General features: G+C 44.6%; 2 protein-coding genes across 2 annotated transcripts in view; both read left to right on the plus strand.

Moving 5' to 3' along the window:
• Positions 1–27,082: 27,082 nt before the first annotated feature.
• Positions 27,083–106,592, plus strand: TRPM8 (transient receptor potential cation channel subfamily M member 8). The gene is made up of 24 exons (XM_061206073.1): positions 27,083–27,199; positions 30,825–30,898; positions 35,717–35,873; positions 37,316–37,493; positions 40,043–40,215; positions 41,063–41,237; positions 42,283–42,350; positions 44,005–44,202; positions 55,986–56,088; positions 57,202–57,320; positions 60,880–61,170; positions 62,721–62,816; positions 64,528–64,657; positions 66,451–66,596; positions 69,078–69,190; positions 69,640–69,856; positions 77,149–77,240; positions 78,935–79,076; positions 80,177–80,348; positions 82,947–83,124; positions 92,425–92,615; positions 101,081–101,180; positions 102,284–102,317; positions 106,542–106,592. Exons 1-24 carry the CDS (start codon positions 27,083–27,085, stop codon positions 106,590–106,592), a joined length of 3,315 nt encoding a protein of 1,104 aa, XP_061062056.1.
• Positions 106,593–134,438: 27,846 nt separating this feature from the next.
• SPP2 (secreted phosphoprotein 2) overlaps positions 134,439–144,179 on the plus strand; it is a 17,253-nt gene continuing 7,512 nt past the window's right edge. The window contains exons 1-4 of the mRNA XM_061206084.1: positions 134,439–134,517; positions 134,617–134,741; positions 141,524–141,646; positions 142,749–142,856. Coding sequence (XP_061062067.1) covers positions 134,445–134,517; positions 134,617–134,741; positions 141,524–141,646; positions 142,749–142,856 — 429 coding nt within the window. The 5' untranslated portion in view covers positions 134,439–134,444. The remainder of the gene's footprint in view (positions 134,518–134,616; positions 134,742–141,523; positions 141,647–142,748; positions 142,857–144,179) is intronic.

A 144,179-nucleotide genomic window follows, 5' to 3' on the forward strand; every position in this document is an offset into this window, starting at 1 on the left:
GATAAATAATTGATTTAAATTAATGGCCAATGAAAGAAACATATCCGCACTGATCTATAATTACTGGAAGCAACCTCATATATTTTTCATAAAAGTGTCTTTTCATTGCAGTTTTTTTTTTCTCTAAAATTCCATGTATTTAGAGTTTAAATTGCTTTCAATAACTGCTTTCAACTGCTTTCAGTGGTGGAGCTTCTCTGTCAATACGGGCATCAGAGAAGCCTGTGATTTGGGTGTTCCTTTCTCACCTTCTGATTCTGCCTGACTGACCTGGAATGGCGACAGCAAAGAGGGAGATTGGGATGGTTGGGAACACCTGCGGGCACACTTCAGCTGCTGTTTGTTCTGAGTGTGGCTCCCCCAGAGCCTCAGCGGGAATGTCATTGCTTCAGAAGTTTGTAGGAGCAGAAGCCAGGTCCACGGTTGGCATGAGAGCAAGTTTACAGCCCAGCCGACTGAGGGTTCCATTGGGTCTGGTGTAGACATATGATTCCACAATGAAATGAACCTTTTAGGCAGTGATTGAAGTTTCAGCTAGGGTTCTGAATTAACTTTGCCAAAACAATAATTCGGACAAAACAATAACAACAAGGACCCAGTTCTGATCTGGAAACTGACTTTTTGTTATTAAGAGTATGGTTTCTGGAGTCGGACCGACTGGTTCGATTCCTAGCTCTGACACTTGCTAGCTAAACTTGGGCAAGTTACTTCATATTTTTGAGCCTCAATTTCCTCATCTGTAAAATGGAATAATAATACCAATTCCAAAGGGTGATTCTGAGGATTAAATGAACGGAAATATCTAAAGCTTTTGGTATAATGGCTAAAGGTTATCATTTGAAAATCAGTGAAGACCATCGAAATTGGTAATGAGAAAGGATCTGTTCCCAAAGTGTGCACGTGCCCACGGATCCAGATGTATCATATGAGGAGAGCAATAAAAGTCAAAAGGTCTCAGAAAGCTTGGCAAATCATGAAAGGACGATGAGAGTTTTAATAATCAAACTTACCAATGAAGAACCAGTTCATATAGCATTTTTCTTTTGATGTGCTTTTAAATATACAAATTCCAAATTTCCTGTTAAATATTACACATTGGAAAGTCCTATTTCCTATCATTAAAAATGATTCCCTACCAGTGAAGCCATGTGCTAGGCAACATGCAATAATTATAACCTACGCCTGAGGATTTGGCTAATGGTCAAACAAACAAGAATTCCAGAAAACAAGTGTTTGGGGTGTAAACTCACTTTTATTTCTTCTTTTCTTTCTTCTTCCACCTCCTCTTCCTCCTCTTCCTCCCCCAACCCCCTCATTTTTCTTCTTTTGTTCCTGATTGGCCTGGGAAATTGAACCTTTTGTAGCTTAGGATGAAAAAGGGAATTTTTCTTATCTTGATTTTTGCCATGAAGCATTAAATGTCATACTGAGGCCACTGAGATAAAGATCAAAGTAAATAAGACCCTTCATTTGCTTTATAGCTTCTGGTAGAAACTGGCTTATTGTTCGCAGACCTCATTTTCTTTTCTTCATGGTCACACAGCTAGACCATACCTCCCAGCCTCTCTTCAAGGTAGGTGTGTCCACAAGGCTGCGTTCTGGCCAGTGCAATGTCATTAGAAGTGATATTTGTCACTTTTAGGCACAGCCTCGTGATATCCCACTTTCCTTCTTGTTTGCTGGATTGACAGGTGACCTTACAGAGGACTCCAAGGGGATGCAGAGCCACAGAATGGAAGAGACCGGTCCTTGAACACCATGTGACTAGCTGCCTCTTGAAGACCAACATTCAACTTGGACATGAACAAAAAATAGACATTTTTTGGCATGAATCCTCAGAGAGAGGGTTTGCTTGTCACAGCAGTTAGCCTGCCCTGACTGTTCCAGAAATAGCCTCTAGGCACTTTTGCACACATACACACACACACACACACACACATCCCCATTTTATCCTCCCTGTAGCCTGTTGAGAGATAGAGGTTTCCCTGAGGCCCATGCTTGATGTTTGATTAAGCTGGAACTAATCCCCATAGACTCTCCGATTAAGAAGGTACCTTTCATTTATTGATTGGTAGATTGACAAGTATAATTCAGCAAGCATTTTGCATGGCCCTCTTTATATGAGGCACAGTGCTAAGTATTGGGAACATAAAAGAAATTGGCCCTCAAAGTTTATTTAGTTCTGCTACACTGAATTCTTGAATTCCATCTAAAATAGTGTCCAAAATCAACTCTCTGCCAGGCCCAGGCGGTGATACCAGGCTGAGCAGAAAGTGGGAGGATCTATAGGAATTTGGAGCGTGGAGGCATCAGACAATGGTGTTCAAATAAAAAAATCTTAAGACACTCTGCTGCCCTAACAAAATATATATTTGGATTGTGTTCAGCCCACCAGCTCCCATTTTGTGACCCCTGCTCTACACCATCCCCAGGGATGGCCTTGTGATGTGGGCTCAAGACAATCAGTGAGTTGTATTTGCTGATAACAGTAATTGCTTAGGGTAGACTCATGACCTCCGTCAGGCCAATCAGAAACCTGAAGATCCAATTCTGAGACTTCTGTTTGTGTGGTCTGGGAAGTGGGCACTCTTCCCCCCGTTTTCCTTGCTCATGAGATGATGTTAGACCGAGCTTCTCAGGCCATCCTGCAATCGTGAGTGGAAAAACATGTCTGAGAACAAAGCCCAGATAGAGAAGGCTGGACCCAAGAAATACATAGACAGAGGCCAGGTCCTAGTGATGTCATCTGAGCTCCTGACCAAACTGCTCCTTAAGACCACATGACCCTGTTACTTTTAGTTTTCTGAGCTAATAAATCCCTTATTAAGCTAACTTGTATTGGGTTGGGCTTTCATTTATCTGCAGCAGAAATTCAAACTGATACACAGATCTCTTTCAAAGGAGATCTGGTGAATAAAATTTTTCCAAGTCTTTAATATAATAGAAATGCCACAGAAGGTAGAACAAGATCTAGCAACTTCCAAGTCTGAGTATCAGTGGTTGGGCTCAGTGATTATACTGGAATTACCAAGAATCCTGATCCATTGGTGAAAGAGAAAGTATAAAAGGAGGATTAGGAAAGAGAGAGAGACAGAGAGAGACAGATAGAGATAGAGACAGACACAGAGAGAAGGAAATCTCCTTCAAGGAAAAAGAATCATGCTGTGAAGAAAAGTACTCATATGCATTTCCATTCCATTCTGCAGCATGAATAGGATGAGGCCTGTTGTTTGGCCAACTTTGATGACTTTCTGTTACTTGAACCTAGAAATAGAGTTGTTTGTAGGCAAGAGTCTCCTGGCAAAGGAGACTTCTTACCTTCCAAGGTAGGAAAGGGCCTCAGGTTCTACAGGTGGTGGAAGCATAGGCAGAAAGCCTGGGTTTGCTCTCAGTTTCACATCACAGTGTGCAGCCTGGCCATCGAAGTGGCCCTGGTCATATGCAGATGACTGAATCAATCAATCAATCAATCAATCAATCAACCAACATTTCTTGGGCACCAACTGTTCCAGGAAGCATGGGAGGCACAGGTGTTATGTTGTCACCCTCTCTAAGGCCTAAGGTTGTTCGCACCTGAGATATCACATCACACAGGAACTAATTTTCCATTTGTTTGGGGTTCATGGGAAAATAAACAAGAAAACATCAAACGTATTTGAGCCTGGATGATTGATCCTATTCCAGGATTAGGAAAAAGTTAGTCGGGGGCCAGAAAAGTTCAAAACACACACCAGTGCACCTACGGTTCCCAGAACTCCATGTTTATGTGCGTTCAGTCTTGTTTGTTGTCAGAGCTGTAACTTTTTGGGTAAAGGCTGAAGATGTATACGTTGGAGCTGATCCTTAACCCGCAGTCTCCAATTGATCAAAGATGATATATTCAAAAGAAAGTACAAGGTTTTCTTCTACTGTGTTTTGTGGCTCTAGCCTTCTCCGTCCCGAGGGTCCTGGGTATGGATTCAGGTAGCACTGGGCCCCTCCTCATGTCCCCTGATGCTCGCTGGGAGAGCTGCCTACTGTGGCTTCAGCTAAGCCTGATTTAGCATCACTGCGAGCCGGGTGCTTTATTACATGAACTTGGGCAACAGCAGGACAACCCCAGGGAACAAAGAGAAACCAGGCGCAAATAGAGCATCTCCACACATGGAAAGTCGACTTCTGAGGCAGCCGCATCCAGGCAGGGAGGGGTTACTGCTTTGCCCACGACTGAGAGCACTGATGGGCAGAGCAGGGCTGTGAGTTCCAGAGCAAGCACCAAAGCTGGCGTTCAGGCATCAGTTTCTGACCCATTCACTGGCATCTTTTGACAAAGTCATACTCATGCCAACAAAACATAACCAGGTTGCCTGGACTTCTACCACATTTTCCGTCTTGGTTATCATAATTAATGTAGTAAAGACCAATAAAAGTAATAATAGCAGAGTCAATCAATAAAAAGTACTGTGGAAGTGTTCTTAATTGGTTTCCGCTTAGGTGAGTCACCAGATGTGAACTGGTGCTGTTAATCTGCTTTGTAAAATCTGCCGGATTTGGCCCAGGTCATACCAAATCCTTGCTGCTCCTAAGTCACTTTTTAGAAGGACCTTGAACCTCTCTTTTCACCACTAAAGGAAGCTGATGAAACCAGCCTTGGATGTGTTTGTTCCCGAATACTGTTTCTGCCAGTTTTACTTGATGTTATAATGATGTAAATTAATTAAATACTCCATAAATAGATGAGAAATAAATGTGTTAAGAGTTGCTCTTTCTATGGAACTATATTTGTTTTCAATTGCTGCTGCGACAACTTACCACAAACTTCATGGCTTAAAACCACATAAATTTCATGTATGACGATTCTGTACGTTAGAAGTCCAACATGGGTCCCATGGGGCTAGCATCAAGATGTTGGCCGGGGTGTGTTCCTCTCGGGAGTTTCTAAGGGAGAATTGTTTCCTTGATTTTTCCAGCATCGAGAGGCTGCCCACATTCCTTGACTCGTGGTCTCTTCCTTGTAGCATCTCTCTGCCTGTTTCCATCATCACATCTCTTTCTCTGACACTGACTCTCCGTAAGAGGACCCTTGTGATTACATTGGCCCCCTGGGATAATCCAGGAAAATCTTCTTTCTTTAAGGTCAGCTGACTAGCAACCTTAATTCCTCCTTGCCACGTGATCTAATGTATTCATAGGCTCTGGGCATTAGGACGTGGACATCTTTGGGGGTCGTGATTCTATTTACCATAGCATTTTAAATTGAATGCATCTCAAGAGTCTTTAAATTTTTGCTGCTCTTCAAAGAAACTATATCCTACTACTAGCTCTGATGGTGTTTGCAAGAGGGTTTCTACTGAAATTGCAAGGAACACAGTGGTAGTGAATTAGAAGTAATCGCATGTAGCTCCCCAAGCACGACCTGTACAGCTTGGTTGATTCCTCCTCTTTCTTATATCCTACCATCCAGGACTTCTAAGATTATAAAACCCATCCCTCCTCTTCATCATCACCATCACTCTCCTCATCTCTTGTTGGGACCAAGTTGCTTCTTTGTTTTCATTCTTCACTTGACCACTGGGGAGACTCAAGGATGATCTTTGTAAAACACAATTCTGGAGATGACCCTGTGATAAAGCTCTTCAGTGCCTGCATGCTCGCAAGATAAATTCCAAACTTGTCTTCCAGGCTCGCAAAAGACCTGTTCAACCTCCTCTCCCTCAGCCCAACGACCACCTTTAAACTCCAGCCATCTGTTTGTTGATGGGCATCCCGTGTTTGGTTCCTGCTCCTGTTAGGAATGTGACGGAGAGGCAGTTTTTCTCATCCCCCTGGGCTATGTTGCTGCCCCTTTGGGTATTTCAGTTATCCGTTTCTGCATCTTTGACCTCGGCCATGCTGCGAGGCTTATAAGCAGGTAGCAGGTTGTACTATAGCCTAGGTGACTTCGGTGCTCAGCATTAGGCCAGTATGGGGTTGGTGCTCAGTTATTGTCAAGCTGATGAATGAATCAAATGATGAATAAAGAAATAAATTAGTGAGTAGAGAGAGAGGGGAGAGAGGGTAAATATGAGAGGGTGTGTCTGCGCTCAGGCACCAAGGTAGACTTGCCATTGAACCACAGAGAGTTCTGCTCGGTGGCAGCCACGTGAGAACTGCAGAACATACAACACAATGTCAAGACCTCCCATTAAGGTGTGAGGTGCAGCAATGACTGGACACAAACTTGGGCAGCAGAAAGGGAACAAGGAGGGACCTCGCACAAATGGAGCATTTCTGCACATGAAAAATTGACTTCTGTGACTTAGGCTGTTCATTCGGCTTTTATCGAGTCCTACCACGTGCTAGGCTCTGCTCCAGGCCCTGGGGAAACCCTTGTGAAAAAGACAAGGCTGCTGCCTCCCTGGTGAAGCTGAATAATGGCTGGAGGGAGAGAGAGGTGATCAATAACACACAGCAGCACAGTCTAATAGCAAGTGGTGATCAATGTAGTGATGGAGGACAAGACAGGGCGATAGGACACAGAGTGATTGGTGTTGTGGATCAGGGAGGGCTTCTCGAACGAGGGAGTGGTTGAACAGAGACCTGGAAGAGAATGCTATTAAGAATATAATGATGATGGTGATGAGCATTTCTGTATGCTTACTGGGTGCCAAGTACTATCTTGAGTGTGTGACATGTATTAACTAATAAAAGCCTCACAAAACATCTATGAGGATGGTATAATTATTATCTCCATCTTACAAATGAGAAAACTGGGCACAGAGAAGTCAAGTAACTTGGCTAAGGTCACACAGCCAGTAGTGAGTGGTGGTCTGACTCTCCAGAGTCCAAGCTCACAACTGACTTGCTATTAATAATGCTAATAATAATAACCACAGCGAACATTGCTTGAGAAAGGCACTGCTCTGAGTGCTTCACATGGGTTAACGAGAACCCTGGGTAGATACTATGATTATCTTCACCATTTTCTAGGTGAAGAAACAGGCACAGAGAGGCTAAGAAACCTGCCCAAGGTCACACAGGTGCAAGAGTGGCGGCAGTGCCTTTCTGGAGCCTGAGCTCTTAACCTCCACCCCATGCATCCTTGAAGCAGCCACATGCTGGAAGATCTGGGGAAGAGAATTCTAGACATGGCAGATGGAAAACACCAAGAGCCTGAGGGAGACAAGAAGGAGAAGGCTGGGAGCTGAGGCCGGCGGTTGCCCCAGGCCATTGTAGGGGCGCGGGTTTTATCCTGATTACAACAGGAGGCCACCTGAAGGGTGTAAAGAGGGGACAGATACGATCTGACAAGGGCTTTGATGAGATGGCTTTGGAAGAGAGGTGGACAATGGATCCTGGGAGCAGAGAGGGAAGCAGAAGATCAGCTTCCAGGAGAGAGATGGCAGAGCCTTGGATGCAGGAGGTAGCAGCAGGGATCAGAGAAGTGGCCGGGTTTGGGGTTCACAGGATTGGAATTAGAGGCAGCGCCGACAGGAATTACGGGTGGATTGGGTCACGGTGTGGGGAAGAGAAGATCTGGGAATGACGCCAGGGTGAACACCAGGGTGGAGGACAACTCCAGGGGACCATGAGCTGCTCTGGGGAGGGCAGAGGTTAAGGGTTCGGTGGGAGTGGGTGGCTAGGACTCAAACACTATCGTTGGGGCCTGCTACGTCTGAGATACGCTTATTAGACACCTAAGTGGAGACATCAAGGACAATCCTTGGAAATTCCTGAAAACATAACTTGTCCCACAAAAACATGGCTGGGACAGCCTTGACCTTTCTTTGCATTTTATTAGGGCCAACCTGCCTCTCTGTGCCTCTGCGCTGAGTAACTCTGAGGGCGTGTGTGTGTGTACGTGTAGGTATGTGTTGGTATGTGTGCACGTATCTATGTGTGTGTAGGTATGTGTTCGCGAGTGTGCCCGTAGCAGAAAAGTCAGACAGAAGAACTCTGGAACCACACAGCCTGGATTCCAAAGCTAGTTTCAGCACTTGCTGGTTATGTAACTTTTGGCAAGTTACTTAAGCTGTCTGTGCCTTAGTTGCATTATCTGTAAAATGGGGTAGGTGATAGTATAAAGAAATATACCTGGTACCTGGGACCTCCTTGCAGGTTTGCTGGGCAGTTCCGTGAGTCAGCACATGTAAAGCACCATGCGCCTGACACAGAACGGGCCCTCCATAAATGTTAGCCATTGTCACAGGTGAGTGTATACACACGCACTTAATTGTAGAGAGAGTTTATGATGGTAAACTTGTTCAAAATTAGGAATTCTTTATTGGGTGAATGGTCCAATACTTTCCTACCTGAGATGTCACTGTTACAGAATGGATAAAAGGAGAAAAGCTTAACAGAAATCCTGTCCTTGGTCGTTGGGTGGACTGCCTCGCTGCAACTGACCAGAATCCCACGTCAGACACCAGTTTCTTCTGCACAATTCCTACTGACTGAATTCCTCATGTCCAGTCTTTTCCTTCAGTGTGTTTGAATTTGCAGCCCCTAGCCCGGATCCTGGCAGCCAGCCAATCCTGGTTTGATGGATGGGGCTTCTAGGGGTCAGCAAACTGTGGTGCTTGCTCTCACCTTGGAAAAATGTCTTTCCCGTCAGGTTACTTTTGGCACAAATATTCAGTTATCACTTGGGGTCGCTTGGCTATTTTTGTTTCTGACATTTGAACCCTTTTCCACTCAGGGACCACTCTGTGTGATGGTAATTCTTCTAATAATCCTAATTGTCCGCTGTTTTCATGTTCTTTCTTTCCATTACATTTCATCACCCATAGCCATCATGCTTTTACGTAACATTCAATCATCCTTTCTGTCTTGGGATGGGTTTCTCATCCCCCAAAGCAGAGAGAAGACAAAGCAGTTCTGCTAATCCAAGTGGGCCTGGAATGTGTTTTTATTCTCATGCTGTTCTCATGACCACATAATAGTGGTCAGAAATCACTCAGAACTTATTTTGTCTCCTCAAGCAAAGTTTCGGTAATTTGGGTAAAAGGAAAGAAATGGCTTCTTATTGTCCGGAGCTCTAAAATGGGATGGAGCAGGGTCATATGGGCCAAATGGACCACTGTGTGAATTTTCAATATACAAGGTAGTTTCATTTCCTCTGGTACTCAGGAGCTGAAGCACACTTGGGCTGGAATCAGGGCAAAAACGTTTCCTCAAAAGACACCCTTCCATCTCGCCATCCCATTTGCTTTATCTATTCGAATTGCAGATTTTAAAAGGCAGTTTCCTCTGTAGCTCTTTGAAATGATCTACTTTAAGTCTCATAATCCTCTTTCTAATTCCTGTACATCAGCATCGTTGACAAGCTTGTCTGATAGTCATGGAGTGTTTATGCACTACTGTCAGAGAGCACACCGTCCTGTGTAAGGAGCTTAACCCTCTCAGCGGCACTCTACATTCACCGATTCTTTACCCTGCATCATGGCATCTGAGCTGAGAGCTTTGCAGGTGGTGCTAGAGGCGAGGACACTAGGTCAGGGAGGTCAGGGACCTTGCCCAAGTTTGCCCTGGAGCCTGAGCTTTAATCCAGACCCATCTTCCAGAGGTGGAGTGCTTGATGGCTACAGTACTCTGCCTTATTCTGAGAGATTTCTTATAAAAGCATAAGGAAAATTGTCATTGTTTACATTTATGTTGGTGAATATCAAATACTTGATCTCTGAGTCTGAGTTATTCTTGGTCCTTTTCACTTTGGTACCTCTATCATCTCTCTCTCTCTCTCACTCTCTCTTTCTCTCTCCCTCTCTTTCTCTCTCTCTCTCCCTATCTCTATCTCTATCTCTATATCTCATCTCTATCTCCATCTCCATCTCTGTCTCTCTCTCTCTCCCCCTCTCTTTCTCTCTCTCTCTCTCCTTATCTCTCTGTCTCTATCTCTATCTCTATCTCTATATCTCATCTCTATCTCCATCTCCATCTCTGTCTCTCCCTACTTTCATCCTCATCCCCATTCCCATCTCCATCATCTTCATCCCTGTCTCCTTCCCCATCATCTCCATCTCTATCTCTTTACCTGTCTCTATCTCTATTTTTATCTCCATCTTTATTTTGTCTATAAAAACTACTGTTCATTCTTGTTTCCAGTCCCAGTGTTGGTTATCACATGAAAAGCAACTTGTCTGACATAGAAAAATCATTGAGGAGTTTCATTTAGCCTCTTATGTCTGGCATAACTGAAGAAGGCTAGCCATGAGCATGAAAGAGTTTTAAGCTCCTACCTCTTATCAAATCACTCAACAAAACCCTGATCTCTAAAGAGGTGTCAAAAAAAAAAAAAACACAAAAAAATTAAAGAGGTGTCAAGCCCCACAGTTCCCTTGTCAGGTCACCTACAAGGGAATTGGGAAGACGTGAAGTTTAAGAGGCCCGGGGCAAGTCAGGCTGAGGCTGGCCAATGTTCAGATACCTTGAACACGGCTAGAACAGGACTCTCTCACTTGAGGCCAGAGGAGAGACTGGTGCCTTAGCGAGCCGGCTACATCTGATTCTGTCACGGGGAGCAGAGTTCAGGGGACTGGGGAGATGTGTGAAGTGTACCAAATCCAGAGGTGTTCCTTCTCCCCTAGGCAGACATGGTTCCTGGGTTCACCTGATGGTCCATCTTCAGGTGGGTGGCACTTTATCTTGACCTCTTTTCTGGTTCCTACCTTTCTCATTGCTGCTTGTCTTGAAGCTGACCGTGGTGCTGGCAGAAATCTGGTTCTTTCTGCTAAAGATGTAGCATCCCAGGTCCTGCCCTATATGTGCTGAACCAGAATCTGCCTTTAACAAGATCCTCAGGTGGTTCATGTGTACATAAAAGTTTGAGGCAGGGCCAGGGCCTACCTGGGACTCCAGCTTCATGCAGGTGGTCAGGGGAGGAGTCAAGTTCATGGAAATTCACAAGCGCAGCCTCTGCATGAAGGGTGGCCTCTTCATGTAATGCCCAAGCGGACCTTCCTGCACTGGGCCAGAGGCTGTGTCCTTCCAACCGGCTCAAGTGGAGCAAACTCAGTCGGAGGGCAGGCTGCCATGCACAGCTGTGCCCAGTCATCAGGGGAGGGGAGAGACGGCCCGAGTGCCCGGAGAGGAGGTGGCCCCAGCTGACAAGGAAGCTGGGAGTTTAGAGAAGGAGCACGTTGGGGAGATGGAGGGGAACCAGGGCGAGGCCCTTGAACACCTGCTGACATCTGGGCTCCAGTTCATGGCTTGTGTGTGTCTCCTATAGGGAACCTGTGTGCCGGAGGGGGCAGGACAGCCCTGCTTTCAAGAGGGGTTCTTTGGGGGCACAAATGGCCAGGAAATCTCTCCCATGACCCATGGGGTCTGCAGTAGCTCAGAGCCAGTATATAGTATATACTGTATATATACTGTATATAGTCTGCATGGGCTATTTACTATACTATACTGTATACATATATGCTATACATATATATATGTATACTATATATACATATATAGTATACTATACAATGTATAGTAAGTAGACAGCCAGTATAGTGGAAGGAATCCAAGCTCTGGGTGAAAAGTGCATGTGTTGACCTTTTCCTTCCCTTGTAGACAACGAGCTTTGGGGGTGACATTGGGAGTCCCCCACAGAGTGTGACCACTTCTCTGTGTGGTTGCCCGGCTCCCACTGGCTGCCCCTGTGCCCAGGGCAGCACACTCACCACCACCCAGCTGGCTGTGTTTTTGCCTTGTTCTTGCCGGGTGACAGCATTTTTTCAGCTGGCACTTGTTTCTTCAGAGCTGAGGTTGTCTAACTCTGCCGAACTTGAGAAACATTAGATTCCTGGTTCAACATGTCTAGGTTGGGGCCTGGCCATCATTTTCAACCTGTGGCCCTGAAAGGCCGATGCAGGCGGTCATGGGCCACGAAGGGAAACACCGGTGGAAGCACGCGGGGGCTCATCTTCCTGTTTCAGTGGGCGCTGGGCAACAGAAAGAAAGGCGCCCTCTCCCTGCCCCATCTGCAAAGTGGAAGCCCAGACACAGGGATGCTGAGCTGGGGGGACAAAAGAAGTTGGAGGAAGATGCTAACACGGTTGGTGCATCTGCCATGGATGTCCTTTCAGTATTCCCCCCAGATCCTGACACAGCCTGAGACGTAGGCGTTAGGATCGCCCATGGCTGAGGAGGAGCTGGGATTCAGGGGTTGAGTAGCTTTTTCGAGCTCCCACAGTTAGCAAAAGCTCAGAGCCAATTTCATTCAATATTTTTAAAAACTATTTTTCATTGTGGCAAAATACGCATAACATAAAATCTACCATCTTGCCCATTTTTAAGCATCCAGTTTAGCGGCATTCACGCTAAACTGCATTACGTGCATCCACATTGCTACTCAATCGCCACCACCCGTCCACTTCCAGGTCATTCAATTTTGACACGTTTTCTCACAGCACAAAAAATAGGGAAGCAAAGCTGAGAATCCAGTCTACACATGGAGCTGACGGACTCTGCTTACTCTTCTGGGGCCAAGAGGGCTCTGAAGGGTCAGGCGAGGCCGACGTCATTGTTCACCTGTTAAACCTGCTTTAGGGATAAAGGTGATTGAAAATGTCTCTCCTGCAGCCACTGAATTTGCTCAGAGACGCCACCTGCTGGCACTGAAAGAGAATGCAACAACCTAGTATTTAAACATTCTTTAAAAAAATCACGTTTGCCTCCGTAGAGGAATTTGGTCGTTTTGTTAAGTCTTGGATAAAATGGAAAAGCTGTAGGCTATATAGCTATGCATCTATACCTATACATACAAATCTATGCTATATCTATCTCTGTACTTCTATATCTACACTTATACATCTGTATCTGTAACTATACATATATCTCTACCTATACATCTCTATTTCCATCTCCACTTCCACCTTCTCCACCTCACTTGGTTAGATGTATTTTGAATCTTCCCCTGTAAACACAGCTCTAAATCACCATGTGCAATGGCTCTACGATGGTGCACCTGATGAGATCATCCTCCTCCCCATCTCTCTCATCCCCACCTCTGTGCTCATCCCTCCTCTGCTCTCAGCTTTCCTTCTGCCAGCCTGGGATCACTCACTGCTCTGCCACCTTCCACAAGGAGTATTCCTCCATAGCAGATCAGTGTGCAGTTGGTACTTCAGTCTCTATAATTTTCTAGCTTTCTGGTCTTTTGCAGTTCATATTTTGGTTTTCAAACTAAACTTTAGGTTCTGCTTTTCAATACCTTTGCATCTCTGAAAATACCTGGAAGGATGCTGTGTAGATTGCAGGCTGAGGACAGAGGACCAGATCCACAGCCCTGTGTACGTGCATGCATGGGGTTGGGGGCCAGGAAGGAAATTGCGGCGGGTAAGGGTATGGGACTTTTTAGTCCTACAATCCACATTCAGGGCAATTTTGAGATTTCTCTGATTCTCTCTCTGTTTCTGGCTAGATCTCTTCTCACATGGGTCCTCATTGAGATGCAGCCCCTGATGTTTCCAATATTCCACAGTCCTTACCCTTCCCTATTGCCTCACACTTGGTCACTCCATTCATTTTCACTACCTGTCTGACTCTCGGAGTATCTGAGTTTGTGATCTTACCTTAAGTTTTTTCTTAAAGATTTTCTTTGTCGAAGGGGTTTTCTCCCTGAATTGAACATGTTTTCTGTAGGAGTAATTATCATTAATTACATCTTATCTCTCCTTACAGATCTTGACCAAATCCCTCTGCCTTTACAAAATTGCCCCCTGACTCTCATTATGTTTAATCTCTAACTTCTTTGCATTTGTTTGACTGTATAATCAAATTTTAAATTATACGATCTTATTTCTACTTGCCTGAGACATATACTTCATATATGAATACATAATAGAAATAATAGCCAATGCTTAAGGAACATTAACTGTAACAAAACTATTTAAATGATGCTTGTGGTACATCATTTAAATAAAATGACTAAAAATTGCCCACTAGGGATTATTATTTTATCTCTCCTAGTGGGATTTTCACAAAGACAAAATGTAGTTTAAAGGGAGCATGGAAATAACTATAATTTAATAAAGCCAGCCTTGCTGAGGTTTCAGGTCACCCCCCTCAGCCCTGCCTAGCTAGCCCAATGCTGAATATATGTTGGTGTGGATAAAGGTAACCAAATCGACAAAAAAGCAATGTTTGTTAAATTTCCTCTACTTAACAACTTTTTCCTAATCTTAATTAAAAGCTTTTAATCTATTAATTAATTTTATCATGACTTTCCATAATGAGCATTTCCCATTTCATTTGTGGTTTTTAAAATGTGCCACAAATTGTAGAAATTCAGCTTTAGTATGTTTAATACTCTGATACAATTGGCAAGTCAAGAGTGGGGATTTTGTATTCTTACTTTATGAGTATTTAAAATACCCTGTTCTATGAATATGCATTCTTTACTCATATTCAATTGCTACACTGCTACGGTATGCCATGGTGTTAACTGTCGTTTTTCAGTGGCTTGAGTTTTTTTCTCCTCCTCTTAAGAGAACCTCAGAGAAGAAGGCGGGGCTGAGAAATCTCCAGTTATAAAAGCCTCTTCCTTTTGCAAGTAGATCAGAGGAGTAGGATCTTTGGAGTGAAAGCAAGTCCTGTCTGATAACCTCCACAGGTACGTTATCAACTTTTGCTTTTCATCTTTCCATAAATGTTGCAGTTGTGTAACTTGTAGAATTGATGTTAGTTTAGTGAATCTGAGGAAGGCATCATTTGCTTTTTTTCTATGAAGATAAGAAACCAAAGGAAGACAAAATTTGAAATTTCTCCAAGGTCTGTGTGGATAAGCAAAATGCTAGTGCACAGGTATCTTCAGTACTCGTTTGGATTTATTTAGAAATGTAGAAATCTGTGCTCGATTTTTGAGCGATTTAAAATATATCTGTAGTTTTTTCTCTTTTTTTCTTTTTTCCTGATTGCCAGAGTCAGAAATGTCCTCAAATGAGCTTTACTAAAAAAGTCACTGGGATCTTAAGTCTGCAACTGACTATCTTACCCAGTCCGATGGTCTCAAACCTACTGGGAACAGAATAAAACAGGTTGTTCTTAAATCAAGACTATGGTGAAACATAAATTAACATCAAGAAAGGATGCATTCAAATGGTCAATATTCTTGATAATAAAAGGAGAAAGGTATATTTGACTTATTTTTACATACTGTGGTTCCCTTAATTTTTTTTCAGCTTCTGAAACATGCTCATTGATTGTATTATTTAGAAGAAACAGAGAAACGCTGAGGAGTTGGATGAATAATTAAAGGTTTTATTTCTATTAAATTTTGAAGCCATTATTGCTAAAGCTGACTTTTTCAGTGTGAAGATTCTTAAGCTGAAAGTAAGCAAATGGTTATTCCTTAATCTATTCTATATATGTGCTCCTACAAATATGCTTATCATGGTAGGAGTTTTAGCTCATTAGTATCTTAGAGTGTAAAGAACTTTCTTCCAAGGTTATGACTTTGGATTTATAATTCTTTAAAACTTGGAACAAAGCTGTTATCCTCCATTATTAATTTTTAAAGAACTGATGTGACTCTTGGCACCTATAAAGATAATAGGGTTCCAGGAACCATAGGGACTCCCCACTTTTCTCCTTCCAGACCTTTGACCATTGTCTCCTGCCCCAGTTCTACCTCCGGTCTCTTGCCTCTACTCTTTGGGGTAGGATATATGGAATTGGTGACTTCAGGAGCCTCCGTTGGCTTTTGCCATTTTCCTGGTTTTTACCCATCTATTCAAATCTCAAAAAATGTGGTCGACAGAGGCAATTAGAAAAGCAGGATGACTCTGATAACAAAACAAACCTCATTTCTTCTCTAGGGTTGAAAGACGTGTGGAGGCAATGGTGTACATTAACCCTTGCAGGTCACTGTAACTCTTGCAGGTACCGCTCTAGCACTTTTGCCAAAATGAGAATTGAGAAGATTTCTCCAGATGGTGTCATTTATATCTGAAGCCTCTGCAAGTGTCACACTCATCATTACAATGAATAATTGATGGAAGCCAAGAGTGGAGATGGCTGGGGTTTGGTACGGGGCCTTCTGGGACATTCTCATCAGAGCATGAACAATTTAGTTCCTCTCTCATTCAGTGTTAATAAGGAGAACTTCTTATTTCTTCTTATTTAAAAAAATTTTTTAAACATAGAGAGACTTAGAACTTGAAAATGACATCTTAGGACTGATTTGAACATGGTGATAGGCAGGCTGAAACACAATTTAAAAACCATGCCAAATGCCATTCTTGTGTTAGGACAATAACATAGCAGATTGATTTTTGTTTTTGTTTTTGTTTTTGTTTTGGGCTCACAGGATGCAAGAGTATTCTGTTGTTGATGGGTGACTTCTAGACCATTTGAAATTATTCATGAGCGTCAATGATAAAAATAACACCAGGTCAGCCTCTTCCCCAACCAACAAAACAAGGTTTCTAATTATTTAAATGTTGATAGTGTATTTATATAGTAAAAATGACAATCTATCCTTTCACAAGGACGTATTAAAGTGGCACAAAGGAGCTTAAATTTTAAGGATTGGGCTCTCGGGCCAGCCTGCCTGGGTTTGAATGCTGTATCCTCTACTTATCAGCTGTGTGACTTTCGGGGAAGTTACTTATCCTCTCTGTGCCTTGGTTTCGTCATCAGTTTTAGTGGGAAAATAATAATCCATATAATTCATGAGAAGATTAAAGGAGCTGACACATGTAAAGAATGTAGCACATAATAGGCATTATATAAGACAAAGCTGTTATTAGTTATTCTTGGCCTGATGAAGATGTATGTTTCATATGCTATCAGGACAAATCGTGTTGTTCATAAATACAAGTTGCAACCACAGAAGAGCACTCAGCCAAAGTTATATGATGCCGCCTCTTAAGCATCCTGTCAATTACATGCTTGTGTTTGAAGAAGATTTGAGTACAAGCTTTGAAAAAGTCTAACTGGTGTTATGTGTAGCATCCTGGTATAGCTCAGTGGTTCTCCAGTGTGGGACCCTCACCAGCAGCATCCGCAGCATCTGGAAACTTGTTAGAGATGCAGAATCTGGGTCCCACCCCAGATCTGTGGAGTCCTTGAGGTGGGACCCAGCAGTCTGAGTTTGAGCGAGGTCCCCAGTGATTCGGCCTGCCCAGCCATCATGTGTTTCCCTGAGTGGGAAACTGCAGAAGCTGGGCAGCTGTTAGCATGGAGCAGCTGTCCTGATGTGGATGGTAGTCAATATCTTCACGATCTACGGTGAAGTCTGAAAATGTGAGTGCTGTTTAAGAATCCACTGTGGTTTTAATTTTCACTGAGGTAACCTTCATGATGGGTATTAGGACTCCATTAATTTCGTCAGACCCATCTGCAATCTGAGAATAAGGACCGTAAGTAAAAATAATTGAGATCTTGATGAAAATAGAAAGCAAAGACTTTGCATCGTTCAACAAGTAAGTTGAACTAAATCTGGCCAAACTCTCAGACATTTCTATACTGGGGCCCATCATTTGTCCCTGCTATGGAATTGCCTGCATTGAATTTTACCTTAGTGATACATCTTCCACTTGCATTCAGGACTTTATAAGAAATAGCCACACAGTTTTGTGCTGTAGGCATTGCAGGGTTATGTCAAGATGTTTCCTATTGTGTGGCCCAGAGTTCTCTTTACACAGAAGTTTATTCCTTTTAACTTATTATTTTGAGATAATATCAGATTCACAGGAAGTTGAAAAAATAGTACAGAGAGGTCCTGGGTAACCTTCACCTGGTTTCCCCCAAAGGTAACATCCCACATAACCATAGTATAATATCAAAACCAGGAAACTGACACTGGTATACTCCATAGACTTTATTCAGATTTTACTCACTTGCATGTGTAGACTTTTATGCAATTTTAGCATGAGTAGATTTGTGTAATCACCACAACAATCAAGTTGTGGAACTGTTCTATCACTAGAAAAATCACCCACGTGCTGCCCCTTTACATTCTCACTGTCTTCCCCCCCACCTACAGGAGCTCTTTGTACATTGGACTCTGGATCGGGGCAGGTGGGTTTGATCTTGCTTTATGGACGCCGTGAAGCTTGCAGTTGACCACGTTCGTTCCCTTGCTTTGGTCCCTTGCAATTAGGTTGCGGTTTCTAGCAACGCCCCACAAGCAGGCTTTCCATGCGCTGGATGAGTCCGTCACGTTACCAGTTTCTCTCGTTTTACTCTCTGCTCACTTCTTTCTCTTTGGTTCCTTTGTATTCAGTAATATCTTAGGAGGTGTCTTCAAATCCTTGTGCACTGAGATGAAATATAAAAAAAAAAGAAAAAAATTAAAGTCAAGGGACTTCCTTGGCAGTACAGTGGTTAAGACTTTGCCTTCCAGTGCGGGAGATGCGGGTTCGATCCCTGGTCAGGGAGCTAAGATCCCACATGCCCTGTGGCCAAAAAACCAAAACTTAAAAAAAAATAGAAGCAATATTGTGACCAATTCAATAAAGACTTTAAAAATAGTCCACATCAAAAAAATCTTAAAAAAAAAATTAAAGTAAAAAAAAAAGTTCCACCATGTCTTCTCCATTTATTATTTAAACGCATTGCCCCCTTCAAATTCCTGGACTGCTGAAAGTTGTGTGGGTGCCTTTTCTACCACCTCCTCAAATTCCTGAGGGTGCTTTCTGCTGCATTCACATTTGTATTGGCTGACGATGCAATTCCTAGGTCACAATCTTTTCCTCCAAAAATTACAAATATTGCCACACCTTCTAGCTTACAGTCCTTCTAGAAGAGAAGTCTGATGCCAGCCTGATTTCCCCCCTTCTGTAATTTACTTTTTTTCTGCTATGTTGTTTGTATGGTTTTATGTTTATTCTTACCCTTAAATAATTTCACTGGGTACCTCTAAGCCTATTAATTTGCCTGGTATGAGGCTCTGGGACTTCTTTGTACTGAAGACCCAATTCTTCCCTTAGCCCAGGGAAGAAGATTTCTCCTGTTGACTTTTTTGACTGCTACGTCTCCTGTGTGGAAACTTTTCTTCTTCTGGAAGTCCCTTTGCTTACGTGATGCATCTCCTATACTCTAATACATGTCCCCCACGGCTCCACGGCAAGGGGCGGAGCTTCCTGAGGAGCTCCCGTCCCTATTGGAGAGGTGAAAGCCGATGGGCGGAGCCTCATGACAACTCCACCCGTGCTGTCGTTACTCAGCAAGCTGCCCGTGTCAGGGGTCCCCGTGAAGGACGCTGTGGGCTGGCATCCCCTGCACATCCGAGCACATCTTCTGGTGTGACATTGGGTCACATGATGATGCCAGTTTTTGCCACCCCTGAGTAGGGTGCCAGCTCCATGCGGAAATAAGGACAGTAGTCCATTCTGGAAGGCAGCACCGTCCTTCTCTCTTTGTCACAACTGCCTTCATTAGACAGTTACTGAACTGGGGAGGCCACACGCTCCCCGGGGTGCTGTCCATGCCCCCGGGAGGCTGTAATCAGAAAACAATAATGAAACAGCAAACTTTCTAGAGCTGAAAACAACAAAACCAAAAAACCCCACCAAACTCGAATTTGCATGTAAAAAGAGCACATAGTGTAAAAAATTTAGACCAATATCTAGTCAGAGTCAATGAAATATTAGAATTTAAGGAAAAGAGGAAGAAGCATATAAATGTTGGACAGAAGGAATAAAAGTGAGGCTGCCTCAGGGTTTTCCTTTACAAGATCAAAACCCTAATAAGAATGGAACTGTTCCTATGGTGTTAGGGGGGAAAAGTGTTGGTCAAATTATCCATGTGTGAATGCAGTAAAAAGGCATTTGCACTGTAAAAAAAAATTAATAAACAGAAACCTCAATAAACAGAGTCGAAGGAATTTCCTGGAGGTCCAGTAGTTGGGACTCCACGCTTTCAATGCCGAGGGCCTGGGTTCAATCCCTGGTTGGGGAACTAAGATCCCTCAAGCCCGGGGGTGAGGTGGAAAGAAAAAAGAAAAAAAGAAAAAAAAATACATAGAGGTGAGATATCGCAAAGGGGGAGCTCTCACTCCCTGTGATGACAGCAGAGCCCAATGGGAAGAAGAAGGACTCTTCCTCTCCCCTCACCCCGCGGGGGCTCAGCCAATGAAAAGCCAGGGACTCTGTTTACTACAGCCCTCCCTCCCTTTTCCGTCAATATAGGAGTCTCCTTCCCTTGCTGTGCGGGAACTTGCAAGTGGTTCACCATGGTCGCTGACCCTGAATAGCAATTCTCCGCTGGTTCTGAATAAACCCATCTTTGCTGGAGAAATATCTGGCGGTCTATTTGTTTTAGGTCAACAACATGGATAAGAAGCTCCTAACACACACCTCACTAAAATCATCCCCAGGGACCCTCTGATGCCGACACATGAGTCCAATGCGGACAAGTCGGATATGGAAGGACACATACTGGATGCATGGACACCAGTGACACATGCAGGGCTCAGTCTAAATGAGTGTTGAAAACACAGAATAAAAATTAATATGAAGATAGAAATTATTCTCAAAGGGGAAATACAGAATCTAAAAAGAATAGCTTACTCGTAACAACATGGATCTGGATCCCAGATTGAGTGGACCGCTGTAGTGAGGTTGGGTGATCGGTGCTCAGATGGCAGGCAGTCAGCGGATTAAGAAAAAGCAAACTTTTACCCATACCGACTTAGCGTATGGTCATCGGGGGTGTGCAGTTAGAAGGGAGGCTCGTTGCGGGTTCTGTGCCACCATTTTTCCTCAAGTTACTCTGATTTCTTCCTCAGGGTTTCTGCTCAGTCAGATACCTTAGGAGTCCTGCTTTGAATTTTACATTTATAAGACCCAAAAAATTGATGAGTCTTATGGCCAGTCTTGGCACAATGCTATATTCAAAAGATATTCAGGTCCAACAAAGCAAGAACACTGGAAATAAATGTGAGTTAAAGGTGCCATGGTAGGTGGGCTTCTAAGATGGGCCCCCCACCTGTGGAATTCATGGCTATTCACGCCCTCATGTGGTCCCCTCCCCTTGCGTGTAAGTAAGACCTAGTGATTTGCTTCTAACCAACAGAATGTGGCAAAGGTGATGTGGAATGTCACTTGCATGATTAGGTTACAAAAGATTGTGACTGTGTCTCGCTGGCAGACTCCGTCTAATGCCTTGTCAGCTTATATGCTTTGATAAAGAGGCTGCCATATTGGAGAGGCCCTGGTAGCCAGACACTGAGGGTGACCTCCAGCCAACAGCCAGTGAGGTACGGAGGCCCCTGGTCCAACAGCCCTCAAGGAAACGTATCCTGTTAACAGCCATGTGAGCTGGGAAGCAGGTCCTCCCCACCCCCCCACCAACCTCGGCCCCAGTCTTGGGACAAGACCCCAGCCCCTGCTGGCATCTGAGTGCAGCCTGTGAGAGCCCCTGAGCAGAGAATCCAGCTCCACTGAGCCCAGATGCCTGACCACAGAAACTGCGAGATCATAAGTGTGTGTCATTGTAAGTAGTCACATTTTGGGATCATTTCTTACACAGCAATAAGCAGCTGATACTAATGGTTGGACTCTAAAAAACATCCAAAAGATGCTGTCCACCCATCTTGCTAAAGCCTTACTCACCGCGGCAGCCGCCTTCCCCATAAAGTCCGTATATATTCTCGCCTCTTCCTCCCCACTCACCGAGCTCTCCCGCTCCCATCCCATTCCTCTCTCACCACCTCTCCCCACATTCTACATGTGTTCCCTGTGACTGTCTCTGCATCCTTTTGAATGTAAACCTATTTAGCTCCCCTAGGCCACTTCCAATTTTTCACCCTGCAAGGGCCTCAGGAGCTGAGCAGATAAAACACAAGTTTCCTGGTGACAAGGGAGGGAGTGGTCACGACACTTGTAAGTCTCTGTTCCTGATTCTTCCTGCCGCGCCGATTTTCCTCCTGCTTCTTACTTGCTTTCCTCGTGAAGCCCCGATGCTAGCACTAGGAGTATTGATAAAAGCACCGATGTTTACATTACTCAAGCACGTGCCAAGCTTGCTGTAGGAGCATCCTCTTCAATCCTGTCACAACCAAGCCATGGGGCAGGGAGACACGTTTTTAGAGATCAAGGAGCTGAGACCCAAAGGGGCTAAGTGAGCTGCTAGTCAGTGGTGGAGCTCAGTCCCACGCTTGGATTTTCCTGACTCCCAAACCCAGGCTTTTGTTTTGTTTTGTTTTCTGTATCTCTACAGTCCTCATTTTCCTCCGAGTTTGATTGTATTAATAATAGATGTCTCTTGGTGTGTTTATTTGAATTCCTCTTGACATTGTATTTTTCATTATTGGAGAAAAGTACATGTTTCATTTTTGCCTGAACTTTTGAATCTCTGGCCCGTGTTATGACACTAGTGCTTTCCTGATGCATTGACCAACCCTACGATTTTTTAGAAGTAGAATAACAGAGTGAACTGGGTTTGAGTTACATGAAATCCGCCTCATCAGACCTCATATACACATTACAGGGCATGCTTGGTGTGGTTTTACTGGTGGATTCTACTTGGGGAGGTCCCCTTGGTGGGGTTTGTCCACATCCAGTGCTATCATTTTCCTGACTCCATTTTCCCACTCCTCAGTGAGAATTTCATTAATTTATAGAAATACACTCAGATACAGTTAAAGGTAAAGCAAGAAGATGGTCTAGCCTTGAAACTCATGCTTGTCAGCATTATACTCCACTGCCCTCCAAATGGGTGGAACGTCAGTGCCAAATACCCCATTTCTGATCCAGAGAAAGACATAATATCCGAGAGATAACTTTGGTGAGGTTTTAAGACCATAACAATTATGTATCATGCTTATATCATGTTATGTTATGTTGTGTTATAGTTTGGGACCTATGAAATCACGTATTCCAAGATGTATGTGAAATGCCAACCCCTAATCGTTGGGGTTATTGGGAATGAGTCCATCACCTTTAACTTCTGGAGCTTGGCAAACCATCTATAAACTCACTTTTCCTCAAGTAAAGTAGTGCTTTCTTACCAATTGCAAGAGACGGAAGCTGCAGACGTCCCCTGGCTGCCTGTGCAGTTAGGTGACCGGGAGCAAACCTGCAGCAGAGCTCCAGAGCAGATGTGTCCAGCTGCAGAAACCTTTCCTCAGGGGGAATCTGCTAGGACCCTGGAGGTGTAAGTCTGATGAAGCAGCACTGCTCCCATTGACGTGGGGAGGCATCCCTGAGCCCCTCACAGACGCAAAGCCCTAAGCCCCGCCTTTGAACCCACTACTCTAGACTCGGCTTTTTCAACAACGATTTAGAGTTTCAGAGCCCTGAAAATGTATGCAGTGTCCCCAGCCAATCTCCTCTCTGGGGCGGACTTGGCATTTCTTCTCTGGAGTACAAGTCAGACAGTCCAGATAAGACCAAGGGCCTGTGGCCGGTGGGAAGTCAGTTTCATGTCCGGAAATGATTTCAAAGAATATGATGTGAGAGAACAAAAATCCCCCGATTGTCATCAGTATTTATTATATTATTGTTGACTCTCTTTTCCTTTTATCTTCAATTTATCATTTATCCGCAATCGATCATTTTAATGCTGATGGCTTCACCGCTCCTGCCTACCTCCACGAAGTCCTACACCATGCTCTGCTGTCATCATAATTATTACATTATTACATTTGCCCTGTAGTTTAATCTCTCCCTCTCTGCTAGTTTTCCTCCGCCAAGATTTAAACATGATCCCACCTCTTGGGAGGAAACAAGTCAGCCATGGACCCTCCCCTCCCTTCTAGCTACCCACCCGCCACGTGCTTTTGTGGATGGAGAGTTCTGCCCTGGTGGTCTTCAGTCTCTCATCCCACTTACTGAAATGTTCTCACTAAGGTCACTGGTTATCTTAGCCTTGCCCAGCCTCTAGACACTTTTCCTATTTATTAAATATATTTTCCAGATTATTTAAGAAATATATTTAATTTTGGCAAATATAAAAAGTGAAAGAATAAAATTAAAATCACGCACAGTCCCAGCCCCACATATGGCAATGGTGAACACCTTGGTGTATTTACTTCCGTGTGCCTTATACACATTATACGTAATGCATTTACATCCCTTACTTCGATAGCTGCCCTTCCTGAAGGTGGGTCATATGTCAGCTGCTGAACCACCTTTATAGGGAAGCTGAGAGGGTGAAAGACCCACTCAGGGTCACAGGGTGAGTGACTGAATTTGAGCTGACCGTCTCTAAAGCCAGAGCTCCTGACCACGGTGATTTCTTGCCTCCTGCTTTTTTTCTACTCACAATAAATCCTATGACTTTTTCCATGTCATTAAAATGCACCCACTTCATGGTACCATCCTCTTACTTCTTCTGGGTGTAATGTGCTCCTACTGATGGAAGTTTAAATCATCTCTAATGTTTCCTATGAAATGAATATCTTTTGAGTATACCCTTTAATGTGTTTCTGATGATTTTTTTAATCTAGAATTCTCCAAAGCCAATTAATTCACTGGGTCAACAATGATAATACTTAAATGTCTTGCTACATTATTGCCACATTCTTTTGCAGGCAGGAAGATGATTTTTAGCCCCCCCCCCCCAACAATGATATGAGAGTGTCTGTCCCACTAAACTCTTCCCAACATCAAATGCTGTCATCTGAAATATCTCCCCTGGGTGTTTCATCGTCATTGGACTTTTATTGTTTTTATTACTAGGAAGGCTTAGCATGTTTTTGTGTTTACTAGTGACTTGTGTTCCCTTGTTTGGTGGCTTTGGATTCTTTTGCCCATTTTCTCTACTGGATTTTGTGTTGTTCAACCCAGTGGTGTGATTTTATGACGTTTCCTTAGTGTGTGATCATCTACTGGTTTCTCCCTGGTGTGACTTTCATTCCCTCCTCCTCCTGGTTGTCCTCCTACTTTTCCAGTTCACCCCCTTTCAGGGGCGGGCCACCCTCTTTCCCGAGGTTCCTGGGGGGGCCCCTCTGGACCCTCTCCTCTCCTCTCCAGACCCCCCTGGAAGCCCTTGGTCCTTGGCCTATGTCCCTCCTCCTAGACACCCCTTTCACACCGAACCCTTAGCTCCTGCATGTGTTTAGGAGATGGATAAACGGTACACCTGGAATACCTGGTATGTGAGATGGTATGAAGACCGCCTGGACTCGTAATTAGTCACCTTGAACATCACCTGGCCTCAGAAAACCAGTTAGAAACTAACATCGAATAAAGGCATGTGAAATGTCAGAACAGGGCAGATTCTGCATTTCTTACACAGCTTTCCCATTTCTTATTTGACTGAACTGTGATGAAAAAGCAAAAATACACTTTTCTCCGTTGCAACGAAATAGGCAGTTTTTTCATTGTGAGCAAATGAAATCATTTCCTGACTGTTGGTGCCCTACTTAGAAGCCATTTGCTGTATGGGGTTCATAGTAAATACCTTGCAGGATTGATTTGCGGTTTTGCCATAATGTATGTAAAGTACCAATTAATACTCTGAGCCTCTCCGTGAAATGCCTGGGGAGAGAAGTAAAAGAAGCGCTCCTTGTTTTAAACAGCCTGGCCTGAGGGTTCTGAGCGGGCTTTGAAGAAGCATCGGTGTCTGTGGCGTGGGAGGGTTTTGAGGCTGGGACGGGTGGTCTGGAGGAGGAGACAGGCTGAGGGCTCAGGAGTTGTGTGGCTGAGCCGTGGCTCTCAGGCCTTTCCTCGTGCAGGGGGTATGGAAGGCGAGGTGGAAGTAATTTTCAAACTGAAAGAGGATTTTGAGGGTGGGAGGGAGTGTTATGTAATCACTTAGATTATTCACTCAATAAATATTGGTACAATTCTACTCTATCAATATTGGTACAATTCTACTCTGTGCTCTGTGCCAGGCTCTGGAAATATAGTGCTGAACAGATAGATCTGGTTTTTGACTTAAGTAGGCAGACAGGGGCCAAATAGATCATGTAACAAATCAGGATACACACGGCTTGGTGGAGGGGAGATGGTGCTTCCAGAACAGGCCACCAGGCACCTGCGCCAGCCTGGGCGTCAGAGGTACCTCCCTGAAGAGATGGTGCATGAGGCCCGTAGGATGGGCAGGAGATAAGCAGCTGGGCAGGGTTTGGGGAAGAGGGTTCCAGACAGACGGTGGGACCCAGATGGGGAAAGCGGGGCCCCATGAGGAGCCTGGCCCAGAAGGAGAGGTCGGTGGGTGCAGTCATGCTGGGGAAGCAAGAAGGGCCCAGGTGGCAGCTGCGGGCCACTGGAGGGGCTGGGGAGGAGCGAGGGGGTGGGACTGCCACTTGGATGTGGTGATGACGGAGGTGAGGGTGGGGGCAGAGGTCACAGGCAGCTGGGGGAGCTTGGTCCCAGGAGGAGACACAGGGAGGCGGGGTGTAGGAGAAGAATGATGCCCTTGTTCTAGAAACGTCTTGTTTGCTGTGTCTGCCGGACAGCCTGGGGATGTGGAGTAGCTCTCTGTGGATACGGGTCTGAGATAGTGTTTGGGAGACAAGAGGGACGGGGGGCTCCTGCAGCTGGGATGGGAGGGTCTGAGCCCTAGAAGAGCAGGGGGCAGCCCAGAGGCATCTCCATGGCAACTGAGGCTTCTGGGCTGCCCGGGCTAATGGCCTGCTCTCCAGGCTGGGAGGGAATTGTTGCCGGGTGTCCTTGGGAACCACGTGCCGGTTCCGAGTCTCAGGGTGACCTGGAGCACACGGGCCCTCAGGCCCTACTGCCCCTGTGGGTCAAGGTCCTTCTCCCACTTCACTGGACCGCATCAGGGCAGGACTCCTCTCTGCCGCCAGCCAGCCGGTCCTCTGGCTGCTACAAGCCGCTAGTTACAGCTCTTCAAGTTCCTTCACTACAAATCCATTAACTTGGAAGGAGCTATGGTGCACCTCCTATGCGTGGTGGTCTGGGATGCGGGATCCCACCTCCCATAGGAGAGGGGGCACCCAGGAGGGCCCTGCCCAGACGGGAGCGGCCAGGGAAGGGGTATGGAAGGACTGAACTCAAGCTGGGTCCTGGAGGACGAGGAGGAATGAAGCAAGGAGAGCAGAGGCAGGGGGACCAGTGTCCTTTGGGGGTGGGGGGCGGGAAGGGGCTGGGGCGTGGCGGACAGCGAGAGGGGGAGGGGAGGGCGGCGGGGAGGGCCTCGCAGTAAAGCTTTCAGGGAAGCCCGTCCACCGTTTGTGACCCCATCTTACCCTCCCTCCCCTTTCTCCACAGGAGAACCGATGTCCTTCAAGGGCGCCCGGCTCAGCATGAGGAAAAGAAGGAACGGCACGCCGGACAGCACCCGGACCCTGTACTCCAGCACGTCTCGCAGCACAGACGTGTCCTACAGCGAGAGCGTGAGTTCAGCCTCGCCCCCCAGCCCGCTGTTATGTCAGAAAGCATCACTTTGCAACTAGGATTCTTTGGGGACCAATACTCCTTCTTTAAAATGATCATATCTCAACGTATGGCATTTTGTTCTGTGGATTATTTTTGTCGAACGTAGAGGCATTTTCTTTTCTGTGTAGTTTTTCAAACATTCCCGTTTTGAAGATTGTGACTGTAACCTTAAGTTGCTAAAGAATGCACTTGTTTTTGGCCTTTAAAAAAAAATAGCAGTGTTAATTTCTGCTGTAGAGCAAAGTGATTCAGTTACACATATATACACCTGCTTTTTCATATGCTTTTCCATTACGGTTTATTACAGGAGACTGGATATAGTTCCCTGTGCTGTACAGTAGGACCTTGTTGTTTATCCATTCAAGAATGCACTTGTTAACTGACTTTTATGAAATCCTAAATACTGCACTTTTAATATTCCTTTTACTATTTCATGCTTGGTGTTCTTGCTTCCATCCCTGTGGGTTCACCTTGGAAGTGATTCTTGAAGTCCTTTTCTTCAACTCTGTGGCTGGGGGCTTATTCTGGGTCTGCATTTGTTCTTGCCGTAGCTTCTAGCTGTTCTCCGTGGCACCTGTCTCTCCTCCTTCCAAGCCCGTGTCCATGTTGCCTTCAGGACATAGAGACACACTAGCTGTTGCTTAGGGGTGAGCGGACTCGGGGTGGTGGGCCCGGCAGAAGGCTTCCCGCTGTGCTGCGCTGCCTCTTCCATCCCCCAACCACCTCGAGTGGTTCCCGCAGGCTTTCTGTTCATGCTCATGTCCTAGCGAATACTCCCATTTGTCAGGAAATAAAGACAACGTTCCAGTCTGGTACCAAGCCTCCGCCGACTAGAGTGTTATAAGTCGGGGCGGTGGCTAACTTTGGAAGAAGGAAGGAGGAGGGACTGGGCGGGGGCTTCTGGGGTGCTGGGCACGTCAGTATTTTGACCTGCTGGGTGGGGTTCTCGGGGGCGCCCGTGCACTTGCCACTCCCAACACCCTGCGCCTCCTTAGATTTTGCACCTGCCGTCACCTTGACCCTGGTCCGGTGAGAATTACACAGTGGGCAGAGGACGCTGGTGGCCTCTCCAATGCCCCCTCCTCCAGCCTCCAGCAGTGACAGACCTCTCTGGGAGGGCAGAAAAGGCCTTTCCGGATCACACTTGGACGCAGGCGTGGGTGCCTCTGGGAGGCAAAGGCTGGCTCTCCCTTGCCCTGCTCCTTTGGGCTCCCATGGGATTTCTGGATGGATTTCCTGCTCCCCTCAGAGATGCCAGCTGCCCTGTGGGTAGAATTTCTGAGACCACCCAAGTACATCCCAGTTATGGGGGGAGAGGTCCTGTTTGCCTCTGAGAATACACACCTTTGCAAAGTACATTTTTCAGAGGGAACTTTTTTTTTTAAAAGGCCTTTATTTTTTAATTTTTAAAAAATTTTTTGGCCATGCCTCATGGCATGTGGGATCTTAGTTCCCCGACCAGAGATCGAACCCATGCCCTCTGCAGTGGAAGCGTGAGTCTTAACCACTGGACCGCCAGGGAAGTCCCCAGAGGGAACTTTCAGCAACAAGGCAGTTTTTATCACCACCCCTCCTCCACCATCATCGATTTCACAAGCTTATACATATAAGCTTATACTGTTGAGTTTTCTTCATCTGTGTTAAGTAGACTTAAAATTAGTGAAGAGCTAGAAAATATTCTGAGGAAGAAAGGGCATCACAGGTTTTCAAAATTTTTCACGTTCAGATGAGTGTAGGATTTATTTTTGCTCTCTACATTTTTATTATTTGTAGAAAAGAACATGCAAATGTAAATTCCCAGCCTAAGGAAGAATAATAAAATGAACACGCTTGCACCCACCATCAGCCCTTTTCAGGAGTCCCCCACATGCCCTCCATGCCAAAGGCGACAGCTATCCTGAATTTTGTGTTCCCTGGTCCTGCTTTTATTTATAAGCTTATGATTTGAATATATGTCCGTAAACAATACGTGGCTTTGTTTTGTCTGTTTTGATATTTGTGGAATTACACAATAAGTATTCCTTTGTGAATTCATTTCTCGCTCACCATCCTGCGTTTGTGGTCCCTCTGTGTTGCCAGGTGTCATGGCTGTTGATTCACTCCTGCTGGGCCACGCCCCATCCTGTGCAAATTTGTCCAGCCTAAGCGGGGTGAACATTTGGGTTTCGGGTTTTGCTATTAGGAGCAGGGCCACTCTGAGCCTTCCTGGATGTGGGATGTTCTCTCTGGAGAAGGTTCTTCGCCTTGAGGCCGATGGGTAAAGGCGAACACCTCTCCCTCATGGGAACTGGGGTTAAGACACAGGACTTCTGGGGAAACTTGGGGCACGTGGTCCCCATGCTCTGATGTCTCAGGACGTACGTTGGTGGTGGTAGGGGCTAGCAAAGGGGGAGACTGCTGAAGGCGTGGTGGACCTTCTTCCAGGGGAGGGACTGCCGCCTCACTTTTCGTGGTGACCTCATTGTGGGGGGGTGAGGAGTCAGGCCTGGCTTTGGTGCAAAGCCAGGGGGCAAACCCACATGACATTGTCTGAGAACTGCTGGCGCCCGGTGACCTGAGGGAAGTGGGTTTGGGCTGCCAGCCCCACCTCCACGGAACAAGACAAACCCCTAAAGCTGGCAGCCCAGTGCCAGGCATCTGAGCTTGCAGGTCATTCACAGGACACAGGGACTATTTCTAGGGGACAGTGGTGGACAGTTTCCCAGAGTGGTCGAGCCGATTCACTCACCGCCCATAGCGGGCTGAGGCCCCCTGGCTGGCTCTTCACTGGCATTTGGTGCCAATGGCTTCTCAATTTTTCCAGCCTAGTGGGTGTGTAATGGGATGTCATTGTGGTCTCACTTCACATTTGCCTCATTACTGACAAGGTTGAGCTCCTTTTCACACATCTGTGTGTCCTCTTTTATTTAATGCCTGCTCATGTCTTTTGCCTTTTTCTCACGAGGTTGTCTGTCTTATTCTTAGGGACTTACAGTCTTTTATATATTCTATTTACCAATCTTATGATGATTAATATATGTTGCAAATATCTTCTCCCACTTTGAGGAGTGTAAATATTTTCGAAGTATTCTTCAACTGTCTCCAAGGGGTTTGTTTCTGCCAACTAAAGGGAAGCGTTCCGTTGTTTGTCAGAATTAGGTCGCGGATATGCCTTACCACCTTGCCCATGGGGGGACAGATGCAACTCTCGAAGGAGCATTTGGAATATATCTTCTTTTAAAAAGCAAGCATAAGAGGAACTAGAATCTGCAATAAAACATTATTTATGCTAAACTATCAATGAATGCTTATATTCCCCCAGTTGCCTTAGAGTCAGAAAAACATACTTTGTATGTATATAATGACATTTGTTGCAAGATGATGCCAAGTAACTTTTAGAAAAATTTGCATTTAGTTATAAAAATGTAAACGTATGCCTCTTTTTACAAACTTTGTGTACTCTAAAAGCATGAATGGATGCTGGTTGCTGTGGATGTGTGGTGAATCCTTAAAACCTTTGAAGTAGGTTTAAGTCATTCATGAAGAGCAGCAGGGGGTGAGAACAGATTAGTGATGTGTTGTTCCAATGTTCTTTCTCCAAAGGACTTGGTGAATTTCATTCAAGCAAATATTAAGAAACGGGAATGTGTCTTCTTTACCAAAGATTCCAAGGCCACGTAAGCAACTATTTTGCCTCCGTTTTTCGCTACCATGTTCAAAAATAAATTATTGACAGCCATGACAACAGACAAACAAATTGCTCACTAGTTCATTATTCAAGTTGTTTGCATCTTGCAATTCTCAGAAACGGTGTGTGAACAGGAAGAATTTGGCAAGCACCTTGTCCCTGGAGAGGTATCATTTCATTTCATATTTTAAGCTTTGTCAGTAGTTGGTAAAGGCTCCAAGACAGGCTGTCACTCTCTTTGATATTCCCACGAGCCTGGGAGCCCACTGGAGTGGCCATGGCAGTGAACCTTGTTGTTTCATAGCGGTTGGCAGGAGACCCCAGGCACGCGCACACGTGGCAATCTGACCGGCTCCTCTGTCAGGCTGTTGACTGTGGCCCTTCCCATCTGATCGGGTGTTCATCTTCTCTGAATCTCGTGTGTTTTGAAACATCGAGGCTGAGTCACAAAAGCCTTGGGGAGCATCTCCAGCAGCTCTGCCCACAGGAGGTCCTCAGCGAATGCTACCTAGTGGGCCAGTGATAAGTGGACTGACCTCTGGTGTTTCCCACAGAAGGTGCCCTGGGATCTAAGGAAGTGATTTTAGTCCTCCCTCCCTCTCATCTTTTTCCTCTCTGCCCCCTCTCTTTTGCTTACTGGTGATAGGAGAGAGTCTAGCTATTAATATTTTTTAATTGAAGTATAGTTGATTTACAAAGTTGTGTTAATTTCAGCAAAGTGATTCAGTTATGAACATAGGTAACCTACTTTTCAAAATATTCTTTTCCATTATGGTTTATCATAGGATATTGAATATAGTTCCTGGTGCCATGCAGTAGGACCTTGTTGTTTATCCATTCTATATAGAATAGTCCAGCTATTAATTGATTGTTTAGTTGCTGCTGTAGTTTGCAATGAAAGCACTGACTCTGTTGAACGGAGGCAGTGCACAGAGGAAGGCAGTAAGAGCAGAAGCCTTAGAATCAGCGTTGGGTCCAACCTTGGCCCGGCTGCCTGCTCACTGCATGAACCTGAACCAATTATTCTCTTTTCTGAACTGAATCCTCTTATCCTAAACCGCTGGCAAAGTACACCTCCTGGGTTGTAGTAAGGGTGCAGTGGGACGATACATAAAATCCCTGCCGTACAAAGTTCTCGATCAATGTGTTTTCCTACTTTGTATGAATTAGAAAGCGAACATTGGAAAAACTAAGAGATCTCTATTTTGTCATTGGTATAAACTTAGTCATTACGAGTCATTTTGACAGAGTATAAGCTCTGTGAGTCAGCTATTTATTCCCCACATGTTCCCCTGAAAGATTTTGCTGTTAATCTATTTGTTTGACTGGTAGAAAACACTGTTTGGATTCGTTCACTCATTCAACAAATATTTATTGGGCATTGGCTAGGTCGTGGGGACTCATGTACTTGACTACTAATTCTACAACTGCCCTCCAAGGTAGCTGTTATCATTTGACTGACAAAGCAAGTGAGGCCTGGAGGGGCTCAGCGTTTTACCCAGGGTCACACGGCTGGCAGGGGGTAGATGAAGGATTGAACTCAGTTTTCTGATTCCTCCTTGTGCATTCCTTTTATGCCCAGCTCCTGCCCCTTCTAAGAACAATCCTGTCTCGGGCCGACTGTAATCGTCAGCACCTTGTCAGTTGCAGATATCCGGTCTAATTGGCCTAAGTGAGTGGTAATTGTAATGGGGCAGCCACATCCAGCGCTCAGTGTCACCGAGACCCTGCCTCTTTCTACCTGTGGTTCTGTCCTTCTCTGGGTGGGCAGGCTCTTTATTAGTGGTGGCAAAATGGACACCACAACTCTGGCTGACACCTTTTCAGCTTACCAGTGAGGGGAAAGAGGGCCTTGTTCCTAGCAATTCCACCCAAAGTCCTGGGCTCATGTTCATGGCTCTTATTGGCCTGGCAGGGGTCAGGCACCCACTCTAATCGCTGCAACTGGGCAATGGAATGTGTGATTGGCCAGCCTTGGGTGTTGTGTCCACATGGACCTGGTGTGGAAAGGATGATTCCTCAAAGGAAGATCAGGGTGTTCCTACTAGCAGAAGGAGAAGTGGATGCAAGGTACGGAAACCTATGGCTGCCCACCTTATGGTGCTTGACTACCACTCAAGTCTGGCCCCAAATAAAGGGAGATGTGGTGAGCAGTCCCCGCCCTCCACAACACCAGCAGAGGACAGGAAAACCTCAGGGTCTTCCAGTGCCCATGTCAGAGGGGACCCAAGGTTATAGACCAGAGTCAAGACTCCATAAGATTTTAACTTCTTGTATTTATTATTTTCATCTCTCCATCAGCAGTGGGGATGCTCTGTGTAATCTGAATTACTCATCGGACAAGTGAATCAAGGGAAATGACTAGTAATAGTGATACTGTAATTTTGCAGCTACTTGCCACATCAGCTGACATAGGCTGCCCCAAATCTCCCCAGAGCTGCCTCACATGTGCTAAGCCCAGATCACTCATGTTTCTCTACTTTAAACCCTTTCGGATGTCTGTTTCTTGTGTGGTCACTAGGGAGTGATGCCAGACCATGGCTCCTATTGCCAGGTACCCTCTGAGACACTGCTGTCCAGCTTAGGGGCCACCTCCTGGCACTCCTGAGGCTGTAAGTCCCTGGATCTGGGTTTATTCTCTTCAGTTCTCACTGCCTCGGCCAGGCGGGGTTCTAGGTAGAAAAAGGAAGGACATTACTTTTGCTGTAACGAGCTCTGTGTAACGGAACTTTCTATTATTACTATGATGGAAATATTATTTTTTTAAATTAAAAAAACTTTTTAAAAAATTTATTTATTTAATTTATTTTTGGCTGCATTGGATCTTCGCTGCTGCGCGCGGGCTTTCTCTAGTTGCGGCAAGCGGGGGCTACTCTTTGTTGCGGTGCGCGGGCTTCTCATTGTGGTGGCTTTTCTTGTTGTGGAGCATTGGCTCTAGGCACGCGGGCTTCAGTAGTTGCAGCATGCAGGTTCAGTAGTTGTGGTTCACGGGCTCTAGAGTGCAGGCTCAGTAATTGTGGTGAACGGGCTTAGCTGCTCCACGGCATGTGGGATCTTCCTGGACCAGGGCTCGAACCCCTGTCCCCTGCGTTGGCAGGCGGATTCTTAACCACTGCACCACCAGGGAAGTCCCAGAAATATTTTTTTATCTGCATCGTCCCATATGGTAGCCACTAGCCACTTGTGACTAGTGAGCATTTGAAATGTGGCTAGTGCAACCACGGCACTGAATTTTCAAATTAAGTTAAATTAAATTACATTTAAAATAAATTGCCACACATGGCTAGTGGCTACTATATTGACAGTGTAGCTCCAAAGGATTCAGACTTGTGCCGAGGGGTAGAACTAGCGTCCTGACGCTCTCCCGTCCTCTCCGTCTCCCCTCTCTGTCACTCCTTTGCCTCCTCCATATATCTGTGCTCCTGACGCCTTCCTGGCATTCTTCCTGCCTCTTCTCCATTTGTAAGCCAGTTCATGTAAATTGGTGCTTGGAGGGCTACCAGCCCCATCATCAAGATGGAGACAGAGGTCACCCGTGACACACCCCTACCCTTGGAAGGGAAAAGGGCTCGAGAGTTGGTCTTCAGTTGTAGCAAAGACAGATGGGGCAGGGAATTCCCTCCCCAATCCTGCAATGAACTTGGGTGGGTGTGGACAGACCCCAAAGGATAGTGGGACAGTAACAGCTAAAGAGAGAGGGGAGGAAGCCAACTTGGACCCTAGTGAGGAGAACCCTGAGACCGCTGGGAGCAGCCTTGGCTCAGGAAGTGCCCCCGGGCTTAGTTAGAGAAAAGGCTAAGTCCATTGTAATCAATTCTGGTTGACTTTTTTTTTCTTGGCCAAACTGAGTGATGCCCCAGGCAACTGTTCTGAAAAAGAGGCAAGATTTCTGGTGGAGGAGTGACTTTGGATCCAGGTTCTAGCTCAATTTTTATAGCTCTAGAAAATACTGACTGTTTTGACATATATTTTTGAATACAGATAATTTCCATACTTATAGTAATTAAGACTTTCAGTTGCAAGGAACCCGAGCTAGCGTAACCTAAATGGGGAGATTTACTCTAAGGAAATAGAAATGCCATGCAGAACCTGAGCGAGAGAAGTGGCTAGGAGTCTAGAATTGTTAGGACCGTGGCTGGAGCATGTGGAGGCTCAAGAAGTCTTCTCTGTTTGTCTTTTATCCCCACCTCTCCCTGCATTCATGCTTTCTTCTTTCTCAGCAGAGATTATACAATTGTATTGTATTGCCTGGATCTTCCATGTCACAGGGGTAAAACACCAAGATAGTTTTTTTTCTTAATAGCTACTTTATTTATTTATTTATTTATTTATTTTTAGCTGTGTTGGGTCTTCGTTTTTCGTGTGAGGGCTTTCTCTAGTTGCGGCAAGCAGGGGCCACTCTTCATCGTGGTGCAGGGGCCACTCTTCATCGCAGTGCGCGGGCCTCTCACTATTGCAGCCCCTCCCATTGCGGGGCACAGGCTCCAGACGCGCAGGCTCAGCAGTTGTGGCTCACGGGCCCAGTAGCTCCGCGGCATGTGGGATTTTCCCAGACCAGGGCTCGAACCCGTGTCCCCTGCATTAGCAGGCAGATTCTCAACCACTGCGCCACCAGGGAAGCCCACCAAGATAGTTTTTAAACAACCAACTGAGATGATGAAAATAGTCTGAAAATTAGATGTGATGGTGAAATCTCTTTTTGTGTTTATTTAAGCTAATCGTGTGTGGTCTATTCTAAGAAACGTGATGAAATATTTAAGCAGGTTTAATGAAAGCTATTCCTTCCCATCAATATCCTTCCACTCAGGGAAAATGTGTGCAAGTGTGGCTATACCCAGAGCCAGCACATAGAAGGCACCCAGATCAACCAAAATGAGAAATGGAATTACAAGAAACACACCAAGGAATTTCCCACTGATGCTTTTGGGGATATTCAATTTGAGACTCTGGGGAAGAAAGGGAAGGTAAGCAATGCTTTCCTACTTGAACTAGCTAATCCATATGCTAACGTGGTGTGGGCTACCTTGAGTTACCTTGAATTGTCTAATAGTATGTGTGGAGGCGGGAGAGATGGGTAGTCAATCCAAAAATGATTGCAGAAAAAGATAAATCTTGTGAAAATCAAAAGCTGTGATTAGATTATGTGCCATGGCAGCACTCCACGGGTGATGACTGGCTTGTCACCCAGGGTCCTTTCTCCAGGCACAGGGCAGGCTCATGTGACATCCACGTTGGCCCTCACTGCTACAAAAGGCCTGACAAATGCACTTGTGAATCATCCGGTTTAGTTTGGTGTGTGACATTCTTGAGAATAAATGTGGCCTTGAATAAGGTGACATTTTCCTCTACGCAGTCACACTGCAGGCTCTTACACAGGATTCTACAAAGATGTTTAATGATTATGTCCAATGAAAAAAAAAAAAGCACAACATGAGAGTTGTGAGTTAAGTTTTATTTGGGGCAAAATGAGGACTGTAGCCCAGGAGACAGCATCTCAGAGAGCTCTGAGGAACTGCTCCAAAGGGGGCGGGGGCAGTGTTATCTCTGATTTTAGTGCAGGGGGGACGTGCCGTCAAGCACGCATTTTGGCAGAGCTTTCTTGCTCGTCACGAGGAGCAGATGTCTCCGTTAACGATTTTAGTGCTTTTCCAGATACGAGGAGATGCAAGAATTTGGGCTCATAAAATCTCCTGAAAAGTACCTAACTATCTGAAGGCCTGTTCTGCCAGTTTTCCCCAAGCACAGAGGGCCTCATTCCTATCTCCACCCTGCACTCCTTTCAGGGGGCGATGAAGGTCAGCGACTGCAGTGGCTGTTGACTTCACCCTTGTAGAGGCAGATGGCAATGCCAGTTTTCAGTTGGCAATTATTAACAGTCTCCTTAAATCCTCCTGTGTCCTCCGTGCCAGTGACACAACCGTCCTCAGGCAGCTGGAAGCTGGGCCTTGACTCCTCACCTCCCCAGGCCCTGCTGTTGCAGCCCTGGAAGGTGACCCGGCTCTGTCCACTCTGTCTGTTCCCAAGGCCTCTGTCGCAGGACGGGCCACCACTATCTCACCTCCCTGCATCTCTCCCTACCTGTCTTGTCCCATAGTCAACACTACCGCTGGAGGACTCGCTAACATTTAAATCGCATCCGGCTTCTACTCTGCTTAGAACGCCTCACACGTGCTTCACTCCCTTTAGGATAAAGTCCCAAGTTCTCCAGCCGGCTTGTGGGGGGGCGGTCCCTGCAGGGGCACCCACACCCGCCCCCACTCCACTGCCTTCCTTCCACTTCCCCAAGGGGACGCTCCTCGGCTGCAACGCGCTCCCCTCTCCCCCTCCCCAAGGAGCAGGTAAACTGGGCTAAGCCCCACCATCAGGAGAACACCTGCGATACTGATGCTTCCCCTCTTCCCCACAGTATATCCGACTGTCCTGCGACACGGACGCGGAAACCCTCTACGAGCTGCTGACCCAGCACTGGCACCTGAAAACGCCCAACCTGGTCATCTCGGTGACCGGCGGCGCCAAAAACTTCGCCCTGAAGCCGCGCATGCGCAAGATCTTCAGCCGCCTGATCTACATCGCGCAGTCGAAGGGTGCGTCGGTCCCCGTTGCGTCCACGCGGCTGTCGCTGCTGCAGCCACAGGACCGTCCCTGCGGCGGCGGGGACCTTGCGCCCGCGGGTTTGTCCATCCAGGCTGCGCAGCGTCTTCAGAGAGGGAACGAGATTCTCCTTTGCAATCATGCGCAGACTCCAGATGCTCTAGAACTGTATGATTAATCATTATCTTAATTAAAAGCAAGATCCTTCAAGGAAGGGACAGACCGGGAGCTCTGGCCGGTGGTGAGGGGGTAGGTGGAGGGTGGGGACACAGTACCTCTTTAAACTCAGCGTCAAGGAGCTTCCTTGTGGGTAATTTTATGTTTCTTTTAATCTAAAATTTTCATTTTGTTATTTTTACGTGTGAACTTTTACCCAGAGTGTTCTGGCGAATCAAAAAGGAAAGTTTCATTCGTTTGCTCTTTGGTGTGTTTTGGAAATAGTGTTAGTGCCTGGCAGGTTGTAAGCACCAGGTAACTGTCTGATGGAGATCAAAACAAATAATCGTGGCTGTGTTATTTGAAATATTCAGCTTATTTTTTTCTTTTTAACTTTTTATTATGAAAAATGTCAGACCTACAGGAGAGTTGGAAGAATAATACAAGGAGTATCTGTACCCCCTTCACTTAGGCTCACCAATTGTTAACATTTTCCCATATTAATCTTCTCTCTCTCTGTAAATATCCACATATTATGATTTAAAAAAAAAATCACCTGAGAGTAAATTTTAGGTATCATAACGCTTAGTGCCTAAATATGTGAGCATCCCTGAAGGACAGGGGTGTTCTCTCAGATAACCCGATACAACTATCAAACCTGAGAAAGTTAACCTTGACCAACACTGTTATCTAACAAACAGTCCTTGGTTTAGTTTTGCTAATTATCTTAACAATGTCTTCAGAGAAAAAAAATTTTTTTTATCTGTCTGGATTCCGATCCATTTAGCTTTTCATATCACAGGAAACTGAAAACGTTTCTTTCGTCTGGAACTACTGTTTAGCTTTTTTCAGTCTTTCAGGACATTTTTGAAGAGTATAGGCAAATTGTTTTTGCAACCTTACTTCCATCTGAGTTTAACTAGAATGTTAAACTCTAATTTCAAGATTAGATTCCATGTATCAAAGCCTATCCTTTATTTTATTAGTTTATCTAAGGCTAACATTTAAAAAACTTCTTTATTAAGAATATTAGTTGACAGAACTAAGGAAGCATGTCTTGTTTTAGATACATTTTTCCTTAATGTCAGGAAGAAACTGTGGCAACCCTCCCCCATTTATTCTTAATTTCCTGACCAGTCAGAGGGGACCACACTGTAGGTAGTTACTTTGTTATGAAACCCAGCAACTCAACTTCCTTACTACTAGATCTGAACATACATAATTCATTCATTCAGCAAATACTTCTTAAATGCCTGCTATGTGTCAGGAATTGTTTTAGGTGCTGGGAATAGAGTAGAACAAAGCAGACAAAAGTCCCCAGGCTGGGACATCTACTTAGATGAAGTGAGGGGCCAGAGCAGGGAGGTTACTTGTCTCCTTGTGGAGAGCTACTGTGCCTCCCATTGCCTCATTTGAAAGGGGGATGTTGACAACTGAAATCTGTCTGCAGGAAGGAGGCTGGCTGCCAAGGGGTCTGGAGTTCACCTCCAGTGAGAGCTGGCTGAAGGAATTGGGTCTGAAACGTCTAAGAACTACATCACATTTACCTTAAAATATTGGAAGGACTCTTATGTGGGAGAGGACTAAATTAGTTCCTCATCAGGAAGACTGTAGCAAAGTTAGAGAATGGAGACAAAAATGAACAAAAGGACTTTCTAACAGCTGCAGGAGGGGGCTGCTTCGGGACTCCTGAGGCTTCCATTACCAGAGCTAATCAGGGGAGGCTGGTGACCCAGCCTCAGGCTGGATTCCTGCGTGGGTAGCATATTAGACTAGGGGCATTTCCAACTTTAGATTCTATTATTATGTGAGATGATAATATTTTGTAGGTATTATTTACTTCAACTTTGAAAACAAAAACAAAACTGTGCAACACCTGTGACACTGCAAAAATCATCAAATAAAAACCTTAAAATACCAGTGTGCAAAACTGTGTAATTGTAAAGTTAAATCGTAGGCACCAGGGTCAGGCCAGGAAGATCACCAGGATCCCTGAGGGGGCTCTGGGAGCAGACCGCTCCGCTTTCCATGATGACGTTGCCGAACTTGCTCAAAGGCTCAGGCCAGGCATTCGTTACCCATAAAAAGATCTACCCGAGAGGCTGGTTAAAGAGGCAGGTGCCCTGCTCCCACCTCCCGGAGAGTCTGATGATGTGGGTCTAGAGTGCGGTCCAGAATCCATATTGTTTTTAAACCAGAAACTCTTAGAAACTTGGAGATCTTCTTCTCCTTCCTTTCTATACGGTCAGAGGTCAAGCCCAGTCCAAAGTGTGGCCAGTAATGCCGCGTCCTCGTGCTCACGGGTGGGGCTTCTTTAGGGGTCGAGCAAAGGATGGGAAACTTATGCAGAGCCAGCTGACCGTTTGTTCTTCTCTCTTGTCGACAGGTGCCTGGATTCTCACTGGAGGCACCCATTATGGGCTGATGAAGTACATCGGAGAGGTAGTGAGAGATAACACCATCAGCAGGAATTCAGAGGAGAACATAGTGGCCATCGGCATCGCGGCTTGGGGCATGGTCTCCAACAGGGAACCCCTCATCAGGAATTGTGATGTCGAGGTATGGGCTGGACATGAGGGGGTCTGCGGGGTCATGGGGGAGAAAGACCACGGCACAGGGCTCTGGCCTGAACACTAGGGCTCTGGGATGGAGTCAGCTCATAAGGAAGTCGGCCTTACAAGGTTCCTTTGGAACCTCAGGAATTAAAAACAAGGATGACATAATCAAAGAACTCCTGGGAAGGAGTTACTGGTGGATGTGTTTTGTTCATTAAAATTTGTTCCCAGCAAATCCTGTTAGAGTCAGTTCTTTAATTTTTTATTCTCTGATATTAAGTGCGAGGACAAAGTATCTATTTAATCGCCTCTTTTCATGGTCCTGTAACTATGTGCTCCTCAAGGGCTAGGACTCCATCTTATTCATTTTCTAATCCCTAGATGCTGTCATAGGTCTTGGCATATGATGGATTACAGACAAATATGTGTGTGTGTGTATCAATGTCTACCTCTACCTTATCCAGACACACACACATACAAATGTATGTGTCTGGATACACACACACACACACACACACACTTTCCTGAATGCTATCAGTTTCAATGAATTTATACTAAAGAGCACAGGGCAATGGAACAAGAAATGGATTAGAATCTGATTCTTACACTGCCACCGGTCATTTACGTGACAATAAGCAAGTGATGCAACCATTCTGAGCCTTCATTTCTTCATATTTAAAATGATGGCCTGCACTATAAGACCTCTAAGACCCTTCTGCACTTAGGAACCTGGGAAGAGCATCAGTATAGTTGAACCCAAAGGGTTACCCTTAATATGAACCTGTGAAAATGTCATCATGCGTTTTGGCCAACAAATAAACCTCAAAGACAAGTCTCTCTGTGCTTTTCAGGGATATTTTTCAGCCCAGTACATTATGGATGACTTCAAGAGAGACCCTCTGTACATCCTAGACAACAATCACACCCACCTGCTGCTCGTGGACAACGGTTGCCATGGACACCCCACAGTCGAGGCAAAGCTCCGGGATCAGCTGGAGAAGTACATCTCCGAGCGCACTATTCAAGGTCAGTGATGAGGAGGTGGGGCCTTAGACAAACATCCTAACAAGAGCAGCAGCATCGCCAACAGTAGCTCCCAATTATTGAGTAAAGAATGGTGAACTCACCCAGTTAGATGTTCTATTGACAAAGAAGGGCTGTTACATCTCTTCTTTAATATACTAGAGGTGCTCCTGCCAAGGTTACTCTGATATGTACCCTTCGACGTGCTGGAACACTGACAAATGCTGCCTCGTCCTACCCTGGTTTGTCCCACCCAGTACAGAGAACCTGCTGTCCATTCTGCTCGACAACATTTAAGAACAAAGTAAAATTCGCAATGGCAAATTTGCGCTGACAAAGCAATGCGGTTAGCTAGGATAGAGGCGATAAAAACCAACCCACTAGCTTAACTGTTAGATGGTTTACTTCTTTGGTTATTGGCTACTTCTATATACTAGAACCACCTAAAACATTGGTTTCAAGGGGAGAATGCAGCAGTTGAGTGAAAGCCTTTATTTGCTATGGCAAGTGATAAATAACTCTCTCTCTTCCTATTGTTGAGATGTGTCCTGCTGTGGAACCAGATTACCTCGTGATCTAGTGATAGACTCCATCACAGGGACTTGTTGGAGATAATCTCAACCTTTTTCCTTTCTCAATGGGACGCATACAAAGGAAGACATTTATATATGCAATACTCTCACTGGAAAGAACACATAGTTATGCAAATTTTTCACCCACTCAAGAAAGCATAGGATTATGCAATGAGTGAAAGTGTAATTATTCTAAGGATAAACTTGAACCTGGCCTAATGTATATTAGCAAAAGTCAGTCATTCACAGACTTTGGCATTTTAAATATCAGTAACAAATTGCAATGTGACCTGTGTCATGCTATTACTGGTTTGGAGCACAGAGATGCATCCATTGTGATCAGCTGGTAGATGGTCAAGTCTGTGAGATCTGCAGCCATCACCCCACACCCTGGGCTCATGGGGTCCACCACTTCCTTGAGGTAGGTGAATATTTCTGATGTGCCCAAAATAAGTTTTACGTTTTATATTTTACAGATTCCAACTACGGTGGCAAGATCCCCATTGTGTGTTTTGCCCAAGGAGGTGGGAAAGAGACTTTGAAAGTGAGTCTTGGTTTGGTTTTCTAGAAGATCAGTCAACAAGCTTACTCCACAAATTTGCATTTTCAGGGCTTTGGGGTTCACCTAATCTAACACGACTAATTTCTTTTCTACAGCAAGTAGGTAGCATTTTTCCAATCACACAGTGTTGCCCTAACAGGCTTAAGTTGTTTCCTCAGCTGAGAAAATTTAGGAAGAGAGTTTGTAGCAACATGAATAGTCTGTGCACTTACTGCTCTCTTTGGCCATCAACCTGCCAAAGAGAAGGCTTGACATGAACTCACAGGACTTAGTGACCATAACCAGCGCGTATGTTGGAAAACCATGGTCACCCCATGATCATATACACCTGGAGTTACATGAAATTTCTGGCAGAGTTATTTGGAATCATAATCTAATGCTTCTCTTTGTTTATTCTTTTCTATAACATTGATTCATTCATCCATCATTCATCAACATGCATTCATTCATCAACAGGTATCTATTAAGCACCTAAAGACTTTTCAGAGAGAAATTAAAATAGAGATGTTTTTTCAGTGTGAAACAGTCAGTATGGAAATGCTTGAAGAAGCAGTCACATTACAGAGGAAGAGAGATGGAGAAAAAGTAATTGAAGATGGTTACATTTATTATCTCTCAGATTTTAGATTTAGAATTACGGTTTCCAGCAAGCTGCTCCTGGCCTAGAGTACTGCATTTCTGTAGCATTTCCCACAAGGTCTGTTCAGCCAATTCACAACCCACAGAACCCACAGGAGAGAGGAGAGAGGGAGGAGAAACTGCCTGCTGAACACTTCATCCCTTCATCCTTCACCTCACTCTCTTATCATCCCCACTTCCGCCCCAGCACAGCCCCGACACCCACCTGTAGCACAGGTAGTGAGGTGAAGATGGATCTCACCCTGATTTGATGAAGGCACCACACTCTTTATGGCCAACGTCTTCTCTAAGGAAGACATCACTCCTGGCTAAAGGAAGGGGCTTCACAGTTTCTTCTGTACCCACGTGTACATCACTTTGTTTTATTGTCAAGTGATTAAAATTTTTCATACCTGGTTCTCCTATGCTGGTCTCTGTGATTTTTATCAAGGAAATAAAAATGTGGTAGGTGTTTATCCAGAAAGCAAATATATTTTTCTTTTCTTTCAATGGAAGGAGCAAGGGAAATTATTTGAAGCGGGACATATGTGAGTCAACATAACAAAAAATGTATGGCTGCTGCTGTGAAGGTATTTTCATACCTTAAAAGTACGAATATTGTTAACCTCCATCAGATAAGCTATCAACGACAATGCTGAGTACCATCTTAAGAGCTGTCACTCAAATCTACGATGTCAGTATTTGGAATGATCGATTTTGTATAGAGGGATATTTTAAAGCACTTACTGATGGAAAACTTGCCAGTCACACGTGTCCTCATTATGGAATTTGGTATTAACATAGGATGTAAGACAACTGGCTTACATTTCTGATGCTTAAAGTGGTTGCAAACATTTGGTTTGCTTCTGATTGAAAATAACCCCCCCCCCCCCACTGCCCCGCCAAACGATGAAGTACAGAGATGTGTCGTTGTGATTTGTTAACCAGCTTGATTAGAACCTCCATCCTGAGCTGGGTTCTGTTGATCATCTGGTCAACTCTATCTCCCTTCTCCCAGGCCATCAATACCTCCATCAAAAGTAAAATTCCCTGTGTGGTGGTGGAAGGCTCAGGGCAGATTGCCGATGTGATCGCCAGCCTGGTGGAGGTGGAGGATGCCCTGACGTCATCCATCATTAAGGAAAAGTTGGTGCGCTTCTTACCCCGCACAGTGTCCCGGCTGCCTGAGGAGGAGATCGAGAGTTGGATCAAATGGGTGAGTTGTAGGGAGCAAGTTCCTGGGAAGGGAGAGTGCCTTCAGTGCCCAACTCCACTAGCAGCTGAGGGTCTTTATACTTTCTCAGTGACTTTGAGACTGCACTCTGGCCCAAACCAGGTTTTTTGCTGGAAATTGAAGCTCACATAAGTTAAATGACTTGCCCTGTTTCCATACTTCATAAGGGGTAGCAGATGGGGCTTAAATTCCAGTCTGTCTGTTTGCAAAGCTGATAGTCCTTCTTTTACACCCTGTCAACAAGCGTTGAGCTTCTGTGTTTTGTAGGTTATCAGCAGCGGGGAGGAAAAAATCCCTGTGATGCTGTTTTAGAAATGCAGATTCTAAATTGAATCTATGTCTAGTGGAGAAGCTGTTACTACAGAATAATTGCCTTTCTAAGTTAACTGACCTGTGATTAATTCAGAATCTCTCACCTTTCCTATTGGATCATATAAGAAATATGTACTAATCGAAATATCTCATGCTTCTTATTGCTAAGCCTATAAAGCATTTTAACATAGTGCTATGCTTTCTCACCTTTCTCTCTTGTTTCGTGACTGGTGTTGACTTGAAATGACTTTCATTCTGTTGACTGTTCAGTTTGTGATAAAGCTCACATTAATATCAGTAGGTATGTTCACATCAGCTCATTCAAAAATGGCCTTTGCTGTTTGGATATTCTTAGGAGCATGTGCTGCCACTTGGAAATCTTCCCATAAAGGAAATGACAGGCTGTAGACAACAAGAGTTACTTTAATCATACAGCCCATTTCATCATTAGAGTGAAAGGTTGAATTTAGTATAAATAATTTTAAAAGTTCTTTAATTAGCTTGGTATTTCAGCAGTATTTAGTTGTGGAAGAGCCTCAAAGTGTCAAATTTGGCAAACTGAAATCCTGGAGTAGTGAAGATTATCTTGCTCATGGTAGCCTTTGTCATTATTTTTTTCTTTTACTGAAGTATAGTTGATTTACAATATTGTGTTAGTTTCAGGTATACAGCAAAGTGATTCAGGTACATATATATATATTCAGTCATATGTATGTATATATATATATAAAACTTTCTTTTCCAGATTCTTTTTCATTATAGATTATCACAAGATATTGAATATAGTTCCTGTGCCATACGGTAAATCCTTGTTGTTTATTTTATATAGAGTAGTGTGTATTGGCCTTTGTCGTTATTTAAAGCAAGCCCGGATAAATCAAATTCTTGTAAATAATGAGAAAAATCGACCCCACCTTCTAGGCTGACAGGTACTCTGTACGAAATTAACACACAGTGAGACCCTATTGGTTTTGTTTAATTTCACATGAGTAGGCAGTTGGGCGATAATCCCGGTAAGGTACAGCAGGGTCGAAGTGACCAGGAAACAAGTCCTTTCTGGACTAAGCCTCATTACTAAGACTCAGGATTAAAAAATGCACATGCATCTTCTGTCTGTAGCTGAGAGTCAGTGTTGGTACTGAACGATGCCCTGCCCAACAAATGCGTATATGATGTTCCTACTTGAGATACTGCATTTTGCAGATTTTACTGAAAAAGGCGAAGCTGGTGGTTTTACATGAAAGTTTTTGCTGGGATTTTCTTGTATCTTGGCCAAGTCCAGTTGAGAGACAGACACAAGAATTAGGTAAATAGAGAGATCAAAATATCAGCTTCGTTGGTGATGAAGGCCAAGTTGAAAGATGTGGCTTAGGGGTGCAGCCACCATGGGCCTCCTTATGCTGAGCCCCAGAAAGAGACAGATGAACCCACCCAGACAGAGGCAGCCCTGGATGACTGCTGACCCCCATCTGTCTAGCCCTAGCCTAGGCATGTGGCTGACAGCAGACACCAGAGCACTAGCACCCTGCAAGGAGCAGATCCTAATGGAGAAGCAGGAAAGGACTGGCTGGGCAAAGCCAAAGTCATCAACTGGCTATGTCACTCCCCTACCTGGAGTAGCAGTAAGCGAAGGGCTGGGGGATACCTAGGGACCTGATTTGGATGGAGGTCCCTCTGCATGAAAATATGTGGGTGAGGAAAATATGTATCACCTAAAGTAGTTATCTTCAGTTCTCCATGTATTCAGACCTAAACAGTTTGAGTCATTCCAAACACATCAGGAGAGCAATCCCAAAGCGTAGATATCAACCTAAGACCTTGTGTGTTGAGCAATGTCCTCAAGGTAACTTCCTGTGATGGATGGAAGAAATTCGGTGGTCAGCTCAAGGATGCCCACGGAGGAAGGAATAGACCACTCTTAATTCACCCACCAAAGATGGCCCTGGGTCCATTCTAGTGACTCTTCTCTTACTCCTTCTGCGAGTTGGCTTCTTTAGTCCAGACCAGGTCATGTCCAGAGGGCCATGCCACCTTACGGGTCCCCACATCCTTTATGAAGGGTTTTGATTTCTGCTTCAAGAAAACTGATACAGGAAAGTCGTCTGAAGCAGGCTAAATGTCAGACACATTTCACTTCCTGTGATTATATTATTCTTTCTGGGATTCACATCTAATTCATATTCATATGCTAATGATTTATCATAATTATAATCAAGTCAACCAGAAGACATACAACAATAATAAAAATTAGTCTGGCATTTTGATTAGGCACTTGTATGGGGTTTTGCAGTTGGTAGAAATTTCCCAAAAGACCAAGCCCAAGAGTGGAATTATTAATTAATGAATGTATACATTCAATCAAATTTGTTTTTTGAATTTTTGAATTTTGTTTTATTTATTTTTTTATACAGCCGGTTCTTATTAGTTATCTATTTTATACATATTAGTGTATATATGTCAATCCCAATCTCCCAGTTCATCACACCACCACCCCCACCCTGCCACTTTCCCCCCTTGGTGTCCATACGTTTGTTCTCTACATCTGTGTCTCTATTTCTGCCCTGCAAACTGGTTCATCTGTACCATTTTTCTAGGTTCCACATATATGTGTTAATATACGATATTTGTTTTTCTCTTTCTGACTTACTTCACTATGTATGACAGTCTCTAGATCCATCCACGTCTCTACAAATGACCCAATTTCTTTCCCTTTTATGGCTGAGTAATATTCCATTGTATATATGTACCACATCTTCTTTATCCATTCGTCTGTTGATGGGCATTTAGGTTGCTTCCATGACCTGGCTATTGTAAATAGTGCTGCAATGAACATTGGGGTGCATGTGTCTTTTTCAATTATGGTTTTCTCTGGGTATGTGCCCAGTAGTGGGATTGCTGGGTCATATGGTAATTCTATTTTTAGTTTTTAAGGGAACCTCCATACTGTTCTCCATAGTGGCTGTATCAATTTACATTCCCACCAACAGTGCAAGAGGGTTCCCTTTTCTCCACACCCTCTCCAGCATTTATTATTTGTAGATTTTTTGATGATGCCCATTCTAACTGGTATGAGGTGATACCTCATTGTAGTTTTGATTTGCACTTCTCTAATAATTAGTGATGTTGAGCAGCTTTTCATGTGCTTCTTGGCCATCTGTATGTCTTCTTTGGAGAAATGTCTATTTAGGTCTTCTGCCCATTTTTGGATTGGGTTGTTTGTTTTTTTAATATTGAGCTGCATGAGCTGTTTATATATTTTGGAGATTAATCCTTTGTCTGTTGATTCACTTGCAAATATTTTCTCCCATTCTGAGGGTTGTCTTTTTGTCTTGTTTGTAGTTTCCTTTGCCGTGCAAAAGCTTTTAAGTTTCATTAGGTCCCATTTGTTTATTTTTGTTTTTATTTCCGTTACTCTAGGAAGTGGATCAAAAAAGATCTTGCTGTGATTCATGTCAAAGAGTGTTCTTCCTATGTTTTCCTCTAAGAGTTTTGTAGTGTCCTGTCTTACATTTAGGTCTCTAATCCATTTTGAGTTTATTTTTTTGTGTAGTGTTAGAGAGTGTTCTAATTTCATTCTTTTACAGTAGCTGTCCAGTTTTCCCAGCACCACTTATTGAAGGGACTGTCTTTTCTCCATTGTATATCCTTGCCTCCTTTGTCATAGATTAGTTGACCTTAGGTGCATGGGGTTTATCTCTGGGCTTTCTATCCTGTTCCATTGATCTATATTTCTGCTTTTGTGCCAGTACCATGTTGTCTTGATTACTGTAGCTTTGTAGTATAGTCTAAAGTCAGAGAGTCTGATTCCTCCAGCTGCATTTTTTCCCTCAAGACCGCTTTGGCTATTCGGGGTCTTCTGTGTCTCTATACAAATTGTGCAAGTTTTTGTTCTAGTTCTGTAAAAAATGCCACTGGTAATTTGATAGGGATTGCATTGAATCTGTAGATTGCTTTGGGTAGTATAGTCATTTTCACAATATTGATTCTTCCAATCCAAGAACATGGTATATCTCTCCATCTGTTTGTGTCATCTTTGATTTCTTTCATCAGTGTCTTATAGTTTTCTGCATACTGGTCTTTTGTCTCCCTCGGTAGGTTTATTCCTAGGTATTTTATTCTTTTTGTTGCAGTGGTGAATGGGATTGTTTCCTTAATTTCTCTTTCTGATCTTTTGTTGTTAGTGTATAGGAATGCAAGAGATTTCTGTGCATTAATTTTGTATCGTGCAACTTTACCAGATTCATTGATTAGCTCTAGTAGTTTTCTGGTGGCATCTTTAGGATTCTCTATGTATAGTATCATGTCATCTGCAAACAGTGACAGTTTTACTTATTTTCCAATTTGTATTCCTTTTATTTCTTCTTCTCCTCTGATTGCCGTGGCTACGACTTCCAAAACTATGTTGACTAATAGTGGTGAGAGTGGACATCCTTGTCTTTTTCCTGATCTTAGAGGAAATGCCTTCATTTCTTCACCATTGAGAAGGATGTTTGCTGTGGGTTTGTGGTATATGGCCTTTATTATGTTGAGGTAGGTTCCCTCTATGCCCACTTTCTGGAGAGTGTTTATCATAAATGTGTGTTGAATTTTGTCGAAAGCTTTTTCTGCATCTATTGAGATGATCAAATGGTTTTTATTCTTCAATTTGTTAATATGGTGTATCACATTGATTGATTTGCGTATATTGAAGAATCCTTGCATCCCTGGGATAAATCCCACTTGATCGTGGTGTATGATCCTTTTAATGTGTTGTTGGATTCTGTTTGCTAGTCTTTTGCTGAGGATTTTTGCACCTATATTCATCAGTGATATTGGTCTGTAATTTTCTTTTTTTGTAGTGTCTTTGTCTGGTTTTGGTATCAGGGTGATGGTGGCCTCATAGAATGAGTTTGGGAGTGTTCCTTCCTCTGCAATTTTTTGGAAGAGTTTGAGAAGGATGGGTGTTAGCTCTTCTCTAAATGTTTGATAGAATTCACCTGTGAAGCCGTCTGGTCCTCGACTTTGTTGGAAGATTTTTAATCATAGTTTCAATTTCATTACTTGTGATTGGTCTGTTCATGTTTTCTATTTCTTCCTGGTTCAGTCTTGGAAGGTTATACCTTTCTAAGAATTTGTCCATTTCTTCCAGGTTGTCCATTTTATTGGCATAGAGTTACCTGTAGTAGTCTCTTAGGATGCTTTGTATTTCTGCAGTGTCCATTGTAACTTCTCCTTTTTCTTTTCTTCTCCTTTTTTTTATTGATTTAAGTCCTCTCCCTCTTTTTCTTGATGAGTCTGGCTAAGGTTTATCAATTTTGTTTATCTTCTCAAAGAACCAGCTTTTAGTTTTATTGATCTTTGCTATTGTTTTCTTTGTTTCTATTTCATTTATTTCTGCTTTGATCTTTATGATTTCTTTCCTTCTACTAACTTTGGGTTTTGTTTGTTCTTCTTTCTCTAGTTCCTTTAGGTGTAAGATTAGATTGTTTACTTGAGATTTTTCTTGTTTCTTGAGGTAGGCTTGTATTGCTATAAAATTCCGTCTTAGAACTGCTTTTGCTGCATCCCATAGGTTTTGGATTGTCGTGTTTTCATTGTAATTTGTCTCTAAGTATTTTTTGATTTCCTCTTTGATTTCTTCAGTGATCTGTTGGTTATTTAGTAACATATTGTTTAGCCTCCATGTGTTTGTGTTTTTTATGTTTTTTTCCGTAATTGATTTCTAATCTCATAGCGTTGTGGTCGGAAAATATGCTTGTTATGATTTCAATTTTCTTAAATTTGCCAAGGCTTGATTTGTGACCCAAGATGTGATCTATTCTGGAGAATGTTCCGTGCGCACTTGAGAAGAAAGTGTAATCTGCTGTTTTTGGATGGAATGTCCTATAAATATCAATTAAATCTATCTGGTCTATTATGTCATTTAAAGCTTGTGTTTCCTTATTTATTTTCATTTTGGATGATCTGTCCATTGGTGTAAGTGACGTGTTGAAGTCCCCCACTATTATTGTGTTACTGTTGATTTCTTCTTTTATAGCTGTTAGCAGTTGCCTTATGTATTGAGGTGCTCCTATGTTGGGTACATATATATTTATAATTGTTATATCTTCTTCTTGGATTGATCCCTTGATCATTATGTAGTGTCCTTCCTTGTCTCTTGTAACATTCTTTATTTTAAAGTCTATTTTATCTTATATGAGTATTGCTATTCCAGCTTTCTTTTGATTTCCATTTGCATGGAATATCTCTTTCCATCCCTTCACTTTCAGCCTGTATGTGTCCCTAGGTCTGAAGTGGGTCTCTTGTAGACAGCATATATATGGGTCTTATTTTTGTATCCATTCAGCAAGCCTGTGTCTTTTGGTTGGAGCATTTAATCCATTCATGTTTAAGGTAATTATCGATATGTATGTTCCTATGACCATTTTCTTAATTGTTTTGCGTTTGTTTTTGTAGGTCCTTTTCTTCTCTTGTGTTTCACACTTAGAGAAGTTCCTTTAGCATTTGTTGTAGAGCTGGTTTGGTGGTGCTGAATTCTCTTAGCTTTTGCTTGTCTGTAAAGCTTTTGATTTCTCTGTCAAAATGAATGAGATCCTTGCCGGGTAGAGTAATCTTGGCTGTAGGTTCTTCACTTTCATCACTTTAGATATATCATGCCACTCCCTTGTGGCGTGTAGAGTTTCTGCTGAGAAATCAGCTGTTAACCTTATAGAAGTTCCCTTGTATGTTATTTGTCATTTTTCCCTTGTTGCTTTCAATAAGTTTTCTTTGTCTTTAATTGTTGTCAATTTGATTACTATGTGTCTCGGCATGTTTCTCCTTGGGTTTATCCTGTATGGGACTCTCTGCGCTTCCTGGACTTGGGTGGCTATTTCCTTTCCCATGTTAGGGAAGTTTTCGACTATAATCTCTTCAAATATTTTCTCGGGTCCTTTCTCTCTCTCTTTTCCTTCTGAGACCTCTATAATGTGAATGTTGTTGCGTTTAATGTTGTCCCAGAGGTCTCTTAGGCTGTCTTCATTTCTTTTCATTCTTTTTTCTTTATTCTATTCTGCAGCAGTGCATTCCACCATTCTGCCTTCCAGGTCACTTACCCATTCTTCTGCCTCAGTTATTCTGCTATTGATTCCTTCTAGTGTATTTTTCATTTCAGTTATTGTATTGTTCATCTCTTTGTTTGTTCTTTAATTCTTCTAGGTGTTTGTTCTTTAATTCTTCTAGGTCTTTGTTAAACATTTCTTGCATCTTCTCGATCTTTGCCTCCGTTCTTTTTCTGAGGTCCTGGATCATCTTCACTATCATTATTCTGAATTCTTTTTCTGGAAGGTTGCCTATCTCCACTTCATTTAGTTGTTTTTATGGGGTTTTATCTTGTTCCTTCCTCTGGTACAAAGTCCTCTGCCTTTTCATTTTGTCTATCTTTCTGTGAATGTGGTTTTCCTTCCACAGGCTGCAGAATTGTAGTTCTTCTTGCTTCTGCTGTCTGCCCTCTGGTGGATGAGGCTATCTAAGAGGCTTGTGCAAGCTTCCTGAGGGGAGGGACTGGTGGTGGGTAGAGCTGGGTGTTGCTCTGGTGGGCAGAGGTCAGTAAAACTTTAATCCGCTTGTCTGCTTGTCTGGGTGGGGCTGGGTTCCCTCCCTGTTGTTGTTTGGCCTCAGGCGACCCAGCACTGGAGCCTACCTGCTCGTTGGTGGGGCTAACGGTGGACTCTGGGAGGGCTCACGCCAAGGAGTACTTCCCAGAACTTCTGCTTCCAGTGTCCTTGTCCCCATGGTGAGCCACAGCCACCCTCTTCCCTCCACAGGAGACCCTCCAACACTAGCAGGTAGGTCTGGTTCAGTCTCCTATGGGGTCACTGCTCCTTCCCCTGGGTCCCGATGCGCACACTGCTTTGTGTGTGCCCTCCAAGAGTGGAGTCTCTGTTTCCCCCAGTCCCGCCGAAGTCCTGCAGTCAAATCCCACTAGCCCTCAAAATCTGACTCTCTAGGAATTCCTCCTCCCATTGCCGGACCCCCAGGTTGGGAAGCCTGACGTGGGACTCAGAAACTTCACTCCAGTGGGTGGACTTCTGTGGTATAAGTGTTCTCCAGTTTTTGAGTCACCCACCCAGCAGTTATGGGATTTGATTTTACTGTGATTGCGCCCCTCCTACCATCTCACTGTGGCTTCTCCTTTGTCTTTGGATGTGGGGTATCTTTTCTGGTGAGTTCCAGTGTCTTCCTGTCGATGATTGTTCAGCAGTTAGTTGTGATTCCGGTGCTCTCGTGAGAGGGAGTGAGCGCACGTCCTTCTACTCTGCCATCTTGAACCAATCTCCAATCAAATATTAATTGAGCAACCTCCCAGGGTAATTGTGGGTGACCTCACTGATCATGTGGACAAAGAGCCCCCAAACCTGACCTCATGGTTTCTCATCCTCTTCAAGAGACCCTGTATTCTTCCCCACTGGGACCAGGCCCTCCTCCCTTAGCAGTGCTCTCATAGTTATTCCGCTGTACCTACTCCCCACCTTCTCAAGAACTTGACCCTTCAGAGTCTCCCAGTCTATCAGCCAACCAAGGTATCATTCATTCATTCATTCATTTCAAACACTTGGATTTGTCTAGTTGTTATTTATTGAGCGCATACTGTATGCCTGGTACTGGAATAGGCATTTCAGAAAGAATAGTATATGGAACAGGGAGTGCTTGTCCTCAGAGAGAACACAAAAGTTGAAAAAAATTCATGTTGAGTGGTTACAATACAATGTATTGTATAGTTTCAAACCAGAAAGGGTGTTCTGAAGAAAGGTAGCATGGATACACAGGGCTTGAGCCAAGGGAGCCTGGCCTGGTGTGGAAGGCCTTTCAAGGGAGGGCTTCTCAGGGGAAGTGGCGTGGGAGCCATGTCTGAATGATGGGTGGGGTTCAAGGGTGAAGGCTGGGGTTGTTTGGTGCAAAGTTCCTGAGATGTGAGGTAAGCATGGCTACCGAGGAGTTGAAAGATGGCAATGAGGGTGGATACTGTGGGTGGAAACTGGAGGACTTTTGAGGGTTTTGTTCTTGTTCAGGTGTAGTGGGAAGTCACTGAAGGGTTTGAGGCAGGGTGAGGTGTGATCCAAGTGTATTTAGTTAAGGTCACACCGGCTGCAGTGGAGGGTTAGGATCCGAGGAGGTGAGAGTACGTGGGTGGGGAGGGGGGATGAAGTAGGCGCCCCTGCAGCATCTCTGGGTCCCATCAGTTTGCTCTGTATCCATATTCACCTTCTCCTTCTTCCTTTTCATTTTGAAGGAAAAGATGTCTCACCCCATCCGTGCTGCTTACCCCCACCTGTGCCCCAGAATCTTGGGACCTAGACCCCTCCCTTCCTGTCATTTCTGGCTGGACCCCTTTCCTCTGCCTGAACAAAGGCTGCCAGCGTAATGAGAGGGCCCTTCCCCTCCTGCTGTCAGCCCCTCCTCCTCTCTCCATCAAACCCACCATGACTTGTGTTTTCCTGCCGTTTTCATTTATTTCCTCGTCACCCTCAGATGTCCTTTGAGCTAGGGCCTCCGACATTATTTTTCCCAGGAAACTGCAGCCTTGAGGTCACCTCCTAAAGTCCAAATCCAAGGGCTTTTCTTTTTTCTTTTTTTTAAAAATTGAAATATAGCTGAGTGACAGAATTGTGTTAGTGTCAGGTGTACAGCAAAGTGATTCAGTTAAATATATACATATATATACATATATATATATATATATATACATATATATATATATATATATATATATATATATATACACACACACACACACACACACACACATCTTCTTTATCCATTCATCTGTTGATGGGCACTTGGGTTGCTTTCATGTCTTGGCTACTGTAAGTAGTGCTACCATGAACACTGGGGTGCATATATCTTTTTGAATTAAGAGTTTTCGTCTTTTCTGGATATATGCAAGGGCCCTTTTGAGTCCACATCTTCACCCTTCCAGCCTGACCTGAGGCTTCCCTCTCCACCCAGCTGAAACTCTCTGTAGTTTCAGACCCTCATTTCCAAATGTTGCCAGGAAAACCCACCACCATCTTGAACTCAGTCTAACCACAGCCAGACTTGTTTCCTCCTCCAGAAGGAGCTCTTCCTTGCCAAGCTCCCACCAAGCTCGCCAATGCCTGAATCCTTGGAATCAAGGGCTCTGCCTCTTCCCCAACTCTTGAATCTTAAAAAGTGTCTTAAAACTAAACTTTACAGAAAAATCACAAAGGATAATGTAGTGAATTCCTCATCTCTTTAGTCAGTCACCAAGTTGTCTTGGCTTTTGTTCACACTGAAATTTCCTTCCTATAATCTAAGCCCTACGTCCACACTCGGATGATTTCCGTGGTCTTCTGTTGTCTTTTCCGCATTTATTCACTCATTCAACAACTGAGCACCTGCCATGTGTTACACACACACACACACACACACACACACACTCATCCCTAGTCAATGAGTCTCTCAGCTTTTTTTTAAAAAATTAATTTTTATTGGAGTATAGTTGATTTACAATGTTGTGTTGGTTTCTGCTATACAGCAAAGTGAATCAGTTATATATATACATAAATCCACTCTTTTTTAGATTCTATTCCCATATAGATCATTATAGAGTACTGAGTAGAGTTCCCTGTGCTATACAGTAGGTTCTTATTAGTTATCTATTTTTATGTATAGTAGTGTGTATATGCCAATCCCAATTTATCTTTCCTGCCCCCCCTTTCCCCCTTGGTAACCCTAATTTTGTTTTCTACATCTATGACTCTATTTCTGTTTTGTAAATAGGTTCATTTGTACCATTATTTTTTAGATTCCACATATAAGCGATATCATATGATATTTGTCTTTCTCTGTCTGACTTCACTCAGTATGACAATCTCTAGGTCCATCCATGTCACTGCAAATGGCATTATTTTGTTCCTTTTTTATGGCTGAGTAATATTCCATCATATATATATACCACATCTTTATCCATTCTTCCATCAATGGACATTTAGGTTGCTTCCATGTCCTGGCTATTGTAAATAGTGCTGCAATTAACATTGGGGTGCATGTATCTTTTTGAAGTATGGTTTTCTCTGGATATATGCCCAGCAGTGGGATGCCTGGATCATATGGTAGCTCTATTTTTAGTTTTTTAAGAAACTTCCATGCCGTTCTCCATGGTGGCTGTACCAATTTACATTCCCACCAACAGTGTAGGAGGGTTCCTTTCTCAGCTTTTTCATAGGGACTTGTTGATATATGTGCACTTGTAGAGCCAGTACTTTATTCTCATTGTGGTCAAGGACTCACTATTCCAATTGAGAAATTAGATGCTGTGGGTACAGGCGCTGTAGAAGAGGGAAGGAGATTTGGAACATTCCTATAGGTGGTCTTTAAAAAAATGGAATAAAATATTCCTCACCAAAAGAGAGTTTATGCTCCTTGTGCCTGAAATCAGTTGGCTGACAACTCTGCTCTTTAAATCTTGCCAGCTCAAAGAAATTCTCGAAAGTTCTCACCTATTAACCATTATTAAAATAGAAGAAGCTGGGGATGAAATTGTGAGCAGTGCTATCTCCTATGCATTGTACAAAGGTGAGTAAAATTAGCTCCTGTAGAAGTTTCAGCTTTGTGTTGCCTTCTGTGGCTTTTAATGGCTTCCATTTATTTTTTAAAACAGCTTTACAGAAATATAATCTTGCACTTAATTTTGATTATCGTATATTAGAAGTTGGAATAACTACTATTGACCTGCTGAGTTAAATCTCCTTGGTTGTATTTATTTAACAGAACAAGAATTTTTATGTCATCAAAATATCAGTTAACTATGATCACAGTGCTTTCCAAAGAGCTCTCTCTAACAGTGGTTTAGAATCTTTATCTGAGTCTCAGACACTTTGAGAATATGATAAAAGCTATGGACCTTTGTCCTAGGATTCCACATCTGTGTACACACGTGCACACACACATAGATCATTTTGCATCCAGTTTCAGGGGTTAACACATCTCCTATGCTTATGAATGAACCTCGGTTTTAAAATCCTCATGTGTGAACTTTGCTGTCTGAGAATCCCATCAAGGTGGAATTACCTGAAGTAAATAGGCCCCTGGCAAAGACCACGTAGAGTTGAGCCATCTGATTAATATATTTAAGGCATGCAGAGCAGGGCAAGGCACAAGAGAAGTGCACTTTAAACATTAGCTATTTATTAGAATCATTCTTACTGTGCTTGTCAGAAATTTGGTTGTAAGGATATTTATTAAAATGGGACTATATCTGTAGAGATACATAGGTACAGAAATTATTAGCTCTGAAAAAGACAAGTGGAATATTGTTATAATAGAGCTCATTATGTCATAGATTTAGATATAGTAAAAGTCAGATGTGGTCCTGCAAATGTGACATTTATGGAATCTGAATCTATGGAAAAATGTCAATATACCATAGTTACACTGTTAGGATATGAAATGGAAAGATATTACCACCTAAATTGATCCACATTACATACTTTGGGATATATAGAATATGGATAAGATTGAGTGAAAATAAACTGTCAGTGAAATGACAGCTCTGAGTGTCTGATTCTAAGAGAACTTGCTTAGAATCTCCTTTGATAAATGGCTCTGATAATTGGCCATATGGAATGGTTCTGACTCTCTTGTTTCTGGGCGTTTGGTGAGTTGATTTTTTTCCCTGTCCTCTTACAGCCTTTAGCACCAATGAACAAGATAAGGACAACTGGAATGGGCAGCTGAAGCTTCTGCTGGAGTGGAACCAGCTGGACCTAGCCAGTGATGAGATTTTCACCAATGACCGCCGGTGGGAGGTACATAGGAAGCCCTCCCGGGTTATTCCAGTGGCAGATCTGGTCCATTTCTGACAGGGTCTTTGCTCTTGAATATTGTAAAGGATTGTTCTGTCCTGGTACATCAGTGTTGCCAAGACTCACTTTGCTCATCTGTAGTAGGGGATAATAACATTGACTTAGTAGGTTGCTTGCAAAGAGAGAATAAAAATAAATACACTAATGTAAGGTAACATCAATCCACCATTACCATCCAAAGTTTATAGCTCTCCCGCCATGATGTGAGAGGCGATTCTCCATCGAGGTGTTGAGGTGCAGATTTCCTCCTGGGAGTTGATGGACAGAAATGTGGGGAAACTAAGTGCAGGATGATTGAAAGGGGTTTATCAGAAGTAACTCAACTAAAAATCCAGACAGCGGTACTCATTTTGTGCCCTGCCCCACCTTCTTAAACAAGTTCTCGTAAGAGAATTGTTAGAAGTGAGACGCATAAGAGAAAAATAGAACAAGTTGATTAAAGACATACAATGAATATCTTAGAGTTAGAAAATCAGGACTCCCCCAGGCAAACGAGTACCTCCAATATGGAAGTTGTATGTCCAGAAAATCTGTACTTTTTTCCAGTAGAATGACTTTTCTCACTTTGATGAGAGTTGTAAGACTGCATTTTCCAGCAGCATCCTCTTGGGTACAACTAAAGTGAGATCAGCCTTAGGAGCTCTGTTTTGTAGGAACAACTATAAACCATCACGCTTGGATCTGCAAGGTGGAGGCTTCTTTGCTTTAAGCTCTTCAGTCACTGGTGGGCAGTGAAAACACTTTTAGGCCTATCGTTGCATAATCAAAGATGAAGACTTCATTTATCCTTACATGTGATCAATTTTAATAATAGAATCCAAATAAAGTCATGGCTTATGGGTTTTTAAATTATTCATTCCTTTAGCAAACATTATCTTTGGTTTTTGCAGTATAATGAACCCTATCTCACATGGCAAGCCTTTAGTTAGTTGAGGGAAAACAGAACTGTATGTAAATCTAGGTAATTGATTCAGAAATGAACCCCTGTGTGTGAAATGTTCTATTTAAGTGACATCAGATGGTACAAATAAACATAAACTCAGGCATGCATTGAATAGTACATTTAATTTTATTAACTCAGCTAAAGATAATTGAGTGAAGGACATAATGGTTGAGAGTATGGATTCTGGAGCCAGCCCATCTGCATGACTTAACCTCTGCAAGTTACTTAACCTTCCTCAGTTTCCTTGTACAGTGGTGAATTGGGGTCAGTTCATACTGGTTTTAGCAAGAGCTGACTGCTAAAATTTTTAGGGATTTTTGAGTAGGTTGTTAAATACAGTCATTAAAAATCAAATACTATACTCTTAGAACTAAATACATTTTATTAAAAACAAAGGCAATAAATAATCAAACTCGTCCCTTTCTAACTATTTTACTACATTTACTCTGATCTATACTCTGGAGGTTATGTCTATTGTATCTGCATTCTGGAAACACCGTACTTGCTAATCTGTGTTGGGTCCCAATTGTGCATTCAATGATGTCGCATGGTAGCCGAAGACTGGCCATGTTGGGAGCATTTACACTGTAGCAATGGTCAAATACTACAAATCAGGGCTTATTATTTTCTTCCAGAGTGTTGGTTGTAAAGTATTTACCAGCACACCACTGCTCATCTGAAAACAGAGATGGTAATAATAGCGGTAGCTACCTCATTGGATTGTTATAATGATTAAATCAGATAATATTTCTAAAGTGCTTAGAACACTGGCACATATTAAGCTGTATATAAGTCTTTGTTTAAAAATAACTAAAAATCTTTGCATAACCTTTTGTAGTGCACAAAGCAGCTTCACTGTGCTAGTTCACTTGGCCGTCATGCCAGCCATCACAGGGATTACCTCATTTTGCTGGTTAATAAGCCAGGGCTCCATGGGTACCACAGGAGGGCCATTCTGATGGTTTTTTGAGGGCCTGCTCCAAACTAGAATCTCCAAAGGCATCTTGACCTGTGTTATCTCATTTCATCCCCACAAGCACCTATTTTACAGACGAGCAAACTGAGGTTGAGACACAGTCTTGTTCGAGGTCGCACATAAGATAATGGTAGAACCAAGGTTTGGAAACAAACGTGTGTCTGACTGCAAAGCTGTTCTCTTCCCCGTATGCCAGTGGTTCTCAAAGGGTGGTCCCTGGACCCGGGGCAGCATGAGAATAACCTGGGAACTTGTTAGCAGTGCAGATTATCAGGGCAGCCACCTCTTTTTGTCCCTATCCCACCTGGAGCCACAGTGTGGGGACTCAAGGGACCCTTGGCAGTTGCCTCTGCAGGCAATGTGTGATCCCGGAGAGACCAACATCAGACAGAAACAGAAACCGCTAATGCTGCCCTTGGCAGGGGATATTCCCCTGAACCAGGGCTCAGACAAGTAAAGTGAGGACAGTGGGCTGGGTGAGCAGTAGCGAGGCTAGTCGGGGGCTCAGGGCTACAGTGCCCAGGCTCCTGGAGCTGCCCCAATTGGCTCCAACTGACGGTTCTCTGTGTTGTCAGAGCTTCTGGTATTTACTTGTGAATCTGGATTTTAATGCTGGCAATGTGGATTTTTATGAACTGTCTAATTTTTAATGTTGGCAACAGAATCAAATTGTAAGAAATAGTATGGAGGACAATCAGAACATATCTGAGAGCTGGTGTGGCCCGTGGACCACGGGTTTGTGTCTGAAGTACACATTAATTATCTTTATTAAGATTCTCAATAAGCTTCTATGGGGTAAGGATTATCAGGAGCCCAGACAGTAGAGGTAAAGATAAATAATAACCAGGTATCATTGTCAAGTGTTCCAGTGACTCATGGTTATGTAACATGACCAGGCATTTGCCTCATGGCATGGGAAGGGCAGTGGGGCGACCCCATGGCACAGAAGGAAGAGTTGGCTGGTGGTTGGCTCACAATTGGTGTCCAGTGTAGACCTCAGAGAAATGGTGCGAGCTGTACCATGAGCCCCCTGCCCCCTAATGGAGCGAGTGCTTCCTTTATGCCAGACACTGGGATCAATTCTTGATCAACATCATCCCTTTTTTTAATGTAATTTTTTTTTTTAGATTTTTATTTGACATGGACCATTTTTAAAGTCTTTATTAAATTTGTTACAATATTGCTTCTGTTTTATGTTTTGGTCTTTTGGCTGTGAGGCATGTGGGATCATATCTCCACAACCAGGGATCAAACACACACCCCCTGTATTGGAAGGCAAAGTCTTAACCACTGGACCACCAGGGAAGTCCCTCAACATCATCCTTATGTGGGTGTCATTATCTCCACTTTACAATAGCAAGAGACCAATTCCCATCCAAGCTCACATCTGGCTGATTTCAAAGATTCCACCTCGCTGCTTCCCCCATCTCGATGTTTGAGCTGTAATCTAATATTGTGTTACAACTGAAAAGATAAGTTTTATTTACCTCATGGTTGAAAATTCGATGTGGCTGAGAAAGAAGGTGCCTTGTTTTCTTGATTGGATTTAGGCTGTGCATTCTCTCTCTGCTCTTTCTCCTCAGTCTGCTGACCTTCAGGAAGTCATGTTTATGGCTCTCATAAAGGACAGACCCAAATTTGTCCGCCTCTTTCTGGAGAATGGCTTGAACCTGCAGAAGTTCCTCACCAATGACGTCCTCACCGAGCTCTTCTCCAATCACTTCAGCACCCTGGTGTATCGGAACCTGCAGATTGCCAAGAATTCCTATAATGACACCCTCCTCACGTTCGTCTGGAAACTGGTTGCTAACTTCCGAAGAGGCTTCCGGAAGGAAGACAGGAATAGCAGGGATGAGATAGACATAGAGCTCCATGTGTGTACTGTCACAGTTGTCTGCTTGAATTCTTTGCTCTCTTGAGTCTTCCCTCAAAAAATCTCTCTACTTCCATCTTTCCTACTCCCTACCTCATTGCTGTCATGTAGTTAACATGTGGGGTTGTTATTTTTTCCTACTGCCTTTATTTAAGCTAGCAAGTCCTAGCGAGGTTAACAAGTGGTGCATTTTCTTGCTTTATTCTTTGTGCTATCTTTACAACTAGTTATTGCAGTATTTCCTAATTGCAAAGCTTGGTGTGACACACTTTCTGAAGGCATCTAGCAGGGAACGGGGACAAATGACTGGCTGCCTGATCATGTCTTAGCCTTTTGGACATGATCTGCCTAAAATAGTTCTCTGCTACCTATGCAAAGAACTGGAGAACTGCCGAGTTTCCTTTTGTGAATAAAAGGGGCAGTGAATCTTTGTAAAGAGATAATCCAGGTTTCCATTTGAGAAGGTGTTGTGGATGTACCACTTATATTCTCTCAAGATTTCCTATTTTAAGGACAAGCAGGCCCAGTTTCTAGCACCTGCAACTCTTTGCTGAAGGTCTGCTCTGGTCAGAGCCCAGTGACTGCCAGAAGTTGGTGTATAAATACCTCAGCAACCCCCCTGCTCAGAGGAGATAATTCTGAGACCTGTGTCCTACACTGGCTTCAAGGGTTGCCAGTGGGATTAATCTCTGGTTATTTACCATGACAACTTGTTGGTCCTTTCTTTTCCAATCTCATTTCCTCAATTTCCTAGTGGTTTTCCTGGAATCATGTCCAAAATAAACTACTTGTCTCAAATGCTTGATTTCTTCTGGGAAAACTCAAACTAGATCATTATTTTTTATAGTTTTAGAATTTTATTATATGTGTGTTGCAAAAATCTAAATGAGCTAGGTGTTTGAAGGAATTGGAAATGTTTAAAAAGCTGTTTGATGCTATTTATGTTAAAACTCTCCACAGTATCCATAACTGTGCCAGAAACATTTTGGATTTTGATAAAACCTGTAGGGAAGATTAAAAGGAATATATACATAGAGTTGTTTTCTATCTGAAAAGTTTCCCTTGGAGGATATGGGAGGCTGAATAGGAGCTGGGATTCTTAGTTGATGTATTAGGAATTGTAACTTTGAATAACACTCCAAAGAAATAACTTTAGTTTTACGTTGTGATAATTGAACTTCAACTATTGCAAAGTTAGAATTTAGTTAGAACGATTTTTCTACATGAGAAAGAGATTTCTATGATGAGAAGGAACTGCTTTCTCTTCAGCCTGTCAGAAGTCATTCAGTTTTTAAATTGCTGTCAGCCCATTTTTTCACCCTTTATACCTTTCCATCTACTTGTACGTTGTCTTTTATGATAGATCAAAGATTCTGTTGAAACTCACATCACTGTTCTGTGAAAATGGATTCAGACACCAAGTTACAGAGCCCTCCAAACATGGGGCACTCTCCTAGGGCATCCTGACCCTGTTTTCATTCTTATACTAGTGTGTCTGCCAAAGTGATTCTCCATCTGCATGTGCTGACCCCCTGCTCTAATCCCTCCCAGGACGTGTCTCCTGTTACTCGGCACCCCCTGCAGGCACTCTTCATCTGGGCCATTCTTCAGAACAAGAAGGAACTTTCCAAAGTCATTTGGGAGCAGGTAAATGTCCAAGTCTGCGGCAGATGTATGCTTGGTTGTGGTTGTTTTGACCCTTTCAAACCTCACATACCTAATCTAAAACGTCCTCAGTAAAATGGAATATTTGATGTCGGTGGATATGGTTGTGCCTGTTTCCATGTGAACAGGGGTGTGTTTGGGAGGGGAGGTCCCTGGAGAGTTCTGGGCTAGGTGGGTAATCCAGGAGGCACCTGCTTCTTAGGTTTGTGTGGATGTGTGATTGTCTTCCAAGTGGAGGAGATTTTAAAGTTTAATTTAAAATTAATTTCTAACTTTCTTGCATTATAGGCAGGAAGTAGGGCCTGTACAAAGCCTGCATTGGGAAATGATTGAGATATTTCTTTGTGATTCCACACATAATGATTTTTATAAATGATTTATGAACAGTTGAAAAGAAGCTGCATTCTCTGTTTTTAGAGCCTAAGATTAGGTATTGAATATTGATTCACACACACACTCTCACTAGCTACAATTGTCAGTCTTCGTGTCCTTGACCAATTTCCCCCTCTGAGCTGTTACAGCATGATGGTGGGTCATCAGGCTTCCCATTGCCACGTCTAACTATCAGCTTCTCCTGCATTTATCTTTTTTTTTATTGGAGTATAATTGCTTTACAATGTTGTGTTAGTTTCTGCTGTACAATGAAGTGAATCAGCTATATGCATACCTATATCCCCTCCCTCTTAGACCTCCCTCCCCCCTTCCCCCCCCCCACCCCGCCATCTAGGTCATCACAGAGCACTGAGCTGAGCTCCTTGTGCTATACAGCAGGTTCCCACTAGCTATCTATTTTACACATGGTAGTGTATTTATGTCAAACCTAATCTCCCAATTTGTCCCACCCTCCCTTCCCACCCCTGTGTCCACATGTCTGTTCTCTACGTCTGTGTCCCTATTCCTGCCCTACAAATAGGTTCATCTGTACCATTTTTTCTAGATTCCACATATATGCATATACAATATTTGTTTTTTTCTTTCTGGCTTACATCACTCTGTATGACCGACTCTATAGGTCCATCCACATCTCTACAAGTGACCCTGTTTTGCTCCTTTTTATAGCTGAGTAATAGTCCATTGTATATATGTACCACATCTTCTTTATCCATTCATCTATCATTGGACATTTAGGTTGTTTCCATGTCCTGGCTATTGTAAATAGTGCTGCAATGAACATTGGGGTATATGTGTCCTTTTGAATTATGGTTTTCTCAGGGTCTATGCCCAGTAGTGAGATTTCTGTGTCATATGGCAGTTCTATTTTTAGTTTGTTAAGGAACCTCCGTACTGTTCTCCATAGTGGCTGTATCAATTTACATTCCCACCAACAGTGCAAAATGGTTCCCTTTTCTCCACACCCTCTCCAGCGTTTATGATTTGTAGATTTTTTGGTGATGGCCATTCTGACTGGTGTGAGGTGATACCTCATTGTAGTTTTGATTTGCATTTTTCTAATAATTAGTGATGCATTTATCTTATATTTTCTTTTTGTATGTTAATTCCATGTTCAAGACTGTGAGTATATTCAGGTTCAACACTCTTGGTGCACATTGCAAATTTTACTGGGAATCATTATGAACAATTCAGATTTTTACCATTTCCTGCTTTTGCCATCAATCTGTGCTTGTCTGACTTTGATGTTGACTCGACTGCAAGGGATTACGAATTAACTGTGACATTCTCACCCCTCTGGAAGACCAGGGGCTGTACTCTGGCAGCCCTGGGAGCCAGCAAGCTTCTGAAGACTCTGGCCAAGGTGAAGAATGACATCAATGCTGCAGGGGAATCTGAGGAGTTGGCAAATGAGTACGAGACCCGAGCAGTGGGTAAGCCTCTGGGAATGGGAGCCGTGGCCGGCACAGCCACGCCAGGTGGCATTTACTGACTTTTCCAAGAATGAAGGTGGTAAAATATAGACTCTCTCATCCCACAGCTGCCCAGGGCCACACCCAGGCCAGGTCTAAGTAACTCAGCACCATAGGGAAGCCTTGGGGTGTTTTGTTTTGGGGATGCTATTCAGAAACCTTGACACGTGTGAGGTTTTACCTGACGTGCAAGCTAACGGGTTAGCCTGCCAGCTTCCTATACATATACTGACAGAAGACCCCAGACCCCTGGGTTAGGGACACAGATGGTTTATTACTAATGGCAAAGGCAGCAGCCAGAGCAACATCTTGGTTTGGTCCCCGTGCCTCGATTCCCCACGGGGTCACGTGAATAAGGGCTGGTGTTGGTGGTCCCACATGTCCCCAAACTTAGGAGACTCAGAGCTTCTATAACACAAGCCAACAGGGGAGCTGCCCAGCTCCCCCGCAGGGCGATGTTTCTCATCGCCTGGAGCGGAAGAGGGCAGAGGCCCCGCTGAGTGTGACGCTCCTGAAACATCTGTCCTCTGTTCGGGGTTCACCTGCCCTTGAACACAGCTTGCCGTTGCCCCTGCTCAGCGGGCCCGGACCAGTTGCCTCGCAGCAACAGAGAATTTTAGGCCGGCTCAGTTTTCTTCTTTCCGCTGGGGAGTTTTAAGTTTGCAAGGTGGCACATTGCAAAATGCAGGCATGTTTGTCTGTTGTCTGATCTAATGAAGAAATGTTCATGCATTTAGCCTCTCTGTGTTCGGAAAAAGGTGTCTGATTATTTCTTCTACTATATGAAAAATTTCAAGGTATTACGTTGTTTTTGGATTGACTTCAGCTAGGCAATGGCTCCGAGCATTTCGACTTTTAAAAGATTTTCTCTGAGGAGCTACACACCAATCTGTTTGTCATAAGGTCTCAAAATATAAGCACACCCTCAATGCAATAGGCCAGTGTTGTTTGTTTTTTTTTAAGTTTTTTTTTTTTTAATTTTTATTTATTTTATTTTTGGCTGCGTTGGGACTTCGTTGCTACGCGTGGGCTTTTCTCTGGTTGCGGCGAGCGGGGGTTACTCTTCGTTGCGGTGCGCAGGCTTCTCATTGTGGTGGCTTCTCTCGTTGTGGAGCACGGGCTCTAGGCACGCGGGCTTCAGTAGCTGTGGCACATGGGCTCAGTAGTTGTGGCTCCCGGGCTCTAGGCTCGCAGGCTCAGTAATTGTGGCACACGGGCTTAGTTGCTCCGTGGCATGTGGGATCTTCCTGGACCAGGGCTCGAATCCGTGTCCCCTGCATTGGCAGGCGGATTCTTAACCGCTGCACCACCAGGGAAGCCCTGGGCCAATGTTTTTTATTATGTCATTTTGGCTTTTTTTTTTGCACTGTGCCTTAACTGCAAAGAACCTCACCAAGAAAGCACAGAAGGTAAATGAGATGGAGGAGGGCTCAGGGTCTGGATCCCCTCCCCTGTGGCTGAACCCCACCAAAGAGGGCATTCCCCATGTTCACTGCAGCTCAATTCAGTGGGCATTTCTGGACACCTCCTGCCAGGAGGCGCTGTGCTGTGTGCGTGGTGCCCAAAGAAGGTCCCTTTGTTCAGTAGAGAATTATATTGTACTGGTGTTCTCTTTGCCTTTTATAGTCCAGGATGCTCACAGCCAGGCTTTCGTGGAAGTCAGGGCTTGGCTGGTGGGCCCGGGGGCGGGAAAGTTCTGTGTATTGGCCAGCCCTGCCTCCCGTTTCCCTCTCTCTGGGGACAATGTCACTTAGAGCTGTTCACAGAGTGTTACAGCAGCGACGAAGACTTGGCGGAACAGCTCCTGGTCTATTCCTGTGAAGCCTGGGGTGGAAGCAGCTGTCTGGAGCTGGCGGTGGAGGCCACGGACCAGCATTTCATCGCTCAGCCCGGGGTCCAGGTAAACAACATGCAGTCACCAAACATCATGCCCAGAAATGGGCCTTTCCATCAGCTGGGTCTCTGGACCCAGTGTATCTCTGACTAGGTGTAGGGATGGGCCAGGTTACATGAGCTCTCTGAGCCTTAGTTTCCTTATCTGTAAAATGGGCATAATAGGGCGTAAAGGAAGGGTTGCTGTGAGGGTTCAATGAGATAATATGTGAGTGGGGCCAGCCCTTTATGGTAGCTGTTACTGTTAGAACTATTACTAGTAGTAATGGCAGCAGAGAAACTAGTATGAAGTGGGTTCAGCCAGTGTAGACGTTTTCTGCCCCAAATTACATTAACAGCAGTTTGCACCTGGTATCTCAGGTTTTGGAGGGGAGATTTTTTCCACCCACCATCCCAGCTGGAGGGGTCTGGTGTGAAGGGGAGGAAGATGGGGAAGAGATGGATGGACTGACACTTGTCTGCATAGCCCTTGTACACGCGATCACGCTTCATCTTCACAGCAGGCGTGCAGGTCGACGTCATCCCATTTTACTGAGGAGGACTCAGGAGCTCAGAGAGGTTCTGGAACGTTCCCCAGGTTGCTGCTAGGAAGTGGCAGGGCTGGGATTTGATCCCATGATGATTGCCCGCCTTACGGACTTTCCATTATACCATGCAGCTAATAACTGGCACAGTGTTTACAAAAGAATCCGTTTGCTATTGCAGCCAAGTGGATTCAGTGAGTGTGGCCATGGATGACAAGGGACACACAGGGAGCCTTGCTGTTGTTCTGATTTAGCCTCTGCGTCGTAGTGGGCTGGAGGGAGGCCAGTGCTGGGGTCAGGGTTGCCTGGGAGACCCGGCCGGCTGTCACGGCTGCCTTGCTCTGCTCACGGCTCTGCTCACAGCTTCTTAGCCCCCAGACCCCTTCTTGCCGGTGTCCCAGAGCTTTGGGCCCTGGGGAGGTTGACTCACGCTCCCGTCCAAGTTCACCAGGCCCGACGGTTTCCACCAGATGCCGGTTCAGCGATGTTTATGGAAAGTCTCCCTGCCCGGCCCACGGGACCAGGGAGTGTGGTTGCTCTGGGCAGGCTGACATGTGGGGTCAGATGTCGCTGGTGGCCATGGAACCCGAGCTAGCGCGGGAGCTTTCTGTGACCGAGGGCCTCGTGGTGCCACTCGGCGATGGCCTGGTGGGCTCATCACCCCGGCAGGATCGGGACAGGGAAGAAGACTGGATCTTACTTGTCTCGGTGTGCCCCGCAGAAGCGGACCACCACACAAGGATTTGACTGCAAGTGGTTTATGCTGGACATGAGTCCAGGAGGTGCATGAGGGGAGTGGAGGCCGAGAGGCCGGGAAGAGAAGGGAAGGAAGCAGACACAGGTGTGCTAAGGAGAAGTTGCCTTCTGGGGGCTTCTGGGAGCTTCGTGCCACCTGCCCCAGTGTTGCCCATCCGAGCATCTACCTACCAACTGCAGTTTGCGGTTCCCTGGGGGCTGCCCCTCAAGAGCCAAGTACACGCCCGGCCCCAGAAGCCCAGGCAGAGCGGGGCAGGGCTCTCGGGGGAAGCCGTCCTCTCCTGGAGGGATGCGCCGGGGTATGGGTGGGGCATCCGGGTCCCAGCCCTACAGACAGTGCTGGGAAGGCCTCAGGTCCCCCCCTGCTCTACCACGGAGACACACCGGTCCCTTCTGATTGACATGATATTTTTGTTCTGGTGGGGTTTTTTTTTTGGCCGTGCTGTGCGGCTTGCGGGATCCTAGTTCCCTGACCAGGGATTGAACCCAGGCCCTTGGTAGTGAAGGTGCGGAGTCCTAACCACCGGATCACCAGGAAATACCCAATGCGATCTTTTCTGAGAGCCGCGGGGTCCTTCCGTGTGACCCAGCGTATGCCCACCCCTTCTGTGTTGACTTTCGGTGCTGCTGTCAGAGACAGAGCGAGTTTCTAATTCCTGCCTTCGTGGGAGGCCCTGTTCCGCCTTTCAGGGGCTGATACGGTCTGGGGAAAGCTTTTCCATGCCTTTTTAGCTCAAATGGGTGTTGAGACACCAGTGGTCTCTCTCTTGCCGACTTCCTTTCAGTTTCCTGACAGGTGTCACCTGTCTGCCTCCAGAAATGAATCCTTGGGGCCCCGCAGGTAGCACTGGATGTCGTGTGAATTTGTGATCTTTCAGGGAAAAGCAGCTACAGAGGTGCTTGTTTAAACTTACACAGTAAGAATTAGAGTTGGTTAAAATTCATAGGTTTAGTGAATTTGGACTCATACACCTCTGTTTTAAAGTTCACAGAACCCAACGTAGAAAAGGACTGAAAATCAAACAGAATTTTATATGGTTGAATCATAGCCCCTTAAAATCCAGGTAACTAATATAAAAGAATAAGGATCTCAATTCAGAGAGTTATTTATTTTGGAGAGGTTTGAGGGCTGGGAAGAAAGGTCGCACACCATCCAGCATGTCATTGCATTAATAAGGACCTGTGTCCTTTGTCTCTGTTTCCTGTAGAATTTTCTTTCCAAGCAATGGTACGGAGAGATTTCCCGAGACACCAAGAACTGGAAGATTATCCTGTGTCTGTTTATTATACCCTTGGTTGGCTGTGGCTTTGTATCATTTAGGTATGAAACCAAGGCACATAATCGTGTGTGTGAGTGTGTGTATACATACATCTGTGTGTGTACAAGCATCTGTGCGTGTGTACATGCATCTGTGTGTGTGTACATGTATCTGTGTGTGTGTGCTCTTGTGCAAAGGATCATAAGGCCTGGAAATTACCATGTTCACTCTAGTCCCTGCACTTTAGGTCTGGGATCTCCGTGGGTTTCCCACAGGTTTGATTTCAAAGAGGTAGAAGTGGGGTCATGTCTTCAATATCTGAGGCAGAATTTGGATCTATTAAGCATGAAATGCCGAGGCTGAATTTTGGCTGGGTCAAACTTAGAACACAATTTGGACACCAGCTGTGGCCCAGCTGTGGGTCTGTGTTCATCTGTGTTCAGAAGGAGAGGTGTAGCCCACGCAGTGATGTTGGCCAGGACGGTGACCATGCTGTCACCTCTCGGTGCAGGAAGAAGCCCCTCGACAAGCACAGGAACCTCCTGTGGCACTACGTGGCCTTCTTCACCTCCCCGTTTGTGGTCTTCTCCTGGAACGTGGTCTTCTACATCGCCTTCCTCCTGCTCTTTGCCTACGTGCTGCTCATGGATTTCCACCCCGTGCCGCAACCCCCGGAGCTGGTCCTCTACGCGCTGGTCTTTGTCCTGTTCTGTGACGAAGTGAGACAGGTAGGTCAGCCCCGACGTGGGGCGCCCCCTCCTTTCCTCAGGGAGCGGCATCTTCCTAATGCCGAAGGGGAGCAGAAGTTGCTCCTCAAGTTCCAAAGTCATTATTGCCCCCAAATAAATGTTCTCATTTGGTGGCCACCCATGAACAGGAAGATGCTCTTCCATGAGATCTCCTAGCCCCAAGCCCAAGCTTTGCTCTCTAATTAACGTTAATTGGTGGAGATGAATTACTCGGGAATGTGTTCAAAGAGCAGGTTGACCTTGGACTTTTAAATCCACTCCCATCGGGCTTCCCTGGTGGCGCAGTGGTTGAGAATCTGCCTGCCAATGCAGGGGACACGGGTTCGAGTCCTGGTCTGGGAAGATCCCACATGCCGCGGAGCGACTAGGCCTGTGTACCACAATTACTGAGCCTGCGCGTCTGGAGCCTGTGCTCTGCAACAAGAGAGGCCACGATAGTGAGAGGCCCGTGCACCGCGATGAAGAGTGGCCCCCACTTGCCGCAACTAGAGAAAGCCCTCGCACAGAAACGAAGACCCAACACACCCATAAATAAAAAAAAAAACAAAAAAAAAACTCCCTCCCAGGTTCATTTAAAAAAAAAAACAAAAACCCACTCCCATCATCAGGAGCCATTTGTGATCCTGTCATTACCGTCACTGGGGTAGGCAGCACCATGAGTGGCAGGGGAATTGGAAGGTCTTTCCAGCTAAGGGCATCTCAATGCCCAGCGTGTCAGATTGACAATGTCGGAAATTCATATTCGTCCTTGTGAATTTCAGGGAGTTCATGTCATTTATTCATGGTGTTTTCTCTAGTTTCTTGGGATCTGCATTGTTTGGCATCCTCTTCCCACCCTTAATCCGAACTTAGCCCGGACCTGGCACGTAGCAGGTGCTCAGTTAATAATTGCTGAATGAATAAATGTTGATGGTGAAGGTCAGTGCTGTCCCTAAACCATCATGAAAAGTCATCCCAGAAAATCCTTTTAAAATGGTAGTTTACAAAATATTTGAGAACTGCTGTTGCTGTCACTCTTGTCCCATATGAGCCCAAACCTAAAAACATATCCATTCAACACGTATGGCCTAGGTGCTTACAGTGTAAAAGGAAGGTACTGTGCCAAGTGATACCAGATATTTGGAGGGGCAAAGGATGCTGTTCTTGACCCCACAGAGTTGCTGCCTAGAATAGGATTCCTAAATTGTTTCGGCTATCATGCTAACTCTAATAGATTCTTTTTTTTTTTTTTTTTTTGGTGGCTTCTAGGAGCCCTGGGTTGAGAAAGATTCTGAGCCTCTATTTTCAGCAGGAGAACATCTTAATGAATTAGAAGTGTCTGCCATGGGCACGAGGGGTGGCAGGAGTCCTGGTACCAGTGCCCTGGATCTGCCTTTGCTTGCCTAGTAGGTGGGAGGTGCAGACGCTGGCTGGAGACGGAGTACAGGTGGAAGTGTGTTGAGCATCAGGCTTTCTGTCTACCAGCAAATCTACCCCAGGACCTGGTCCTGCTGACGTGCAGAGGGTTTCTATGACTTCAGATCAGCCTCAGGGGTGCCCCAGGCATTGGCTCAAGTGGTCACAGTTCAGTCCAGGGCACTTCTGTATTAGCTCGCTAGGGCTAGGGCTAGAGCTGCCATGATGAAGCACACCAGCTGGGCGGCTTAAACAACACAAGTTCATCATCTCATTGTTCTGAAGGCCAAAAGTCTGAGATCAAGCTGTGGGCAAGGTTGGTTCCTTCTGAGGATGTGAGGGAGAACCTGTTCCAGGCCCATCCCCAGTTTCTGGAGACTTGCTGGCCATCTCTCCTGTTCCTTGGCTGTAGGTGCATTGCTCAATCCCTGACCTCATGCTCACACTGCATTCTCCCTGTGTGCATGTCTCTGTCCAAGTCTCCCCTTGTCATAAGGACACTAATCACATTGGATCAGGGACCCATCCTGCTCCAGTATGACCTCATCTTAACTAATTACATCTGCAAGGACCCTACTTCCAAACAAGGTCACATCCTGAGGTGCTGGGGGGGTAGGACTTCAATGTATGAATTTGGAGGGGACACAATTCAACCCACAGCCCCTTCCATATAGTCTCAGAGGCCTTCTTTTACTTGCTAGTTCTCTCTTTTTTTTGACTTCTGTGTATCAGCAGCCAGGGTGTGAAAATATCCTGCTGGAGAGAAACAAAGAAAGATGGAAGGAGAGTCAGCATTTAATACGGGAATGGGCCCTGGCCATTGTGAGAAAGTTAACCAAGAACTTTTAAATTAGGAACCTCCTGAGTTACGTTGTCATGGGAGCTGGCGCTGCACGGGGTCGCACGTGTTCCCTCCTAGACCGGTCGGGTGCTGGGGCCCTGACTCCCTTCCTTTGCTGTGCTCATGGGCGTGGTTGAATGCCAAGGCTGAATTTTGGCTGGGTCAAACTTAGAACACAATTGGATTTAAATTGGAGTCCATAAAATTTGGAGTGCATAAAATTTGGAGTCCATAAAATTTGGAGTCCTTACCTCACAAGCATCTCCCTTCAGATTCGGATGTACATTTAACTGCTCATCCCACCTTTCAAAGGCACATCAAAGAGAAAGTTTGGCTTTTGCAGAGGAAGAGGATGAAAGGGTGAGTTTGGAGGGGTTTGTCTGGCTGCAGGGAGAAAGCCCTGCGTCTCATCCTGTTTGAGAGACCAGCAGACCTCTCATCCTCTGTGGACCGGGAGGCCCAGTGGGGCAAATAAGTCATGAGCACAAATAAGTGCGTGCGGGCTTTCTCTAGTTGCGACGAGTGGGGGGCTAGTCTTTGTTGCGTTGCGCAGGCTTCTCATTGCAGTGGCTTCTCTTGTTGTGGAGCACAGGCTCTAGGAGTGCAGGCTTCAGTAGTTGTAGCACGTGGGCTCAGTAGTCGTGGCTCGCGGGCTCTAGAGCACAGGCTCAGTAGTTGTGGCACACGGGCTTAGTTGCTACGTGGCATGTGGGATCTTCCCGGACCAGGGCTTGAACCTGTGTCCCCTGCATTGGCAGGCAGATGCTTAACCACTGCGCCACCAGGGAAGCCCAGATGTTTGTTTCTTATTCACATTTGATCCTCGGGGCCTAGCACAGGAGCGGGCGTCGTCGCGTTTCTGGCAAGTGCGTGTATCTTTTTTAAAAAAATGAATTGACAAGGCAGGGTCTTCCTGATTCAACCCCAGAGATGTGCCGTGACCGAGAGTAAGGGGGGGAACCATGAAGCCAGCACCGGGCATGTGGGGAGGAACCTGGCAGGAGGGGGCTCAGACGTACCCTTTTTGAGCAGAGGGTGCTGTTGGCAGCTTCTTGGAATGGTTGGTAAAAAGTAAAAAGTTCTTCTCCTGCTTCTGGCTGCCCCTCACTCACACTCCCAACATTTCTCCCCTCGTCCTGCTCCTGACCCTGCCTCCTGGCTGCATTAAAGCCACAGAGTCCAAACGTCATTTGTATCCTCCAGGAATCTAAAGGAGCATGAGATCTAGAGAGATGACTTATCCTGGGTTGCTCTAGGGGCAGAGCTTGGCCTGGAAGGAGGATGCAGGGAGAGTCATCCTGGCTTAAGCCAAGCACTTCATTCATGCAGTCTTTCTTTCAACAAATATTTATTGAGCACCTACCACAAGCAGTGGTCTTAGACCCTGGGGATACAGTGATGAACCAAACAGGCAAATATCTCTGTCCTCATGGACTTTCTACCAGTTAACGATGACCGGCAGGGTCTTTTCTGGGAGCTTTCAGGGAGAGGAGGTGAGCGCCGCCAGTAGCACTGAATGAGCGAGTCTTGAGCTGACGGGGAGGCTGGCCTAGAGGACTTGGGATAGTAAAATCTGGAGTCCTTACGTCACAAGCATCTCCCTTCAGATTCGGATGTACATTTAACTGCTCATCCCTTATTCGGGTCATGCAGGAAGGAGACTCAGGACAGGTGCATTTTTGCACAGAGAGGGGCCCCCGGCAGGCGGAGCGTGTGGAGCTTTGCTCAGGAGAGGCACAGGGCGGGGACACTTGAGTGGGACAGACGGTGGGCAGGAGCCTCGGGGGGAGGTTCTGGGTTTCTGACGTGCTTCCCAGTTACTCCCCAGGCCTGATGTGATGCCCACAGGGTCTGGCTGAGTCCCGGCTGTTCCACCTTCATAATGGGTGGTATTTGATGATGCTAAGGATGTGCAGCTTTGTCCAAGTGTGTCCTCTGTTTCTTTGTAAAAGTTATTTTTTATTTATTTATTTTTTTAGTATTTATAAAACAATTATTTATTTATTTATTTATTTATTTATATATTTTTGGCTGTGTTGGGTCTTCGTTTCTGTGTGAGGGCTTTCTGTAGTTGTGGCAAGCGGGGGCCACTCTTCATCGCGGTGCGCGGGCCTCTTCACTATCGCGGCCTCTCTTGTTGCAGAGCACAGGCTCTAGACGCGCAGGCTCAGTAGTTGTGGCTCACGGGCCCAGTTGCTCCGCGGCACGTGGGATCTTCCCAGACTAGGGCTCGAACCCGCGTCCCCTGCATTAGTAGGCAGATTCTCAACCACTGTGCCACCAGGGAAGCCCGTAAAAGTTATTTTTGAAGGGGCAGTTTTTTTTTTAACATCTTTATTGGGGTATAATTGCTTTACAATGGTGTGTTAGTTTCTACTGTATAACAAAGTGAATCAGCTATATGTATACATACATCCCCATATCCCCTCCCTCTTGCGTCTCCCTCCCACCCTCCTTATCCCACCCCTCTAGCTGGACACAAAGCACCGAGCTGATCTCCCTGTGCTATGCGGCTGCTTCCCACTAGCTATCTATTTTACATTTGGTAGTGTATATATGTCCATGCCACTCTCTCACTTCGTCCCAGCTTACCCTTCCCCCTCCCCGTGTCCTCAAGTCCATTATCTACGTCTGCGTCAGGGGCAGTTTGAATTCAGCAGTCCTGCATATTAAGGCGATGGTGAGGGACGTGCCTGTGCTTAAGGTCAGGAGCACGGGGTCAAGGCTACCCCTGCCGACTGAGAGCAGCTCTGACTGTGTGGTCTGTGAGCCCCATCTCCACAACACAGCCTTGCCGATTCCTGTCATTACAGGACTCTGACACTTGGGGTCGCTGTTTCCCTTTCGGGTCTGCAGACTCAGGCCTTTGGAATGCTTCGTGTGGTTGGTTTCCTCAATCAGTTCTGCCGGCCTGGTACTGTCTTAATTAACCTAATTCACACTTGTTAGCGAAAAGCAAAACCAGGCAGGATGTTACCTGCTTCAGATAGTGTCTGGGTGTCAAATGCATGCTAGTCAGTGTCTCCCTGTGTCCCCTTGCCCAGGAGACAGAGGTTGCTATGTTAATTGGAATTTTTAACCAAGGCAATCAATAAGTGCAAACATGGTTGCTAAATAACTCTTAGGTCTATTAAACAGACTGTGAATGTTTATTTAAAATGAGGTAGGTCCCAGCGTCCCTTCATGGAGAGCACATTCAGTCTTGAGGCCCTTGAATCCCCAAATCCTGAGAGATAGGATGAAATATGCTCCCGGTATTTTATGAATATAGCCAATCGCTGGCATTCCATTCAGAAAAGAGGCGGCTATTCCTTTTAAAAAATGTCTTCTTACTGCAAGGGTGCCTCCCAGCCCCAGACTTGATCTACTTACGGTTCTTCCCGTCATGTGGCCCGAGGCTGAGCCAGGCTGGGGCTGCCCCGTGGCCCTGTGCCTACCTGCCTCTCAGGCCAGGGTTTCAAAGAGGGAAGCAGGTGGCAGGTAGAGCCTGTCCCAACTACCCTCGCCTTGCACATGGTTCTTGGTGGGTGGTGTTCAGTTTCACTGGGCCCACCCAATTGGACAGTTAGGGATCCTGACTCGATTTCTGAGCCCACGTGTTCAGCCATCCCACAGGGGAACACGGTCAAATTGGGCTGCTCACACCTGGGGGATTTTAATATTTCCTTAGTACTTGATTTCATAACGCCCTCACCCCTTTGTCCACTAAAGTTGCTGTTGGCATTTATAAATGAGTGAAAAGAAGTACTTGTTGAGAAGCCGATGATGTTTCTTGAATCTCTTCCAAGTCTAAGATTGTGGGATCTCTGTGGGGGGGGGTGTCTAAAGAAGCAGGGTGATGCTGGAGAGAGGAAACCACGTTTCAGAACCCTAAGACCCATCACTTGCTGGCTTTCTGCCTAAGGGCAAGTTCCTTTGCTTCTTTTTCTTAGGCCTTGGTTTCAGGTGCAGAATAGGAAATAAGATATCTTAATAGCAGGTGGACCCATGTTGGTGGTTCATTTAGTAGATTTGAAAAGTGCCACGTTCCTTTGATGACACATCTTTGCTGTTGTTTTCCTGCCTTGCACAAGTCTGGTGGTTTCCTTATCTGAGCTCACTTGGACCTTTGATCTTACCTCCCCTCCGACCCTTATCACGTTTCATTTTAAACATGTTTAACGTCTGTCTTTGCTGTGGGCCAGTAGATTCCTTGAGTGTCGACATCACACCCAATCTGATGATGTCTCTGTGTCCCAGGAGCCCAGCACAGGTGTTTGCAATCCCGTGGATTCTCAGTAAATATGTTTTGAGTGGATGGACGAATGAAAGGGTTAGATGACCACCCTGGAATCCCCCAAATCCAGCGTATGGATTGCCAGAGAGGCTGTCCACATGCAGCCTTCTAGTGGATACTCTTATCCCTCTTTAAGTGTTTTCCTGACATGCTTTCTTCTGAGAAATCATGACCGATATATACAAATCATGATGGAAGGATCACTGAGGCACACTCTTCCTGTCGGTCATTTCTGTGACCACGTCTGTCCTCCTAGCTGCCACACATAGCACCTGTGTGCAAAAAAAAAAAAGTTTTTAAAACTTTTAAAAAAGTTTCTTTAATAAGATGTTTTATTGCCATGTGCCAGAAAATTTTTACAGTAAACACACAAATCTGTGATGACGGCAGTATGGATAACACCCTCTAGAGTTGTGCAGTGCACAGCCTACACCACTGTACGTGGCAGCCATGGGGAGGGGGGTTCCACCTTTGCCCACACAGGTTGTACTCACTCTCTGCAGGTTTCTCTTTAAAAAACAGTTAGGATCCACGAGTCTTTTTTTCTTGACTTTGTTAGCAACACATGAATAACAGCACAGCAAGCATGCAACCTACTTTCCAATCCCCCTGGAACAGCACAGGGCAGTTGCAGGGCGTACTTGGCACATTATGGGCTCAAAAAGGATATGGAAAGAAATTTGTGAGCAAGAATAAATCTGGAAGCAGTTGATGTTTCCAAGCTGCTGTGTCCTCTCTCCGTCCCTCTCTGTGCTGCAGTGGTACATGAATGGGGTGAATTATTTTACCGACCTGTGGAACATCATGGATACGCTTGGGCTCTTTTACTTCATAGCAGGGATTGTATTTCGGTAAGTAGTCCTCACCACGTTTTCAAGTTTCAGGTGTTTTTGGATTCTCTTGGGTGGAAAGGCGGAGGAAAGACGTTTCAAGCCCAAGATAAGAGAGAGAGGATGAACTATGGTCCTGTTATTTTATGAATATAGCCTATCTCTGGAGTTCCATTCAGAAAAGAGGTTGCTATTCCTTTTAAAAAATGTTTTCTTACTGCAACGGTGCCTCCGAGCCCCAGAATTGGTCTACTGACGGTTCTTCCCATCACGTGGCCCGAGGCTGAGCCAGGCTGGGGCTGTCCCATTGCCATGTGCCCTCCCCACCCCCATTTAGAGATTATTACAAACGCCCATTGTCTCTGCCTCTTAGAGACACAGCTTGGTTGGCATAAAGCTGGGTCTCCTCTCTTCCCCCCTCCTGGTGATCTGTAATTGAAAAAGGGTTCTTCATGGTTTTTCTCTTTGTGCTTATAGAATTTGGGGAGAGAATTAGAAATCGAGGAGAGAATGATGAAGGTGTTAAATATAGCACAGTGTTTTCGTTTGGGGCCACATAATCTTCTAACATACACTTAACTTCAACTTAAATGCTGGTTCTGGAGCCTGCCCTCCCAGCTACAAGATTTCCTCAATCCCTGAGCCACAGCGTGTGATTAGAAAAACCAGGTGAAAAGTACGGTTGAAGGCGAAAAGCAACATGACTCCACGTGATAGGGAAATTGGGGTGCATACAAACCTTGGCCCACCTTGTCCAGCCCGGCTCCTTTCCGGCCTGCCTTTCCCAAATAGCTTCAAGGTGAAGCTCGTGGTCTATTGGAGCAGAGAAGCCTGACTATTAATATTCACACCTACCCAGAATGAGATGCTTTACAGTGAGTGCTCACTCTACAATATGAACGGGGTGAGAACTCAATTTCCTCCTCCAAAAAACCTCCCTTTCTGCTTGGGTTAAAGGCCCAGCATTTTTTTTTTTAAGTTTTTATTTTATATTGGAGTATAGCTGATTAACAATGTTGTGATAGTTTCAGGCACCCAGCAAACCGACTCAGCCATCCATATACATGTATCCATTCTCCCCCAGACTCCCCTCCCATCCAGGCTGCCACGTAACATTGAGCAGAGCTCCCTGTGCTACACAGTAGGTCCTTTTTGGTTATTAAAGGCCCAGCATTTGAATCACGGTTGGATGTGATTTCTAGAGCATTCCAGTTAGAAAGCACATATGGCTTTCAATGAACACGCCAGCAGGAGGTTAGCTAATCAAATGATCTGGTGCAAACGAGGTAAGTTTCATTGGGGGGAACCTGGCAGGGTCAAGTCCCAAGTGGTCGGGGTCATTGTAGAGGCCTGTGAGCCAGGAAGTTAGCGATGTCGGGATTGGGTCCTGCAGGAGTATTTGGGATGAAGGACTAAAGTGTCCTGCCTCTCCTGGAGTCCACGAGGGCAGTAGACGTGGCCTTTGGTTTTCAGTGGCTGATGGGCCGGTGATGTCCCTGGTCTATTTCCACTTACTCTCAGTTCCCAGGCTTTTGGCTGTTTTCTTCACGTTTGGTTATTTTTAAAAGCAAAACTTTGATTGTAAATCAACTGTACTTCAATAAAATTTTAAAAAATTAGCAAATAAAATCCAGAAATAAATGAAAATGATAAAAAAGCAAAACTTTGAAATATTTTGTCAGCATCTCACAGCTTCTTTCCTCTTCTTTCCACAGGCTTTACCCCTCTAACAAAACCTCGCTGTACTCCGGACGAGTGATTTTTTGCCTGGATTACATTATATTCACGCTAAGGTTGATTCACATTTTCACGGTCAGCAGGAATTTAGGACCCAAGATTATAATGTTGCAGAGGATGGTAAGAATGAAGAATATTTGTAGTTAGTTGTCCTTCTTCTAACTGCATCCAGCGTTCCTTTCATTGTTGAGAGGAGGATTTCGTGCATACAGTGATGGCTGCATTTCACAATCAGTAGCGTTTACTTTCTTGATGTGTTTTCATCAGGGGACCCTTCCAGGTGTAACAAAAGATCACTATTAGGAGCAAACAGCATGACTCAGTGCATTGCTAAGAAAGATCTCTAGATTTTTACATGTTTCCAAGTGCTTTCACTTGAGTCTTAACAACTCACTAGGAGCCTAGGCGGGAGAGGGACTTTTATACCCATTTTACAGATGCGGACAGTCAGGTTCAAGAAGGTTAATATGTTTGTCTGGAGACATGCAGTGAGCTAGAAGCATAGCGTGGAGTGGAACTTTCATTTTACAACCATGCGATACAGACGTCGGGAAAGCACTACCAGCTCCGTTCCATGGGGACAAATAACAGAAAGATACACACTGACGATGTTGCTTCTCTCAGCTTGTTTTCCACGTGACCCAAACCTCCCGTGTTTCTGTCTTTAAATCAGATGGGCGTTTGGATGAGCTCATCTGGAGGTTCCTTTCCAATGCTGAGCTTCTTCGAGTTTGTGGTTTTAATTCAAAGCATATCTGGGGCATCAAGTCACCATGAAGTCATGCTATGTGTGCAAAACATTAAAAAAGATAAAACGGTGCATTCTTGTCTAAAAAGGAGAGCTTTTATTTTCCTTAAGGAAAAAAAAAAAAACTAAGGCAAGAGCCTTAGGGGCCTGCAGAACGTGGGCTGGAGAGGAGGAGGGGGGGGGGTCCAGAGTTGGATCCCTCTCCTGCTCCCAGGCTGGTCTCATTCAGAAAGTCTCTGCTGCTGAGCTGGTTTGGGGACCTGCAAGCAAAGATGCATCTGTCAGTTTTAGTGCTGGGAAGGAGATGCCCCGAGACCCAAGGGTGATGATGGCCATTTTTAAAAATCAGTGATCGAATGCTGGGCACCTTAGGTTCCAGGGTCCCAGAGCCTCTGTCCTTCTCCGCGGTCAGCGGAGTGGACAGGCCGCCCTGGTGCAGTCCTGACTCCCCTCTCCTGTCCTCCCATGACAGCTGATCGACGTGTTCTTCTTCCTGTTCCTCTTTGCCGTGTGGATGGTGGCCTTCGGCGTGGCCAGGCAAGGGATCCTCAGACAGAACGAACATCGCTGGAAGTGGATCTTCCGCTCGGTCATCTATGAGCCCTACCTGGCCATGTTCGGCCAAGTGCCCAGCGACGTGGATAGTAAGCCTGACGTGGCCTGGGCGGGGGGACAGCTGGGAGGCGGCAGATGCTTCTAGAACCCGCCTCCGAGGCTCCCCACTCTGACCCTGGGGACTGTCTTAGGAGCAGGCGGCTGGAATCTGGCCAGCACGAGGCAGCGGACACTAACCCTCAAGGCCATTTCTTTCTCCTGAGCAGGATCTTATGTCCACCTTGTGAGCTGGTCCCCAACACGTCAGCCTGCAATTTTTAAACCTTTTTAGAAAGAGTGTTTCTCCTATTTCCAACAGCAACGTGGCCGATGAGAGCAAGGAACCTCACTGGTTTAGAAACGAGTGTCGCGAGTCCGTCCTGTACAGCAGAGTGACGGCGTGCTCATTTATTTCAAAAAGTGCAATATTGAAAAATTTTGCACTGGAACCTGGAATTTAAACTTCCAGCATTAGCCTTCTGCCAGCTATCTTTTGGAGGCAGGTTAATGGTGGCAGAGATGGCATTGATTTGGCCACACCCAGTTGACATAAGGAAAGTGTCGGGCATGTGCAAACTGGTGTGTGTTTTGGATAAACTGTCTAAAGCATCTTTGGGATGCTGACAGTAGCCTGGGCTTGTCACGTTCTGTCCTGCCACGGGAAAACTGCCCCGATGTTTGCCTGGCCCTATACTCTCATTTCTCAGCTCCTTGGTGTTTTCTCAATTATCTCCGTGGCCTCGTGTGGTCCTTCTGGCCTCTTCTGCTGCAGCCTCTTCCAAGACCTTAGAAGCAGCTCTTTTCCGTGCAACGATGGGAAGGCACCTTGTTATTATTATTTCCCGTCTGCACACTGTACTTACCATTTTACAGAAAAGTGCGTGTGTGTTGTCCTCACGGCAACCTCACGTGTCGGTGGTTTTAGTCTTGTGAGGGACCGCTCACAGTAACTAACCTAAAGAGCCAGTGGCAGCTGGGGTTCAAATCCTGGTCCAGCCACGTGTGTGCTGTGTGCCCTGGGACGCAGCTTGGCGTCTCTGCCTCTCAGTTCCGTTGCAGGTAAAATGGGTGTAGCACAGTCTTTTCTGCCGGGCGTCTTACCGACCGGCAGGACTGAACTCAAACTCACAGGCTCGGATGAAGATCTGTAGCCCAGAGCGACTCCCAGAGGGCCAGACACTCACATCCATTGCCTTCTCTAAGATTCTCAGACACACCTCTCCATCCTCCCTTCCAGACTCAGACCTTCTGCAAGTCCCCATTCTAGGATCTGTCACCACCGGTCGCACAGATGTGCAAAGCAGAAGCCTCGATGTCACGTCCTTGACGCCTCCTATGACTTCCTCCCCCACCTCCAGTTCATCAGCTAGTTTTGTTGATTTTATGCCCTAAATGTCTTTGAAACCCAGCCACTTTTTACCATCCCCACCACCACTACCCTAAGCCATCCTCATCGCCTGCCCGCATGGCTCTTAGTCATAACCTCCTCACATCTCCCTCTGGCTCCTTGTGGTCTGTGCTGCAGCCAGAGTGATCCTTGAATAAAGAGAATCTGATGTGTCACACCTCTGCGCCAAGCAGTCTAACGGCTATCCGTTGCTTTTAGTATAAAGATAAAAAAGTTAACATGCTAACTGCACATCCTGTTCTCTCATTTCAACAGACCTTTCCAGTCCCCCTACCACAGGGCCTTTGCATGTGCTGTTCCCTCTCCAGATGCTCTGGGCACCCCATCTCTCCCCATTCATTTAGCTGGCTCCTACTCATCCTTCTGTCCTCAGTTCAGAGACGCTTCCTTCCTGTGGAACCGTTCTCAGATGAGGTGCCTCAGTTTGTGCCCACGGAGTACACTGTATGTGTCCTTCTTAGCACTTCTCAGGGGCTGAAATGTTCAACTTGTGTGGTCAATCATCTGCCTATTCTTCCAAAGAGGTTGGAAGCTCCCTGAGGGCAAAGACCATGTTTACCTTGCCTTCCTTTTTATCTTCCATCCTAGTGAAGTCCTGGCTCACAGTAGCTGCTCAATAAATACTTAAAATTTTTTTATTGAAGTCTAGTTGATTAACAATGTTGTGTTAGTTTCAGGTGTACAGTAAAGTGAATCAGTTATACATATATTCACTCTTTTTTAGATTGGTCATTACATAGTATTGAGTAGAGTTCTCTGGGCTATACAGTAGGTCCTTATTAGTTAACTATTTTATATATAGTAGTGTGTATATGTCAGTCCTAAGGTATCCCCCCATTTCCCCCTGGTAACCATAAGTTTGCTTTCTACATCTGTGACTTTATTTCTGTTTTGTAAATAAGTTCATTTGTACCATTATTTTTCGGTTCCACGTATAAGCAATATCATATGATATTTGTCTTTCTCTTTTTAACTTACGTCACTCAGTATGACAATCTCTAGGTCCATCCATATTGCTGCAAATGGCATTATTTCAATGCACTGTTGTTCAGTCAATAAATACTTAATGAGTAGGTGAACGCATGATTCTGAGGCTTACACCATGATTCTGAGGCTTACCCATGATAGAGTGCCTTGGAACAATGCCCAGCACATTGCATGATCATCACACCTTTGTGGTGCTTTAGCACTGCCCCCTCCAGAGGGTCCTCACATTGCCTGTCTGTTGCTGTATCCTCAGGTACCACGTACGACTTCTCCCACTGCACCTTCACTGGGAATGAGTCCAAGCCCCTGTGCGTGGAGCTGGACGAGCATAAGCTGCCCCGCTTCCCCGAGTGGGTCACCATCCCCCTGGTGTGCATCTACATGCTCTCCACCAACATCCTGTTGGTCAACCTGCTGGTCGCCATGTTCGGGTACGTGCTTGGCCATGCACCGGCCGGGGGTCCACGCCGTGCCGGGCCCCGTGCCAGGCGGGGCTGGGGGAATTGGGAGTGAAGCAGCAAAGGTCCACCCTTGAGGAGCTTATGATAGAGGTCTTATGATAGGGGATTGGTGGTCTGGGGTGGGGAGAGGCCTTGAAGGGACTATATTAAGATATAGCGAGTCCTATAAGCAGTAACGTAAGTTTTTGGACCCCGAAGACAGGTGCCTGTAACCCCCCTCCAGCACGTTCAGACTGCGTGTTTAGTGTCCATTTAGCAACCTCCCCCGATCGCTGAGACGCTGGCCTGACAATGACTGTGGCTCAGCTCAGCTCCCAGGTTCTCATTTTCTGTGGACTCCGTGGGATGGATTCTAGGGCTTAAGGGACTCAGCTTTTAGTTAGCTGCTGCTTTAAAATATTTAGTTTAAGTACAAATCTAGAGGGCAGAGTCAGGAGAGCAACTCTCCTTTGGGGCTCATGTCTAATGAGGTTGGCGTGAGAACACGATGGTGACTGAAACATTTTTTTTGCTTTTGGCCAGTCTCTTTAATTCATTTAGAAAATCATGTTTATCTTGCCCCTTTGTCTTTCTTAGGAGCGTTTCAAAGAACCCCATGTGGTGGGCACAGTGGGGGTACCTTAATTGTATGCTGTTGTTGTGAAGTAGGGGGTTATTCTGGGTACATGAATCCTGGCATAGACAGGCAAGCAGTTTAGAAACAAAATACAAATTAAAAAAAATTATTTGTTAAACTTTGGAGTGAAAGAAAAACCATAGTTGAAACCAGAAACTGAGAAACTATGAAGGACAAGAAAAACACATTTAATTTCGTTAAACAGGATACCTCAGATGAAGTCATGTCATAAATGATAGACTGGGGACAATGTTTGCCTAAGGTGAACAAAGGCTTCTCATTCTTACTATAGAAAGAGCTCCTGCAAATCGGTGAGAGAAAGATGAGCCAGTAGAAAATGGGCAGAGGAATGAAATTCAGAGAAATTCAAATGGCCACTAACTGTAGGGGAAGGGGCTCAACCTCATGGGTGGGAAAGGTCAGCTGAAACCAACAACGAGGTGCTGGTTTAGGATCCATCAGGTGAAGAGACATCACAAGAAGTGCTGGAGATGATGCTGGGAAATGGACACTGCTCTGGGAATGTGAATTGTCTCCCACTTTTGGGAAAGTGATCTGAAAATAGCTATTAAAAAATATGCAAACCTTTGGCCCAACTCCTTCATGTCTGGGAATCTTTCCTAAAGATATCTAGGCAAAAAACATTTATTAGATCATTGTTTGATGCCTATCAATAAGGGGATGGTAAAACAAAGCATGTCATATCCATACGACGGAACATTATGCAGCCCTTAAAAAGAAAAGCTGAGATCTATATTTATTGACTTGGAAGGATGACATTTTGTTAAATATAAGAAGCTCAGTGCAGACTTATTTTTATGGCATAATCTTATTTTCTGACAGTAAAAAACAAGAAATTTTTAAAAGGCAAGTATATATTTCACTCAACACAATGATCACATATTACTTCCATAATTTAGAAAAAAAGAATCAGAAGATAGTCGTCACATAGAGTCCTGAGGGGCACCAGGATTGTAGACGAGGGTCATCTTTCTTTGTCGGTCAGTGGCCTCCTTTTGAGTGAGGCTGGGTGGGGGGACATGTGCCTTTGGGGACACCACGCATCCAAGGGGCTGAGCCGTGAGTGGTCATCTGGTCTTCAGGTGTACAGTGATGTCCTCCTCTAGACCAGCTTCTACACTGTGGCCACAGTGGTGTTTCTAAAATGTCACTTCTCTGCTTAAAATTCTGGAAGGATTTCAGTATTTCCCCATAGTGTTCAGGGTAAATTTCAGCCTCCTCAGCTTCCTCCAAGGCCATCGACCTGGGCTTTGAAAACACCTTCAGGCTTCAGCCCTGCTACCTGTCCCCGACAGGCATCCCACCTCTCCATCCCTAAACGGGGTGATCTGTCATGCCTGACACTTTTGCAAATGTCACCCCTCTGTCGGCATGACCCGTTCCATCTTGACCGTCTCCTCCCCATTCCTCTTGCCCTCTAAGGAGTCCAGCAGCATCCTTTGCCCGAGTGGTCCTCGTGCCCTCCCCACTGTGCATAGAGACCCCGTGGGCCCCCTTCACAGCGATAGCTTCCTCTTCTTCCAGACCGTAAGCTCTGGAGAGTGGAGATTGTGTCTGTCTCAGCACCTGGCCCTTCCTGCGTTTGTTCCATGAGTGAAAAGAACAGAATTCTTTCTGCTTTTAGTTCATTATTCAGTTTTAGTTAGGAGAAGAGCTTCCTGGTCTGTTATTCACCGAGTAGTGTCAATGGTGAATGTCAGACCAGTGAGGGGTTCATCACATAGATGGATAACATCTGTTCTGTGCCAGGTGCCTGGGCCATGGAGATCATGTGGCCCTTTGTCCCACTCAGCCTTAAAGAGGGAATATGCACCCCCCCACCCAACTCCATCACCGCCCCTAAAGGGGGGCCTGGGAAGGACTCAGGAATCCAGACGCCTATACTGCTTACGGGAAGCTGGACCATGTCAGGCTGCCAGAGGTCCCCAAGTCTGAGCTTGCAGAGAGAAGTGGCAGAGACGGGTGGTTATGTATCCACGTGAGGGCAGAGAAGGGAGGACCGATTCCCAAACTCGAAGCAAGAGTGGGGAGGGAATGAGATGATTTGGGGTCTTATTTTATAGTGATAACCTATCCTATCAACCTTTACATTGAACATTGGGTAGTCCCTGTAAAAACTGACCACTAATATAATATCTACAAAAATTAAACAGAAGGGCCGACAGCTCCCAATGCGATGGCCTTTGAGCTGCACGAATTTAGTAGATCTCAGGAAGCAGAGTGGAATAGTGCTTAGAGCTCTCCCGAGTCTGTGTGCTGTGAACTGTTCACCAAAGCCATTCTTGAGGACCGTGTCAGTTTGTAATTCATTATCCCCATGAGAATCATAAAATGATAGAATTTGGAGCTGAGAGGGACAGGAGTCCGGCCTGTGATTTTCAGGTTGAGGAAGTGAAAGTTGGGCAGCTCAGCATCTGTGGCCCTGGCCGCACTGCCGTCCATCTTGCCTGTGTCCATTCGAGGCTTGAACTTGAGTCTCTTCCCTGCGAGGCCCAAGCCATTGGGCCACAGCCCACTGTTGTCTCATTCAGGGTGTAAGTGTGACCACTGGGGAACTTCCCTTCCCTTGGGGGATCCTTAGATTCATCTTGGGCTAAGGCAGAGGCCTTTTTTCTGTTAATACCTGTCTGAGCAGCTAGAGCAGCCCCCTTGCCATCCTTGAGCTAACTCGTCAGGACACTGTTTCTGGTGGTTGCGATGGATATTCTGGGTTCACTCCAAGCCGACAGCTCCAGGCTGTGACCCCTGTCTGGCACCACATCAAAATATTCATGTAAGAGCTTAACCATGCACAATGGCAGCCTTTTGAACTGTAACATAAGTGTACACTTGGGAATTTTAAAGTAATATTGGAATGCTCTCTAGATGGTATTCAGCAGGGAAAGGAAATGGGTGTAAACATCTGCGATTATTCCACATTAAAATTATCGATCGCAGGCCCTATGTGGCTTATCAGAGGCACGAAGTGATCTTAAGGTCAGTAGATGACTCGGGGTCGTCTTAACATGGAGATGTTAATGCTTTCAGGCACCATGCCCTGAAGATAAATTCACCCAAGGCATTTCTGCTGGAAAAGACTCATCAGACATGCCCCGTCTAAGATAATTTCTAAGAATAAAATATTTTTTTAATCTTAGGAATAATATATGTTCATTATGAATATGTAGAAAAGTAGACAAAAGAAAATATCTCCTGGTACAGATTAAACGTTCGGGTGACTTCACCAGTCCCAGGCAGCCTACTGAAATGGGATGAAAAGAAGAAAAAGAGAACAGATAATTGTAACAATAACAATAGCTAATATTGATACTTTTCTGTGCTAGGCACATCCAAGTGCTTTACACGTGCAGTCTCATTGAATTAGTCATCATTTTTGTGTAGGTGTGGCTTTATAATCATTCATAAATGAGGAGTTGGAGGCAGAGAGAGGTTAAAGTCTCTGCTATCTGAGCGGGAGATGGGCACATAGACAGTAATATAAGATGATGTGAAAAGATACAGTACGATACAAGCGGCACGAGAAACCTATTCACAGAGGACTCTGGTGCAGAGTCGGGGTTATTAATTGTGACCGATCTTGGGGTTGGGCAGCAGCCAATGGAGGAGACATCCGCTCAGAGGACCCTGTGAGCATTGGTTGGAGAGGGAGAGAAGCAGAGGAGATAAAGCTGTTCTGGGGAGAACTAGAGACTGCGGATGGGGGCAGGTCGGCAGGGGCTGGGTTATGGAGTTGTCTCTCATGCCGTGTTAAAGAATTTGGACTTTTCCCTGCAGGTGAAGGGAGATTTCATGGGTCTTTACACAGGCAACGGCACGATCTTAGTTGTGTTACTTTGACAGAAACATGCTCAAAGTTAGCATTTCAAAAGTCAGCGCAGTGAAATCGCTGGCTGTCTCTTACTGTTAGCGTTGATGGTTTTTTGGTGCTGCGGAGCGGGAGGGGAACCAGGACATGTGGAACGTTTTAACGTGCCCGCTGGGGCACCGAGTGGGTGCAAAAAGTCAGGGTCATCAAGGTTCACTGGATATTGCTGCAGTGTCTGGGAAGGAATGGCAGATGGAAAAATGTATGAAATCTGTGAAAAGCTTGGAAGAGGGGTTTACCTGATTGCAGTCTAGCTGACAAGTTTCTCGTATTTCAATTTCTTCTAAAATTCTGCCGTTGTTTTAGCATCTCCCTTTTCTTTGTGGATTTTTTGCAGACTTTTCATTCTGTTCTGTTAATCAGTCTTTCTATTTTGGTTTTTACTACCAAATGGCTTTAATTACTGATTTTAAAAAACCATTTTAACATCTGTTGTATGAGTGCCCTTCATTATTCTTACTCAAAACTTTCCTGGCTTTTCTTATATATTTAATCATGTGGAGAGCCTAAGGCTCATCTTCTGCAATCCTTTTTTCTTTCCTCTTCCAAAAAATTTCTTTAGTGAATTTTATTGTGATGATGTTAACTTTGTAGAGCCATTTAGGGGAAGCTGACATCTTTAAAAAATGCCAGAAAAAATGGCGTGATTCTCCATTTATTCAAATACATATAGTTTCCCAGTAAACTTTTATGGCTGTATTCACATAGATATGGCCGATTTCTTGTTACATTTTTTTTTTCTAGCCATTTGTGGCTGTGAGTGAGATATTTTTTCTATTATATTTTTTCAATAACTACTTTTTGATATGCAGGAAGGCTATGAAGTATTGCTTACTTATTTTGGAACACGTCTCCTTACTGAATTCTTTTTTTTTTCCTCCCTCTCTTTTCCTTTTATCATATCATGGAAGTTTCCTCCTATTTCTTATTTATTAAGCTCCTTCCTTCTTCTTCTTCTTCTTTATTTCTTCTAATCAGAAATGGATGTTGCATGTTGCCAGAAGACTTTCTAGAAACAGTTTAAATGGTATTTGTCCTTTTGATCTATGATGCATTATGAAAATGATGAATTATATAAATGATCTTAATATTTAGTCATCCTTTTGTTCTTTGGTCAGGCATATTACTCTTTTAACGTACTGCTGAATTTCATCCACGTACAAGGCCATCTGAATCCTAAACATTTATCTCTTGGTAACATTTTCACTGTCAGTGGGTGTCTGAGCGTTTGTCTCTCCTGCTTCCTCTTCCTCTCGTGCTTATCTGAGGTGTTCAGCTGCTCTTAGGGGACAGAGCTCCCACCAGCTGGGTAGCTGAGGGCACAACATATCACAGGAGATGTCAAGTCAAAGGGGACCTTGCAGAATTCCTCTCAGGGAAGACGCTAGATGGCCAGTAGTCGGCAGGGGCAGTGAGAGCCATCAGAGTTGGGTGGGCGAGAGCCTGAACACGAGAGTTGGCCTGTGAGCTGCTCTGGACATTTGGGTTTCCTGAGGGGGGGTGAGGATGCAGTGGCACCAAAACTCAGCCTGTCTGCTCTAGAAATGGAAAACCATGTCTAAAAAACATTAAAATTATTCGAGCAAAGCAGTTGGAAGCAGTGCCCAATTATCAGCCTTCCCTGGGGAACCCTCATGTCTTGTCGGCCGAGTCTGGATCTGACTCTAGAGAAAAAGAACAATTTGGAAGGTTTGGGGTTGGGTTTCGCCTCCAGGTCACATTTTGCCCATTCCTGTCCTGCTCTCTGGGGAAGGTGGACGTAAGTAAATAAACCTCAGCATGACCAGCCCCGGAAATGTGTTATTTATGCAAAGTGGCTTTTGGGTACTAATGTCCAGTAATCAACCAGTTCACCCACACCCCCCCTGGGATGCGGATAAGGGCTTTTACCGTTCGCCCAGGAAAGGAGCGCTGCTCACTGGATGCACGTGGACCCAGAGGTGCAGAGGTACCAGAGGTTCCAGCAGGAGGCTCCTTGGAGCCCGCTGGGTTGTCCTGAGGAGCAAACGGGGCAGTGATGGGAGGCGGAGTTCTTCAAAATAAAGAATGATACAAACACCAACCCCTGTTGTGGGCACTGGCCTAAGTGCATTCCAGACCAGGGCTTGGCGGCTTTTTCTGTAAGGGCCGGCCAGGGTCTTGGCTTTGGCCAGCTGTGCAGAAAGAAGCAGTGCTTGGCGACCCCGCACCCATCCCTGCCTCTTTGCTCGTGGGCCCTACAGAACAGGTTGGGTGTTAGATTTGGCCCCTGGGTCACAGTTTACCAATTCCTTTTCTAGATGACCTGGAAGACTTAAAATGTTTTTCACTGCCTCTGAGTAACTGGTTAAGCTAAAATGCGAATGTCTTCCCACTAGGAGGACCCTTCTTGGCCACAGTTCCACTCGAAGCTCCCAAGGAAGGGAGGGAGAAGCCACCTTCCCCAGCTCTAAGCATCTGAGTGTTCCTCCCTTCAACAGGAGCTATTAATTCCTTTTGGATAAAACCTCAGCAAACAACATTCGATGCATTAAAATGGATGCAATTTGGGTGTCTGTTGAGTTTTAGGGGGCAGTCAGTAGGATCCATTTTTGGCTAAACACGTAAGATTTTAAGATGCTCCTAGGGGCTCATTTGAATGGTGATACGTGTTCTGGAGCAAAGTATGTAGTAAAACGTGATCCCTGGCAGGTTCTTCGCCTGGACTTCATTAACCTGGGCGTGCCTGCCGTCCTCTCTTATTGCAGTGACAGAAGCCTGCAGTGTCCTTTGCAGACACAGAATCAGCAGGGACTGGCGAGGACAAATAATGATGCTTGGTATTCGCCTTGGAGCAACCTGACCTACATTTGGAAGACACAGCAGGCTCACTGCCAGATTCAGTTTGCTGCAGTCTCATGCATCACGGTCCTGTCTGCTTCTCACCCAGAAAATCTACCACATAGAGTTGACACTTGAATCAGTCAAGAAACCATTTTACATGCCTAGTAAAGGAGTTTACGTATAGTAGACACTCGACAAACATGCATTCCCTTTGCTTTAAAGACCACAACCAGTTGAAGAGGCACTTTCTGGGAAAGCCTGCCCTGCCCCGACCCCAGGACCTGGTGTAGAGCTCAGAGGGGTCTGATTCATCAGTAAACGCCAAGATAAGCAGAACCAAGCTTATAAGCAAAGCCACAACCATGATCTGTGTAGGCTAGTGTTTTGCTCATGTATATGATTCTCACTTGGCTAAAGATATTTAACTCTTAGGTTGTAGTGAGCTAAGGGGTAAGAGTGAGGTCTCACAACAAAGGTGTCCCATGTCTCTGCCTGCAAGGTTTGGCCTCTGAAGTTTTGGCCTCTGATGTTTTTACCCAGAATTTGGAGAATTTAATCCATCTGCAGTCAGGATTTGCTGTTAGGCAATTTTAAGGGGTTTGTTGCTGCTTCTTTGGCTCTTGAAGGAGTGATTTGTTGTTAACGATAAAAGTATCTCAGATGATTGAACTTCAACAAATGGTAAAATGCTTCACAGTTACCTTTTACTAAGTAGTCCAACCCGATCCTTTTGAAATGGAGCACGGCTCAAAGCATTCACGCTCCACGTCATGAGGTGGCATCACGTAGTGACAGAGCAAATAGGCACTGGGCTGGATTTCGGGGTCCAAATTTTGGCTTCATCAACTGCCAGTCGGGGGACTCAGACGATTTACCTACCCCTGTTGTGCCTCAGTTTCTTGATCTGTTAATCACAGATGATAATAGCACTTAACGTGCTACAGAGAGCCGTTTGCAGACTAAATCAACTCATACAAGTAGACTGCTTAGAACAGTGTCTGGTATGTAACAAGTGTTAGCTACTTAACAATCTTGGTTTAATTTGTAACAGATAAGTCAGTGGTATAGTCAGACATTTTCCGGATAAATAGACGTTTTCCTAATTCTTTGTTATGGGATCTATTTCTCCCTGTGAATTGTGATTTACATAGTGAGATTGGGTTGTGAGTACAAGTTTGAGCCTCATTATTTTCACTCACATGTAAGCATTTGCCCAAAATATAAAAGTTAGTCATAAACATATTTTTTAACGGCAGCTGCATAGTGTAATCACATTGATTGGCCATAACTTGTGATATATTTTCTTAGTGTTGAACATTTTGGTTGTTCCGTGCTGCTGGGTGGAAGGTGGGAGCAGCTATTACTCAGAGTGCTGTGGCAGACACCCATGTGTGATATCCGTTTCTATATTTTCTTTTCTCAGTATCTCCTTATTCTTAGGTTAGATTTCCAGCAGTAAAATCAATGGGTCAAATAGATAAATATTTTTAAGGCCCCTGATAAATATTAACAAACTGCTCTCCCAGATTGTTTATAATTAAACTCCCACAGTGACGTAGGCAACTTACTCCTCTGAGAGTCGCCACCTTGGGCCTCTCGGTATCAAACACAATACCAGACTAACGGAAAAAGGGAATCCTTGAAAGGTCTTGAAACACGCCTCTAACGTGTGGGCGCTTGGCGGGTCCTTCAGCCATGCCCTGCCTGCCCCCTCGCAGGCAGGAATCATTTTAAAGTTCATTGGACCATCTTCTGTGATTTAAAAAAAACAACAAAATAACAAAAGTCAGACCCAGTTTTGGCCCAGCATGAACGGAAGGGTGCCTGAGTTGTTCAGGCCCCGATACCACCATAGATTCTTCTCTCCTATGGCAGTGAGAGCTTGGTACCAATATCACCATATTCGGCAATGAAATGGCCAGGCCTATGGAAAGCTGAGGCTTGACCTTCTCTCCCCTCCCGCCAGCTACACCGTGGGCACCGTCCAGGAGAACAACGACCAGGTCTGGAAGTTCCAGAGGTACTTCCTGGTGCAGGAATACTGCAACCGCCTCAACGTCCCCTTCCCCTTCGTGGTCTTCGCCTACTTCTACATGGTGGTCAAGAAATGCTTCCGGTGCTGCTGCAAAGAGAGGAGCACCGAGTCTTCCGCCTGCTGTGAGTGGCTCATCCGTTGTGCTGGGGTTTGAAGGCAGGGATTCATTTTGGGGAAGCGTGTCTGGTCCACATCTCAACAGGAAGGGTTAGTCGCAGTTATTTCAGTGCTCACAGGTGTCTGTCTGTAAAGTTCAGGCGTCAAGCCCCCCAGTGACTTACTCGAGAGAAAGAGTATATTTTTTTTTGAATTTACAGAGCACAATATTAATATTTTAGTAGACTTTACAATACTTAGGGCAGTTGTCCATGTCCACAGGTTTTTTTTTCTTGTTTTTTCTTTTCTTTTTTTAACGGTAGTGTTATCTTAGCTGTTTTATTTTATTTTTTATTGAAGTATGGTTGATTTACAGTGTTGTGTTAATTACTGCTAGACAGCAAAGTGATTCAGTTATACATATATATGCATTGAAAGAATAGATTGAGAAAGCCTTCTAGATCTGCCAGGACAGCCTTATTCCAGGGGGCTCACTTTGGGATGTACAGAATAATGATGTAAATAGGATGCTGAGCCAACAGGATTCATGGGATGGTGTCAAAATGTGACTTGGTTCTTGCTCTCCGTTGCTTCTGTGACGTTTATTCTCTGGGAGATCTTAGCTTTGATTCCAGCAGGGGTCATGACTTTTCTGGTTGTTCTTAGAGAACTAGAAAAGCTTATGATGACTTTACTTGGTAAAACAGTCTCAATTTAGAAATTAGGACCTGCAGTCCAATAGATTAACCACCCATTCATCGTCATTCAGAGGGGAGACTCCCCTTACCCTGAGCCCCCTCTCCGCCGGTGGAGCTGTCAGGAAGGATGGGCTGCTGGCTTTTCTCTCTTTCTTATTCCCTTCCCTCCCGCTCACTCACCAGCTGCTGTTCCTGACCTTCTCTGGGTTGGAGCACAGGGAGAAGGGAGGGGAAAGTGCAGAAATCCTGTTTAGAAACGGTGGCGCTGTCCTGGGCTGGCTCTGTGCTCCCCAGCCTGGTGCATGCTTAAAACTGACCCTCTGCTGTGTGGGCGCTTGGCGGGTCCTTCAGCCATGCCCTGCCTGCCCCCTCGCACCAACCACAGCTCCCGGGACTTGGCGATGCTCTCTCCGGGGGCCGCTGCCCCACAGGAGCCTCTGGTTTCCAGGGGTGCACTCTGCACAGACTCTCCCTGCTGGGGACTCTGGAGGTTGTTCTCTCTCTCACGTGGTCGCCCACCTCCTCAGCCCCGACAAACTCCGGGCAGACGGGTCCCCACCTAGCCCCTCTCCTTGCCCCTGCTGTGGGAGCCGGAATCTCTGACCCTTGACCCTCAGTCACACCTGGGTCCCCATCGTTTTGGCCGCAGGGAGCACACATCTGGCTCTCTTCCCCACCACCTGAGGTTTACTTAACGCCCCTTCCTGGAGCCACTGAGACTCACAGATCTCCCTCACCCACAAACTTGTTTCAACCAAATTCAGCACAAGGGAGGGAGAGGCCTATTTTCATTCATCTGGATGTCTGGATGCAAAGGAAAAGATGGAAAGGGCACCACTGGCTTGTACACTTTGTCTTCTAACCTCAGACTTGAGCTGGGGACTCCGTCTCCCGGTGGGTGGATGGGCGTGCAGCCGCAGGACTGATGTCTGCACGGCGACGGGGCCCACACAGCTCTTTTCATTTCTTTTAAAAATCAGAAGAAAAAGAAAGAACTTTTAGGTGACCGAAAACCTATTGGTATATACTTGTCCTTATACCAACCCAGTCATATAATCTTTTTCATATTTTCTTGATCCAGGAAGGGGCCCACAATGGCAAAAGTGCCGAGGGCCTAGGGTGGCTGACTTGTCCTGGTTCGCCCAGAACGTCCCTGTCTTAGCGCTGAGGGTCCTGCATTCTGGATGTCCACTTAGGGTGACCGACTTGTCTCAGTTTGCCAGGGACCATCCCTATTGTAAAATTACAAGTCCTGCATCTTGGGAACCCTGTCAGTTCAGGGGCTGCTGGTCACCCTAGCAGGGCCCACAAAAGTCATCAGTGTCCCCGTGTGCTGACTAGGTAGGCAGAGTTAGTGACTCAGGTTGGACCCAGCCCTGGTACCTGCGGGATTTCCATCCTCAGTCCCATTCTTGAGAAAAACAAGCAGATCTGAGTCTCTAAGCAGATCTGTTGTGTCTTATTGTGAAACAACCCTTTGAAATCTGGTTCCCTAAAACTACCACCGTTTATCTGCCCATGACTCCATGGGTCAGTCCTGCTCTGGTCTCTGCTCCTTGTGGTGTCCGGCTGCTGGCAGGTAGGCTGTGGGCTGGCTGGTCCCAATGTCCATGTGTGCTCACATGTGTGGGGTTGGCTGGGCTGTCATCAAGCAGCCTCAGTCTCCTCCAGCTCAGGTTCCCACAATTGGAGCCTAGACTCCCACAAAAAGCAGAAACTGCGTAGCCTCTGAGGCCCTGGGCTCAGAAAGTCAGATGACATCACTTCTGCCACATTCTATTGGTCAAAGCAAGTCACAGGCCTGCCCACCTCAAGGGAGAGCAGCCTACACACGGGGTGGGCAGAATCTGTGGCCCTGTTTTGCCATTTATCACAGCAGGCATCCCCTGAACAAGCTGGATGAGCTGATCTCCGGAGAGTGCCCTCCCCCTGCCCCCACCCCCACCCCGCCCCGCTCCCACGCTGGCCTATCAAGAGAAAGCAAGCTTCTCACCGCCCTCCCCACCCAGGCATCACAGCTGAGCTGAGTCCTTGCCATTGGGGGCGGTGTGCATGCGGGCTTATCTCTCATTAACTCACCTGCAATATTAAACCTAGATCTGACACACTAGAAGTGAAAACATTTCTCTAGCCAGATTGATCTGACACACTAGAAATGAAAACATTTCTCAGTCCAGAATTATCTTTGATGCCTCGAACAGTTTAAAATAAAAATTTCTCAGCTATAATGGCTATAACTGTATTCACCATAGGGAAATGCTCAGAACCTAGGCTGACCCTATGTACATATACAGCCCTATTTGCTGTGCTTTTCTTGAGCCTCAAAAGCTTAGACAACTGAGCACGGATCTTTAAGAAACAGCTTCTTGATCTTTCTCAGTCCTTTGCTGCTTTTTCTTTGCCACTTTCTAAAATGATATATTTTCATGAGCAATTGGAATATCTGCTATGTTTTCCTTCCTTGAAATAACCTTTCCTGAGCACTTCCTTTCTGAGCAGGATCTGTGATAGATGTGGATGGTATAGAAAAGTACAAACTTGGTTCCAGAAAATGACCTTCAGCAATTGGGATAGAAGTGGGTGCCTCAATGTTTATGAACTATCCAGTTAGTCTTATCACTTAGATTCTAGACAACCACCAAGAACCAATGAAAAAATTCTCATGAAATGTCTAAATAGAGTGATAAAAAAGGGAAATCACTGCGTTCTTATAAATTCCAAAAGCAAGAGCCTACTAACCTCATTTCCTGCCACCGTTGTCTTTGGAAGATTTTTGTAAAACTCACCCCACATTTTCTGCAGTTCTGGGTTTAAAAACAGAGGGAGTGCAGGGATGGATGGATACGGTGCATGGGAAAGACAAGCAAAGCGCGAAGAGGGGCCTTCCCTACCTGAGCACATGAACGAGAAATACTGTAAAAGTATTACAGGAGGCGTTCACTTCTTTACACACATTTACTCTCAGTTCTGTGGATACAGCTGTGAACACAGCCATGTGGGAGCTGGGCTCATGGGCCATGGCCTGGAGGGATGCCAGCCCTGGGACGAGACGGTTAGTGTCACAGGGAGCCTGCCAGGCAGGGAGTGAAAGGGACCTGGGGATCATTAATTCAACAAATATGTGTCAGGCACCCACCATGCGGCAGCCAGGCACTGTGGAAATGGTGCTAGCGGCTAACCTTGCCCTCAAACAGGGCTCATAATCTCAGGAGAAGAAAGAAAACGAGAAAGCCTTAATAGAGAAGCGTAGGAAGCATGAATTTAGAGAATGTGCAGGGTGCCATGAGAGCCACATTGTGGACACTTACACCCCAGACTAGAGTGAGTCAGGGGAGACTTCCTGGAGGAAGGGGATATTGAAACTGAGACCTAGAGGATGAGTTGGAATTAGCCAGGCAAAGGCGTAGATGCTGGGAGGGGCTCAGAGAGTGAGGAGAGGTCAGAGAGAGAAGTTACAGAGGTCAGAGGATAGGTGGGAGGGGTCCGGGGGGCCAAGGGTGGCAGGGAGACTAATGAAAGACCCTGGTCCGTGTCCCACAGCCAGATTCTAGCTGCACACAGTCTCCTGCCTCCCGTCCTCTGCCTGCTGTGTCACAGTGTACATCCTGAGTCCCAGGGGAAGGAAAAAATGCAGACAGAAGACACGATAGTGCAAGAAATGGTAACATAAATCATGAAACACCCTTTTGCTGATGGAACTTGTTTCCCTCAAGATGGAAGTGAACAAAGAAACTCCCAGGGCCAGTAGCAGACACCCTCAGATCACTATGTAAAATGATGCTTCTCGGATCCTGACGTTCGTTCTCCTGACTTGGGGAAGAGCAGTCAATTCAGGGTTTGGAGAGTGGGGCAGGATCTTGGGATGTGTCCCCCGAATGGATCACTATGGGTAAAAAGAAAAGTCTCTGTTAAATAGCAAAAAACTGGGTGTTGGGGGCAGTTTGGGAAAGGGATAATCTAAGGGAGAATCCAGTACAAACAATTAAAGGAATACCGTTAAGCTGGTCTTGTCTCCAGCTTACTGATTTTTGTCAGGATGCGTTAGAGCTTGTCTGTTTTGTCTGTGCCTTGTTCCTACTGTTTACTGTGGTGTGTCTCCCTGGGGCTGCTGGGTGTGTGTTTATGTGTTGCCCTCTGGTCTTTTCTTTATTGCACCTGATAAAATGGTCACTGACTACCATCATGGGATTCATGTTCTGTATTGGGCCAATCATTCCTGTCCCTTTAGTGTATCCCCAATATTTTGATGATTCAGAAAGTAAAAATACGAATTTTACTAACCTAGACATGATAACTGGTGGTAATTAAGAAAAATTTAACTTGCCAAGAACCATCATTTTTTGTGGGATTCCTTAACTACACAGAAAAATGGAGGAAAGATACTCAGGAATATGACCTTAAATATTAGTCATAACTTACTTCTGTGTTATCCCTGGAGCCATGATCTCCTAAAGTCTGGCTTTCAGAATGTAAATGTACCTGCGACCCCCATCTCGTGTCTCAGTTTAAAGAATCCTCATCTTCAACTCTTTTAACAGCATTATTTCAAGACGTTAAATGTCACTTTGGGGAATGTCATTAGCTATCACACATCTGTAAATGCCTTTCCTAATGAAGAAAGGTGTTTTGACAATTTGGGTAAGTTGCTGTCTTTCCCCTCATCATTTTGCCATGGAGGACAAAGTGAGTCATTTCTAACTAAAAGAATGAAAAGTCTTTATATCTGGGATGGGAATTGAAAGTTGAGACCTGGAATTTGTACTCAAAGACCACACCCAAAGATCAGAGGTGCATAATGAAGTGTCTCAGAACTATCTTTGAGTCTGTTTTGGAGCCATGTCATGGATGAGTGTCTATAGAACCTGAGGGAGGGCTCAGGGGAGCAATCCATGCCACAGATTTGGAGGCAAATGCAAAGTAAATTTAGGAAATGTATTGCTGACTAGAGGCTCTGGCAAAAAGTTTCATACTTCTTCCTGAATCGTTCCAGAGAACAAAAACAAACGATGGATAAAAGTTGTGGGGAGGAAGATTTGATGCAATTTAAAGGCAAAGCAATGCCTAACAATTAGTGCTATCTGGAAATGATGTGATACCCTGTGAGGCAGTGAATTCCCTATCACTAGTGGGATTCCAGTTGGGGGTGTGTAGGTAGAGGGGCCGTATGGGATGAAGGTCCACTCTCCAAAGGTACGTTGTGTTCAGCCCAGGATCAATGGAACCAGGAAACTCGGTGTTATAGGTAAGGACAAATCAGTCCTCCAGATTCAGGATGGGTTGAGAAGGCAGAACGAAATGCATTACATTCCCCCCAAACTTATTTAACGATTAAGTATAAGAAAGAACATAAAAATGAAAACAAATCCCCCAACCTGGCCAGCAAGTGGACGAGAGCTTCAACTAGAGAAAGCAAACAGGTCAGAAATGAGCCGTGTTAATCTGCACCTGTGTCCCTGATAGGCCCCTGGGAAAGTGATGCTCTCACAACAATCGGAGAAACAGACGGCGAGCCACGGATGCTCTCTTCTAACAGTTCTTAGTCTCAGGAAGGAATAAAGAAATAGGGAGAATGGGAGACCACAGGACAGGATCCTTTAGCCCCTGGGCAGTGATGACAGAAGACAGGGAGCCAAGAGCCCCAGTTTACTCCCTGGAGACTTCTGGGGGGACCTGGTCACCACCTGCTCATTTGTTTCTCCTTAGGGATGCCTAATTCCGGAACCACAGTATCCTGTGGTTGTCGAATCCTCTCGTGGTAATTCATTTCCTACCTTTACTTTGCATTTGCCTCCAGTGATAGGACAATCATGGGGTTTAAGCTTAAAATTGCTCTTCTTTAGAGGAAAATGCAAGATTTTTCAGATAACTTTCAGAAAAGGTAGAATCCAAACTTCCACTTTTGGTACTTTTTTGGTGACATCGTCAAGTAATAGTAAAAAATATGCTACCCAGTCATTGCATTTTTATAAAATTTGCTGTTTTTCATGATTGAAAAAGTAATCCAAGCTCATTTATAAAATGTTCAAAAAACACAGAAAAACACAACTAAGAAAGAGTAAGAGCAGATGTAACCCACCATCCAGAGATAAATGTTGATAACATATCGGTATTGATTCTATTATTCTTGTGTGGGTGTATGATAATTTGATTGCTCTGTGCATACACATTCAAAATCTAATTTGTTCATTTAACTAATAATCTCCCAGAGAACATCTCCCATAGCCATAAATATACATCTTTATGACAATTTTTAACTGTGGAATATTCCAGCCTATGGGTATACCGTACTCAATTTAACCAATCCCTTGTAAAACACGTAGATTGTTTCTCCTCTTTTGTTATTATATATGACATGATATGAGAAACAGTTTTATGTATTCATTTTTGAGCATATCAGTAATTTTTTCCTTTGAGTTCTTTCTAGAAGAGAAATTTCTAGATACAGTGTATGTACTTTTGATATGTCTGCCCCCCTTCCCATCCCTCATTCCCTGAGGCTGTAACAATTTACAGATTTTCCCATTATGTGGGAAACCTGTTTGTTTACATCTTCTCCAACAGAGAGTACGGTCATTATTTTAGACTCTGCTAATTTTCCAGTTTGGTTGTGACAATGCTATGTCATCGTTTCAATCAGCATTTCCTTGACGGTGAGAGAGGTTGGACATTTGGTCATTGGTCATTCTTGATCTTTAGCCACCTGAATTCAGGAACATCTATCCTTTCCATTGATTATTAAGTACTCCTATTGGGCTTCTACATACACTTAGTTTGAGGAAAAGACATTGGAGATGACTTTGCTAGGAAAAATCCACTTGAAAGAAATTCTGTTAGGAATTATTTTCTAAAGTGAATAACCACCATTTAAAAATAAATCTTTATTTGCTATATAGGAATTGCTTCAATCCTGCCACTTTCATATGTCTTTGACTCCCAATTAATCCTTTTTATATCTAGGAAGATCTTAAAACAGTTCCTAAACTCTAACATGTAGATGAACACATTTAAAAGTAAACACTAGATACATTTATTCCAAGTGGACACCTGCATGAACATATGTGCTTTTCTTTCCCCGTGAATTCATATGGAGGATTGCTGTCCATTGCACTAGTACCTGAAACACAGGTGACAGGTTGATTTGTTCCTTTGTTTGCTTGCCATCTGAAAGGTTAAGGCACTGTAAAAAAAAAAATTGAACTAAAAATCTTGCTGGAACATTCCCCAGGCTAATTTTGCAGCACACCGGGCTTAGGTGAGAGGAAAAAACTAAACATCAGAATTATCCTTGAGGTCTACACCCAGACTGCATATTTCAAGAGGGTAAGAATGATGTCCACGGATGATTTTCCTTTCCTCCAAACTTTCTACCCACGTGTTAGGTTGAGAATAGACAATCCATCAGTAATTATCCAACTGAATGATCAGAGTAGTATTTTGATGCCATCAAAACGGAACAGGAGCACATAAGAAATGTGAGAACCAAATTCACTAGTGAAATGATTTTGTTAAGTCACAAGACACACAGACAGGCTGTGGATGGATCTCTAGTTGGAATGAAGATTGCATTCCTCTTTCATGCAAGCTCCCATTCCTCATTGTTAGCAAGAAAGTCATTGATATTCCATCGTTCTGCTGCTTTCACTAGTAAGTAGCATTAGTCAGATCAGCCTGTGCAGAACGAATCTAATTCTCTTGGTTCCAGAGTAAGGCAAAATGCCTAGCAGGTATTGATTTAGGAGGGAAAGGGGGCAAATGAAACAATCTGAATGTTTTTCTTTGTCTCATTATTCAAGGTTTCAAGAATGAAGACAACATGACTCTGGCGTGGGAGGGTGTCATGAAAGAAAATTACCTTGTCAAGATCAACACAAAAGCCAGCGACACATCAGAGGAGTATGCCAGTCATTTATTCCTGCTTTGTGAGCCTCCCCTTGTGTACAGGAGCTGGCAGAACACGGGCAGCTTATTTGAGCAAACTCTGTAAAGAGAATTTGCAGCAGAGAGGAATGGCGCCAAAAGGTTATGGCTCAGGCAACTGAAGGTGACAAACGCAAAAGGGTGTGTCAGCCTTTCAGGAAGGGCAAAACCCACCCACCTGCCATCTGATTGTCCTTCTGATTGAAGGGCAGAAAGAGGGATTTGGAGCCTGCAGGGCAGGGCCGTGGGACCAGGTGACAAGAGCGTGGGTCCCTGTGCCACTGCTACAGAGGTGGATTCTAGGAAGACCCAAGGATCGTGGGGAACAGAAGTTACCTTGCAGGGTCTGCACATGTATCTCTGTGAGGAAGAAGCAAGAGATTAGAAGATGGCAAAACCCTTTGGTTGATCTCTTACAGACAGTTGTCCCTGAGAAGTTCTGAACGCCCTTTATGAGTCGCATGGAGTTGTTGTGAACATCCCATAGAACTAGCTAAGTCACTGACTCCCTAGATGGTCCATGAGGAATGTGGGATGCAGGGCACCCGGGAGCGTGCCCTTCGTATTTAAAGTGGGGTTAACAGGGTTAATGGTCAGAAGTCACTCTTACAGAGAGCTCCAAACACACCTCAGAATTCAGTCTAACAAAGAAAGAGTAAACATAAGAACAACTAATCGCTTTGTTAGGTTCAACACAGCTATTGGGATCAGGGGATGCGAGGCATGCTTTTTCTCTTTGAGTAACAAAGCAGATGCCCTCTATTCTCCTCCATCCCTAGACGTGGAGATCTTAGTTTTGGAAGGAAGGGACGGACCTTACAGGTCATCTTCCACCCCCCCCATCAACAAAGGTAGTGTCTATTTGCTGTCCTTCCATTTGGGGTGAGAGTGGAATTCTGCTTCGCTTGGGTATTAGGAAGAAAGTAAAAGTGGTAAAAGCAGGTGACGTTGATTTAGTTGAAGATGAAAATGATCTGTATTTTGTTCTTTAAAATACTGCGAAATGGAGCCTAATAGCCCTTTTTGTTTTTTTCTCTCTCTCTGTTCTCGCTCTCTCTTTTTTTTTAACTTCCTTGAAGAATGAGGCATCGTTTTAGACAGCTGGATACAAAGGTATAGTTCTGTTTATAGTTTGGGAATTATTATTATTATTATTTTTGGGGGGGAATTATTTTTTTAAATCTCCATTATCTTTGAGCTTTCAGCTAGAGGCCAGTGTCCAAAAATAGATGAAGTTAATTGTTTAAAAAAAAATGGATGTGACCCTGTTCTATACTCAGCTTTCTTTATTCACTGCATAAAGTCGGGGTGCTGGAATGGAATTGCTTCTCCGATGCTCCCAGCCCACACGGGAATAGTCCTGAAGTCCCATTTCCACGACTGTCTCTGTCTAACCCAGGACCCCTCCTTTCTTTTTCTCTCAGGTGTAAGATGCTTGCAGTGACAGGGAACACCAGAAAGGCTCAGAGAAGCAGGTTGGGAGCCTAGAGACTCTATGCCAGTCTTTGCTGCCACTCTAATTTGTCATCCACTTCATTTGAGTTGCGACTGCATGAATACGCACGTGAATTAGACGTAGAGAGAGTATGCCCACCTCCACCCTGAGCTGGGTAGCTGGAAATTATGATTTGGTTCAGCAGAGATGACAATCGATTCATACATGTTGGCTCCCTGTCAGGCTCTGAAGAGGAGGTGATATCCATGGCATTTTTGGGATGGCGTCCTGGGTGACAGAGTCACATACCCCCCCAGGGCTGTGCGGTTCCACGGCTTGATGATACCCCATCAGGGGTGGCAGGGTCTCCAGCACCCGATTCCTTGCCTATAGTAGAGTCTCAAGGAACATTGAATAAATGAGCAAAAGGTGCTCTTCTCAGAGCTCTAAGATGATCATTTATTCGGTTCACAATTTCTCGTATATGTATTTATGTGTTAGTTACCAGCGGCATTTTAAAGATCTGAGGCTGTCTTTCCATGGGCCTCCCTTCCTGAACTCTGGTCTTGTGCAGGACGGTGGGCTGGTGCCTGGTACCTTCCTACTTACCCCCCACCCCGCCCCCGCCTTAGCTCTTCTCTTCCTTCCTCTCCTTCCCTCCCCTGGAGCTGCTTGCTCCATATATTGGACTCAACCACTCAGGATGACGGTACATTCTGTGCTGACAGTCGAATGTTTCCATCACAGTTTGCTTCAGTTCCCTATTGCTGTGCAACAAATAACCCCACATTTTAGTGGCTTCAAACAACCATTCTATTTCACTCTTGCTTTTCTGGGTCAGGGGTTTGGGAAGGGCTCAGCTGGGCAGTTCTTCTGCTTCATGTGGTCTCAGCTGGGTTTACGGGGCTGGCTTCAGCTGGCGGTGAGGCCAGGATCTGGCACCTCAGCGCTCCTCCTCATGGCCTCTCTCTTCCACGCGATCTCTGATCCGTGAGGCTTGGGGGTCTCGGGGCAGTTCCCCTTTTTCCATAGGGACTGGCTTCCAAGCGTGAAGAAACAGAAGCCGCCAGTGCTCCTAAAGGCGAGACCTGGACCTGGCATGACATCACGTCCACCAGCATCTATTGATTAAAGCAGCCCCAGGCTGGCTGGGATCCAGGTGGGGGAGCAGTAGACCCCACCTGTTCACGTTCCACCTCTTGATGTGGAAGTGACACGTGGGCAGGGAGAAACGTGGCAGCCATCTTTGGAGACACGCCATCACACAGGAGTATATCTTGTTACAGCTGCTCTCCTTCTGATGTTGTACTGGTACTGAGTTTTAATTGAGGGGCTGGGAAGACTCCTATGTTCTTAGAGTTGAGTATCTGGACATAAACAATCATGCCAGGATGTATATCATGATTATAATCAGTGAAGAGGGGAAAGAAAAGTGCTGGATATTTTTAAAAATTAGAGAAAATTTAAAAAAATGTTAGAATGCATGAAAGGAAACATAGGGGATAGTATTCTAACACTGAGTATGTATATTAGATGACTATAATATGTAATACAGAATATATATAAAGCCTTATAGGATTATTCACTTTCTCTACATCATATATTTATATTTAAATATATTGTCTGCTGCATCGGTACCTAAGCTACATAGCTCGTAATACTTACTGAGCACCTGCCATGTGCCAGGCATTGGGCTAAGTGCTGTCAAAGCAGACACGGGCCCCAAATTTCATGAATGGATACCTTGTTAAGTGGTTTGGGTGTAGGAGCATTTTCCAGCTGAATTATGTAGGATTAAATAGCGATAACACTTTTCTTAGCCCTATCAGGCGTATGTTCCAGATTGCCCGTGTCTGCATTACCAGGAAGCAGGGTCAGCAGCTGTGAAGGCCCTAAATCCAGAGATGCATGGAATGTTCTGGGCAGCTGGAGAGGGATGACGTGGACCAGGGGAACACCGAGTAGGAAGAAAGGGGGAGGCTGGGTCGTCCTTGGCAGGAACTTGCTGGCCTCTTTAGGGTTGGATTTTATTCCCGTGCAGGGCAAGCCTCTGGGGACACATCTGGGAACATTCCTTTCAAAGATCCCTCTGAGAGGTCAGAGTGGCCACATAAGAGGGGCTTACACAGTTTGGTTTGGGGAATAGAGGTGCTAGGGACTCGTCTAAGTGTGTGTGTAGAGAAAACGGTCTATTTTTGTTTGTTGTGTTGAGTTGTTTTACTTGTGGGTTCGCTTAAGGTGGCTTTGGAGGGAGCCGAGGGAAAGTACACTTGGGGCTGGGCTCAAACTTCTGCAAGACTTTCCACTGCCCCTGCTCGGGGGCACGCAGAACATAGGCAGGATGGCAGCAAGGGGATGGGGCAGAGCGGGACCTGGGTCGGAGGTCAGCGGGCGATCCAGGTACTGGAGCAGCTGAACTGACTCCCAGGGGCCAGGGAGGCCTCCCAGCCAGTGCGTGTCTGGGTGCGGCGGGGCGACCCTCTGGTGGGGACAGTGGACCTGAGCATGGCGGTTGTGGGCGTGGTGCTGAGGGGGTCACAGATGACTGGAGTCCCAGTTGGGGGCTGTCCACACACACGTGCGAGCCAGGGCTCTGTGGGGTCCTCAGAGGAGTGCCTGCGGGTCCAGCCCCCTCTGCATCTCCCTGGCTGTGGAGCTCCACCCCTTTGTTGGTTCCTGCAAGAAGTCCACCTACACCATGCCTTTTGCAGGTTTTAGTTGAATTTGGGCAGATCCCAGGGAAACCTCAAACCACAGAACACTGAGACATGGGCCACCACCCACAGGATTTCACTGCCTCTCTCCCTGCTTCTCTCCTGCTCCCCTGCCCTCTCTCCCCTTCTTATTCCCTCCCCCTTCCTCTACCCCTTCTCTTCTGAACAACAAAAAGTCTCTCCTTTCTATCCAAGGAGAATTTTAGGGCTGGCCACTTGTTTCTTGAGCAAGCTCTTGGTGTCTTAAACCCTACTAAAGATCATACTGAAGTCCTTTTACTGTCAACCAATACAGAAATCTCTCCAAAGCCCTTCCAGTGAAAAAAATTTTCTCCGTCTCATTCTTACACCAGAAAACAAAGTTATTCACATTGACCTTAAGTCTGTAAGTAGGAATCTTACTATGCCTTCTTTATTTTAGGCAGCCATTAGCCCTTATGGTTTCTTTTTGTCCTTTTTAAAGAAAGAGTTAAATGAAGAGGTTAATACTGGAAATAAGCCTAAGTTAAACAGAAAGTTTTCCTTGAGTGAATGATATAGCAAGTTGGAAACCAACTGTACAGAGATTGCGTTATGTCTACAGCTTTTATTAAGTGTAAAAATATAGCTTGTAATTTACAGTGATCTTCATGCATCTTGTGTAAACACTTGTGACATATGCCTGTATTGAAAATAATTTTATCATGCTTTTTACTTAAATTGTTTTGCTACTTATACTGTTTGTGTGTGTGTGTGTGTGTGTGTGTGTGTGTGTGAGGGGAGACACTTTATTTGCAAAAACTTGATTAGTATTGTATCACATTATTTTCATTATATTATACTTTTATCAAAGCAAAACTTTATTGATATCTTATAATTTTATTAGTTACATATAACATTTTAATTTCTATATATTACTTCTCTGTGTTGTAATCAATCTTTTCTATGTAGGAATCACTAGTGATTTTTATTTGAGTAAAGCTAATTCTAATTGGTGCTAATGATTATTTGCCTGTGATATGATTTCAGAAAGTTAGTAATGGACAGAATCTGAAATATCATCTGGAGTCTGCCATCCTCCAGGCATGAACCATACTTGCTATTTCATATATAGCACATCTATTTCACAGAAAAACCATAGAGTCATAATTTAAAATTTAAAGTTGGAAAATTGATCTTAAGACCAGTTTTATTTTTTCCCCTTTCAAGCTTAATGATCTCAAGGGTCTTCTGAAAGAGATTGCTAATAAAATCAAATAAAACTGCATGGACTCTAATGGAGAAAAATCTAATTCTACCAAGGTAAGTAATTTCAATAGCTTTTTTTTTTTGCTCTGAAAATTTACGTATTTTAAGACTAATTCAAAAATCATGATATTTTCTCAGTTACTTTCACATATGATCAGATTTGAAAATAAGGCATGGTGTAAAAAATTCGAACAATATAGGTATATAGAAAAGAACAGGTAGAAGCCGCCCTCACATTACTTTCCCTGTCTGCTCTCCTGCCTGAGGTTAACACTGCTAGCAGCAGGTTACAGTATCCTTTTGGATCTTTAAAAAAAAAAAAACCAAAAAAACTTCCAAACTCTACAGCTATTTTGGCATTAACTGAATCAAGGTCACGCTATTCTAAGACTTGGTAATTTTTTTTTTCTTACTTAACTCTAGATCATGGGTATCTTTACAGATCCATGCCTCAGACATGTACCTCATTCTCCTGATACATCATTTATGTTTACTGCTATAAGGAATGTACAGATATATGGGTCCTTTTGGTTAGTTTGTTTTAAATATTTGCTATCATCAAATGCATGTTGATCACATTTTACTACCAGAAATGTTTTAGTAAGGCTTACAAGGTTTTCAGCAATAGCTCATTTGCACAATAAAAATGTAATTCAGTTAACAGACAAAATTGAAGCCAAGGCTTTGCTCTATGATCTTACCATTTGCTTTAATTATGTTTTCCCATTACCTGTCCAAATGCTGAAACAAAATGTTGTTAGGGACTTGTAAAGCTAGGAGAAAACAGCAGTGAGCGATCCATTTGATTAGAATTTTTTGAGAAAGTGAATGGTAAGGAATGGAAACAATTAAGCCTCCCTCCTTTCCTCCCTTCCCTTTGTGTTTACTGACTGCCTTCTAAGTGCTGGCAGTACTGTGCTCAGACCGTGATGAGGCTCAGACGCTGATTTTTGCCTTTGCATAAATCCTCACGCTGCAGAATTTCTATTCACAGGGTGACTGTGTTATAGGGGTAACTGTGTTAGGGTCCTTTCAGTATATCTGGTAGCTCAATACTTTTCCTTGAGTTCTGACCGTTATAGATCATGTTACAAGCCCTCTATCCTGGAAGACTTTGTAAGAGCAAGATTGATGCATATTGCATTTGCATATTATTTATTTTCTGTGAAGGCAGGTATAGTCTCCCAAGCTGCTCAAGAAAACACACCTTGTATATTTAGGAAGAATGTATTTCAACTCTTCCATCACGGTGTTTCATGAAGACAATATTATACTTTAAATTATAATTCGAGTTTTGAAGCATTTATTTTGTTTGGTGAATGAACTGAAATATAGGAAAAACAATTAGGAAGAGATAAGACAATTTAAAATGATTTTTAAAACCCTTAGAGGTGTAATAATTAGAAAAGATTCAAAATGAGCTGTACGCATCCATCTCTTAAAGCTCTCATCTCCTCATCTCTCCTTCTTTTTCCAAAAGTGTTGACTATGAGGAAAATGAGCAGACAGACTGGTTTCTTAGCAACTTGATCTTTGCTTAAACTTAAATTGTTACTACTATATGGAGAGTTCATTAATTGGTGAATGAAGATGAATCGGGAGAAGGACGTTACTTCATGTGCAAGTGGGCATCTTTAGAAACAATGCATTTGGCATGTCCAATTTGTTGGTATACTTTTTACTTCTGGATATAAGATCCATTTTCTTTTTGTGATGTCATCTGTTTGGCATATCCTTAAGAGGTTCACTGAAAATGTAATTTTATAGGCAACCACCTACATGCTGCTAAAATATATACTTTTTTGGTTTTTTAAATTGAAGTATAGTTGCTGTACGATATTATATAATATAGGTGTACAGTATGGTGATTTGCAATTTTTAAAGGTTATACTCTATTTATAGTTATTATAAAATATTGGCTATATTCCCTGTGTTGTACAATATATCCTTGTAGCTTATTTTCTACCTAATAGTTTGTACCTTTAATCCCCTACCCCTATGTGGCCCTCCTCCCTTACCTCTCCCCACTGGTACATGTTGCTGAAATATTATTCTTGTAGTGTCTCTCTGATACTTCTTTCTCTAGAGGGGTGAGGGTGTCTTTCCTGGGGGTGGAGGCAAAGAAAGAGAATGCCAGCTTAAGTGGGTGTGAGCTGGCACCAGTGGAAGTAGGGCAGAAGTGGACATCTGGGGACAGGTCTTTGCCAATTTGCCCATCTGGGTTTTCCATCTCAAATCATTCTTTGATCCAGTAACTTGGGATGGGACGTTTGTGTATATATTTTCTTTTCTCCCACACTAAATTTGAAAGGAAGTAAGAACCAGGGTGAGAGAAAGCTATTTGTTTTTGTTTTCTCATACCATTATACCTTCCCTGAGAATGGGGGTGGGGGAGTACTTCCCTGAGGGCACTGGAAATTGTTTGGTCCCTACATAATAATCCATTGATTCTTGTATTTGCTGCAGTTAAATTCTAGTTCATTTCGATAAATTATTGTAGTTCTTAACTTTCTTATCAACTCATCCTTTACTTATCAGAAATCGCTCAGCAAATAAAGCACTTGGAAACTTTCTGGGTCTTTGAGGTGAGTCTTAACCATTCAGCCAGAGTCGTTCTGTTCACACTGGCAAACTGGTGAGAACTCACATCTTTAAGAGAAAAAATGGCCTTGTAATTACTTCAATACCAAAAGGCAATCTCTCAATTTTTGTTAGTACATTTGGACCCGTTACCAGTATATTACCAATGTATTTTGAAGCACGTCGTATCCTGAGAATGAAAGTGGGAAATCATTCTTAACACAGGGCTCTTCCTTTGTTTTCACAGGTGGTATCAGACATCTAAATGGAAAAGATTCAAGGGATGCTGCTGAGTAGTTTTGTTCCCGTCTAAATGAGAATTGTTCAGGCCCCTGGGTGCACAGCGATGGTTTTAATCACCCCAGTGTGCTCAATCTGAGAATCAAATGTGTTACTGATTTCACACGAAAGATGGATGTCAAGGAAGAACATCTTCTACAACTTGCTTTCCCTGAAGGCTGCCCTATTACTTTCTGAGTCTCAGTGGCCAGAACCTGCTGTTGATAGTTTAAACTGTACTGTGTCTTCCTGTTTCCTTCTCTCTTCCTCCTTTGACCTATGCATATTAGAGAATATCTCTCCTAGGAACTGGAACCTAGTCATGATTTTCCTCTTATATTGTTATTTTGTTTATTTCCGATTGATTCTCCATTATTTCCTTTTTTTTTTTGTATAGTGTGACTAATTAGCTGGCGTATTGTTAAAAGTCTCCCCAGTCAGGTCAGATTCTAAAAACATGCTGCAGCAAGAAGACTCTGCTTTCTTCAGGAGAAACTATTTTCATTTCTCATTATGCTTTTATTCATTAAAGCAGGTGATAAGACAGCATCTTCCTGTCTCACACTCACCAGGAACTCCACTTGAAGGGACTATCCCCTTCCTAACAATGTGAAAAGGCACCTAAAAATGAAATCCTTAGAGGTGCATCTGATTTTGTTTTCACTGGGTGTTCCTCTTTCTCCTCCTATTTATTATTTTCCTATTAAAAGTAATTCGTGGATATTATAGAAAATTCATGGGTATTATAGAAAACACAGATTACATGGAAAAGTAGAAAATATAGTCTCACTACCTAAAGGTAATCACTGCTAACAAGTCAGGATGTTTTTCCAAGTCCGTTTTTTTTCTATGCATGTTTTATTTCTCTTTTAAAATTTTACATAATGTCATCATACCACATATACAATTTTATATACAATTTTTCAGTTAATATTTTATCGAAGATGTTTTCTTTATACTCACTATCTTCTTAAACTTTACATTAACAATTGCATGTTGTTCAGTCTCTAATGATTTCCACTATGTTGGTCATTGAAGGTGGTTTCTCATTGGCCAGTTGGATGAGCATCTTTGTGCCAGAATCTTTTTCCACAGTTGGGAAAATTTCCCATGGCTAGATGTCCAGGAATATGTATTGATTATCAAACTATTTACAAGGCTTTTTCATAAATGTTTAGCAAATAGGAATTATTAACTTGATATAAGATATGAGATACATGAACCTAGAACTCTTAAGATAAAATATTATATTTAATCCTTAGTTTAGGAAGAAACCAATATACTTACTTCAGTATTATAGATGGTGAAGGCATTAGTATAGAATTGGAAAGATTATATTCTTGAACACTTGTAGTCCCAGCTTTGTCTGGACGTGGTGTTATCTTTGCCCAAAAGAGATGCGCTTGGAAGTACATAAAGTCATTTAAATGTCCATGATTAGTTTTTCCACTTTGAATAGAATATACTCAGTGGCTAAAGAAGAAAATCCTAGAAGGAAGCTGTTAAATGATTATCTAATTAGAAAAACTACAAAAGCATGAACCAAAAAAGCTTTTTCTGTTTTGTCTGGGCAGTAGTTAAAATGACTACTCACAATATTCATGATGTTTGCAGGGAATGAACACAAATAAAAGGTGTCTTTTTACTTAGACCTCGTTAATGGTCTAACAGGGCATCTTAATCAGTAACAGGATTGATCAGTTCACGGTTTTGGATGCTGAAAGCAGATGCGATAAAATTAATGACAAACATTGTCAACGAAAGGAATTTTCAAGTTTTCTCTGTTAGAGAATTTCACGTTTGTTTCACCATGGCAACTGCCTTTTCTGAAGCCACCAAGAAAAGGCTTGTGTTATCTCCACGGTGACTGGAAAAAACAAAGTATATGGCACTGAACATATTGTGCAGAGAGTGACAACTGTCCTAACCTCTGACCTTCAATTCAAGTGGTGAATTTGAATAAAATCAGTAAATTAAATTGAAAACCTACCAGAAGACAAAACTTAGCATAACTATTGGCTGATATCCTTAATTGTACTTGTCCCTATATTCACATTTCCACTGACTGTGTTTTTGTTAGTGTAAGAAATAGGCCATGTGCACATCAGTATCATGAGTAAAAGCAATTCTCCCATTGACACTGATGACAGAGAACTTGAACAATACTCGGAATTCACTTGTATTGGACAGGGAACTGCCCAGTGTTTGCAGCTCAGCTTGTCTGGCAGATGGTTTTGCATGGTGACTTCATGATTTTTGTGTAGGCCAATTCATTGTTTTAGGTGTAGCTCATGAAAATAGCACATGTCTTGGATGCACCTCTCATCAAAGGTGCTCTGTCTTGTACCTGGTACTAAAAGTGTCCTGTGCACGTGTACGTCACTGCTGATAACCCTGCAGCTTGGTTTAAATGAGTGGGTTAATGAATTAACCAAGAGGAAATGTCATGGGTTGCCTTTGTCATTCTACTGAGAGTGAAAAAAATACAATTCCTTCCTTCGTCCAGATGCATTTCTATGGGGATTTGATTCCCAGAGTTACGTGAGCTGACTTCGCTAAGCAGATGACTAGAACATTCTGCGCAAATGCAAGCAGAAGAATGTCCCCCGTGGTTCTGGCTCTTGCCAGCAGGGCCAGATTTGGATCCCATGGTTAGGCACCCATCTGTAGCACAAGGGTCTCCAGCTTCTGTCACTTGGAGCTAGCCCCCTATGTCACCAACCCTCAGGCATGCATAGCAGTTTCTGAGATTACAGGGGTTTCCTGTGGCCTCAGGATCTGTCTTGGGGCCAACATGGTGTCTTTTGTCCACAGCCCCGTGTGGTGATGGAGCCTCAGGCCCAGACTGAGGTACATGGTTTCCTTGCTGAAGGCAGGGTCCTCCAAAGCCACCTTGGTTCCAGACAGAACTGGGGAAGTGTGTCTCCCTCCCGCCACCCCTTCTCCTTCTTGGTCCATGTGGGGGACTGAACCGTGTGGTTGTCATGGAGACGGCCTCTGCCCATGGCCTCCGTCTCAAAAAGAAAAGGCTTAGAAGTCGGGCCGTTGGCCGAGCTGGAGCTGGATATTGGAGACAAACGTCCCACTGCCCTTCCCGACCCCCCATCCCATGCACGCCTTTATTCTCCTGAAGATGAAAATCATGAGGGGAAAAGCAGCCTTCGGTGGCCCACCCCATCCATCCATCAGACCTCAGCAGATGTTTCTGAACCATAGTTCATTTAGGATCAAGCTGGGGCTTTGGGACTGCATGCACACATTTATAGCCTCAATTTTTTAATCAATGTTTTTTCCCCCGGCAGAAGTCCTGTTTGACTAGGAGAAATTTCCCTCATTTTTTCATAATGTGCAATGTGTTGTCACTACGTGTCCACTGTGAGCACTTCCTGGGGACCCAGAATAAAATAAGTAAGAAATAAAAATTAAAAAAATCAAAAAGGAGCAGGAGGCTCTGCCCTCCACCGTCTTACAATCCATTCGAGGACATTGATTTAAGAAACAGGAACTTGACGCTACAGACAGCATGCCGAGCGCAAAGGCGGTGGCTTGCAGGCCCAGGAGAGACCTGCGTGGGTGGAAGGGTTCAAGGGCACCTGCCTGTGCGGTAGAGGGCGGAGATTGGCTTCGCCCGAATTCCTCCGTGTCTGTATCAGATAAGTGCCTTGAGAAGTTCCCTGGGGTAGAGAGTGAGGCCCAAGTGTCTAAAGCGGGTCACTAATTGATGTGCACATGCAGGGCTGAGGTGTCTGAAGTCGCTCGGGGGGAAAACTGAGGCAGATTTATTGAGATGGGACACAGCAGAAAGGTGCAGGCTAGGAGGGGCGTGTTAAGGGGTGTGCAGGGCGCAGTTCTTGGGAGCCCCTCCCTGTGAGGGTACCAATGGTCAGGAAAGAAAGAAACAAACCAGGAAGCAATCACGGCAGCAGACAGGGCACACATGATCATCTAGACTACGGACCACATCATGCCTGGGAGCCACCCTCGGGCTCCTGTCACGCTGGACCACAGCAGTATCCTTCCAACACACGTCTCCATCATTGCCCTCATGTCTCCTCCTGATTCTTGGCACTGCCTGAGAGTTATCTTCTTGATGCTCCCCGCGGAGCATCCTGCCCCCTGCTCATGAGTCTTCAGTGGGTCCCCATTTAATTTCTGCCCAAATCCCAAAAAGAGAGCTTATGACATGGGCAGCCTGCCCCTTATCCACCTCTGCAGACACATGATGTGACCTCCCTGCCTTGTCCCCAAACTCCATGTGGCTGTCCTGTTCTGAGCTGAATGCTGTGTCCTTCTCCCAGCCCGCTTCTTACCACTGGTTGCCCAGCATTCTGCATCCCAGGAAAGCCACACTGCTTATGTGGTCCTGCCTTCCCCCTGGATTTTTTCACCTCTTTTGTCATGTGCCTTAATGGGTCTTCTAATGGGTAGCAGTGGAGTGCCATAGTTTGGAAATACAGGACACATTTACCTTGTTGTGAATCCAAGCTTCACTGCTTGCTGGCTGTGTGACTTTGGGAAGGTTACTTAAACTCTCTGTGCCTCAATTTACTCATCTGTAAAATGACTCCTTCCCCTGAGAGGGGTGGGAGGATTAAATGAGATAACTGAAGAGGTGCTAAGGGCCTGGCTGGCACTTCCTAGCTGCTCAGTGAAGGTTAGCACTCTTTATTGTCACCACTCTTAGCCGCTCCTTTGTTCAAAATCTCTTCCACCTTTCTTGCTGGTGAACTCTTACTCTATCATCAGGGCCCAACTTGGGAATCACCTTCTTCAGAAAGCCTGCCTTGATCCTCCGCTCCCAGAGCAGCTCTGTCCTAAGAGAGCTTCCCAACTCTTCTACCTCCTGGCTGTGCAGAAGATGAGAACATCTGTGGGTCACCTGCGTGCTAGAGAGGGACTTCTCGAGGCCGCAGGCCCTGGCCAGCCCCATCCCCCTCCAGCAGCCCCGAGCTGGAGGATGGGCACCTCACTCACTGACCTCCTGCCTGGCTGGGCATCCTGGCCGAGCATCTGTGGTTAACAGTTCCCACCATGCTCTGTTTTGGGTCTCCCTGCCTCCCTCGCTGTGACATTCGGGAGGGAAGGGCTTTGTGTTCCCAGTTTGTTTGGCTCACTGCATCGAGATGATGCCTGGTCTATTGCTGGAGCTCCATCAGGCGCCTGTGCAGTTGGATTGAATTAGTCACCACTCTCCATGTGCCCAGTGGTTTCCTCATTAGTGTTTCTCCTCTTCCCTTCTTGGCTGGTTCAAATATGACTCATCCCCAATTAAGCACCATCCTGCCCTTTTCTTGCACCCCAGGCAGAGGTCACCAGTCCTTCCCCATGTGAGTTTGGAACCTGATTTATAAACTTGACTGCAGCCCTTGCAGCCTGTCCATGAGGTGTCATGGTCATCGTGTAGGGATCTGTCCTCCCACTGGATTAGAGCTCTTGTAGGACAGAGACCAGGTCTTTTTCACCACTTCATTAATTTGTGCACTCAGACATATACACTGTGTGCCTTACCATGCTTGGACATCACCCTAACCCTGTCCCCGGGGATCTTACTGTCTGCAGGGAGTCCTGAGTCTTGGGTGATGACCGGGGCTGTAGTACAGGGGTCCAGGGGGCAGATACGAGGGGCTCCCAACCTAGCTCTGGGGGAGGGGGCAGGAGGGATCCCCAGAACCAGCAAAGCGATAAAGAGGGTTAATGCAGGACAGGTGGGGCTTGTTTGAGGCAGAGGGAACACATGCAGGAGTGGGCGAGTGGTTGAGAGCATAAACTTGAACCAGCTCACCGGGGTTCATATCCTGACCCTGGAGTATACTTAGGCCCCGACCCACCGATGTTAGCCTTGTACCTGTGGGTCCCTTATTAACTTCCTTTAAGTTCTGAATTCTGTGTTCTCGGCACAATGTTTCACCATGTGGTGATCCTGTGAAATTTGCCCTCACGTGGCAGGAAAGTTTTTGCTGGGGAAAAATGAAAACGAGCAAACACCTCCAGGGAGCCATCCTCATACAGATAAAGAGGATATGGGCTTCCTGCAGGGGTGCAGAGGACCCGGTGTAGGGGGAACTAGGGCACATCCTAACGGCTCTTTCCCACCCTCAACCCCAGGGTGAATTCTTCACACAGAAGAACACTTGTTTTTATTTTAAAAATAAGCAAAAAAGATATAGCTCCCAAATTAAGAGAGTTAGTATAATGTGTACACACACATATATGTATGTATGTATATATATATATATATATATATATATATATATATATACACATAGTTATGAGATGGGGGAATAGTGTTTGCAGTAATTTTGTGTGGATGGAAGTGAAACCTCATGTGCCATTTGCCTTTCTGCTTTCAAGCGAGTACAAAAGAACAAATATGTAGTGTTACAGCCCTGCTGTGACTCCAGCTCAACGAAGCTAAATAGCGATGGTCTCTGTCCTTGTTTCCTACTGCCCTTCATCCTCCCCCCAAGGCTCTTCCAGCCCCTTCCTTCCTCTTTGTCTCCCTTCTTTCAGTTCGGCGCTGGCAGATGGCTCTGATGTCTACTTAATTTTTCTCAGAGATGGGTGAAGAATAGAAGCAAGGCTGCCCTTCTAGGCTGATGGAGAGGGCTTTTGCCTCCAATTTCACCTCTCACACCCCCTGGTTCAAACTCCAGGCACAGACAATCCCCCCGCAAAGTGAAAATCCCCTGGGCGCCCTCGGCTTTGCCTTGAATCTGCTCAGCGGAAGCTGCAGCACTCTCTTATTATTCCAGAAATGGATTTTCTTTCAAGCCCCACTGTCAGTTTCTTTCAGGCAGATCAGGCAATTTATGGATGCTTAAGGAGCCGCGTGCCTTCAGTGACCCAGAACTGAAGACACTCGGGAGTCCTGGTGCTGGTCGCAGCACCCCCGTGGGTTTCCCTAACAACCCAGCTCCCCCGGGACAGCCCCGGCACAGCCAGCACCCTCACTCCCTGCAGGCCGCCCCCCACTCTCTACCCGTCAAAGCCCCAGGCTCTGACCCCTGCTGTCCTTGGAGTGTCTGGAAGCAAGAGACTCGCATTCCAAGTGAGAGTTGTTTCCAGATCAGGAGAATAATTTCCTCCCACTCCTGAGAGCACGCTGCGTTCCAGCTCCAGGATCCCGGGCTGTGTCCCTTCTTCATGAGTTTTCCTCTTTGGATCCTTCTGAAATGAAGCGACACAATTTCTCCCCCGATTAAAAAGAGAGGCTTTCGTATTCAGACTTGAGGTGCATTTGACTTGGATGCAAGCATTTTTGAGTTCAGAGAAGGGAGATAAATTCACTTTCATCAAGCACTCACTGCCTCTGTATCCAGCGTGCTCAGATTAATTATCAAAGAATGCGGACACCCGCGGGTGAGATGCAGCCCTTAAACTTCCCTGCGCTTTGGCCTCCTTATCAGAAAAAGGCGAAGTTGAGCTAAACCCTTACCCAGGTCCTCCGCTCTCTGAAACACCAGCATTTGCTGCTCCCTGGACAGGTGAGCAGAGCTCAGCTTTGGCCAGAACACTGATGAGCTTCCTCTTCTTGGTCATTTCGATTGCTTCGAACTTATTTCTGTAAGTGTGACAGGGACGAGAGGATGGAGATGAAATGTGGAGTGCTGGCAGTGTTCTTCCCTCTCACCATCCGCCCAGCCTTCAGAGGGTTCCTCAGGCCGCCTCCTGTGGGAGTGACCCCGGGGATGGGAAGATGAGGGGGCAGACACCAGGCAGGCCAGAAGAAGGGAGGAGGGAGGCCTGGACGTGAGAGAGTGTTTATGGAGTGTGGAGGGACTTTGGGTCCTGGCCAGCGAGTGTGTGCATGTGTGTGTGCATGTGTATGGGTGTGCATGTGTACGTGTGCATGTGCGTGTGTGTGGGTGTGCATGTGTATAGGAGTGTGTGCACGTGTGCATGCACACGTGTGTGCGTGTGTATGGGTGTGCATGTGCATGCACACGTGTGCGTGTGCATGTGTGTGCGTGTATGCAGTGCATGTGTATGGGTGTGCATGTGTACGTGTGCATGTGTGTGGGTGTGCATGTGCATGTGTATAAGAGTGTGTGCGTGTGTGCACGTGTGCGTGTGTGCACGCACATGTGTGTGCATGTGTATGGGTGTGCATGTGCATGTGTGCATATACACGTGTGTGCGTGTGTATGGGTGTGCATGTGCATGTGTGCGGGTGTGCATGTGCGTGTGTATGGGTGTGCGTGTGCATGTGTGCATGTGTGTGGGTGTGCATGTGCATGTGTATATGAGTGTGTGCACGTGTGCACGTGTGCACGCACATGTGTGTGCGTGTGTATGGGTGTGCATGTGCATGTGTGTGGGTGTGCATGTGCATGTGTATAGGAGTGTGTGTGCGTGTGCACGTGTGCATGTGTATGGGTGTGCATGTGCATGTGTGCATGTGTATGGGTGTGCATGTGTACGTGTGCATGTGTGTGGGTGTGCATGTGCATGTGTATAGGAGTGTGTGCACGTGTGCACTTGTGCACGTGTGCACGCACATGTGTGTGCGTGTGTATGGGTGTGCATGTGCATGTGTGCGGGTGTGCGTGTGCATGTGTGCATGTGTATGGGTATTCATGTGCATGTGTGCGTGTGAATATGTGTGCACGCACATACAAACCATCTGGAACCCTCCCTGTTTTCCTCCATCCCACCACTCTCTGCAGTGGTCACCTCAGACCACCGTGAAACCTCCGGCTCCCCCTCTACCTCCATCCCCTTCTTTGCTCTTGGCAAACAGCCTGACTTCCTGCTCTCCCCACCCTCACTCCCATGGGCGCTCACTCAGCCCCCTCTTCCAGATTTGCAGACACCCCCACTCACCGGGCCGGCTTTTCTCCTTCCTTCCCACTGCCCTTTTTCTTTTCCAAGTCGATTCCTTCCTCCTGTGCTTTGGACTCCATCCCCCGTGCTTCTCAGGAACCTTCTAGGATTGGTTACTCCTCCTCCTCACTTTTCCCTTCTCACTGGAAGTATTTCCACTTGCTTCCACCTTTCCTATCCTCAGAATAGAGCACCCTGCCCTCCGTCTTCCCCCGGGCCTCCTGTCTCCTCCCTCTCACAGTCTGAAATCTCACAGATGTTCCCGGACTTAAGGTCTCTGTTTCCCTCCCTCTTGCGCACGGCTGAGCCTCCTCCAGCCGGCCCCACACCCCTCATCTCCCGAGGGTCATCACTGGCCTCCGTGTCTTCCATCTGGCGGCGTTTTCCTGTGACCTCTCTTCTCTTGGCTTTCTGGAACCGCAATCTCAGGTTTCTCCCTGCCTCTGTCAGCACCTTCTCAGTGGCCTTTGAAACTTGCCCTGCTCTACTCCTCTATTCACGTTGACTTTCCTAGGCTCCATCTGCGGCTCTCTCCTCCTGTGCCCTGGTCCCCTCCTTCACACCCACAGCTTCAGCTACCATCCAGATGACGCTGATTCCCAGGTGTACGGCTCCAGCCCGTACTTCCCACCTGAGCTCATACCTGCTCATCCCACTGCCTAGCTAGACTTTCTCCTTACCTTCACTAATGTTTCCTGCGATTGTGCCAGATGGAAATCCTAGCATCACCACTGATGCTCTCTTTCCTCCCACATCATAGCCTGTCTTTGTACCCCCTAAGTATCTTGAGTCTAACCACGTCCCTCCTTCTCCACTTAAATCTAACTTTATCTCACCTTACTACCCGCATCCAAGCCACTGTCTTCTCTGCCTGAACCACAGTCATAGATTCTGACCCCTCCCGGATCACCTGGTCACCTCCTCGAAATTCTTCTCTGTATCGAGACCAAGGTGATCTCTTCAAAATGAAAACCTGCTCATGTGACCCTCTTGTTCAAAACCCTCAAATAGCTCCCCGTTGCTCTTGGTCCCATTTATCTTTCTATAGCATCGTCTGATACACGCTCCCTGAACTCTGACACTATTGAGAGGGAAGAGGGATACTATTAATGATTAGTCTGTGACAATAAGCGTGAAACAGTCAACAGTCTTGGGAAAACTGTGTGATTTCCCCACTCAGGGCTGACATCCTCCCTCCGGCCCCGGAGCCTTTGCTTGTTCTGTCCCATCTGCCTGGGAGTCTCTTCCTTGCCTCGTCACACTTTTGTAGCTCCCACTATGATATATATAACTCTGTGGTGCCATTGAGCCCTCCTCTGAGGGTCTTCATCACTGTTGCCATTTTGCATATATTTATGTGATCTTGGATGTATACTTACATTCCTGGCTGAAACTGTAATCTCCCTGTAGTCAGGAACCATGTCTGGGTTTGCTCCCTGATGTATATCCAGCAAGCAGCTCAGTGCCTCGCATATAACTGCTAAATGATGTTCAGTGGGTGAGCGAATGGATAAATCAGGTAATTGCTGGGAGACAGTTATCCATTGGTTTCTCTTCTTTCTGCCCCTCCGCCTTTGTTTCTGACTATTCGAGGATTATCGTATGACAAACAGCCTTGGAGACAGAGATAATTTCTCCCTTCAGAACAAAGAACAGGCACACTAACTTTAATAAAGACCATGTCTTCCTCTGGAGAAAAGGGCAGGCAGCCCACAGCCCCTTAGAAAGACTCGGGCTCTCCAAATCAGTATTCTTCTGTAATGTGATTGACCACATGCGTAGGTATCACCTGGTTCTTTTCATGTTGTCTTGTGGGAATTGGGGCTCAGGTAACCAAAGCAAGAAATGCTGATACTTTGGCTACTGCTGTGACTGATGAATCCCTCGTCTCTGACACAGGGGTCTTGGGTCCTCTCCCAGCATCCACGCCAGTCACATGTTGGGTGAAATCTCAGACTTTTCCCAGGGCTTGACATTAACTAGAGTAATTCTATTTTGTTCTTTCTGTATGTTTCTTGGAGTTCAGTATCAACATGTGAACAAATGAAGCGTGAATGCCTTGAGTACCATCCCTTTATCCCTTTTACACAAACGGCATCCCCGGGTGACACTGTGAAGTCAGCAATGTTTTCCTCTCTTTCCTTTTTTTTTTTTTAAATTAATTAATTAATTTATTTTTGGCTGCATTGGGTCTTCGTTGCTGTGTGCGGGCTTTCTCTAGTTGCTGCGAGCGGGGGCTACTCTTCGTTGCAGTGCGCGGGCTTCTCATTGTGGTGGCTTCTCTTGTTGCGGACCAGGGACTCTAGGCGCACGGGCTTCAGTAGTTGTGGTACGTGGGCTCAGTAGTTGTGGCTCGCAGGCTTTAGAGTACAGGCTCAGTAGCTGTGGCGCACGGGCTTAGTTGCTCCGCGGCATGTGGGATCTTCCTGGGCCAGGGCTCAAACCCGTGTCCCCTGCATTGGCAGGCGGATTCTTAACCACTGCGCCACCAGGGAAGTCCCTCTCTTTCTTATATGTTCTCTTTTTCTCCTTCTGGTTTTGTAATTTTTTCCCTCCTAGGTCTTTGGTCGATATTCTCTTCCCTTTCAAGTGGTTAAACTAATTCCTCCTACATTGTTAGCCAAATTTTATAGAGGACTCTTAAAGAGGAAACATATTCAAGGTTTAGTAAAGTCTAGAAGAAAAAGCCTTGGATTAGAAGTTAGGAGACAACTTTTAGATTCATTCAGGACGAACTAGTTATCCGAAATTGGACAAGTCATAAAACTTGTTTCCTCATCTGAACTCACTCACCCATTCATTTAACAAATCAGCTACTGAATTATTTGAAATAAATGACATCGTTGCTGCCTTTCAACAGACTCACCCTCTAACAAGGGAGGCAGACAAGAGAACTTAAGATCTTAACACAGTGAACGGTATGATAACAGAGGAAATTCTGGAGAGCCACTGCAGGGCCCAGGGGCTGGGCATGGGCACACGAGTGGTCACAGTGAGCTGGGGCCTGAGCCGAGTCCCATCGGCTAAGTGATTGGCCGTGAAGAAGGCCAGGAAGGGGGTATTAGTCAAAGGAGGGAGAAAGTCCTTACAATTTCTGTTGAGTCTTTTCCTGACTTAACTTGCTTACTAGGCTCTGCCTGTACAAACCTCTTGTGGTGTCTCTAAGGGAGAGTCTTCATCACGTCGAGGGCCACGGCAAGTGCACTTAGTGGACGACAGTATAAGAACGCTGTGAAGGGCCCAGCTCCACCGCCGGCATAGCCCTACTAACTGGGCCTAGGCTTCTTGTCTGCCAAAAGGGGATCCCATTAGGATCCCACACGGGGTGACGGTGGGGATGTGATTGTTCGACACAGTCCTTGGTTCAAGGCAAACATCCAAGTGCCTGCATCAAAATGGGGGCGGGGGGATACTTTGGAAATAATTCATGTACTTTCTTTTTTGTCTCTTTGAGAACATGACCATTTCCCCAGTTGGCCCAGGATTCCCATCTGCCGGGGGTGAGAGACGAGATTAGAAACCTCTCAGAATCCAGCAGGGAGGCAGAGGGAATTCTTGGTTTCTCCCGTGCGTGATAGGATTAGACAGCAAGAGGTTAGCCCTGGAAGGCAGGACATTGTCTAGAGGTGGAATTACAAATTCTTTATTCTCCTGTTTTGAGTCTTCTCCCACCAACACCTTCCTCATAGTCTTTAGAAGGAAGACAAGGGCGATTCAGGGCATCTGGTGAGAGGGTGCAAGATTGTCATTATTATTTACATCTATGTGAGTCAATAAGAAGAGTTTAACTGGCTCCGTCACCTGGGGTTGGCTGCCCCGCCAGGAACCAGCAGGAACACAGAGATGTGCTGGTCCCAAAGAGCTCCTTCTCTTCCAATCCTTCAAACAAACGTATGCTTAGAACATGACTGTTCTGAAAATATCCATACCTTATCAAGTAGAAACAAAAAGTAATATTTCTTATTCATTTCAGAGAGGTACAAAGCAATCCCAAGAATTTGGAAGCATCACAGAAGCTTTTAGATAAATCTTTGGAGTGCGTTCAATGGTTGAGCCTGCAAACATGTCCACTGATTTACATTTTTTAAAGGGAAGTGTGTTATTTTAAAATTATCTGGATTCCTTCCATTCTCATAGAAATGGTATTGTGCTTCCAAGGGGTTGGCACAGGGTTAGGTATGGTTAATGGACAGGTAAAAGTCTGCAAATCATCATTCAGTGGGGCTTACTGAGTTCTTTAGTTTTCTTTGCCCTTTGATAAGGGGTGCTTATCTGTTGGTTGTGAAAATGGAAACAGACAAAGGATCTGCTCCAGGTCTGAGTACCTGGAGTTGAGTGGCAAAAATGCCAGTAAGGCAAATCATCGCATTCATCCCTTTTCTGCAGAGGATGACATGTGGAATTGCTGTGAATTTAAAAGATAAAGAGATGATCGCTATTAAATATTTGAGGTATTTCCTCCTAGCCTTGACATTTTAAATTTAATTTCTTTCCTTTCCAAAATAATATTTGACATATTTTAAAAAGCCAGAAAGCTTCACTAGGCTTGTCGTGAAAAATAGCCATCCCTGTCCTACCCCACCCTAAGCACTGAGGCAAACACTTACAAGCCTTTTGCCTATTTGTTCTGCTTTTTTGTTTTCATGTTTCTAAATAATTGGCGTATACTGCTATTTCTTAATTCTTGTGACTTCATCTCGTGGAAGATGAGGACTCAGTTATTTTCTTCCCTGTCCCCACCCTCACCTCCATGCAATAAACACCTCTCTGACCCTCCATCTTTCCAACTATTCTTGTTCAGTGTGTATGTGATTGTGACCATATAAATATCATTCACAGCAACACCGCATTTCCTTTTGTGGTTGTCACTAGTGCTCTGTGTCAAATATTGGGGTGACATATTTGGGTTTCTACCTTCAGGGTACATGGCAAAACTTTTTTCCTGTTCTCTTGAACTTAGGTGGAATCATGAGACTGGATCTGGTTGATAGCTTCAGAGTGTGAATTGCCCGTGTGAAATTCTCCACGGCTCTCTTTATATTCGTCGTTGCTAACTGCCATTGTTCAAGAAGTTGGTTGCTCCATCAGATTGGGTCCTTTTGTTACTATGATGAGTAAAGCTCCTTTTCAACCAATACTGAGCATAAGCAAAAGATATTTTACTGTTTTAAGCTACTGTGGTTTGGGGGATGTTTGTTACCATACTGTAACAAAAGTTTTCTTAACGTATACATCTTTCTTGAACAAATGTTTGTTTTCCCTAGAAATAGCAGTGCCTCATTTAAAAAGTTTGCTTAAGTTTCTCTGTACCCATCAGAAATACACTAAAAGTATAAATCTCTTTCTTTGTCAAGGACTCTTAATTTCTTCTTTTCTTTGGGACACTCCATTGAAGGGTTGCCTCCAGCCCCCCACACAATGGTCTTCCTGGAGATCCCCTTCATCTCAATACTGTGGAGCATAAAACCCCTGGTTCCTGCAACTCAAGATGGCAAAGATTATTCTTACTACTCCAATATCTATTCTCCTAGTTAATGGATTACATTTCCTAGCCTCCTTTGCAGCAGGTGGGCTCTGTAAATTATTTTTGGCCAAGGAGATGTAAGCCATAATGGATGTGACCTTTAGAAAGTGTTCTTAAAGAGAAGAGGCTCACCCTTTTTTGTCTTTTTCTTCATCATGCTGCATGGAATAGAATGTGATGGCTGGAGCTCCAGCAGCCATTTTTTAAAACTTTTTATTTTATGTTGGAGTATAGCCGATTAACAGTGTTATGATAGTTTCAGGTGCACAGCAAAGGGACTCGGCCATACATGCATGTGTATGTATCCATTCTCCCCCAAACTCCCCCAGCAGCCATACTGGATCATAATGACAAGGGCCTCTTGAAGGAGTCTAGGTCACTAATAATTAATTACAGAGCCATGAAACAAGCACTGGTCTGCTTATTGCCACACTTTAATTTATTTATTAATGTGAGAAATAAACGTCCATCTTATTTAATCTGGCATTAAATTTTGGGGCACACGAGAATGAAGCTGATTCAAACTGATCCTTCCTTTTGCTTAGTTAATTCCCTTGTTCTGGTGAAGCACATCCTCTTAGCCATGGCTTGGTCAAGAAATAGAAGTGATTTTGTATATTCCAGGTACAAAGAGTTTTAATACAATAAAGAAATTGTTAGATCATTACTTCATAACTTTTATATCAAAATTCATTCCAAATGGATTAACTATTTAAATGTAAAAAGAGAAATCATAACACATAGGTAAACATTTATGTGATTCTAAGCTGGAGGAAGAACTTCTAAAGATGACACTAGTAGAAACCAAGTTGAGTGGGTTTAAAATAAAAATAAAGTCATTTGTAAGACGTAAAACCCTGAAAACAAAATAAAATAATAAATGAAAATGAATAGGAAACTGTGATTAAAACTCAGGGTTGCTGATCAAGGTTCTTTCCTTTCACCAGGATTTCTCAACCTTGGAGCTACTGACATTTTGGACTTGGATTCTCTGTTATGGGGGAATCTGGCCTGTGCCTTGTAGGGTGTCCAGCAGCATCTTTTGCTTCTACCCACTAGATGCCCAGTGACACCCTCTCCTCTAGCTGTTGACAACTGAAAATGTCTCCAGACGTCAAATGTCCTGGAGGGGAAACTCACCCCCGGCTGAGAACCATTGCTCTACACCAGTGGTTCTTACATTTGAGTGTGCATCAGATTCCCCAGAGGATTTGTGAAACACCGATGGCTTGGTCTTCTCCCTAGGGTTTGTGATATAGTAGGTCTGGGTTGGGGTTTGAGAATTTGCATTTTCAGTAAGTTCCCAGGTGATACTGAAGCTGCTGGTGTGGGGACCACACTTTGAGAACTTCTGATTTCTACTACTTTGCTTGCAAATAAACATGCTGTCCCCTATAAAGTAAAAGTAACAATACTATTCACATTTCCAGAACATGGAAAAGGATGACTATCGGCCATCCTCTTGACAATGGAGTTCAGGAGTTTAGAAATCAGGCTATTATAAGAAATTAGAAGATAGCTGCAAAATCTGTGGTTTATGAATCAGATGAAGATTTGGTTTATACTTGCTCTAAATTTAGTGATTTTTTTCTCAACTAATATTACTGTAGAGATGAGCAAGATGAAAAGAAACTATCTTAAGAGAAATGATCAAGATGATAGCAAAGAACTGTATTACTCTATGATACGGATGTCCACCCATCTTTATTCAACCTTTTCCCAATTGCTCATTAAGCTTCCTGTGATAAATTTTATATAAATTTCCAGAGGCTGCATAAGAAAAGCTATACTCTACTCTTCACTTAGTGACACAGAATTTTTTTTTTTAACATCTTTATTGGAGTATAATTGCTTTACATTGTTGTGTTAGTGTCTGCTTTATAACAAAGTGAATCAGCTATATGTATACATATATCCCCATATCTCCTCCCTCTTGCGTCTCCCTCCCACCCTCCCTATCCCTCCCCTCTAGGTGGTCACAAAGCACCGAGCTGATCTCCCTGTGCTATGCGGCTGCTTCCCACTAGCTATCTATTTTACATTTGGTAGGGTATACATGTCCATGCCACTCTCTCACTTCATCCCAGCTTACCCTTCCCCCTCCACATGTCCTCAAGTCCATTCTCTACGTCTATGTCTTTATTCCTGTCTTGCCCCTAGGTTCTTCAGAACCTTTTTTTTAGATGCCATATATATGTGTTAGTATATGGTATTTGTTTTTCTCTTTCTGACTTACTTCAATCTGTGTGACAGACTCTAGGTCCATCCACCTCACTACAAATAACTCAATTTCGTTTCTTTTTATGGCTGAGTAATATTCCATTGTATATGTGTGCCACATCTTCTTTATCCATCATCTGTCAATGGACACTTAGGTTGCTTCCATGTCCTGGCTATTGTAAATAGTGCTGCAATGAACATTGTGGGCCATAACTCATTTTGAATTATGGTTTTCTCAGGGTATATGCCCAGTAGTGGGATTGCTGGGTCATACAGTATTCTATTTTTAGTTTTTAAAGGAACCTCCATACTGTTCTCTATAGTGGCTGTATCAATTTACATTCCCACCAACAGTGTAAGAGGGTTCCCTTTCCTCCACACCCTCTCTAGCATTTATTGTATGTAGACCTTTTTGATGATGGGCATTCTGACAGGTGTGAGATGATACCTCATTGTAGTTCTGACTTGCATTTCTCTAATGATTAGTGATATTGAGCATCCTTTCATGTGTTTGTTGGCAATCTGAATATCTTCTTTGAAGAAATGTCTATTTAAGTCTTCTGCCCATTTTTGGATTGGGTTGTTTGTTTTTTTGATATTGAGCTGCATGAGCTGCTTGTATATTCTGGAGATTGTTTTGTCAGTTGCTTCGTTTGCAAATATTTTCTCCCATTCTGAGGGTTGTCTTTTCGTCTTGTTTATGGTTTCCTTTGCTGTGCAAAAGCTTTTAAGTTTCATTAGGTCCCATTTGTTTATTTTTGTTTTTATTTCCATTTCTTTAGGAGGTGGGCCAAAAAGGATCTTGCTGTGATTTATGTCATGGAGTGTTCTGCCTATGTTTTCCTCTAAGACTTTGATGGTGTCTGGCCTTACATTTAGGTCTTTAATCCATTTTGAGTTTATTTTTGTGTATGGTGTTAGGGAGTGTTCTAATTTCATTCTTTTACACGTAGCTGTCCAGTTTTCTCAGCACCACTTATTGAAGAGGCTACCTTTTCTCCATTGTATATTCTTGCCTCCTTTATTTAAGATAGTGACCATTATGTGCGTGGGTTTATCTCTGGGCTTTCTATCCTGTTCCATTGATCTATATTTCTGTTTTTGTGCCAGTACCATACTGTCTTGATTACTGTAGCTTTGTAGTATAGTCTGAAGTCAGGGAGTCTGATTCCTCCAGCTCTGTTTTTCTTTCACAAGATTGCTTTGGCTATTCAGGGTCTTTTGTGTTTCCATACAAATTGTGCAATTTTTTGTTCTAGTTCTGTGAAAAATGCCATTGGTAGTTGGATAGGGATTGCACTGAATCTGTAGATTGCTTTGGGTAGTATAGTCATTTTCACAATGTTGATTCTTCCAATCCAAGAACATGGTATATCTCTCCATCTGTTTGTATTATCTTTAATTTCTTCCATCAGTGTCTTATAGTTTTCTGCATACAGGTCTTTTGTCTCCCTAAGTAGGTTTATTCCTAGGTATTTTATTCTTTTTGTTGCAATGGTAAATGGGAGTGTTTCCTTAATTTCTCTTTCAGATTGTTCATCATTAGTGTATAGGAATGCAAGAGATTTCTGTGCATTAATTTTGTATCCTGCTACTCTACCAAATTCATTGATTAGCTCTAGTACTTTTCTGGTAGCATCTTTAGGATTCTCTTTGTATAGTATTATGTCATCTGCAAACAGTGACAATTTTACTTCTATTTTCTGATTTGGATTCCTTTTATTTATTTTTCGTCTCTGATTGCTGTGGCTAAAACTTCCAAAACTATGTTGAATAATAGTGGTGAGAGTGGGCAACCTTGTCTTGTTCCTGATCTTAGTGGAAATGGTTTCAGTTCTTCACCATTGAGAACAATGTTGGCTATGGGTTTGTCATATATGGCCTTTATTATGCTGAGGTAAGTTCCCTCTGTGCCTACTTTCTGGAGAGTTTTTATGATAAACGGGTGTTGAATTTTGTTGAACGCTTTTTCTGCATCTATTGAGATGATCATATGGTTTTTACCCTTCAGTTTGTTAATATGGTGTATCACATTGATTGATTGGCGTATATTGAAGAATCCTTGCATTGCTGGGAAAAACCCCACTTGATCATGGTGTATGATCCTTTTAATGTGCTTCTGGGTTCTGTTTGCTAGTATTTTGTTGAGGATTTTCACATCTATGTTCATCAGTGATATTGGCCTGTAGTATTCTTTTTTTGTGACCTCTTTGTCTGATTTTGGTATCAGGGTGATGGTGGCCTCATAGAATGAGTTTGGGAGTGTTCCTCCTTCTGCTATATTTTGGAAGAGTTTGAGAAGGATAGGTGTTAGCTCTTCTCTAAATGTTTGATAGAGTTCGCCTGTGAATCCATCTGGTCCTGGGCTTTTGTTTGTTGCAAGATTTTTAATCACAGTTTCAATTTCAGTGCTTGTGATTGGTCTGATTATATTTTCTATTTCTTCCTGGTTCAGTCTCGGAAGGTTGTGCTTTTCTAAGAATTTGTCCATTTCTTCCAGGTTGCCCACTTTATTGGCATATAGTTGCTTGTAGTAATCTCTCATGATCCTTTGTATTTCTGCAGTGTCAGTTGTTACTTCTCCTTTTTCATTTCTAATTCTGTTGACTAGAGTTTTCTTTTTTTCTTGATGTATCTGGCTAATGGTTTATCAATTTTGTTTATCTTCTCAAAGAACCAGCTTTTAGTTTTATTGATCTTTGCTATCGTTTCCTTCATTTCTTTTTCATTTATTTCTGATCTGATCTTTATGATTTCTTTCCATATGCTAACTTTGGGTTTGTTTTGTTATTCTTTCTCTAATTGCTTTAGGTGTAAGGTTAGGTTGTTTATTTGAGATTTTTCTTGTTTCTTGAGGTAGGACTGTATTGCTTTAAACTTCCTTCTTAGAACTGCTTTTGTTGCCTCCCATAAGTTTTGGGTCATCGTGTTTTCATTGTCATTTGTTTCTAGGTATTTTTTGATTTCCTCTTTGATTTCTTCAGTGATCTCTTGGTTACTTAGTAGCATATTGTCTAGCCTCCACGTGTTTGTATTTCTTACAGTTTTTTCCCCTGTAATTGATATCTAGTCTCAGAGCATTGTGGTTGGAAAAGATACTTGATTTCAATTTTCAATTTTCTTAAAATTGAAAATTTCTTAAATTTCCATTTTCTTAAATTTACCAAGACTTGATCTGTGACCCAAGATATGATCTATCCTGGAGAATGTTCCATGAGCACTTGAGAAGAAAATGTATTCTGTTGTTTTGGGATGGAATGTCCTATAGATATCAATTAAGTCCATCTTGTTTAATGTGTCATATAAAGTTTGTGTTTCCTTATTTATTTTCATTTTGATTGATCTGTCCATTGGTGAAAGTGGGGTGTTAAAGTCCCCTACTGTTATTGTGTTACTGTCAATTTCCCCTTTTATGGCTGTTAGCATTTGCCTTATGTATTAAGGTGCTCCTATGTTGGGTGCATAAATATTTATAATTGTTATATCTTCTTCTTGGATTGATCCCTTGATCATTATGTAGTGTCCTTCTTCGTCTCTTATAATCGTCTTTATTTTAAAGTCTATTTTGTCTGATATGAGAATTGCTACTCCAGCTTTCTTTTGATTTCCCTTTGCATGGAATATCTTTTTCCATCCCCTCACTTTCAGTCTGTATGTGTCCCTAGGTCTGAAGTGGGTCTCTAGTAGACAGCATATATATGGGTCTTGTTTTTGTATCTGTTCAGCCAGTCTATGTCTTTTGGTTGTAGCATTTAATCCATTTACATTTAAGGTAATTATCGATATGTATGTTCCTATTACCATTTTCTTAATTGTTTTGGGTTTGTTATTGTAGGTCTTTTCCTCCTCTTGTGTTGCCTGCCTAGAGAAGTTCCTTTTGTTGTAAAGCTGATTTGGTGGTGCTGTATTCTCTTAACTTTTGCTTGTCTGTAAAGGTTTTAATTTCTCTGTCAAATCTGAATGAGATCCTTGTTGGGTAGAGTAATCTTGGTTGTAGGTTTTTCCCTTTTATCACTTTAAATATGTCCTGCCATTCCCTTTTGGCTTGCAGAGTTTCTGCTGAAAGATCAGCTGTTAACCTTATGGGGGTTCCCTTGTATGTTATTTGTTGTTTTTCCCTTGCTGCTTTAAATATTTTTTCTTTATATTTTATTTTTGATAGTTTGATTAATATGTGTCTTGGCATGTTTCTCCTTGGATTTATCCTGTATGGGACTCTCTGCGCTTCCTGGACTTTATTGACTATTTCCTTTCCCATATTAGGGAAGTTTTCAACTATAATCTCTTCAAATATTTTCTCAGTTCCTTTCTGTTCCTCTTCTTCTTCTGAGACCCCTATAATTCGAATGTTGGTGCATTTAATGTTGTCTCAGAGATCTCTGAGACGGTCCTCAATTCTTTTCATTCTTTTTTCTTTATTCTGCTCTGCAGTAATTATTTCCACTATTTTATCTTCCAGGTCACTTATCCGTTCTTCTGCCTCAGTTATTCTGCTATTGATTCCTTCTAGAGAATTTTTAATTTCATTTATTGTGTTGTTCATCATTGTTTGTTTGCTCTTTAGTTCTTTTAGGTCCTTGTTAAACGTTTCTTGCATTTTCTCCATTCTGTTTCCAAGATTTTGGATCATCTTTACTATCATTACTCTGAATTCTTTTTCAGGTAGACTGCCTATTTTCTCTTCATTTGTTTGGTCTGGTGGGTTTTTACCTTGCTCCCTCATCTGCTGTGTATTTCTGTCTTCTCATTTTGCTTAACTTACTGTGTTTGGGGTCTCCTTTTCACAGGCTGTAGGTTCATAGTTCCCGTTGTTTTTCGTGTCTGCCCCCAGTGGGTAAGGTTGGTTCAGTGGGTTGTGTAGGCTTCCTGGTGGACGGGACTGGTGTCTGTGTTGTGGTGGATGAGGCTGGATCTTGTCTTTCTGGTGGGCAGGACCGAGTCCAGTGGTGTGTTTTAGGGTGTCTGTGAACTTAGTATGATTTTAGGCAGCCTCTCTGCTAATGGGTGGCATTGTGTTCCTCTCTTGCTAGTTGTTTGGCACGGGGTGTCCAGCACTGGAGCTTGCTGGTCGTTGAGTGGAGCTGGGTCTTAGCTTTGAGACAAAGGTCTCTGAGAGAGCTCTGGCCGATTGTTATTATGTGGGACTGGGAGGTCTCTGGTGGTCCAATGTCCTGAACTTGGCTCTCACACCTCCAAGGCTCAGGCCTGACACCCGACAGGAGCAACAAGACCCTGTCAGCCACACGGCTTCAAGCTCTCTTTGATCTCTAGAGCAGAATGCTGGCTAAATCCAGTAGATCAAAGTGAGCAAAGCTCTTCCTCTCACTGGACAGATTCCTGGAGTCTCCCTCTCTGAAGTGTTCTGAAGAGCTACTAAAGGAGGTGGGGTGACACAGAATTTTTAACACCTTAGCTAAATAATTTTTGTTAGAACAGCAGAAAGCTGCTGGAATTATTGCTATGTACATTTCTGCAGATCGGAAAAAGAATAATGAAAGAAATAATTATGGCTTGAATTTCAATGGTTGGCTTCTATTTAATCTTCTAGGTTTACCAGTCATGACGGAGCTCTGCAGAGGCATTTTTAGTAGTAATCGCTTTTTAGCACTAATGGGTGGCTGCTCTGCATGCCCGGTGTCAATGTTTATTATAACCAAATGAACTTGAGAAATAAAATGGTCTATCCTTGCATCAGCAAGCTACAAGCAAAATCAATAGCCCTGTGCTGGCAACATTATTTTATTGTTGTCTCCTTAATCTCCTATACTCTTTTGCAATTACTTTCATTATTACTGCTCATTTAATGAGACCCTGGAGTTTGGAACCAGATGGTGTGGTTAGTTAAATCTGGAAGACTTTAATGGAATTGAGTTCAAACCAGGTTAAGAGTAACAGAATCACAAATCTTAGTGGTCATCGTCTCATAGGCATTGATTTGTGTACATTTTATGCACCAGAAATCAGTGCAGGCTTCAAACAGAATGACTCGGATTGAGGTTCAGAGAGACCCAGTGTGCTCACTCACTCATTCCTTCATTCACTCATTCATTCAACAAATATTTAATCGTGTTCCTATCTGGGTACTGCAGTATGGCATCAACAAGACAGGCACATTTCCTGTCCTATGGAGCTTATAGTCTACTGTAGGAGAAAGAAAATAGCAAACAGACAAGCAAGATTACTATCCCCTGTGTTAAGTGCTAGGAGGGAAGAAGCAGGGAGTTGAAGTGGGGGGAGAGGAGGTGTGAAGTTCAGGTGGGTGGTCAGGAAACTCCAGGACACCTGTGTGCAAGAAGGAAGGTGGCCCAAGATGAGGCCAGGAGCTGCTGGACCCAGAGATGCTGCATGGGCCAATGGGCATTTAGGCACTGAGATTTTCTGGGGATTTTAAATACACCTTTGTGCCAAGGTGCTGATGAATAAGACTTGTAGGAAGAACACCTTTTGGGTGAGGGCAGTAAATATTGATGACTCAGACAGTATGTAAAGTCAGAAGCATGATTTTAAACCTTTGTGCAGAGGGCAGGGAAAACAGAGGGAACATTTTGATTAAAAATTGCCTTACGTAGTAGCAATAATTAAAATTTTGTAGCACTCCACTTCCTGTAAGGCATATCTTTCTTGTTAAATCTACCCAGCATCTCTTCTTCCCTGTCCCCCACCCGCCCCCTTCCTCCTCCTCCATGTTGGTAACAAGGCCCAACCTGCCTCTGGTGAACATCCCTGCCCCACACCACATCCTTGGTAAATGGCTGCAGTTCTCTCCCAGTGGTTTCCTGTCTGCTCTTTCTTCCTGGCCAGAGTCTCCTTCTCTCCTGTTGGGCTCTTCTGCATCTGTCAATCAAAGAGACACAAGACCACCAAAGTCAGGAGGACTGAGCAAACTGCCAAAGTCTCCACCGACTCCCAGAATTCTCATAGCAATTTATGCTTCCCTTGTTGGCACTTATATTTGCCTTGTTTAAGCAGGGTGACCTAGATGATTCGTTCATTTTGATGTTCTCTGGACCTCTTGCCTTTTACAGAGCAGATACTAAAAAATATTTATTGAATTGAATCCTTACCAGCAGTTGCTGTTTATTGAGCCATTAATTTGCCAAGCATTCTTCCAAAGGTTTGTTATTTAATTTTTATGTGATGCTTAACTTTATGTGTCAACATGGCCATGGTGCCCACATATTTGGTCAAGCATTATTGTGCATGTTTCTGTGATAATTTTTAGTTGAGATTAACTCTTAAATCAGTGGACTCTGAGGAAAGCAGATTGCTCTCCATATTGTGGGTGGGCCTCACCCAATCAGTTGAAGGTCGGAATAAACACAGACTGATCTCCTCAGCAGGAAGGAATTGTGGCAGTAGCTGGCCTTTGGACTCAAACTGTAACTCTTCCCTGGGTCTCCAGCCTGCCAGCCCACGCTGCAGATTTTGGACTCACCAGGTCTCCACCACTGCATGAGCCAATTCCTTAAAATCAATCTCTCTCTCTCTCTGTGCCTCCCTAATAATACACTTTTACATCTAACCATTTATGCCCATTTTATAGGTGAAGAAGTTGAGGTTCAGAGACATTGAGTACCATGCCCAAGGGTACACGCCTGACAGGTATGGAGCCAGGATTCTGATCCAGGTATTTCTGAGCCCCAGGACAATACAGCTTCTTATGCGTGAATTCAAGGAATGAGAGCACCATGAGTTGCATGTAACACAACCTGTATTTACTATAAAGTGTCTCTTCTTTTTAATGATTCACAAACTACCTTGGGATCTTATAGTGCATGAGACTCATCAATATGCAAATACCTTATCATCCAAGTGAGATGCGAAAACGCCCATTAGCAGAGAGGGTTGGTGGACACGGAGGCATGTCACTGTTTTTTATTGCACGTGAACTTGTCTGGCATATTTAAGTCCTGCAGATTAAATTCTCTCCTTTCCAGTCATAATTTCCAGTCTGATCATGAAATAACCACACGATTTTTATGAACAGTCAACTGCAGGATCTTTAGGAATATGAGAGGGAATTAAATAGACAACAATGTAAAATTAACTGTTTTGTTGAAAGTAAGGTTGCATCCCCTCCCTCCAAAAATGAAATGAAAATAAAGAGAAATAGGCAGTCTATGTGGATGAAATTAAAATAGAGAAGAACAAACAGCGCATGTGGAGTCCCCGCCTCTTGATGGCTTTTGCTGCGGGCTAAAGTCCCATGTTGAGGTCCAAACTTCAAAAGTGGCCTCAAACTGTACCCTTTCCCTAGGAAAAGGCAGCAGTAAATATTGACTGCAGGATCAATTGTCTCTGTTGAAGCCGCAGTCCGCTTCAGTCGGAGAGAGCAAACCAGGTCACACTTGATAAAGAGCTGCTTTCGGGACGACTGGTCACCCCCAAACACATAGACACAATCTCCCGGGATCGGAACTGAAATTATCTTTCCCAGAATGGAGAAGATGGTGATGAAGGTGTCGATTATATTTGTCCTTGGAACGAACTACTGGTTCCACTACTGTGCAGGTAAGGCGCTCGGGGACAGGCCACCTTCCCTTGATGATGTGAAGCTGTCCTCATCCATGCATCCTGTTTCACTGTGTCCCCATGTGTTTGTGAGTCCAGGTTTTCCCGTGTATGACTATGACCCGTCTTCCTTGAGGGAGGCTGTCAGCGCCTCCGTGGCAAAAGTGAATTCCCAGTCGCTGAGCCCCTATCTGTTTCGGGCATTCAGAAGCTCAATTAGAAGAGTAAGTGCCCGGTATGTCTTCTCTAGTCCTCTTTATACTGCTTTCTGGTTTTTTCTTTTGTCCTTTTTTGGGTTACATGTTAAAAATTTTCCAGTGTAAAAAGATAATAGCTACTCATCTCTTTCACACTCTTTTTTTTTTTTTGATAGAGAAAGGATTTAATTATAATTATTGTCGTAAAGCTCTCAAAGCTACTTCGGATGCCTGATTCTTCTTGCATTTTTCTTCCCTCTGGCCTCATTTCCTATTTCCAGATGTTACCCTCTGCACATCCTGCTTCTGGACCCAAAACCCCCATGGTTCCTTTTGAGATGTTTTATTAAAAACTGCTTGTTTATTAGAAATGAGGTTTTTCAAGTTCAGCAGTTCTGCTCCTAATACTTATAGGAAATAAATTCTGGCTTTTGAGCCAAAGAAATCCACTTTGCTTTGTCAATTTGGTAATAGTCTGTTTCTTGTTAGCTTGGGGAAATGGGGAAAAGATGAATTTTCATGGGCTTCCAATGACTAAGGCCATGATTGGCAAAGAAAAAAACACAGAATTATCCTTCCAAGGAAATGAGAAACTAGACTGCAGGTCGCCTCCCTCCTGGCTGGGCCCCGGGTGATTTCACTGCCTGCTCATCGTCCCGTGCAAGGGGGGGAGCAGAGATACCTGCCAGAGAGTTTAGGTTAAGATGGGCGGTGAGGAGCTTCTACAAAGTTCCTGGTCCTACAAATGAGAACTCGTTGCAGACAGGCCGCCTGGGAACTGCGAACTGTGGAGATGTGGCCAGGGGTCCAGGCAGCGGCCGCTTCCTCGCAGAGGCCAGAAGCCCATTGCTTCCCCTCCACCTTCATGCTCACCTCTCCCATCCCTGCCGGGCACCACCTTAGCACACACCTGGTTTGTCCCCTCTCCTCCTGTGAAGGGCACACAGCTCATGGCTGCATAGCTCCAGTCTCCAAATACAGTACATTCATCTTGACCCATCTCCTTCGTAAACTAGCTCAGTTTCTTATTTCCAGATTCCCAGGAAATTAATTGAATTGTCCCAGTTGTCTTTTCTAATTGGGTCATAGGTCTCGAAGATGATGCTTTAGCTAGCCCAGAACCAGGCTGTTGTGGCGAGACTGGGGTCACTTGGCCTGGCTGTCGCGGTGCGGGAGCACGGCGAGATACGTGTGGTCAGCTGCCAGGTCGGAGGGCGAGTTCCTTCTGGAGGAGGACTGGACAGAATAAAGAACCCCTCCCTCGTACACTGGCTGTTTGGGCTTCCATCTTTTGCATTTAATGAAATCCACGTGTGGTGTGGGGCAATCGGTGTCCTCTTGCCAAGCTTGCAAATGAGTTTAGATTTACTTGTAATTTAGCTAGTGCTTGCTACAGAAGAAAGTTAGTAGTTAATTAAGTGAATAAGAGCATGAGGACAGGTCCCGAGAGAACCGGTTACTGACACCACGGAAATCTGGCAAGTGGAGACGAGCTAGCGTGAGGCGTAGTCATCCAGAGAACATTCCAGCACCTGGGCCATCTTGATATCAGACACCTGAGCCCAGACACACAGGCACCTGCAAAGAAACACACCTATGTATGTGGGCGTGTGATTCTTAGTGAGAACACAGAAAGGAGATGCCCCTCCACCTCCTGTACGCTGCTCTTCTATCTGGAATTCTGCCTATTCTTGTTTCTTTCCAGCCTTTTCTCATTATTCAAATTCATTGGCCAAGTTACATTCACCATGTCCCTTCCATGAAAACTTCCTTTCTTTTCCCAATGGAGGGAAAACTCTCCTACTTTGATCTGTCCTGGTGATACATCTTTCTTCTTAGAAGTGGTTCACATTTTGCTTTATTATATGCGTTAGTCATGCCTTCTATAAACGCCCTAAAGATGGCCCCAAATATGCCAATTCCCTTTATAACAGTAGCCATGAGAGATCCACTCAGAGCTAAGCAAAGTTCTCAGGAAAGAGATGAGGGAACAGATCAGATCACTGGCCCTGAGGGTACAAAACAATTCACAAAATAGTAATACAAATGAGCTCGAAACATTGGGGAAAATATGTCACTTCTCTGACAGCCAACAAAATCAGAATGAAAATAACCAGGGAAAAGGTGAAAGGGAAATCTCAAACACTGCTAGAGAAAATGTAATTTGGTAAAATTATCTTTGCAAGCATGCAATTTGTTAGGCGTGTTTATAAACACGTTAAACATTAAAAATAGCAAATATTGATAACATTTGATCTCATAGTTTCATTTCTAGGAGTATGTCCGAAGGAAATAAGTGGTTTGGTCATGTTTGTGTATGTGCAGGAGGTTTGGGGCAGAGTTCAGTGGGCTTAGGGAGAGGGGTCTGGCCCCGCTACTTTATCCCTGAGTTTGCTTCATAAGCCCAGTTGTTCTCGACCCCGCTGCACATCAACATCATCTGGGAGATTGAAATACTCCTGATGTCCAGGCAGGATGGTGACTAATTAAATCCCAACCCCTGAGGGTGGGGCTCATATTCTTACATGTTTCCTGGTCATTCTAAAGTGTAGTCAGGGTTAAGAACCACTGGGTTTTACCAGGGACTTGGATCAAATACTCTTGCAATTGATTGTAAGTAACTTAACTCTTGGACTCCAAGTTTAAAAAGGATGGGAAAGCATGGGGAAATGTGACTTCAGCCACGATAATTTCCTTGTTCCAACATTGACACTAGGCACACACAGACTGTTCCCTCAATGTACACAAGCAGAGAAAGGAAAGGTGGACACAGGCCCTGTGCTGGGGGTGAGGAACAGAGAGGCCGGACCAGGCTGTGCTCGCATGGAGCTCAGATACCACTGCAGAGAGAGAGGGGAGGGAGAATGGGGTGCAAATTATATAAAAAAGTGAAGGAGTCTCCGAGAGTGGAGAGTCCTGTGGAGAAAATAAAACAGGATGATGGATGGGCCTGGGCCTGGGCTGGGGTAGCTGTCAGATGGGACAGAAGTCTCCACAGAGGCGCCATATTTGAGCTAAGACTCACTCAGTGACGAGAACCTCCAGCCGTGGGAGGACCTCCTGCAGGGGGTAGTTGAGGGGAGGTTTTAAATAAAGTGCAAGAAGACCTTCTAAGATCTCTGCAGATGTTGTGTGGAGTGGGATGCCAGGAGGAAGCCCAGACAGCAACTGTGGGAAGCAGATGGTGACCAATGGCAACTGAGCCTCTTAGTGTGGGGAGGGTGAAGAGTAGATGGATTCTGGGACATTTGGGGCAAAGCCACGGAAGCTTTGGGATCCTTTATGTGTCTATGCCCATTTCTGTCCATTTTTACCTTTCCTCTTCTTTGCACGTTTTGCTTTTTGGCTTTCTACATTATGCTAGGCAGCTATACCTGAGCTTTACTTTTTGTCCAATCATAAGGGCTTAGTTTGAAAAACCTAAATGATCACTGTGTTAGTCAGGCTTCTCCAGAGAAGCACAGAAGAGAGGGACAGAGACAGAGACAGACAGAGACAGGGAGAGATTGATTTTAAAGAATTGGCCCACACTACTGTGGAGGCTTGGTAAAGTCAAAATCTGCAGGGTGGGCCGGCAGGCTGGAGACCCAGGGAAAAACTGACGTTGCAGTTCAAGCCTGAAGGCCGTCTGTTGGCAGAATTGCTTCCTGCTGAGAAAAAGGTCAGTCTTTGTTCTAGTCTGACCTTCAGCTGATTGGATGAGGCCCACCCACACGAAGGAGGGTAATCTGCTTTCCTTAAAGTCCACCACTTTAACCTCATCCAAACACATCTTCACAGAAACATCCAGATCAATGTTTGACCACAGTTCTGGACCCTGTGGCCCAGCTAAATTGGCACATAACATTAAACATTGTACTCTCCAAATGGAATTGTTATGGGTTTTTTATGGCTTGTATATTTTTATTTCTTTTTTGAAATAAAAAAATCAAAATATACTCATCATAAAGAGTCACAAGATACAACAAGAAAGAGAAAACCAAAAGTAACATTCATTATCCAGCCCTCTGAGACACCCACTATGAACATGTGGCAGGATGTCTTTTTGGATTTTTTCTTTTCATATGTGGGTATAAAATATATTTTTTTAAAAAAACAGGACCACACTGTAACACCGATTGTAAAGGACCATGATTTATTTCAGCCGTGACGCTGGGTTTGGGATTTTCACCAGTTGATTCATTATGGTTGAGTATTTGGGTTGTCCCACCTTTTTCAAAGAACACAGAGCAGAAATTCACTGGCTGAAAGTGAATTCAAATGAAAAAGCAGAGCTATTTGACTTTTCTCCATATTTTGGAAAGGCTGCTTAAAAGTGCTTAGAGATGCAAAAAGTTTGCAAAATCATCTCGCAGTTAAAATTATCAGTACTCAAACCCCCTGCATTTTCATCTTTTAAACTAAGCTTTTGTCCTGCCAGTTTGCTTTCATCAGGTTGCTTTACGAAATTGTGGAAGCATGATCTGGGGGGGAGAGCCTGCTTGATGAGTTCCAGCTGAAGAGGTTTTAATTTTTTTAGGAGATTCAGATTTAATATCTAATATGTAAAAATGATCAGTAAACAGGGTCATAAACAATGGCAAGGCTGAGTTTTTAATCCTACTTGTTTTTAGAAAACTCGGCTTGTATCAGCACTCCACATCCTGCGTCAGAAAGAGACACAAAGACGCCCCCTCCCGAGTTTGGAGCTGGCCACTTATTTCCAAAGCAAACTATCCTGTTACTCCCTACCTGAAAGTGGTCTGTGCTGTCACAGTGCTGTCACCACCTGTCTCCCCACTGGGCAGTAGGTGAATGTGTGGGTTGACTCAAATTTGCCGAAGGATGGGCTCAAGAACTCAAAGGGAAGGAGTTTTGGGAGCCTGGGGTGGGGTCGGGCAGTGGAGCCCACCTCCCTGCTGCCATCTTGTACCTGCCCCTGTGTGCTCTCCTTGTAGCAGCCATGGTGACTCAGATCTCACCTCTTAGAGGCCTCTGAGAACTTCTCATTGCACTGAGAATGAAATCAAAACTCGTTCCCATGGGCTATGAGACCATTAACTATCTGGCACACTCCTTTCCAACTTCAGGGTGTTTGGTTTTCCTCTTGTTCATTTTGCTTCACCACCACTGCTGGGCTTGTTCTGCCCCAGGACATTGGCTCTGCTTTTTCCTCACACGATGGGCTTCTTCCCATCCTTGAAGTCCCAGCTTAAATACGCCTCCCTTGGGAGGATTTCTCGGGCGCCTCGTCTAAACTATCTGCTCTCCATCCCCACTGCCACGTTGCTTTTTTGCTCCTAACCCCATAGCCATCTGGAAGGTCCTTGTTCAGTTTTCCTTAGTGTGTTTGCTGTGTGGTGCCCCACCACCCTGCCCCAGGTGGAATCTAAGCTCCGTGGGGTCTTCCCTGCTGTACTTCGGGTGAAGGACACACAGTGGGCATTTAGTAAGTCAGGAGACGTCCGTGTCACCAGAACAGCACACCCATCAGGCAGTTTGGAAGGTACCCCCAGTATCCCACCCTTGGTGGAAAGGAGTGGAAAACTGTGTAATCTTGTTCATAGATCCTAACTGATCAACCGGGAAGTGGGGCTGGATAACACTGTACAGCAGAGATGTACTTGCTACTTACTTATTTCAGGCATTATTAAGAAAGTATGGAGCATTCTTTTAGGAAAATGACACTTAAAATACTTTGATTTTGCTTTGGAAATAAGTGGCTAGCTCCAAGCTCGGGATGGGGGGGGGGGGGGTCTTTGTGTCTCTTTCTGATACAGGATGAGGAATGCTGTTACAAGCAGAGTTTTCTAAAAACAAGTAGGACTAAAAACTCAGCCTTGCCATTATTTATGACCCTGTTTATTGATCATTTTTACATATTAGATATTAAATCTGAATCTCATAAATACGTTGACACTTAAAATAAGTTGATTCTTGTTATTTGCGGCAGTTATATTCCATAAAGATTCTGCGAACGCTGGGTTAGTGAATCCCGAGCCGTTTATCCTGGGGAAATTCAGGGTTAGGTTTCTGAGAGCCTCTGGTCACAATATTTCAGTTAACTGATCAATATGTGCCCTTGTTTTATGTGTGTTTCCACTTAAAGACTTATTTAATATATATGGTGACTCGTTACCATTGAGTTCTCACTGTACCAGCGCTATCCCTCAGGCCTGAACAAAGCTCAGCTAACACATGTATTTTCTCCGTCAGGCACATCATAGCCTTCCTGTGCTTAGGAAACTAGACAGCTTGTCAGCACTAGGCTTGGGGGCCAATTTAAACAGCAAAATCACCAAGGAAAAGCACAAAAATGAGAAAACCGTGACACAAAATAGACCATGAAATTGACTTGTGTACGGTCCGGTTGCTGAGACAGAGGCTGAGCATCGCCTTATCTGACCCCGGTCGGGACCATGTGCATCTGGCGACTCAAGTTCTTTGCCGCCCAGCGTGTCTTCATGAATGGCTGTGACGGCACCCAGTACTGATTGGGGTTAGACGTACATTTTAGCAAGTAGGCAGATTTGCAAATACGGAATCTGTAAATCCTGAGGATTCATCGTAAATGTAAGTCATCAGCAGCAGTGCTTAGCGTGGAGTCAGGACACCAAAGTTCTGGTCCTATTGTCTCAGTAAAGTCTTGCGAGCCTTTGGTAAAGCACTTCTTCCCCTGGTCTTCAGGATGAGGGTGTGGAACTGGGTGATCGAAAGCTTTAGTGGTGGGGGTATTCTGTCACTTTTTCTCCTTGTGCAGGGAGACACATTTCTAGCGTGTGACCTTCAGAAACACATCTGTGGCAAACTGACGCTTTGTTTTCACGAAGGTCAACATCTTGGACGAGGACAGCTTGACCATGGACATAGAGTTCGGCATCCGAGAGACGACGTGCAGGAGGGGTTCTAGGGAAGACCCCGCCACCTGTAACTTCCAGAGGGGCTACTACGCAGTAAGAGTCGGGGGAAAGGCCATCAGCCCAGAAAACAACGCGAGGGAGCACCTGTCTTCCTACATCACCGGGACCTGATTCAAAGCCACACTGAGGGCTTGGCCACTGCCTGGCATCTGGACACCCTTGGAGGCACCACTAACTGTGTCCACGCTGTCCCCTGGGCAGGGGTGGTGTGACTCAGTGGTCGAGGACTCGAGCTCTGGAGTCCACAGTCCTGAGTAATCCTGGCAATTTATTTAACCCCTGCTGCCTCAGTTTTCTGCTGTTTAAAAATAGGGATAATGATGGTTCCAGGCAAAGCGAATACGAAGAGGCCAATAGCCAAGAAAAATCCCAGAGACATTTCAAATTCTATTTTAAATGAATTTAAAATGCCAGCTGTGTTCCTGGTGCGAGGTGCACTGTTTTATAGTTGACTGTTGTATAAAATCTGTCTCCTCCACCAGCTTGGGCTCCATGGGGATCAGGACCACAGCGTGGTCAGTTTCATTTCCCCAGTGACCAGCACATGGCCCCATGCTTGGTTAACCCCAGGGACGGGAGCCACCCCAAATTCACTCTCCGTGTTCTCGTTCAGATGTACGAGGTCTCAGGGTTTTGCTACTTTATCATTGTGATGTCTGGGTCGTTACGCAGGGATGCCAATCCTGAAAAGAGGACCCGTTGTTTTATTGTTTCGTGAGACTTTTCGCTGTGGCTCTGTTTCACAAAGGTCCCAAACCCAAGTGTCACTAGCATTTGTTTCTAATGAAATCTGAGGCTAAGGGAGAGCAGAGCAGGGTCCTTGGGAGATCTTCCCATTTCTTGTTGTTCAAAAGGGAAACCATTCGAGGGAGCCCACTCAGTGCCCAGGAAGGGAACGTTTGCTTTCCCTCAGGACTTGTAAAGTAGCAAAAGCCTAAGAGATATTTAAATCATCATCTGTTTCTGCTTAGGTCTTGAGAAATTTTCATTTTGGAAAAGTGAAATGTCTCTGTGAATTTTTCCTTTCTGTCTGCATCATTGTGTCAAGCCCTATGGTGTTGCCTGATTTCTTAGATAGGTCCTAACCATTTTTACCAGCTGCCGGGCATAGAACTCACTGTCTCCCCTTTTCCAGCCGGCGGCTGTTTGCAGAAGCACCGTGCGGGTGTCTGCTGAGCAGGTGCAGGACGTGTGGGTTCGCTGCCACTGGTCCTCCAGCTCCGAGTCGAACAGCAGTGAAGAGGTAAGTGCAGGGGCTCGGCATCCTTTGGGACAGCACCTACCTCTTAGGGTCTGCGTGGGTCTGTGACAGGCAGGCCGGTGTGATAGAGTAGCTGGAGCGTCACTCAGGTATAGCTCTGCTTACTCAGCTGGCATCTCCCTTTTACACCTGCAATCTCATGTTCAGTATCCCTTACTTCTTCCAATCTCTCTCTTTTCCTAAGATTTAGGATGTGAGCTTAAAATAACAATGAGCAAATCTTCAAAGTTTTAGATCTAAGTATGCATCTCACTGCCTCTGTGGTTTAGTGGAATGAAGAGGGGCATTTTTGATACATCAGCGTTCATTTACCAGCCTGCAACCTAGGTCAGAATATTTAATCTCCATGATCTGAAGCTTCTTCATCTGTTAAATGCCAGTAATAAAGACCACCTGATAGGATGTTGAGAAAACCAAGTAAGTCGATGGACGTGAAAGATCTGGTCCAGAATCTGACATGTAATAGATGCTTGGTAAATGGCAGGACACATCTTTTTTCCTTCAATTGCACTGATATTCATCTGCAATAATACTGTGAAATCAGTAATATATACATTTCTGACTTGGAATTATATTACTTATTTGTCTGTGTATTGACTGCTTTCCTTACTGGAATGTACATCAAATGAGGGCAGGGAATGTTTGTTTTGTCATCTAGGACAATGTTTGATACAGGGTGGATGCTCAGTCAATACTTGAATGAATACAAGAAAAATGAGGAAGAAATTGTCAAGAATATGATATGAGGAGGAAGTTTCTAGACTCTAATTTGGGATAAAAACATAACTATTACGTTATTTGTTTATTCGTAATGGATAATATCTTTGACTGCTGCTTAAAAAAGTTTCTACCATTATACAGCCAAATCTGTCCAATGACATCTTTCTCTACTTATATTTTTATTAATTTTTTCAAGATTTAAATCTGCAGTGAAAATTACATGAAAAGAGTATACAATTTCAACTTCAAGAATTACACAAAAAAGTAATGTTCCTCTATTATGAACATACCCAGGTCTTACATATTTTATATGGAAGTCCACTTTAGAATTAGGAAGGAGTGAGAAACTCCTGTTGCAGGGGTGTTTTCACTGTTGGAAGGAGAATTCTGCAAAAATGTTCAGTTGATCATAAGGTTATTGATCAATCTCGTTCTCACCGACAACATTTGAGGGTCAATCCCCAGGAGATTACTGGATCCAATCTCCTTGATGCTAGTTCAGGTACCCAGGGCCTCGACTCCAGTGAAGTATCCAGGAAGTGAGGCGTGCTTCACAGCTGACACAGTGGCGCACGCCTGGCCAAG

The sequence above is a fragment of the Eubalaena glacialis genome, chromosome 1 (assembly GCF_028564815.1).
Source record: "Eubalaena glacialis isolate mEubGla1 chromosome 1, mEubGla1.1.hap2.+ XY, whole genome shotgun sequence".
NCBI classification, from domain to species: Eukaryota; Metazoa; Chordata; class Mammalia; order Artiodactyla; family Balaenidae; genus Eubalaena; species Eubalaena glacialis.

What these genes read in the sequence shown, in the direction of transcription:
- TRPM8 (XM_061206073.1), top strand. Translation starts at nt 27,083, where the DNA reads ATGTCCTTCAAGGGCGCCCGGCTCAGCATGAGGAAAAGAAGGAACGGC. An exon ending in CTACATCGCGCAGTCGAAGG is followed by an intron (nt 37,494 to 40,042) that starts GTGCGTCGGTCC and finishes TCTTGTCGACAG; the next exon opens with GTGCCTGGATTCTCACTGGA. An exon ending in CTCCTATGCATTGTACAAAG is followed by an intron (nt 56,089 to 57,201) that starts GTGAGTAAAATT and finishes GTCCTCTTACAG; the next exon opens with CCTTTAGCACCAATGAACAA.